The 112,528-nt window shown below is 39.1% G+C and overlaps 7 protein-coding genes across 19 annotated transcripts; 3 read left to right on the top strand and 4 right to left on the bottom strand.

The window, feature by feature from the left end:
• Positions 1 to 2,477: 2,477 nt before the first annotated feature.
• On the bottom strand, positions 2,478 to 5,396 carry LOC117814480 (neuritin-like). Of its 2 annotated transcripts, none has more exons than XM_034685850.1 (3): positions 5,031 to 5,396; positions 4,084 to 4,237; positions 2,478 to 3,347 (listed from the first exon to the last, which is right to left on the bottom strand). In XM_034685850.1, the coding sequence occupies exons 1-3, from the start codon at positions 5,080 to 5,082 to the stop codon at positions 3,122 to 3,124; spliced, it is 432 nt and encodes a 143-aa protein (XP_034541741.1). In that variant the 5' UTR covers positions 5,083 to 5,396; the 3' UTR covers positions 2,478 to 3,121. The 2 variants fall into 2 exon arrangements, with proteins under 2 accessions (XP_034541741.1, XP_034541733.1); XM_034685842.1 differs by lacking the exon at positions 5,031 to 5,396 and adding an exon at positions 4,492 to 4,783.
• A 2,835-nt stretch (positions 5,397 to 8,231) lies between these two features.
• On the bottom strand, positions 8,232 to 16,334 carry LOC117819015 (translocon-associated protein subunit alpha-like). Its single transcript, XM_034692212.1, has 9 exons — positions 16,184 to 16,334; positions 14,170 to 14,303; positions 13,988 to 14,081; positions 13,735 to 13,862; positions 12,620 to 12,754; positions 12,192 to 12,268; positions 11,341 to 11,419; positions 9,225 to 9,318; positions 8,232 to 9,096 (listed from the first exon to the last, which is right to left on the bottom strand). Exons 1-9 carry the CDS (start codon positions 16,251 to 16,253, stop codon positions 9,032 to 9,034), a joined length of 876 nt encoding a protein of 291 aa, XP_034548103.1. The 5' UTR covers positions 16,254 to 16,334; the 3' UTR covers positions 8,232 to 9,031.
• A 4,408-nt stretch (positions 16,335 to 20,742) lies between these two features.
• On the top strand, positions 20,743 to 24,635 carry LOC117817858 (signaling threshold-regulating transmembrane adapter 1-like). Its single transcript, XM_034690651.1, has 6 exons — positions 20,743 to 20,840; positions 23,522 to 23,632; positions 23,722 to 23,755; positions 23,871 to 23,932; positions 24,017 to 24,072; positions 24,334 to 24,635. The coding sequence occupies exons 1-6, from the start codon at positions 20,810 to 20,812 to the stop codon at positions 24,580 to 24,582; spliced, it is 543 nt and encodes a 180-aa protein (XP_034546542.1). The 5' UTR covers positions 20,743 to 20,809; the 3' UTR covers positions 24,583 to 24,635.
• Positions 24,636 to 31,754: 7,119 nt separating this feature from the next.
• On the bottom strand, positions 31,755 to 33,197 carry LOC117814544 (ammonium transporter Rh type B-like). The gene has a single exon (XM_034685945.1). It carries the CDS (start codon positions 33,195 to 33,197, stop codon positions 31,755 to 31,757), a length of 1,443 nt encoding a protein of 480 aa, XP_034541836.1.
• A 2,661-nt stretch (positions 33,198 to 35,858) lies between these two features.
• arfgap1 (ADP-ribosylation factor GTPase activating protein 1) lies at positions 35,859 to 57,392 on the top strand. Of its 3 annotated transcripts, XM_034683346.1 has the most exons (13): positions 35,859 to 36,119; positions 45,973 to 46,051; positions 46,483 to 46,592; positions 46,703 to 46,874; positions 47,053 to 47,153; positions 47,244 to 47,330; positions 48,320 to 48,434; positions 48,524 to 48,580; positions 48,711 to 48,743; positions 49,640 to 49,696; positions 52,128 to 52,187; positions 52,720 to 52,775; positions 53,662 to 57,392. In XM_034683346.1, the coding sequence occupies exons 2-13, from the start codon at positions 45,992 to 45,994 to the stop codon at positions 53,999 to 54,001; spliced, it is 1,248 nt and encodes a 415-aa protein (XP_034539237.1). In that variant the 5' UTR covers positions 35,859 to 36,119; positions 45,973 to 45,991; the 3' UTR covers positions 54,002 to 57,392. The 3 variants fall into 3 exon arrangements, with proteins under 3 accessions (XP_034539237.1, XP_034539255.1, XP_034539245.1); XM_034683354.1 differs by lacking the exon at positions 49,640 to 49,696 and having other exon boundaries at positions 35,897 to 36,119; XM_034683364.1 differs by lacking the exons at positions 49,640 to 49,696; positions 52,128 to 52,187 and having other exon boundaries at positions 35,896 to 36,119.
• A 2,996-nt stretch (positions 57,393 to 60,388) lies between these two features.
• Positions 60,389 to 94,434, top strand: elmo2 (engulfment and cell motility 2). Of its 6 annotated transcripts, none has more exons than XM_034682350.1 (24): positions 60,389 to 60,502; positions 70,064 to 70,172; positions 70,293 to 70,390; positions 71,731 to 71,771; positions 73,619 to 73,691; positions 73,785 to 73,835; positions 75,516 to 75,685; positions 77,231 to 77,330; positions 78,634 to 78,785; positions 79,548 to 79,626; positions 81,926 to 81,961; positions 82,288 to 82,338; positions 83,109 to 83,231; positions 83,483 to 83,602; positions 83,717 to 83,821; positions 83,902 to 84,010; positions 84,221 to 84,357; positions 86,921 to 87,084; positions 87,335 to 87,447; positions 87,557 to 87,664; positions 87,846 to 87,928; positions 88,042 to 88,119; positions 90,093 to 90,312; positions 90,425 to 94,434. In XM_034682350.1, the coding sequence occupies exons 3-23, from the start codon at positions 70,313 to 70,315 to the stop codon at positions 90,291 to 90,293; spliced, it is 2,172 nt and encodes a 723-aa protein (XP_034538241.1). In that variant the 5' UTR covers positions 60,389 to 60,502; positions 70,064 to 70,172; positions 70,293 to 70,312; the 3' UTR covers positions 90,294 to 90,312; positions 90,425 to 94,434. The 6 variants fall into 6 exon arrangements, with proteins under 6 accessions (XP_034538241.1, XP_034538248.1, XP_034538232.1 ...); XM_034682357.1 differs by having other exon boundaries at positions 90,093 to 90,316; XM_034682341.1 differs by having other exon boundaries at positions 90,093 to 94,434.
• Positions 94,435 to 97,013: 2,579 nt separating this feature from the next.
• Positions 97,014 to 106,762, bottom strand: LOC117811826 (leucine-rich repeat neuronal protein 2-like). Of its 5 annotated transcripts, XM_034682328.1 has the most exons (3): positions 106,573 to 106,745; positions 100,255 to 100,411; positions 97,014 to 100,053 (listed from the first exon to the last, which is right to left on the bottom strand). In XM_034682328.1, exon 3 carries the CDS (start codon positions 100,024 to 100,026, stop codon positions 97,654 to 97,656), a length of 2,373 nt encoding a protein of 790 aa, XP_034538219.1. In that variant the 5' UTR covers positions 100,027 to 100,053; positions 100,255 to 100,411; positions 106,573 to 106,745; the 3' UTR covers positions 97,014 to 97,653. The 5 variants fall into 5 exon arrangements, with proteins under 5 accessions (XP_034538219.1, XP_034538201.1, XP_034538194.1 ...); XM_034682310.1 differs by having other exon boundaries at positions 97,014 to 100,406; positions 106,573 to 106,762; XM_034682303.1 differs by having other exon boundaries at positions 97,014 to 100,411.
• Between the last annotated feature and the right edge of the window lie 5,766 nt (positions 106,763 to 112,528).

The following is a 112,528-nucleotide window of genomic DNA, read 5'->3' as shown; positions in this document are numbered from 1 at the left end:
GTACTAACGAGTAGAAGAAATGCTGGTTGTGTTCCTCATTACTAACACTTTGCTTCAGGGGGGAGGGGGGCTAAAAATGGAAACAGTAGTAAATGTGAGAAACAGCATGATAGTTAACTGCATTGATTAAAAGCTGCACACTTTAACCAGTTTCACTTACAACATCTTGCTATCCATTAACCTGCTCACACACAATATGTTTTAACACTGTGCTTTATTATTACAAACACAATACTTTGCCATATATTGCTTTATACAGTCTTGTAAATAGTGTGCTCTGCTGTCAGGAAACTGAAAAAAACACATGGATACTGAACTTTTTTTTACATTCAGAGGTTCTCTCCATGTTAAAACTCTCATTAAGGTTAATTTGTTGTGGTACTATAATGCTTCTGATTACACAATCATGTTCATGCTTTCTTAACAGCATACAAAGGGATAAAAGTCCCCTCCTAAGAAGTGACTGTATATATTGCTCATGCTTTGAGGACATTTTTTTGTATTCTCACCAGCAGACACACAATGGATGACATAATGCAACCACTCCTGATAGGTGAAATAAATAGAAACCACTGGAACAAACATGCTGATGGAGGTAAAGGAGGAGAGTGGGTGGGTGATAAATCTGCATATACTGAGGAGCTAGCCTAACTTCATGCACAGATCAATACCACTGTACGCTTTGTTCAAGGAAAAATCAACACTGCTCATTCTTCTGAAGCACTGTCACTAAAATGATCATGCATTTGTGGTGAGATAAAAATATTCAGGACCACAGAAACCATTCATGTTTTTAAAAACACCTGTTGGTAGCATAAGTATTAAAGGAAATGCACATAAATTAAAAAGCTTAACAATGCTATTGCTTGTTTGCTGTTGATTAGCTCTTAATTCCACGTGGCAATTTCAGTAAGAATGAAAACATCTAATTTCTAAAATTCAAATTCAACATTTCACATTGATTTACAGTCCATTGAAATTATAGTGATATGTCAGTGCACGTTACAAACAAGTGAGAATAATACAAACTGTAGCTCCAGTATTTTCTTTCAATAAAATTCACAAAGGTCTTTGTTGATCTTGAAGCTCAATGTTTCTAAAAATCTGTGTAACATTAAGCCAAAGTTTCCCCTTATTAGATTGATCAAAAGCAAAGGGGATAAAAAAGATAATGGAGTGCAGTTTGGAATCTATTTTGTTTGACATCATGGATTCTTCAATTCAAATACTTTTTGATAAGAAAGAACTGGTTAGACATTTTTAAAACCAAGCTATTGTGTTGTATTGTAGTAAATACTATTTACTTTAACATTTAATTTAATCAGAGAGATATACTCTTGATCTTTAAGTTAATGTTAGAGTATTGGCACATTAAAATATGACTATTCTGGAGGTCTTCAATATATTTCAGACTGTATTATTACTCCGATTGTCAGTAACAGTCTGATAACATCAAAGTAGTCTGAACACTAGATGACATATTGTTTCTATGTGTCTAAGCAGTACTCGTGGTACTTTTCACACCAGGTGGAACAGAGATGACACTGAACATTCACACTTAAGATTTTCTTTTTACACAAAAAGTTAACAGGTCAAAGTTTGATCAAGCATAAAATGGAACCAAAGTGTGGGTCTCTGTGGGAGAAGCTGTAGAAGTGAACATGTGATGCCTTGGTGTATGTCAGTTTTTGGTGTCTTTATAGCAGCCGTGCAACATCAACCACAGGAGGCTGAAGTGCTGAGGTGGGGAAAGGGATCAAATTTTTACAGGTGGCTTGATTGTCACTTACACAAACATTTACTAGACTTAGAAACAGATTAAAGAGACATTTCACTTTTTCACAATAGAACTTTTGAATAATCCATGCTGTTGTGTAATTTAGTCTGTCAGACACGTCTAGTTCTGTGTTATGGTTTGGTCCTTTCAATAATTAATAACCTAACATTTAATTTTTACAGTTTTTAAAGAGTTGAAAGCTGAGATAAGTTGAGATATTGCTGTTGTTTTTGATGAAATGCGTGATAACTAACAACACAATGGCTTATCTGTATTTAAGTAAGCTCACTGGAGATTAAAATGTGATGTTTTTGTGGCTAACACACTGTAGCTCTTAAATCAAAGGAGTAGTCAGCTTTTTGAAGAATATCAAGTACTTGCTTTCCTGCTTTAGGGATTAGATGTGACAATCGATACCACCCTCATGTCAGCACAATAAAAACTAGCCTCAGGAGCAGGCTAGCTTAAGCTCTGTCGAAAGAATAACAATATCTGCCTACTATGAGTGTATGAATCAACAAAAGTGTAAACATTTCTTGTTGTTATCTTAACTGAAGTTTTTTAGGGGGATTTTTTTTAAAGTAATGAGCAGCCTTATGAGCAAAGCACAAAGCTAAGCTAACAAACTGCTGGCACTGAATGAATAGCCTATTTAGCATAAAGACATGACAGTGGTACAGATCTCCACAGCTACATCCAAAACAGTTGAGCTATTTGTTTAATTGTCGTAAAACCATATAATACAGAGTACAGGGAGGTGACAGAATACATTAACACCTTACTGTCTCACGATATGATGAGAACAAGAACAACTTCTCAAACATGTTTTTAAAAATGAACTCGGATTTGAAACTTGAGAGCTGGTCACAATAATGTAATGAATACTCGTAGCATGGCTCTTACATTAGATTGCATTAGATTACGCAGGTGTTAATGATATTGTATCTGCCCCTTGTTTGCTTGTAACACAGAGCCACAGGTGTCGGACTATGGTTTGATCAGACTCTGCTCACATATCATCTGAGATCTCTCAAATACTTGCAGTGTTTGCTTTAGTCCGCCTGGGATGGAAAGTTAGAGGACATTTAATATTCTCAAATTCACTGTGATTTTCCAGACATGTGGGAGGATCAAGCTTAAGTATTTGAGAAGATTTCAAATATTATTCATCACAGCAAATATTGACTGGCTCGCCGCAAACAATGTGGCTCTGTGTCAAAGTAACCCTCATTAAAACATTTGCTCCATTGAAATCCTTGGCTTTAAGTTTGAATGCTTGAGGACTGAACCCAGGGGAACATGAGCCCATCCTGACTCCCCTCATCTACTCACCCCAACCCTCATCTATACAGAGGACCCAGTCATGATCAGCATGCCTATCAGGGGCAGGATGAGGGCACTGAGGGGTGTTCGTATGCTGGGAGAGGAGCTGGGACTGCACAGGTCGAACAGACTCCCCTGGAAGCGCATCTGCCTGGAGTCCTGCCTCAGCGTCTCCCAGATGGAGCTGACTTCCTGCTGACAGTCGGACAGCGCTCTGAGGGCACATGTGTGGAATGCTTCCCAGTGGCTGTGGCAAACAGAGGATCATCAGATCAATGCAGCGTCTGCCATTACACCCTAAAGTTCAGCCAGTCAGACATGCACTGGTTGTCATGGATTAATTCAGCTGCCAATGATCTATCACTCAGATGGCTTCAGGAAAGTCAAACTGAGCTTTAATTACCATGGCAACTGCATTGGATAGTGAAACAATATCACAGATGATATTGCAAGTACATGTGCAATTTTCCAACGAAATGTGTAAATCTTTGTCTTCAATATACCAAGCTGGGGTTGTGGGGTGCGTGCAGTAACAATGACAAAAATACGTCCCTGGAATTTCATTACTGCTGCAGCAAAGTCATAAATTATTTAGTACAATGGCTCAGTGTCTCCGCACCATTCATTTCTCTGTTCTCCCTCAGAGATTATAGCATCTGCTCTTTTTTCTCTCCAGTATTTTGTCAGGAGATGAATTTTTCATGCTGTGTCTGTCTAAATTATTCCACTCAATCATGCACTATTTGATACACATTTAATTAAAGTACAATGTTAAAGATCAGTAGTTTTTACTTTGGGTTTTATTCCTCCCCATCACAGCTGGTTTGTCTCTCAGCTCTATATTTATCCTCTATGGTCAAGTTCAGCTGCGTTTGGTCCAAATACAAATATACAGACTCCACTTGGGATGTCCCATGTTTACAAATGGATGCTTCAGACATACATGCACACACCTTCCCTCTTACAAATGAGGTTATTCTCACCTGCACACAGCTGCCACTCCTGTCTCACTGGTCACGTTCTCCTGATAGTTGTCCATGCTATCTCCCAGCTCCAGGACACAATCAGAGAAGTCCTTATAAATGTTCTCACACTTCACATCTCCAGGGTCTCCTGATACCGTCAGTGACAGGAATACTGCAAAACACACACATATGCACATACAGTTTAGGGCTGACCCGCATATTACATCTGATGGGGTCATTTTATGGCCTGAATCAGCATAAGAAGCAAAAACAAGATAAAGCAAGTTTTATTTTGACTTATTATTTCCAACATCCTGTGGCTTCAAACAGTGCTTGATCGTGCCATTTTTTTTCATATATAAAAAACTCAATATTGCATTGGCTCCTTTGTTTCATAAAACTTGAAATTAGAAGTTGTAAAATTACTTCTGGTGATCTGTGAACTTGACTTCAGACAGACATCAGTGGGCGGTAGGATGTGGAGCAGATGTTCCCACAGGGAACAGTCCCGACTGCTGCAGCCAATACAATCCTTCCACATGGGGTGCAGCGCTCTGGTCAGAGCCGCTAACAATTTTGATGCCAGAACATGCCAGTGATACAACCTTCTCTCACAAGGCAGCTCATAAGAGACGGTAACAGCACTAGATAACAGCAAAAGTGACATTTCAGCAAAACAGAACAGTTTGAGGTTCCAGTTTTGCACATACAGAAGCTCACACACTATCACCTAAGTATAGAGCCCTTGTATGCATCGTGCATGGGTGTACTACAAGCTGTTGGCCACGGCACAGCAGCTCTCATAACCATCGTGCATCACCGATGGAGATAAATAAAGATGACAATCTAAGCAGTGACATTTCAGATGCAGGAGGATAAAAAATGCACGGTAGTTTTCACCGCCAAAGCATCCAAAGTGGCTCCCAGCCTAAATAAAACCCACGGAGGAGCTCGAGATGTCTTACCCAAGGCAAATGCAAGAATCCCTCCGATCTTCGTCGACATGAAAAATCCCATATCATCCCATTTCAAGCCAAGCGGAGGGCGCGGGATGCTGCCGAGGCGCGCAGGAATCGGAAGGAAAGCGGCGCTGAGTCACACGAAGCTGATTAGCTGCCCATTATTCATCCGTGTCGAAGTGTATCAGTGATTAAGCGCAGATAAACACTTGGTGGGTGTGTGTATGGAGTCTTTTCCTGCTCCGGCCGACTGCTGACGTTACCTGCCCCCCGGCGCGCGCGCTGAGCTCATCTTCCCCCCTCAGCACCGGACAGCTCTCACCTCCCCGAAGAGGAAGCACCGCGCAACCATCCTGCAACACTCACGCAACACAAAGGGATGTATTTGGGACTCGAGTGTACTTCATGGATGCACATTCCAAATGTATGAATCAATATGAATACATCACCCTGTTCCACCCTGTTAACATCACAGTGCAGAGGGTGCAGTAAAACAGTTCTGACAACTATTTCACAGTGATTCCACAAGAGTATTACTTTTCTTTAAAAGAAAAGTAGAGTTGGCCTCTCCGTCTATACAATGTAGGCTGTTACATGAGTAACATAAAGTTCAGAGACGCTGGATTTCTTTTGTCTGTGTTGAGTTTGAAGTTCACTGCTCAAAAAAATAAAGGGAACACTTAAACAACCCATCCTAGATCTCGATTAATGAAATATTCCAGTTGAAAATCTTTATTCATTACAAAGTGGAATGTGTTGAGAATCAAATAACATAAAAATGATCAATTGAAATCACAATCATTAACCCATAGAGGTCTGGATTAAGAATCATACTCAAAATCAAAGTTGAAAATCAGATCACAGGCTGATCCAACTTCTGTGGAAATTCCTCAAGACAATTCAAAATGAGGCTCAGTAGTGTGTGTGGCCTCCACGTGCATGTATGCACTCCCTACAATGTCTGGGCATGCTCCTGAAGAGACGACGGATGTTCTCCTGAGGGATCTCCTCCCAGACCTGGATCAGGGCATCATTCAACTCCTGGACCGTCTGTGGTGCGACGTGGCGTCGGTGGATGGAACAAGATGATGTCCCAGAGGTGCTCTATTGGATTCAGGTCTGGGGAACGGACAGGCCAGTCCATAACATCATTGCCTTCATCATGGAGGAACTGCTGACACACTCCAGCCTCATTAGTTCGGGCATTGACATGCATCAGAAGGAACCCAGTACCAACTGCACCAGCATATGGTCTTACAATGGGTCTGAGGATCTCATCCCAGTACTTAATGGCAGTCAGGGTACCTCTGGCTAGCACATGGAGGTCTGTGCGGCCATCCAAGGATATGCCTCCCCAAACCATCACTCATGCACCACCAAACCGGTCATGCTGGAGGATGTTGCAGGCAGTAGAACGTTCTCTTGTAATTTTTAAGTGTTCCCTTTTTTTTTTTTTGAGCAGTGTATATTGACGCCCATCTCGTTTTTATAGAAGAACAAAGAAAAAGATTATCTGAAAAGTTGGACAAATTATTCAAGGTCTGAAAAGATAAAGAAAAAACAGGAGCTGTAGGAAAAGATAAAAAGAGTGCAAGGAACAAAATTAACTTGCCTGCTTGGAAGCAAACAAAGAAAAAACTGAAATTACTGTTTTTGGAGGAAGAAAGGTTAAAGGTTACCGCTCAGCTCCAATCTGCACAGATGAAATGTTCAAACCAAGGCAGAAACCTTGGTGTAGTCTTAGACTCAGACCTTAATTTCAGCAGCCACATTAAAACAATTACAAAGTCCGCCTACTATCACCTTAAGAACATATCAAGGATTAAAGGACTTATGTCTCAGCAGGATGCAGAAAAACATGTCCATGCATTTATCTTTAGCAGACTAGACTACTGTAACGGGGTCTTTACAGGACTCCCTAAAAAGTCCATCAGACGGCTGCAGCTCATACAGAATGCTGCTGCTCGAGTCCTAACACGGACCAAAAAAGTAGACCGCATCACTCCAGTTCTTAGATCTCTACACTGGCTTCCTGTCTGTCAGAGAATAGACTTTAAAATCCTGGTTTATAAAGCACTGAATGGTTTAGGCCCAAAATACATTGCTGATCTGCTACTACTGTATGAACCATCTGGACCTCTGAGGTCATCAGGTACTGGTCTGCTTTCAGTCCCTAGAGTCAGAAGGAAACATGGTGAAGCAGCGTTTAGTCGTTATGCACCACTTATCTGGAACACACTCCCTGAAAGCTGTAGGTCCGCTCCAACTCTCACCTCTTTTAAATCAAAGACTAAGACTTTTTTATTTGCCACTGCCTTCCTATCTTAGATTATTTTAACTCACTTCAAATTAAAATTTTAATGTAATTTTTAATATATTTCTAATTTCCTTTTCTTTTCTGTTTTATCATATTTGTCATTTTAATTATGTTATTTTATGCTTGTCTGAATGTTTCCAATGCTTGTAATGTTTTAATGTAAAGCACATTGAGTTGCCCTCGTGTATTAAATGCACTATACAAATAAAGCTGCCTTGCCTTGCCAAGGGAAAATTATATTTTTATGCGTTTTTAACTACAACTGTATGAACGTGTAATAATACATTTCACAATTCTGTCTCTCTGGGCGCTCTAGATAAGGGCACTTATTGATTTGGCTGTACGGTTCATTTCCAAAGAGTTGTATTTATCTTGAATAAACATAATGAAAAGTTCAAGTTAAACATTGTCTATATTTGAGTGTTAGTTTTTGCCAAAAGCCAACTTCTGTTTGGAACTTTGTCTGAAAAATATGAGGAATCTCTGCTGCCCATGTGAGATTCTTGTTTCATTCTTTGTATCAATGTCATTGTGAAATCAGCATCTTCAAGTTGTACTGTTGGTTGGATATAATTAGACATCTGATATCATCACCATGGGAACTGTGATGGATATTTTTCAATGTTATGATGTTTTGTTTGAGCACATAGTTATTTGAATAATAGTGAAAATTCAAGGCATATAAATGAATAATGAGCATTATTGCCAGATGCAGCGCTGCATATTTCCTTGAATAATTTTTCTCCAGTTTCACCCCACACTCAAATTTGACTACAAGTGTGATTGCATAAACTGCTGAGTTCTCCACAGAGAACCATATTCAGGTAATGAAAACTGAATAATTATTGTTTAGACAAATATTTTAAGAGAGCAATTAACCAGAAGCAATATACTTTTCACCCTTTTATTGTTTTAAAAATGTGTTTTATCAAAAACAATAGTTGCAATTTGAAAAAAATTGCACCACTGGCACCTATTGTGTGCCTGAAATTCTCCACTGAGCCTCTAACAGTCAGCACAGGTATATTGACCTGCTGTAATCCAAAGAATACTGTTTGAATGTTCATTGTATTTGCAGCTGTCATCGCCACATTGAAAAACAACATTTAAATACAGGGATAAAACTTCAGATGGAATGTGACTGTTTTTTAGGAACACTTCAAAATGACTCTGTCCTTTTTTTCTTGATGTTAAATATTTGTGTGGCTTCACAAATACAATTAAAAACAAGGCACGATGGTGTTTACGTGAAAGAGGGGAGAGGGATTCATCTTATTTTACAAATGAAACTTGTCAGAAGTCATTTCAATACTAATCAATCATTTGAGAGAAGTTTATACCACATTCCCTTATTTTTCCGTAAAAAAATTATGACTTTTTGGCTGATCACATATCGCTTTTCAAACGCACACACACTGATACAAAAGTCCCTTTAACTGAACTGTGGTTCAGTCCACTTAGAGTCTAAATGTTGATGCTCTTATAGAAGCAGCAGAGTTCAGGATGCTTTCTGGTCGCTGTACGAGGAGACCAGCAAAGATCAAAACAAACATTTAAAACACTTTACTCAGAGCAGAAATTGGATCCCTGAATTGTTGGTCCTTTGTGGATGTTAATTAGGTTAGTGTGGTGAGGAAATGAGCTTTAAAGCTTGATGGACAGCATAGTGATGAATGGAAATGGGCACTTTTTATTGATCTGTTCCTGCTGCCCTGTTGGTTCGTTTCCGTGGTGAAGCTTTAGGGGAGGCCTTGTCTGTAAAACAGGATGTAAAGATCAGATATATTTCACTTCATTGTCATAGAGAGAAACAATAGTGAGAAAAAGATCATTTATTAAACTGCAGGTCAGTCTGTTATAATAAACTCCAAAAATGGACATACTCATGACGTTCAGAGTCTCCTGAGGAATCCAGCTGATGTCCACATCGTTCATCCCACCAGTGCCCTTCTCTATTTTCACTGAAAGTCTCTTTTTCTACAAGAAGAAATAAATAAAGGTTTAAACAAAAAACAGAAAAATGTCACCACCGTTTGTTTTATTTATCATCCCCATTTTTACAGAGGGTAAGGTGACAAGATAACTCTATTCCACTTATATTCAGTGTCTGCCAAATTATGAGGGTGTCACTTTGACCATGACAGAGCTTGAGGGAGGAAGTTGTATATATGGGTACAGTTGTGCTCATAAGTTTACATACTCTGGCAGAATTTGTGATTTTATTTGGCCATTTTTCAGAGAATATGAATGATAAGAGAAAAACTTTTTTTTCACTCATGGTTAGTAGTTGGGTGGAGCAAATTTTTTATCAAACAACTGTGTTTACTCTTTTTATATCATAAAGACAACAGAAACTACCCAAGAAACCATAAATTCTGCCAGGGTATGTAAACTTATGAGCACAACTGTATTTGAAATATTTACAAGTATACATTAACATACAAACAAAAACAACACAGTCCCTTAAAGGAGCGACAGATCAGTTTCTCTTAATGCTTTTTAAATGGCAGGTGACCCTTCTCTCAAACAGGAGGATGTGCTACATGTGAGGGGCAGTGTGAGCAGACATGTCCCACCATTCCATCTCAGATGGTGTTTTTCAGCTGGACTAATATAAAAATAAACACTACAAAAAGAAAAGAAATAGAAGTAATACAACTCCTTCTGGGTGTTTCTGGTATATTGCATAATCAAAAATGTGAAACTCAGGAAAAAGCTAATCAGATGATGATTTGGATTCATGTCTGTTTAAAATGTGAGGAAACTCCTTCCAAGTGATCCTGAGATGTCAAAGTCACGAGAATGGGATGGCAATAACAACCAGAAAAGACTTTTGCCAGTACACTTTGACGTCACAGTGAAACTGGCTCTTGAACTTTTGTGTGAAAAAAATCATCACTTGATCATTTTTTCCTTTATCATAATATTTATACTGCACCCCTAGACTGTATAAAATCTGGACGTAGTATCCGTGACGTCACCCATCTGTTCCTGAGAGCTGTTTTGAAGCAAATCGACGGCAGCAGCCATATTGGTAATGCAGAACTCAACTAGGCAGAGTGTGACGTAGTGTGAGCCTCTTAGCCAATGGCTGTGTGTTCCCGACCGGGAGTCACGTCAGTCATGTCCTTATTTGGGCAAAACTCGTAATCTTAATATCTTCTGAACCGTCACGTTAGAAAAAAATTCACCCCCCGTACAGTGTGTGCCATTAGAGAGATTAGCTTTGTAGGGCCAAGCCGGTTTTTGAGCCAGGCTGTAAACATGTTTATTAATGCTAAAATGATCGTCTTTTTCCCATTCATATCAATGTGGTTTCCGGTGTTTCTGCAGCCAGCCTCAAGCGGATTTTCGATGTATTGCAGTTTATAGCACTTCCGCATTGGCTTCATCGTTTGAGACCGGAGTTTGCCGCTTGACTGCACCATAGTGAGCTCATGAAAGTGCCATCTTTCAATGGTCATAGTGACCAAGACTTTGTATCACTCCATGCAGGCAGACATTTTTGACAAGTATATAGATATTCTCTCAGTGCATCCCCTGCATTTGGTCCTAAACTGATTGGCACCATCCTACTTGGCTGATCTTCTCCATGTCCTTGATGTGCCTAAAACAAGGCTTAAAACCCAGGGGGACTGAGCCTTTGCAGCAAGCTCTGGAATGGCTCGCCACTCCAATTAAGATCGGCCCCAACTTTTGATTGTTTTAAATCTTTGTTGAAGACCCATCTCTTCTCTTTGGCCTTCTCCTCGTGAAGAGGACAGTAATATTCTGCTATGTTGTTGTTTATTGTTGTCTTCATGTACTTTTTACTTTTTACCTTGTAAAGCACTTTGGCCAACACTGGTTGTTTTTAAATGTGCTATATAAATAAAGTTGACTTGACTTGACTTGAATTTAAAAAACATGAACAGGACAGACATAAGGGTTTACAGACAACCTAAGACAACCTGTTAGGTTTTCACAGAAAGAAAAAGCTGAAAGAGGACAAACACATACCGTCCTTGTCTCCAGGACCTGATACATCCCAAACAGCATCAGGGACACCAGTCCAATCAAGAAGACGTACATGAACATCCTGAAGAAAAATAAATGAGAATTTTTATACAAGTGAACAGAAAACTACAAAGGAGTGCCACAGTTATAATTCTATGTATATATGCTACACACAATGAGTGGAGAAGAATTTTGAATGACTTAAGACACAATTAAACTCTTGATTCGGACACCACATACCTGATACAACACATGCTGGTTCTTTGAACCGTCTGTGTTCCAAATGCTTTCTTAGTTTGGAATAACTGAAATATTTGCAGCAATCAAGCTAGTTGAAGATATCTGAAACAACTGATGTATAAAGTGACCCTCAGATTACCTGTAAAGTGATATTATCCTATCTGTTCAGAGACTTCTGGATGGAAAACAGTTTTTCTTGCTCGACTAATTTGTTGGTGACAGAATCTGTATCTTACACCAGCAGCACAATTATGACAACTGATCTCTTTGAGCCAATTTCACACCTCTTTTTACAGGTTCTTACATGTTCTGCTATCGACTGGGAGAGCTGCTATTGTGAAGTCTCACAGAGCTTAGCGTACCCTTAAGGGACATGGCAAGTAAGTAATAGGAGGGGGAAGTTAGGTTTATACATAATCTACATCAAAATGAGATGTAAAAACGTTTTATATACGCACACACACACAAACTGCCTGCAGTGCTACACTGAAGCTTACAATTTCTCTTATGATTTTGTATTTAAATACTACAAAAGGGTAGCACTGTCCACATTTTACTCACAAGTATGTACATCATAGGACAGAGAATTAGAAGGAAGTAGAAGGAGGTCTTACGTTTCTCCGTCCAGGCCCTCTTCACGCTCAATGATGGTGACGGTCTGGTTGTAAATGGCTGTCTGGAACACGCCACCCTGAGAAAAAAAGAAAAAGGAAAAGACTATGAAGAAATTCTCAAAGTGTCAAAATGTGATGTCAACATAGCTCAGCAGTTATCAGATACTTTACTAAGAGAATGGAAACAACAAGCATGAAAACAATGACAGTAATAATCCCCAATTTCTATAAGAGTCAAATAAAATAAAGCTGTACCATAGCTTTAAAGGAAATAATTAAATGCTTGTGTAATGGTTTAAAGTCAGCTTCAAACATCAAGGTGCACCTTTTTGTTTCTAGACAGTCAGCTTGAAAAAAAAACCCAAAGCATCAATCACCACCTAACACATATTCATTTGGAAATAATATGGAACTCGTTTTCAATTTACCTCTGTGTCAAGATAGTTGAGGAGGATGACAAGACCGAATGGACGACCTGCCATTGGCTGAGCAGGGATGAAGGAGTACTCGAAGGAGGCCTGAGCCTGGGGCTTGATGAGTGTGTTCAGAGGCAGAGCTGTGAACTATACAAAACAGACACAATTTAGAAAGTACTCAGATTATTATTCTCAGTCAAGTTACAGGTAACAACAACTTTTCCTAATGCTTTAAAACACGCAAGTTTTTTTTCTTTGTATTACACAGCTTTGCTGAACACTGGAATCTGATTGGTCAATTCTAACATTCAACAGTCTCCTATTCCTGTATAACAGACCCCTGCCCTGAATAGCAGAGTCCTGCTGCTGACTCAGTTCTTACAATAGACTCTGGAGGAGTGTATCAGATCAATAAGTAGAAGAAGACTGGTACTTTTAATGTCTATTTACTGTGGTAAAAAGACAAAAACAGAAAAGAAAAGAAAAGAAAAGGAGAGGAGTAAAATAGTGCAACAAAGTCAGGAGATTAAAAGAAACAAAAATATGTACAAAAGAGGAATTAGAAAAATTGATTTGGACAGCCTTAGTGTAAATAAAATACAGTATGGCCTACAGGGGTGAGAATGTCCCTTCGCCATCAATGGAAACATCCAGTTCAGTGTGAGTTTTAAAAAAACTTGTAAGCCTGCACAAATTTCCTCCTTAGCAGTGGTCTGTTCTTCATAGCAATAATCAGCTATATGGAAAATGAGGACCTTAAAATGCTGTACTTGACCAATCAGAATAGAGTGTTTAACATGGCTGTGTAATAATATGGACGCAGCAAGCAGGTTGTTATAGTGGAAGCCCAGCATGGTGAGACAAATCCTGCATCAACCTTTCAGGGTTTCTTTCCACTAAAACAACTAGATCACTTTACAATATGCCCAATTTATATGATTTGGAGTATTTTTAAACATTCTTTGAAAGGATTTAAATCCTAAAATATTCAAACAAGACGGCAAGGTGAACTCTCAGAGTGTCCAAAAGTGCGGCTACATCAGCAAATTACTGCAATCATAAACTATGGTACAGTTCAAACCCCTGATGATGTCAGAAGGTGGATCAATATTGCTGATTAAACTCACGTTCTGAATGTAGAACTGGAAGTCTTGAGGGTAACGGAAGGAGGCCTCCAGTGACTGAGCAGTGAAGTCATCACTTCCCTTGTTGGTGAAACCAACCAGAAACCTCACAATTTCATTGGCATAAAACTCTGAATGTGTTACAAATAATACAAAAAAAAAAAGTTAGGTTTTAGCCACAGGATGTACTCAAACAAACATCTCAAATTGTATTGTTGAATGTTAACACCATCAAAGCTCACTGAATGAGACTGACCTTCTCCCGTCATGAAGATGATGGTGGTGTCGGCCTCAGGGTGAGACAACAACTGTTTATCAGCTCCTTCGTCAGTGTCGTCTTCCTCTCCTTCCTGAGGAGGAACACAAGATTTGAATTGTAACTTGTCTGTCTGCATGTGAATCTACGTTTTTATGAACTGCTCTGTGATTGGCACATACCGTGGGTTGCATCTGATCTTCCTCAACAAGCACATCTTCCTCATCATCTTCTTCTTCTTCATCTACTGCAGCTTCTGTGTCTTCTGTGTCTTCAGTGACGTCCTCAGCAGAATCTGATTGTGCAGAGACTTGGCCTGAAGGGACAAAAGGAACATCAATACCTCATTTATCATTTTTATACAAGAGGTAATGTTGATACTGAAATGACATATATTGATATCTGAAATGTTGGTTATTATTGCATTGAACACTTATTATTTTTCTGTTAAAAGTATCGGTAAGCAATCTTTTGAATGTTTTCAGAACGTGAAGATGTTGCAGTAATGGTTATATTGTTTTAATGGCACACCTTACTGTGCATCTCTCCTTTGTAAAGGCCAACACACTGGCTCCTGATAGTGTAGCTGTGTAAATCAATATACTGGTAACTCTTTCAAAAGTTTGATGCAAGACCACTTTCACATATTTTGGAATTGACCAAAAATCAAGTCATATTGGGAGGGGGGAGTAATTAAGGCATTACAAAAAAAATTTGGAGCAGGGATTGACTTCACATTCTCATCAATTTATCTAGGTAACATCGCAGCCCACCTCTCAGTTAAGGATAAATACTGGCTAAAGATTTTATTAGCAGCCAGCAAAAAGGCTGTGACACGAAAGTGGCTGCAACCCAATCCTCCAACAGAGACTGAATGGATAGACATCGTGTCTAGTATTGAAAATATGGAAAGAATGACCCACTCACTAAACCTTAGAGCAGAAAAATGTTTGCATTACTGGGAAAAATGGACTGTGTACGTAGCATTGAGGGATTAATAAGCCATTATTATTATTTGTAACATTGTATATATCTAAATTGTATTCTAGCTTTATTTATCTATTTTATTTTTACTTCCCTTTTATTTAATTTTTATTTTACTTATTGAAACTTCTTTCTTGATTGTACTTATGTCTGGGTTGCTGTCACAACTGATCTGGATCAATAAAGTAATATCTTATCTCTTATTACTGTATGAACTGACTGCATTTCCACTATTATAACAAAGATGTATAGATGACCTACTGTTTCTGTTTCACTGAGCTGTGCTGTCTAACTATGCCTGTTTACAAAAATAAAGTTTAAAAAAAAAAAGTTTGATGGAATTTGTCAATGTCACCCTTGTGTAGTTATATTGGTAAAAGAATCAGAATCAGCTTTATTGGCCAGGTATGCTTGAACACACAAGGAATTTGACTTAGGTAAACTGTGCTCTCTTTGTACAAGGCATAAGAATAAGACATACAAATAAAAATAATAATAACATCAGCTATAAGTACAAAAGAACAACAAATAGGCATGACTAATATGTACAGGCTAAAATAATATGATAAAAGTGCAGTGGTAAAAGCTTTCACAATCATGCAAATGCAGTTTTAAAGTCAATGGGTGAGCATATTTTATACACATTGTTGCCCTGTATATCCTCTGTGAGCAGACACAATGACCACTTTAAAATAACCATTTGTGCGCCATTTGTGCGTAATGTGGCTCACTCTCACTAGAGTGTCAGAGGGAAATGTAAGAGAAACAAACCCAAAGTACCATCTTATCTATGGTGACGTGTCCCAGCAGAAGTTAGCTTCTGCAGCAAGCATCCAAAAGGCTTTACTTTTTACTTTAAACCATCTCTAAAGCTCCTGAAGTGACATTTTACTTCACTTCTAATGCTTCAGGTTATTGCTTTTTTTTATTGTACAATGGCAGCTGCTGGCAGGCACAGTTCTTTTCATTCATTTATGAGTTACAGCTGAGTTAGGAGACACAACTTTCTTTAATATACTCGTGAATTAATCTGTTTTTAAACGTCCATTTATCCAGGTTAGTAAGGCGCTTTTGGAGACTCAAACTCGAGGTGCAGCTTTGTGACTATGCCACGTCAATAATTTGGTCTGTGCGTAAACTTTTTTTTACTTTGGCAGAAGTGAGACGACAAGATTAAAAAACTGTTCTCATCAAGGTAAAATGTAAACTTACCGATGGATATTAACCCACAAGGGAAGGCCAGGAGGAAAAGCAGCAACAATTTGGGTCCGAAACTGAACATTTTGACGGAGTTTACGGCTTGAGTTAGTAACACATCAGCGTTTAGGAGTCGAGAGGGTAGTAGAGGAGCAGGGGGGCGGGATAAGAGGGACAAACCCCGCCCGTCTGTAGGCGTGTCTGGAGGAGGTGAGAGAGGGAGGTCCAACATTTTAAAGACCCAGTAGGTTTCACCGACGAGGTGAGTTTGCTGTCGAGCAGGAACGCTGGGAGAAAAGTAAAGCAGTAAAGGTGTAATTATTCGGTGGTTCGTTCACTACGGTGGCCCTGAAGGACAAAACAAATTTACACTTTTACCAGGTTGGAGTCAAATTTACATTTTGGAAAACATTTTAAAAATTTATAAAACAAAATTACATATGCAAAACACTTTTACCAAGACCAAAACAAATCAACATTTAAGGAAACAATTTTACAAATGGCGGAACACTTTTACCCTTAAAGCTGGGGTTGGTAATCAGATTTAGATACACTTTTTGTTATACTGGTTATAATAATCTTTATGTCCTGATGGCAATCAATACATAATGTGTTCTTACAAAAGAGTGAAAAAAGGCTGCTATCTACAGCCGGAGTAAACCTGGGAAAACACCAACCAATCACCGTTTTTGGGTCCCAAATCTTTAAACCAATCAAATCCCGTCCTGCCGTTCTGCCCGCCTCCTGCGCGTACATTTCCCCAGTGTTCACTCCGAGTCCCTGTCCCCTGCCTCTGCTTCCCCTGACTCTATTTACTGCCCCTCTCGCTCGACCTTGGGCCTGTCCCCTCTGACCCAATGAGGTGCTTTAGTCCGGATCAGAGTCTAAAAACCTCTCACCACGGGGGCTCTGACAAGCAAAAGAATTAATGACATTAAGTAAGTCCTACAGAAAATGTAGATGTACTGTAGCGTCCGTCTGGACACTGTAGGGATGACGAGCCGATTCATGAACACGTTGATCTTTAATAACCGGTCACTGTTGGCCGTGATCACGCCAACCAACAAAGCAATAATCAATGTTTGAATGAATGAAGAACTTCTCCTCTTGTCTCTCCTCTCTCCCGCTCACATACTCTACACCTCTCCTGATGCCTTCACTGACCGTCAACACTGTAGGAATTAAGAACATCTACACTGAACACGTTTGACAAACAGTAGAGCTGTTACAGTTTTATATGTGTTATAACTTTTCTCCTGATATCGTTTCACCAGTACAACTGGATAATGCTAGCATGACAGTTGTGAGTACTAACAGCAGCCATGTTTGTTTGTGTTTAACTTTCACTATCATAATGTTTTGGTGAGGACTGGTTTTGAATCAGTCACAATCATATGGTCATGAATCAGCGGCGCTCGTGCATGTGAGCGGGGGCTTCATTTTGGAGGAGCTCCGAGGGAAGGGCGGGGGGGGGGGGTTAGACAGAGTCCTGAAGACATGCTACATTCAAATTCATGCTAGTTTTCTGTGACTACCAACCCTAGCTTTAAGTCTGACTCCTTTTAGCCTGACTCCGTTTAGCCTGAGGCTATGTGGTCTGAGGCTCTTTCATCTGAATTCTGACACATGATGAAGGTTTTGTAGAGATATGACGGAGCTTTTCTGGAGACATGTTGCTTTTTCATCTGAGGTCTGACACCTCACTCTGAGACCAGAGGATGTCCTAATATATAAACCATGCCCATCTCCATTTGGTTTCTCTCCATCAAAAAAAACTAAATGACCCCTCACTCGATCACTCACGGATCACTTACGGTATTTGGTACATTCCCTTTAAGTAAAAATGAAATGTTAATTTGTTTCAGAAATGGTAAAAGTGATTTGTAAAATTGTCTCCAACTTTGTAAAAGTGTTTCATCTTTTTTAAATGTGTTCTCTTAAATGTAAATTTGTTTTGTCCTTCAGGGCCACCATAGTTTACTGATTCACTGGGCTGCAAATGGCTACTTAGACTAGCATGTAGGCTACATTGTGATTCTTTCCTTCATGGAGAAAGAAGTAGGCCATACATGTCCTGCTTGCTGTAGCTGGGTACTTTGATCGGATAGATTCCAAAAGTAGCGTTAATAAAGTGCCTTTTTTCCCCAGGGAAATGAATAATGTTTAACTATTAGCTTATTAAATTGTTGGATTAATATAATGGAATAATTGTCTACAGCAACTGATGTCAATCATCATATATACAGAACACACATATATACACACACGTAGTTTAATATAGATATAATAAAGAATTTACATACAAGAACCTGAACAATGTTGCATTTTAATAGCTGCATGTTAAGTATACTATAGGTCTCAGCCAGGAACAGAAAACCAAAATACTTACAGTTCTTACTGATAAAATATACAGTTTTTCTGATAAGAGAGTTCAAAGAGCGGCTGAACCAGAAAAGAAAGAAAATTGTGAGGGTTGTGGATAAACCATGATACCTCAAGATGTCACTGTTGTCTTCTTGCACCAATAACAAGTGTTTAACCTTCACAGCACGAAAAACATGCAAGTCTAAAAAGGAACACAGCTGAACACTGCACAGTTGGTTTGGATCTGATGTATTGGAAGCTTTGATTTTGATCACTGCACCAATCAAGTGTATCAAGTGTGTTTTGTCTTCTGTTGTTATTAATACAGTAGTATTCCTAGAGGGTGGGTAGATGAGCACTACAGTACAATTTAGCACACAGAACCTCTGTTGAATACATGAAACAATGTGATTACACTCTTTAGTTCCCTAAATATATTTACGTAGATCAATCTCTTGAAATGACTGTGTATCATGACTTAAACGCTGACATGTCCTGCCCTGCAGCAGCCCGCAAACCGACCTGAGAACTTTACTCTGAGGAAGTGTCAGTTCTGAGTTGCTGCTTCTCTAAAGTGACATTTACTTCAAATGTGAAAACTGTACTGTGGGCATGCACAATATATGGCGAGAAAGATACAACAACAAAATCTACATTGGAACACTTGAAGAATAGATAAATATAAATATATCAGTGACAAAAAAATAAAAAAGTGAACTGCATAACAAAGCAAGGTTCAAACCACACCAGGTATGTGCGATAGTCACAACCTTTCTAACATTTCAAACCCGTGGTCTTTCTTCTCTTTCACTGACTTGTGGTCACAGTGATTGTATAGTTGAACTAAAATGATTAAAAAAAAGATCTTCAAAACATCCTTGATTGCTGATATCCATAGATTGCCTATCAGCTTGCTAGCTTCACTTGATTAAGGAGATGATAATTCTGTGATTAAATCCCGATTCCTAAACCTGGCAGCCTTAATGCCTCAAACCAAATGTCTTCAATTTAAATATTCCAGGCGCATATCTAGCCTAGTGCATGGATACAGTGTGTAACAGAGTATGGTACATGTACTCATCCAGATTATGAACAGTTTATTGGCGACATCACACTGTATGCTGGATTCGATGCACCTGAATATGAGCGCTGTAGAAGAAAATAGAGAGAAGCAAATTATGAATGCATGCATGCAGTCTCTTAGATTCTTTTTATATTCACCAGACACAGGTGAATGAAGAGTCAAGGACACAAATGAGGCTTATCCTAATTGTTGAGAAGATCCTGTATAAAAATGTAAGACATTTTAAAGATGTACAGTTGCAGAAATACTGTACATGGTGGCACAAACAGAAGATCAGAAACCTGGACTGTGTAAGAATCAGCTTTAAAAAGAGCTGAATAACCAGATTTATCTGTGAGTGGTTTAACACTGTCTTCGTCAAGAACATGACATTACTAGTTTGCCTGTGAACACAGTCATGGACATGCTATGCAGGCATTCTCCCTGAGAAAGTCTGCCCTGTAAAATCTCAAAAGTTTCATTGTTGCTAATGAAAAGTTTATTTCCAGGCTGAAGCTCAGGTACCGAGCAACACAGAGAAGTACTTTCCCTGTCATGATATCATCATGATAAAAGATAAGTGAATCAGCTCTACTGAGCTGACTTCAAAGGTACACAAAGAGACCTGTGACCACAGCGGTATACAGTACGTGTGTCATTGCATTAAATTGATCATTTTTGATTGGTAAAATTTTTTCCTTGACTATTAGAAGGAGGATGTTTCTATTAATCTTTTCTTTTCTTTTAATATCGTACACTGAAACATATCAAAAAGATAAAACTCCATCAGATGTTGTTTTTTTTAAATGTGTCTGCTTTATGTAAGATACTTCAAGGAGTTGTCTGCATGATCTGGTAAGCTACAGCAGGTTGTATAGGACAAATACAATTCTTAGTGCTAACCATGCTCATTATTGTCAACAAGATTAACATCACTTGTTCCCTTGTTGCTATTCTCAGTCTTTAAAAACAGTGTGTGGTTTTCTGCAAAAGCACACATCCTGTTAGGTGTTGGCAGTTCTTTGAAAAAAAAAATCTTCTCTTGACTCGCATCACATAGTGTGAGCATTTACATGCGACATGCTGCAGTCTTGTTTATCAGACAGTAAAGAGAGAGTGTGTGTGTGTGAGAGAGAGAGAGAGAGAGGGAGGGAGGGAGGGAGGGAGAGAGAGATAGAGAAAGTGAAGGACTCTTTGGTTTAAGCTTCATTGACATGGCGGACTGTTGTAATGGGACTAAATATGGTAAGTTTGACTGCAGTATTTCACATTGGCTTCACAGAGATCAAACATGTCCAGTACTTATGATTAAAAATAACTCATGGGCTTCAGGAAGGAGTTTAGCACTGGTCAGCCACCAAATAGAAGAAATTATCACAGCTGGTAAAAGAAAGAAAAAGGGCTGTGGTTTCCAAAGGTAGCTATGTGAGTACTTTAGAATATAGTGTTGATATTATAAAGTCTTACTTCCACTGCTGTGATTTCAATAATGGACTATTAGTATAACTTACGCACTACTTCTGTCACTCAAGTTTTTCTGAATTTAAATGCTGAAATGACATATCAATACAATGAGTTATGAATTGGCGCTGTTGATTTGGATGTGTTTAGCGATCAATAACCCATCTACTTTTGTACTTGCCAACTCTGTTATTATGATTGCCTCAAACGTACATTGTTGGTAAATCATCAGTAATGACAGACACAGGCTTAGTGCTGGTTTTATGACCAGCTTTTAATTATTCCTTGTAAAGCCAACACATACGTTCGGCTTACCAATAAACCAGGGTCCATTTAGTGTCTTTTAGCCAGACATTGTAGTTTTTGTAACAATTACAACAAAAATCAACGCTGCTCTGAATAAACCTGGCTTGCACTGAGCCAAAAGAATGCCACATAAATCATTGTGTGGATTTTTCAGACCTGTTCATGCGTGGATCTTTAACAGTTTAAAAAAGGGATGAATAACACAACTTCACAGCTGTGTGCGTTCATGTATTCACTTTATACTCTTTTAGGACTTACTGAATTTAAAGAAGTAGCTCTGTAGAGGCAAAGGTTTGATCCTGATAACTGTGGAAACTTTCATCTAGTTAACACCCATTGTTGAACCCATTGTTGTGATGTTTACAATCAGTGACATCTGTCTGACCTATAAGAAACAACGGAAATCCAGATATCACAACTACCAATATGAGAGCCCTTGTATGATGCTACCATAGTAACAATATAAAATAATTGCTCCTTTCACAAACATTAAACTGCATGTAAATGATAACAGTCAATTAAGCACACACAGACGCATGTTTGGCTCCTCTCCATGTGGTTTTAAGGGTGGTGCTTCTTCCTGAACGAGGCGTGCAACTTCTCATGCAGGTGTTTCACATGATAAAGTTCGAACCAAAAGCCACAATGTGAATGCTAATATTCATGTTACATAATTGCATTATGATATGGTAATTTCTATATTATAAGCAGGTTAAATCAGAGATGCTTTCCATACTGTCAGGGCATATAATACAATTAGAGATGATTCTCTGAAACCTCTGTGTTGCTGAAGGCATCCTCCAGAGTTTTCTTGTAAACAAGAGACTACCAACAGGTAATTTATGTTCTTATGTATGTGCATTACATTAACCCATGGTACTCTGCTAAAAAACAAACAAACATAACAGCACCACAACTGGTTGAAAACTAAAAAAAAAAACCTCTCAATGCAAATCCAAAGCCTAAACTGTAAACTACTACATGTGTTTCCAAAATCAGTTGTTTCAACTCAGTGTTCACACAACTTTAAATTTAGATAAATATAATGATTTTTTGGATTCAACTGAAACTGTGTTGAATGTTCCAAAGTTCAGTTTTCTCCATTTGATGTTGTGGTGTTATAAAACTGATGGAGCATACATCATACATTTGACTTTATTCAATGAACATACAGGTTCAGTGTAATGTCAGAGTGGTCAGAGTTAATTGGTCTAAATAAAGCTTTCCAAATGTTTGTGAGGGAGGAAACATTTCCAATGTTTGCTGATGTTGCAACAACATCCTACTGCAGTTTGCAATCACGTAGCAAGTGCTTCAGTAAAACCACATATTGCATTGCAAACAACAGAGCAGACCTACAGCAGAAAGTGACGGTGTCAATATCTTGTTAAGGACCAAGCTGCTGTACTTGTTTCCACACTTCGCTGTAGTGACTTGTTCTTCTCAACATGTATTGGCTGTAAGTGTAAATGATCCTCTTGGCAACCTCTGACCAGGCTCACGCAAAAAGCATGCATTAGTATTTAGGTTAGGTTTATGATGCTTAGAGTTGAGGGTACTTAAATCATTTCACCCCTTCACTCTCAGAAAGACAAACAAAGTAGCAGTAATCAGTTCTTGTGCTTCACTGAACAAGTAGAGATATATGAAGCAGCAGGAAGTGCTGACTTCTGTGGCTCAGGGTTTGAGAAACACTTACCAGAACATCTATAAATATATATCCCCTACTATCTAAACAACATACAACTTTCTGACCCTTAAAATGAGGGTGGAGACTGGACCAAGCTGAGTGGCATTTCAATTTAGACTGCTGTGGCAGTGGACACAAATATGTACAATATTTTAGGCTGTATGGAAATATGTTATGCTTTATTATTATTGTTAAGTATTTCAGCTGCCTCTGTGTTTGACATTTACTCTGAAAATCAACTCACCTTTGCTGTTGGATTCTAAATTTGGTAGGCGATATTGTGGTGAATTGGCTACCCATGTAACCCCACTGTGTGGTTGACATACACTTCCTTTAATACTTTGAGCTGTTTTTACTGTCTTTCAGCAATTATTTAAAAATATATATTTGTTGCAAAATATGTTAGTAAGGTATTTTTGATCTTTTTAAATGATCCATAATGATACCTAGCTTGTCTCTCTTTCTCCAGACTTGGGCTTTTACTGCTTGCTACCTCATCCATTGTCCTGGGTCCTCGGCATAACGCTGCTCGTCTCACTATGTTTGAATTGTTTCTGCTGTGTTTCAAAATATTTCTCAGGTAATGAAATCTTTCTAACATAGAACAACATATAAAACAAATTCAAATACTGTATCTCCAGATAAATACATTGATCTATCTTGCAACAGGAAAATGGTCATGCCAACCTAGAAAGAGACAAAGGTACGTTGCATTTATTAACTATTTGCAGAATGAGGAAAATACAATCTGTGATATTTCAAATTCCAAAAGTCATTTCCAAAATAAAAGATCAACATATTCCTCTGACAAATTTTAGCAGGGGCTCCAGGCAGATGGAAGAAAATCCTATTTATGGAAACCTAGGTTACATGCAGACAAGTGAGTGCTTTTTTTAAAAAAAAAACATCAGTGTCTTTTTGGGCCTTTATCTGTTTCTTGACAGTGTGATTTTGTTTTCCACAGGCACGGCTGTGTTCAACAACATTGATCCTTTACAGAGAGTCAATTCTGACTCACAGGTACAGTCTGTTACCCCTGTATATACAGTATGTTCAAACCCTACCCCTTGGTCAAACTCATTGTCTGAAACTGCCACCAGTTCAGAAATATGTGAAACCTTCACAGGAGGATGAAGTAAATCAGTTAAAAGAGGATGCAAAACAAGATTGATTTTGGTTCTTTCTGAAGAGTTAGCTAAAAAATTTTTTACCAATAACTTGTCCTCTTCAGATAATGTTGTACAAAGATGTTACATAACTGTTTTCTGTATCCCCTGCCAGTCCAAATCTCAGGACTGCTATGCCAACCTGAACCTGAAGCCTCCCAGGCTGCAGTCTGGCTGCAGCTCTTCTCAGATTGAGTTCTCAGACGAGGTTCTGTTGGAGGAGCCGCTGGAGTCCGAGAAAGGTGTTGAACCCTGTACAGATGCCGTCTCCACCTTGTCCGATCTGTATGCTTCTGTGCAAACTCAGCGCACCAAAACTGTCCACACTGCGGACAGCAGAGAGGAATATGCCAACCATCTCTGAGAGGAGCGTACGGAAGAGGATTAGGGCCACTGAGGAAAAAAAAAAAAAAAAAGGTCAAATTTTTTTTTTATTATTATTATTCTCAGAAAAAAAGTCAGAATTCTGAGAATAAAGTCAGAATTCTGACTTCTGAGAATAAAGTCGGAATTCTGAGAATAAAGTCAGAATTTTGAGATTAAAGTCAGAATTCTGACTTCTGAGAATAAAGTCGGAATTCTGAGAATAAAGTCAGAATTTTGAGAGTAATAATAAAAAAAAAAAAATTAATTAATTTTTATTTTTTTTCAGTGGCCCTAATCCCCTTCCGTAGAAGCGTGACTGCTGATGCTGTGATACCAAAAATAATTATTTGCTCAACAAGACATTCTGCCACAAGATGGCGCTGTTTGGTCATTTCAAGAAATTTACAACCTTTGTTTTATATGTAGAAATGTGGAGCATATCATTCCTTTCATGCAAACTCATTGAGATGTACCAGATTAAAACTAGAGACTTGGACTTTGTACTTACCCATATGACTCAAATAAAAATAAATACTGTTGTTATACCTGCATATATAACCATTGATTTGATTGTTCAATCTTTGCTAAATGGAATTAATTTAGTGTTATCTTCACTGAAATTATACCCATAGAGAATTTATGAAATGCCAAAACTTTTTTTAAAATTATTTTAAGATATTCTGCTTTGAGTGGTGATAAAAATATTTCCCAGTAAAAGCTTTACTTTCAAGTTTCAGGTTTTCTAAGCTTGATTCTGCTTTATATGCATTACACTTACATTTTAAATGAGATCAGAGGAACTTTTCCTATCAAGCGTATGATTGTGCAAAAAGGCACTCCAGTGTAAAACTCTGCACATACAATCATCCCAAAATCAACCACTCAACTGAAGCAACCATAAGAAAACACTTAGTACAGGATCCCTATTTATTAAAAATATTTTTTAAAGTGACAATAAAAAATTGCTGACGCTCTTTTTATCAGTAGTGAAGATACCATTGTTACACATGCAAGCTCCTCTGCTGCACACATGTTAGCTTTGATTATCGCTTAAACCTGTAAATATTTGATCTGACCTGACTGGTTTTACATATCTTAGTTTCTTTAACGCTTCAAATCTCTCAAATAAATCTACTGGACTTCTTTGAAGTCAGGTAATTTAGTTGACACTTCTATTGCATAACATTATTTATGGTGGAAGGGATAACAGTTAAGTAAGCTTTAATCGGCATGGAAGATAATAAGCTTTTATTATGATTGATGGTTATATACACGACAGCTGTGAGATTGTCCCTCAACAGAACAGAACACAACAATGTGCACAGGGAGGGATGTTCTCTCTGTTTTCTGTTAATTTTCAATATGTTAAGAGTTTCTAAATGTAAAAAAAATATTAAGAATCAGCACTATCTCTGTATGCAGGGATTTAAAAGCAACAAGACTGAGACCACAGAAAATTAAACACCACAATTTGGAGGTTAGCTACTTCATCCAATTATTATCTATAAGAAGACTTCCCTATCTGTCAAAAAGACCACAAATAAAATCATAAACTCACAAAATGTGACAGCATTATTGGTTGTTTATGGGACATAATAATAACAAGATAATGATGGGGAATTTAAGTGGCATGGTACGAAACCAGGATTCAGTCAGGATTATCTCAACAGCAACTTCATTGTTTGCTCCTGTGCAATCCTGTGCAAAATCTCATCATTTTAAAAAAAAACCTGACTATTTTCATACAGCAACCATGCACAGGGTGAGAACCTTATTTGCTGTTTCAATGTAATCCTAAAAACTACCTCTTAATTGAAAAGCAACTAAAACACAATAGACAAGACATTTTGAGCATCATTGTCCCGTGTTCAAATTAAAACAACTGTTTGGGTTACAGCTCAAATTAGCATTCAACTACTAACTGGATATAAGAGTTAGCAGTGGGCTAAAGATAGTATTACCACATGCTACAATGTCATTTAGCAGACGCTTTTATCCAAAGCGACGTACATATGAGAACAAGAACAACACAAGCAAAGATCTAGACAATAGACAAGAGGAAACAAGATCAGTACGAGTAACAAAGTGCTTCAAGTCCATTTGGGTGCAGGTACTGCCAAGCAGTGTAAAGGCAATGCACAAAAGTAAGTAAGGAGTTTTTTTTTTGTTTTTTTTTGTAAAATAAGGAACATCTACAATGAAGCAACCAAACCATTTAAGGTCTTCCATTATCATCATCAACAATTAACATCACCACAATAATGACCAAATTACCAAGTGCTGGGTCACTCCAGACCTGAACACAGATTCCCAGAGTAGAGCAGGACAGTGTGAGTCAACTGTAGCTGGAAGACATGATCTGCCACTGGGGACAACAGTGGAGAACAGTCTAGCTAAGTGCATAGTGCTTCCTAAAGAGCTGGGTCTTTAGCTGTCTTTTGAAAGTAGAGAGGGACTCTGCAGATCGAATGGAGTTGGCCAATTCATTCCACCATTTAGGGGCAACAGAAGAGAAGAGTCCAGCTAGTGATTTTGAGGCCTTGTGTGCTGGAAGCACTAGGCGCTTTTCAGAGGCTGAGCGTAGCGGGCGAGAAGGGCAGTAGACCTGGATGAGGGGTTCCAGGTAAACTGGAGCGATTTTGGTGACTGCTTTGTAAGTCATGATTAGAGTTTTGTATCTGATGCGAGCTGCAACTGGAAGCCAGTGTAGCGAAATGAGCAGGGGAGTGACATGAGCTGTCGTAGGCTGGTTGAAGACCAGACGTGCTGCTGCGTTCTGGATCATTTACAGAGGTTTAACTGTGCATGCAGGGAGGCCTGCCAGTAGAGAGTTGCAGTAGTCAATGCGTGACATTACAAGAGCCTGAACCAGAAGCTGTGTTGCATGTTCTGTCAGGTAGGGTCTGATCCTCTTGATGTTATGGAGGGAAAAACGGCAGGACCGAGCAATCCGAGCGATCCTGACACCCAGATTTTGGGCAGACTTAGTGGGCATGAGGTTTTGAGATCCAAACTGGATATTGATCTGTGGGTCCATAGTGGGACTGGCTGGAATGATAATAAGCTCAGTCTTGGACAGGTTGAGCTGTAGGTGACGTTCCCTCATCCATTTAGAAATATCAGCAAGGCAGGATGAGATCCGAGCTGAGACAGTTGTGTCGTCATGTGGAAAAGACAGGAAAAGCTGTGCATCATCTGCTTAGCAGTGATAGGAAAAGCCATGGGAGCGGATCACTGCACCAAGTGATGTGGTGTTACCACGTGTTAACAAAAGGCATTAATTCCTGGCTAGCGTTATATTAGCTAGTAATTCCCGAGCTGACATAATGTAGGCGAGAAAGTGGCTTATAGCAGTTGCATTGTTACTGTGAATAGTGAGTTATCCAATATGTATTGCACAACATGCTCCCAGTTTTTCTCTGTCATTTGCTCTTTTATTTGCACAGTTATTAAAAAGAAACTAAAGATTTGTCTGGTCAGCATAATCCAACCTACTTCCTGAAATACAGTAGCGCAACATTGTCTTGATAATTTTCCACCCTAGCTTCAGAGGAAAATGTCCACAATGTGATAAAGGTGAATTGACACATTTTTCCACAACCCTATTTGACTCCTAGATGACATATCTGACAGAATTTTTATGAATCTCTGACTTAACGTAAGGTGTAACATGAGTTCAATATCTTTGATTGGAAGTATAGTGTCACAAAAACTATAGAAAGGAGTACCATTTGGTTAAGAAGAGACATCCATGTCCTCCTCGCCATATATCATAGTAACCTATCACTTTAATTCAGCTTAATCTGAAGTTAAATGTTTAGATATTTTAAATTAGTTTTGCAGGTATTTTTGGTTTATTACCAGATACCTGCAAATCTATCAACCAATCAATCAATCAATCTTTATTTGTATAGCGCCAAATCACAACAAACGTTATCTCAGGATGCTTTTACAAACATAGGAGGTCTAGACCACTCTATGTCAAATTATGAACATAGACCCAACTTCAAGACAGGGTAAGACTCGTCTGACCCCCACCTTGCACATCGCAGTATTTAGCTAGTTACAGTGGCGAGGAAAAACTTCCTTTTTAACCGGCAGAAACCTCAGGCAGAACCAGACTCATGTTAGACAGCCATCTGCTGAGACCGAGTTGGGTCTTGAAAGAGGGATAGAGGGGAGTAAGAGAGAGAGGTGATAGTGATGAAACGAGTAGTAGAAGCTGTTGCTGCTGGAGTCCAGCACGTCCGTATCAGCTGGAGTCCAGAACGTCCACAGCAGGAGGACGTCTACGGCAGCTCAGAGGGACCTGCAAGACAAGGGAGCTCAGGGACTCCAGAAAGGTCTATGGTTAGTAACTTTAATGGGACAGGCAGCGTTAAAGTAAGTGATGAAGGAGTTGGGGGGAAGGGGGTGAGCTAGGATCCCAGTGTGTCAGAGTGCCAGTTTCCCCGGCAGTCTAGGCCTATAGCAGCATAACAAAAGCTGGTCCAAGCCTGATCCAGCTCTAACTATAAGCTTTATCAAAAAGGAAAGTTTTAAGCCTACTCTTAAAAGTGGAGAGGGTGTCTGCCTCCCGGACTCTGACTGGTAGATGATTCCAAAGGAGAGGGGCCTGATAACTGAAGGTTCTACCTCCCATACTACTTTTAGAGATTTTAGGTACAACTAGCAAGCCTGCATGTTGGGAGCGTAGAGTTCTAGAGGGGTAATAAGGCATTATGAGCTCTTTAAGATACGAGGGTGCTTGATTTGTAAGGGCTTTGTAGGTTAAAAAAAGGATTTTAAATTCTATTCTACATTTTATGGGGAGCCAGTGAAGAGAAGCTAACACTGGAGAGATGTGCTCCCTCTTCCTAGTTTTAGTCAATACTCGAGCTGCAGCGTTTTGAACTAGCTCAAGAGTCTTTAGAGACTTATTGGGGCAGCCTGATTAGAGGGAGTTACAGTAATCTAACCTGGAGGTAACAAATGCATGGACTAGTTTTTCTGCATCGCTCTGAGATAGGATGTGTCTAATTTTAGAAATATTGCGCAAGTGAAAATAGGCTGACCTTGAGATTTGCTGAATTTGAGAGTTGAAGGGTAAATCTTGATCAAATAGGACTCCTAGATTCCTAGCAGAGGTCAATCTAGTCAAATTAGCATCAACTTTATTTTGTACTTAGCAGCAACCAAGTAGCAAATGTCAGCAAGCTAACATGCTTAACAAACACAGTAAACACACTAAACATTACTTGCTAAAAATCATCACATCAGCATTGGTGTTGTTAGCATGCTAGTGTAAGCATGTAGCTCAATAGCCTGCCTTGCTCCAGTACAATGTCACACACTTACAGTAGTGCTAGAATAGTTAACTGTTGAAAATAAAATATTATAGCAATGCATTTCAAGAGAGACAAATAAGTGACACGTGAAATCTGATTTTAAATCTGAACTGCAATATTTCACCACATCCTGAAATGGTATCAGAGGTCAGTTTGGTTCATCCTGCTTCCACGTATCAGACAGACCAGTGCATCTGTTTGTCATGGGTCAAATTTCATTGTTATCAGCGTCACATTGGGGTGATGTGCTTGGTGTTTGAAAGCTGCTGATAATAGATCAAAGAATACAGTGTAAAGGGAATTTTCATGCCCCTTTACACTGTATACACTTCAGAAGATGAAGCTTTGTGGATGAGGATGATCAAATCCACATAATACCATGAGTCAACACTTTATACATGTTATTTGCAGACACTGACTAGAACTCTCTTCACTATAATCCATGATTAGATAAGACACTTCAGCTATCAGTAAATAAAAGACATTGTGGTGACAATTCTTTAACCTTTGTACTAATGACAAGCCTGTCAATGCAGGCTATCAACATCCTGACTGAACAACCGAACTCTGGTTATCCATTATTGCTATCATGTCCTTCTTTAATGACTCATTAAACATTTTATGGAGTTGAACTTGATAAATATTCAATGAACATTAAATCTTGATTCAATATTTGGAGCCACATTTTAATAAAAAAAAAAAAAAACATTCAGCGCCTGATTCTAAATGAAATGTTAAATAACTGGCAGGATTGAGGATCAGACACAGTAGAGTGGGCTTCACCTCAACTTCCTGAAGTCAGGGTACTTTACATTAGGATGGTTATAGTTTGGTGAGATAATGGTATCTTTGATGCTTATTGTTTTTGCTCTTTGATCATCAAGTACAGGAGATACTGTGTTAATGTGGCTTGGTATCAAAGAAAACAGAGTACTTGATCTGGTTCAAAGTTTTGTTGGCTTGTCAACTGATCAGATGTCCCACTGTTGAAGCAGAATGACTTGGGGCAGCATCTCACTTATTGTTATGTAATACCCTTTGAATTGGCTTGGAAGTTGTTGGTGAGAGGATAAAAAAAAACCTCCACTTACACTCATGAGACTACAACCATTTTCAAATCATAGGGTACTCATTAATTAAACATCTGATCGAGAAAAATGAATTTCTAATTGTCATAATTCAGTATTTGAATGAAGTAGGAGATGCTTTTTTTTTTACCTCGCTGTTCACTTGGGCCAACAAATTGTGGAGTTTCAGATCATATATTATAGAGTTCTGCATTGCCCATGAGATGCTCATTGATCAATTTGTGTTTCATTCATCTTTCTTTTAGTAACATACGCAACTTTTGTCATCGTCTTTGAATGCTTCTCTGTATGCTAGTCATTGTTTTCGGTGGTAAAGTATAAACTCATAAAATGATGCAAATCAAAGATCAGTTTAGAGACATTTACTTTGATGCACTAAGTTGTGTAGATCATACATTTAGGACAAGATGTTGAACAAAGTCATAAAACATGATGCACAAGTTTATTTTTAAAAAGTTTATTTCATATTGCATTTATAAAATACAATATTACACATTACATTGCATATCTACACTATTTATCAGTGTCATATTTGACACTTTTACTTATTCATCTTTTGATATACAAACTTCAAATGCAACAGCATTTGTTCATACAATTAATTTAATCCCAAATACACTTTAATTCTCAGACATGCATAATCAATCCCACATTCATGAAACGAACTGTGAAAACAATTCTACAGTGAGAAATAGTTGCATTGACAATTATTATAAAAAAGATATGTCTTTGAATAGTTAATTCTGTGTGCTAGCTCAGCCTTTGATGTCAGAGCTCACTTTTTCTTTTAAATCAAAGTCTATGGGGATCTCCAGATCGTCTAATCTCTCAAAGTCAGCAGGTACGTCAAAGAAAACCTCATCATCAAAGCAGTCCTTATCAGATGGGGACGCCATGAAGGACAGGTTCATGACAAAGCCTGTGATCAGCCCACCGACTGCAGAAGCTGCGATGGTGGTGAAGATAGCTGCCAACTGGTAGAGAGCTTGTTCCTGTGCTGTGCGACCCAGACCTGGTTTCAACCCTGGGATCTGCATCTGCAGCTCCAGCAGCTTTGGATCCCCCTCAGGTGGAGCACGATGGGAGAATATCTGGTACATGCTAGGCCCGTAGGTTTCCTCGGTGGCCAGGAGGATGGCACAGATCCCTGCTGTGGAGGATATGAGTCCAGTGAGCCCATGCAGGTTGTGAATACCACACTGGTCTTGGATCCTTAGTTTTCGGGCCATGAAAGGGGTGAGGTACTTATATCCTAAGAAACATGCTGTACAGCCCATGATGCCCAGAGCGTATGCCGCTGCAGGGGAAATCATCATGTCCACAGAAGCCCCAACTGTCACACCACCTGCCAGAGTCACATTCTGAACATCAGCCATCGTGATCTTGCCCTTCTTGTTGAACACTGCAGAAAGAGCGAAGGCGGTCATTGTGGATGAGCTTAGACCGATAAAAGTGTGGAGTATGGCCCTGTGTTGATCGTCACCCTTAAGGGTCAAAGCAGAGTTGAATGAAGGCCAGAACACCCAAAGAAACAGGGTCCCCATTACAGAAAGAATGTCAGAGTGATAACTGGTGATCTCTTTAGGGTGGCCCTTATTCAGGCTAGGGCGATACAGCACAAATGTAGCCCCTAGTCCAAAGTAGCAAGCAAACAAGTGAATTAGAATAGAACCACCTGCATCATTGATCCTGATGTATTTCAACACAGCCCACTCTGTCACAGCAAAGATTGGGACCTCCAGCAGAGCCATGACCAGCAGCTGTACTGGACTAGTCTTCCCAAGTACGGCTCCAAAAGAGATGAGGACCACAGCACAGGCAAACTCTGCATTCAAAAGATTGATGACTCCCAGGTGGATTTTACCGTCACTATAAAACTGGAAGAAGCCTTGCATCAGGATGGCCCACTGGATTGCAAATGTAGCAGTAAGGAAGTTGAAGACCATCCCACTGAAGCCGTAGAATCTGAAGAAGGCCAGCAAGCAGCCGAAGCCAACGAAGATCATCACCTGCACATCTGCGAAGTAGGGATAGTCCCGATACAGGGAGTTCTCCATTGGGTTTGTCATGTTGTTTTGCAGCTTAGCGTTTGCATTGTCGTCATAAGTGACAAACACAGCATAAAGAGCTAAAATGGCAACCTCCAGCACTAGTACCAGCACTGGTAGGCGCACCTTCAGACTTATAGACGCACTCATGATGACCACAGCTCACAGATACTGACCGTGCTTTAGCAACAGCTCCTTTTATACCTCTATTTTATCAGATAAGAGCTGCTAATGGTATTAGGTAAGGAGCATAACCCCACACAGGACAGATTTTTTTAACACCTCAGCACATAAGCAAGGACTGTACTTTAATCCTTCAGGTTCTTCGAAACAATGTTTGGATGTTTTTGTCCCCCATTCATCAAAGTTCTGATGGCTGAAAAAGCTCACTTCATACACTTGAATGTTAACATAAAAAAGCCAGTTTCTGCTAAACAAAATTGAGATCCTTATAGAAATATTGTTTGTTCAAATGATAATTGAAATATATTAATGTTATAGCTTAAAAAAGAAGAATGGAGGATCATGATCTACCTTGTAATGCATTATCCCTTTATTATTTACTTACCATGATAAAAAACCCTCTCCCTCAACTTGGCTTAATCATAATATGTTTCTACTATCAGTAATATATTGATAAGGGATGATTATTAGCAATTTCAACTGTAAAATTATCTCACTCAGTACATAAATCATCAGAGTGTGCAAGTTGATTTGTTGTGCTGGAGGAAAAACGTATGCAGAATAAAATCTTTGTTGTGTTTATTGCAAAAAATATCCCACAATTTTCAGTGTTATAAATTAAAAAAATGAGATTAGAGAAATAATTTGAAGAATTACTGCATGGTCTTTATATTTTATATTTAATGAGCACAGACATTGAAAACTACATCGTTGGGAAAATTGTATTAAAATGTGACAAAGTAAGCCCAGAGATGAAATCTAGAAAGAGAAACTTTATGGTTATGCAAACTGGTCTATGGTCAAGTAAAAATATGAATCATAGGCCCTTGAATTGCTTTAAAGTGCTCTATATAAGCTAAAGACAGGGATCAGTATTTCTTACAAAAAAGGGACTAAGGGAACTTCACAAAAGTTAAGGTTGAATCAAGATGACTTTGTGCCTTTTGTATGGAAGCCCTAAGTAGACATTCATCCATCCATCCAATATATTTACTCTGTTTGATAAGGAGAAATGTGTGGTTGTCTTAACTTACATGTAATGTTCCCATCAAACAGGTGGTAATCTTATCAAAACAGTTTCTCCCATGATAAGGCATAACTTTTTCTTGTTCATTATCAAAACGGTATCACAGGAAAAAAAGCTTTGTTATTCCTAGATAACAACAAAAATCAATCAGTTCAGATTGAATGAACAATGTTGATTTCCCGTGATAAAAGAAAATAACTAAAATGAACTGCGTTGCTTGGGGCTTCTGTACAAAGGCCTTCAGGAGGAAGTAAGATACAAAATTAAGAAAATACAGTTGAGCAAATTAAAAATGCAAGTTGCTTCTCATTGTGCCACGAGAAACACATTATTCTCACAATAAGGGTTGAGAGACAGGATGGTCAAAACTTCATTTTGATCAAGTGGGCTTGTATGATGTCCCCAGACTTACTTTTGAAGGTATCACAGCCCTATTCTCTTATTCTGTTTAGGCTACTCTACAAAGCAGTGTATGTACAGAAGAGGGTTAGGGCCACTGGAAAAAAAAAAAAAAAAAAAAAGAAGGTCAAAATTGTTTGAAATTATTATTATTATGAGAAAAAAGTCAGATTACTGAGATTAAAGTGATAATTCTGAGAATAAAATCAGAATTCTGAGATTAAAGTCAGAATTCTGAGAATAAAATTGGAACTTTTGGAAAAAGTGAGAATTTTGAGATTAAAGTCAGAACTCTGATTAAGAAGTCAGAATTCTGAGATTAAAATCTGAATTCTGATTAAAAAAGTCAGAATTCTGAGATTAAAGTCAGAATTCTGATTAAAAAGTCACAATTCTGAGATTAAAGTCACAATTCTGATTAAAAAGTCATAATTCTGAGATTAAAGTCACAATTCTGATTAAAAAGTCATAATTCTGAGATTAAAGTCACAAGTCTGAGAAAAAAGTCACAATTCTGATTAAAAAGTCAGAATTCTGAGATTAAAATCAGAATTCTGAGATTAAAGTCATAATTCTGAGATTAAAGTCAGAATTCTGATTAAAAAGTCATAATTCTGAGATTAAAGACATAATTCTGAGATTAAAGACATAATTCTGATTAAAAAGTCAGAATTCTGAGATTAAAGTCAGAATTCTGAGAAAAAAGTCAGAATTCTGATTAAAAAGTCAGAATTCTGAGATTAAAGTGAGAATTCTGAGATTAAAGTCAGAATTCTGATTAAAAAGTCAGAATTCTGAGATTAAAGTGAGAATTCTGAGATTAAAGTCAGAATTCCGAGTTGTCAGAATTCTGATTTAAAAAGTCAGAATTCTGTTTAAAGTCAGAATCCTGAGATTAAAGTCAGAATTCTCAGATTACAGTCAGAATTCAGATTTTTTTTTTTTTTTTTTAGATTAAAGTCAGAATTCTGATTAAAAAGTCAGAATTCTGAGATTAAAGTTATAATTCTAAAATTAAAGTGAGAATTCTGACTTTTTTTCCCCATAATAATAATAATTTTTAAAAAATTGACCTTTATTTTATTTTTTCCCAGTGGCCCTAATCCTCTTCCGTATGCATATGGCTGACAGGAAATATTATAGAAGATTATATGGGAAGAGCAAAGGTTGTATAAAGGGGAAGAGCCATTAAAAAAAAATTGTAGGCGTGCAGTATGACGAGAAAGAGGAATACCAACTCCCATGATGCTTTGCACTGCCAACGTATGCAAACAGCAACATGGCTACCGGTGTGTAACATCAGCAGTGCTCGCTTTAATACCCTTTTTCTCGGCCTTTAAAAGTCTGTCAAAGTAAACACATTTACTGAGCCTCTTTCACTAAAGAGAAACCTCCGTAGAGACACCGGTGGAGCCTGCAGACCCTCTGAAAACAGCGTCTTCGTTTTCATCAATCACAGACAGGTAACGGATCAGTTCGCTCCTTCTACAGCTAGCATTGTTAGCATTGCCATGAAACGCTTGATTCTTAATCTTTTCATTAAGTAAATATAATAATTTGGTGAGTTGTCATCTTGGGGGGGTCCTATGTAGATAGTCATATGACGATAAACACCAGGACGTCACCTTGAAAGTTTAAAAGTGGACTGTCAAATGTAGTCTGACAGCTCTGGTGTTTGGAGTCGATGAGCCTTGACACGACTGCATTTCTGTGAAAAAAAACAGAGGTGGTTTTGTTATTTCTGATTCAGTATTATTCAGAGACAGTACCCGTTGTGCATTAGCAGACATTTAATGCTGTTATGTGATTTTTACTGAACAAGTATATAATTACATAGGCCTTCATGACGAAACCAGATGATAGATCTGATTAACCAGGAAGCAACTTTGCTCTTGATGAAAAATGTAAACAGACACAGACTACATTCCTGGCGTCTGTTGCATGAAACTAGGATAAGGGATTAAGCCGGGATATGTTGCTTATCCTGGCTCAACTTATCCGTGATCCGGTTGCATGAAAGTAGGATAGGAGGAAGCAGGATATTTTATGACATTAGTTACCATGGAGATTTAGTCTTTGGAGCTAGCCTGCTCCAGACCAGGCTAAGTTCCAGGTAGTGCTGTGCGATATGGACAAAATTTTATATCCCGATATAGGTGATTTTATATCCTGATAACGATATATATCCCGATATAGTATTTTTCCTTAAAATTACATGAAATGAATGGCAGTTTTCTCTCATATTTTTCAATTTATTTATGAAACACATATTTTATGTATAAAAACATAATAAAATGTATAAAAGACAAATTAAAATAAAACACAAATATCCAGTGGACAAGTACCATTCAAAATATCTGGTAGTACAACCAGTTTTAAAGGAATGCACTTAAGTGCAAAGAATTAAAATAAATACAATAACAATAACATAAAGTGCTTGAAGTACCATTCAAGTATGCCAACATTTAACAAGTGGTTTTGATGTCACGTTAGTGCTTTGTCGCAGCTTCACGCTGTCTCTGTACTGTTCTTCGTGTCGCGTCTTTAAGTGGTAGAAAAGATTAGATGTGTCCGAGTCGGTCGTAACCACTTGTTGGCGACATGTTTTGCAGATTACCGTTTTCTGGTCGGTGTCCGACTTTTTAAAACCAAACCAAAGCCAAACCATGGAATTGCGGTTCCCTCTTTTCGGCACCAACTCCTCTTTCGGTTCTGTTTCCACTTTGTTTTCCGCTAAGCTCTCCGCTTCTGCCATGTTGTTACATCCATGCTCTATCAGTGCCGTAAACTAGTAGTTGTGAGTGACGTAAAAATGCTACCGCAAAGTAGTAGCGGTGCTGCAGCTTACATTAACCTGCATTCATCATCGTTCATACAATGTCAGTGAAGCAACAGAGCTAGACCAATACCTTACACATCAAAATAACGATATAAATGACAGAGGGTTATATCGTACGGTGGACGTTTTTATATTGCACTACGATTTATATCGTAATATCGCACAGCACTAGTTCCAGGATCTATTTAATCTCATCCCTTATCTCAGTCAGCAGTCACCACAAATGGAAACTAATAGTTATTCTGCTGTCCACTACACATTATCACATTCAACTAGACCCACAGTCATTATTTAAACATTTGCGATCATTGATTTTTAATCATTGTAGATAAATGATGATTTTAGATGTTGCTAATTGCAATTAGATAATTTAGTTTCCCCACACGCGATATATAAAATACACATCCCATATAAATACACAGAGAGTGACATGATCTTCCTTTATTGAATAAGGATATATAAAAGCAGGTAAACCATCAGCTCCTTTCAAAACTGAAGCCACACAGTGACTCTACAAGATAGAAAGCATGGAATCAAAAGCATACAACAAAATAATGCATACACAATCAGTCTGTATATAATGTCTGCACACTGAAATAAATGCAGGCCAAATCCATACACAACAAATTAACAGACAAATTAATACATGCAGTAGCCTCCCTACAAGCTTGTATACACAATATACAGTGCAATTATAAGAGGTCAAATTAATTCAAATTTGAATATATATATATGTCTCTGCCACTGCAGGCCATATATAACTGAAATTTAAAGCATGTTAACTAAAGTAATTCAACACATATTGGTCCCTGACCAGCCGACCACTGTCGTCATCAGGGAACACGGCAGGCCTACAGTGTACTCACTGGATCATTATCATCATCATCATCATCATCTGGCATTGGTGGCTCCAGCAAGGAGATAGTGCTGCCAGAAACTGCAAGGCAAACCAAAGTCAGATAGTCCAAATGGATTAGATATGAATGTGCTTACATCACATGTAAAGATGGAAGAAGGTACCTTGTATGAAGCGGTTAGCCTCTTGGGAGGGACATGCATTTGTTTCTGTCCCCCCAAGGATCCCCTCCAAAACTGGCCTGCCTTTATTTTGTGATAAGGCCATGTCTTCGGCTGGGGTGAGGGCGGTGGGAGGTGACCCACCACCCGTTCTTTATATTTGGCCTCTCTTTTTGACGGCTAAAACAGTACATAATTTGTGTGAGCAGGCACCTTCTGGGTACAATGTACACTTGTGTAAGTATTAGTCTGGGGGGCACTTACCATTCTGCAAGATGTTCATGTATTTGACTTTTACTTGCTGCCAAGTTCTTTTTGGCCCAGTCATGTTTAAGCCACACACACACACACACACACACACACACACACACACACACACACACACACACACACACACACACACACACACACACACACACACACACACACATATATAAAGAAAGTTTCTATCTTGTCCTGTAAGTATATACATATATATATATATATACACACACACACTTGCAGGATAAGATAGGAGAAACTCTATTTCTCCCAAGGGGAAATTAAATCAGAGAGTTATACAGTCTGATGAAGTTACATTTACACAATTTCAAACACATCTGCATCGATTCCACAACAATTTTCACAACAAAGAGTGAATCTGCGATCGATAACTGGGGTCTATTTAAGGAAGCCGCGTACGCGCACTTAGCCAGGATTGGTTTCCCCTGGCTTGATGAATCCGTGTCTGCTCATCCTGGCTTGGTCTTTGTGCAACCGACTGAGCCTGGACGCTCTTGTTTTGGATTGGGTGAACTCGGCTCAGTCATTTATCCCGGATATCTTAATCCTACTTTCATGCAACAGGCCCCTGGTCTGAAGGATGAACTCAAACTTAGCAGCTGAGTGACAGTTTCATTGCAGAACTGTCTGTGTATGGGTCTGTGACGATGGCCTCTCAATGATAACATCACACTATACTGAGGACTCACAGAGACACAGAGGTTACTGTGTGCTGTATATTGTACTGGTACATTGATGTGGATGGGGAAACCTAAGTGTCAACAGACTGCTCCTATACTGACAGATGGAAAATGGATCATCATAGTATCATAACAAATTAAACGCTTTTGGGTTATGGACCACCGGTCAGATATAGGCAGGCAAGTTGAATTTGTCCATGGCCCTTTTGAAATTGTGAGAAGGACTTATTATTAGGGATGTACGGTGGCCCTGAGAGCTCACAGCACTGCAACTTAAAGCTGCTTTGAGGAACTTTTGTTTTGTATCGATTCTGGCGCCCCCTTGTGGACAAAGCGATGCCTCTTATCGCTTGTCCTATACATGCAAAAGTAGTGTTTTCAACAAAAACATCATCCTGTTGTCTTTTAACAGTCAACTTTATCAGGCAATGTGATTATTTTCCATGAAAACAGTCAAATAAAGGCTGTTTCTGAAAGCGAGATGTCCATCATCTGGTCTGAAACCTACCTCCTCAGGGCGGTTTCAGGCATTAAAAATGACAACAGAGAAGGTGCCAGTGTTGCTGCTGGTGGTCTTGTTTGCTATTGAAGGTCAAAAAGAGACATCAGTATCATTTTTAGTCTGTTTCTCATCCGGTTCAAAACTCCTCACAGGGCCTTTAAGAAAACACATGCAAAAAGACAAAACACAAGCAAATTAAGAAAACATCTTCATCAATTTGACGAACACATGCTGCAAAGAACACAATGCAACACATTTAGAAAACGCGCAGCAAAGACCACAACACAACACATTAGAAAAACATGATGCAAAGACCACAACACAACACATTAGAAAAACATGATGCAAAGACCACAACACAACACATTAGAAAAACATGATGCAAAGACCACAACACAACACATGAGAAAAACATGATGCAAAGACCACAACACAACACATTAGAAAAACACACGCAGCAAAGACCACAACACAACACATTAGAAAAACACGCTGCAAAGACCACAACACAACACATTAGAAAAACATGCTGCAAAGACCACAACACAACACATTAGAAAAACACACTGCAAAGACCACAACACAGCACATTAGAAAAACACGCTGCAAAGACCACAACACAGCACATTAGAAAAACACGCTGCAAAGACCACAACACAACACATTAGAAAAACACACTGCAAAGACCACAACACAGCACATTAGAAAAACACGCTGCAAAGACCACAACACAACACATTTAGAAAAACACGCTGCAAAGACCACAACACAACACATTGGAAACACACGCTGCAAAGACCAAAAACACAACACATTAGAAAAACACACTGCAAAGACCAAAAACACAACACATTAGAAAAAAATGCTGCAAAGACCACAACACAACACATTAGAAAAACATGCTGCAAAGACCACAACACAACACATTAGAAAAACACGCGCTGCACAGACCACAACACAACACATTAGAAAAACACACTGCAAAGACCACAACACAACACATTAGAAAAAAACGCTGAAAAGACCACAACACAACACATTAGAATAACGTGCTGTAAAGACCAGAACACAACACATTGGAAAAACACACTGCAAAGACCACAACACATGCATTAGAAAAACACGCTGAAAAGACCACAACACAACACATTGGAAAAACACACTGCAAAGACCACAACACATGCATTAGAAAAACACGCTGAAAAGACCACAACACAGCACATTAGAAAAACACGCTGCAAAGACCAAAAACACAACACATTAGAAAAAAATGCTGCAAAGACCACAACACAACACATTAGAAAAACACACTGCAAAGACCACAACACAACACATTAGAAAAAAATGCTGCAAAGACGACAACACAACACATTAGAAAAACACGCTGCAAAGACCACAACACAGCACATTAGAAAAACACGCTGCAAAGACCAAAAACACAACACATTAGAAAAACATGATGCAAAGACCACAACAGAACAGAAGTGTTTCCAGAGGACACTTAAAAGTGATGCACACATAACAGCACATGCTTGTAGTTTAACAGCAGATCATTGCAATAGGCTGAATCATGCGATCACAATGTTAAAATAAATCAAAAACACTTACTTTTTTTTTCTCATTTTCCAACACCACTGACGGTAAGAGAACCTTAATAGCACTGTGACTCAAAATCTGCATCAACAACACGCGTGTCCGGAGGTGTGCGTCACTTTCAAGTGTCCTGTGGAAACACTTCTGTTGTGTTGTGGTCTTTGCAGCGCGTTTTCTAAATGCTGCTCATGTGTTGTCAAATTGATGAAGATGTTTTCTCAATTTGCTTGTGTTTTGTCTTTTTGCATGTTTTCTTAAGTTGCAGTGCTGTGAGCTCTCAGGGCCACCGTAGGGATGCACCGAAATAAAAATTCTTTGCCGAAACTGAAAAATGAGGAAACCAAGGTTGAAAACCGAAACACCGAAATAAATCATTATGCCAATTATTAATAGGGAGACCGGGGACAGTTGTAACCATAGACTGTATAAATAATGGACGTAGTATCCTTGACGTCACCCATCTGTTCCTGAGCGCTGTTTTGAAGCCAATCGACGGCGGCGGCCATATTGGAAATGTGGAACTCAATCAGGCAGAGTGTGAAGTAAAGAGGCGGAGTTTGAGCCTCCTAGCCAACAGCTATGTGTTCCAGACCGGGAGTCAAGTCAGTCATGTCCTTATTTGGGCAAAAACTCGTAATCTTAATATCTTCTGAACCGCCTGTTAGAAAAAAATTCACCCCCTGTACAGTGTGTGCCGATAGAGAGATTAGCTGTCCAGACTACACTCGTTTTTTTGTAGAGTCGGTCGTCTATCAATCGGAAGGTTGGCGGTTCGATCCCAGCTCCTCACATGCCGAAGTGTCCTTGAGCAAGACACTGAACCCTGAATTGCTCTGTCTGTTGTTCAGAGGTGTGTGAATGTGAACGAATGAGATTAGCTAACACTGATGGTCCCTCACTGAATAGCGGCCTCTGCCATCAGTGAGTGAGTGAGTATGAATGGGTGAATGTGACGAGTAGTGTAAAAAAGCGCTTTGAGTAGTCAGAAAGACTAGAAAAGCGCTGTACAAGTCCATTTACCATTGGTTAGAGGTCTCTGACCTGCTCTTTTGTCACAGTTGCATTAGTTATGACAACAGAATAGGCATCTTTGAAATTTTATTGTTATGAAGTTGTAAAAAGTTTGGGGTAAACAGCTCTAATCTGAAATGTATAAACCTTTTAAGCTGATAATTGATAATTCAACCAGGAAAATAAATCAACAATATCAAATCATCAGTTCAGTCATGAAGGAGGAGGCTTAATGATCATAACACAGATGATCTAAAAGCCCCACATTCACTGATTCCACTCACAGCTGATGATTTGCTGATCAAAGATAGATTTTTGGGAAACAAGTTAAAGACCGTTTGTTGGATTTTTCACATTAACTGGCAGACAGATGAATATTTTGCTGACTGCCTGTATTATTCTTGGAAGATCATTACTGCATTTTTTTTTCCACTTGGATCAGCATGCTGCTTTCATACACCTGTCACAGCTCATCCCATGCAGCCTGCTGTCTTAGAGCAGGTCCAGGTTTCTCTTGGATCATCTGAACAGTATCTCTTACTGCCTTCTAGCCTCTGTAGAGACTGAAGCTAATTAAAACTGAACCCTGTTAATATTGGAGATGCCCCACTTCTACTTCAGCCTGGATCAGAGTGGACCCATGAAGAGATAGTCCAATGAGAATTTGAGCTGTTTGTGGAAATATGGATTTTATTCAATCACAGTTAAAGGTGTAACGGTACACATACATTTCGGTTTATGGTTTCAAGGTCTAGGTTATGGAACTTTTTCTGCTGAGGAAACAAACGCAACACATAAAATGTATCTTATTTTATAAGAAGCCAAATAACTTTTACACATTGTCTTAAAGCTGGGGTTGGCAGTCTCGGAAAACTAGCATGAATTTGAATGTAGCATTTCCTCAGGACTCCGTCTAACCCCTCCCCTCCTCCCTCAGAGCTCCTCAAAAACGACGCCCCCCCCCCCGCTCACATGCACGAGCGCTGCTGACTTGCGACCATATGATGGTGACTGATTCAAAACCGGTCCTCACCAAAACATTATCATAGTGAAAGTTAAAAACACAAACAAACATGGCTGCTGTTAGTACTCACAACTGTCATGCTAGCATTATCCAGTTGTACTGGTGACACGATATCAGGAGAAAAGTTATATTACATATAATACTGTAACAGCTCTACTGTTTGTTAAACATGTTCAGTGTAGATGTTCTTAATTCCTACAGTGTTGACAGTCAGTGAAGGCATCAGGAGAGGTGTAGAGTGTGTGAGCCGAGAGAGGAGAGACAAGAGGAGAAGTTCTTCATTCATTCAAACATTGATTGTTGCTTTGTTGGTTGTCATGATCATGGCCGACAGTGACCGGTTATTAAAGATCAACGTGTTCATGAATCGGCTCGTCATCCCTACAGCGTCCGGACGGACGCTACAGTACATCTACATTTTCTATAAGACTTAGTAAATGTCATTAATTCTTTTGCTTGTCAGAGCCCCCGTGGTGAGAGCTTTTTAGACTCCGATCCGGACTACAGTCCTGAGCAAAGCACCTCATCGGGTCAGAGGGGACAGGCCCGAGGACGAGCGAGAGGGGCAGTCAGTAGAGTCAGGGGAAGCAGAGGCAGGAGACGGGGAGTGAACGCCGGGGAAATGTATGCGCAAATTTTGGCACCCAAAAAAGGCTGATTGGTTGGTGTTTTCCCAGGTTTACTCTGGCTGTAGATAGCAGCTTTTCTTCGCTCTTTTTTAAGAACACAGTATGTATTGATTACCATCAGGACATAAAGATCATTTTAACCAGTATAACAAAAAGTGTATCTAAATCTGACTACCAACCCCAGCTTTAAGTATAGTATTGACAGTTCTGGTTTGTAGGCCTGCAGAAATGTGTTTCAAAATAACATTTTAAATGAAACAACAAAAAAATGAACACCAAGAATATATAATGGAACAGAAAAATGCACTGCTCAAAAAAATAAAGGGAACACTTAAACAACCAATCCTATATCTTGATTAATGAAATACTCCAGTTGAAAATCTTTATTCATTACAAAGTGGAATGTGTTGAGAACCATATTAACATAAAAATGATCAATGGAAATCAAAATCCTTAACCCATAGAGGTCTGGATTCAGAATCATACTCAAAATCAAAGTGGAAAATCAGATCACAGGCTGATCCAACTTCTGTGGAAATTCCTCAAGACAATTCAAAATGAGGCTCAGTAGTGTGTGTGGCCTCCACGTGCCTGTATACACTCCCTACAATGTCTGGGCATGCTCCTGATGAGACGACGGATGTTCTCCTGAGGGATCTCCTCCCAGACCTGGATCAGGGCATCAATCAACTCCTAGACAGTCTGAGGTGGGACCTGGCGTCGGTGGATGGAACGAGACATGATGTCCCAGAGGTGCTCTATTGGATTCAGGTCTGGGGAACTGGCAGGCCAGTCCATAACATCAATGCCTTCATCATGGAGGAACTGCTGACACACTCCAGCCTCATGAGGTCAGGCATTGTCATGCATCAGGACAAACCCAGGACCCACTGCACCTGCATATGGTCTTACAATAGGTCTGAGGATCTCATCCCAGTACCTAATGGCAGTCAGGGTACCTCTGGCTAGCACATGGAGGTCTGTGCGGCCATCCAAGGATATGCCTCCCCAAACCATCACTGACCCACCGCCAAACCGGTCATGCTGGAGGATGTTGCAGGCAGCAGAACGTTCTCCACGGCGTCTCCAGACTCTGTCACATGTGCTCAGTGTGAACCTGCTCTCATCCGTGAGGGGTTGTCTTGCTAATTGCCTCTCATTTCCAGCTGTTGTCTGTTCCATTTAAACAACAGCAGGTGAAATGGATTCACAATCAGTGTTGCTTCCTGACTGGACAGGTTAATATCCCTGAAGTATGATTGATTTGGAGTTCCATTGTAATTTTTAAGTGTTCCCTTTATTTTTTTGAGCAGTGTAGAATAAAACAGTATCCAAAATGAACCACTGCCAAGCACTAGCAGATTTTCTGTTCAGCAGAAACATTTCAGAGGTCAGATTGCCACATAATGGGTAAATATTTGTACCAAAATAGTCATGTAATTAAATGAAGATAGACCCATTAGTAAGCTGAGCTGGTTAACCGGGCTGTTAAATGGCATTTTAAAGTAATTGGTTTCAGCCAATTCCTGAGCATACAAGGTTGTTTTAAAAAATTAACAATAAATGTCTGCAGACGCTGCAGGCAGCCCCATCTGGCCAGTCCTTCAAGATGAAGCTCAGTATCACACATTGAATTTAGGAGTATGAATCCCCCTTTTGAACATTCTCGATGAGCCTTATGTCAGTAATTTAATACGTGGATGACTGAATGTTGTACTAATGGTGGTTTTCTGTTACAGTTTTTCAGTGTGGGTCATCATGGCGAGTCCAAGGACCAGACGAGTTCTGAAGGAAGTGAGAACCCAAGAGGAGAACAATGTAAGTCTTAATTGCAAAAATATTCGTGAGGTCTACTTTCATTTAGTCAAAGAAGTGTCAGCTCACTGGAACCTGAAAACTCACGAAGCAAGTAGCAGGTGTTTGGGAGGCTTGTTATGTAGCACCTTCCTACTTTCACAAGAGATCCCTGCTTTCATCCATGTTCAGAGAAACCGTTGGAGTCATTTTAGCTGTGAGATTCACTGCCAGTGGACATTTTGTTGGCCTGAATTTTTGGCAATAACTGTCGGACAGATATAATGGCTCCCAACCTAAAAATAAACTCGCCATATAAACAAGTAAATGTAGTATTAGTTTATTGATTTAATGAAATACTTGAAGAAAAACAAGTCAAGGATTTTATGTTTTTTAAGACTGTATTTTGTCTTTGTGGTTTTAATTGAACATTTGTGCCTTTTGTTCTTTTTCAGCTGTGTTTTGAGTGTGGAGCTTTCAATCCTCAGTGGGTCAGTGTGACCTATGGGATCTGGATTTGTCTTGAGTGCTCTGGCAAGCACAGGGGCCTGGGAGTCCATCTCAGGTATAAAGAATGTGATGTTTTATGGTGTCAGGCTTTCGTGATGACATTGGTGGCTGCATGATTTATGTTACATAAACAATGCTTTTATACTTCTTCTGTTCTGTCTCTAGTTTTGTGCGATCCGTCTCCATGGACAAGTGGAAAGATATTGAGCTCGAGAAGATGAAAGTGGGAGGAAATGGAATATTCCGTCAGTTTCTTGAACTCCAAGATGATTACGATCCCAGCTGGAACCTGCAGGAGAAATACAACAGCAAAGCTGCTGCACTCTTTCGAGACAAGGTGTCATGCACAGAATGTCTGTTTTTTAAAGTTGAAACTATAAATAGAGATAAAAGTTCAGTTTCTAATCATTCTAAATTAATATCTAGAAAATGAAAGCCATTTGCAGTATTGTCTAGCTTACACTAGGACACCTGTCAGATTTCTGTCTTATTGACCAAATCTCTGTATGTAACAGGTGGCAACTGTTGCTGAGGGTAAGGAGTGGTCCATTGAGACATCCTCTGCCAGAAACTGGACATCTCCTCAACCTAAGATTGGCCTTTCATCCTCTCACCGGTAAAAGCCAAAGAGATTTTTTGAACTCACTCCATCTCAATGAATCAGCATGACAGGTGTTAAAGCAGTGATTCATGTTTTGTCTCAAAGCTCTAGTGGACCCGGACAGAACTCAGTGAAATCTGGTGATAAAGCTTTTGAAGACTGGCTGAGCGATGATGTTAACTCATATCAGAGGTAAGAGCCTTACACCTTGTAAACATCCTTTACTGAAACATGGAGCCACTCTTCGGTTTGATTATTTTCTCAGTATCTATTCAGTGATATTTTGTTTTAAAGGTGACATATCACACTTTTTTCATCAATATATATTGGTCTAAGAGGTCCCCAAAACATGTCTTTAAAGTTTATGCTCAAAAAAACACTTTGAAATCAGATTTTGGCATGCCTGAAAATCCCTCTTCTTCAGTCCTCCTCAGAACACTCTGTTTTCTCTCTGACCACACCCCCTCAGGAAGTGGATGTGCCTCGGCTGTCCAGCACGTTGATCTAATGTTTACATGTTGGCTGAATATACACGGCTGCTCAGCAATCACGTTACTTCAACCCTCTGAATCTGACCCAGAATCTGATCCTGACGGAGAGGCGCCTGTAGCAGGACCTTTCTGAAGGATTGGTCACAGATTTAGTGTTTCTTGTTGTTTCATTTGTCAGTATGTCGACGTGTGTCTTGGTACACAGCTACAGCTATGAACATGTAGCTATGTGGCTATGCTAATTAGTGCTAGCACTTATCCATGATAAATAAAAATCATCCACTAGATCTTCAAATCTGCAGACGTGGGGAGTAAAACCGACCTTTGTGTTTATTAAGACAGCCTACAACTTGCATGCCTCCCTCCTAAGCTCCTTGTTAGCACACATTTGTGCAGGTAATGAAAAACGTAGGGGGGATTCAGTATTATTTTATACAGTCTATGGGCTGAACAAGCTCCACGCTCTGACTCCGTGACAGACCGGATATTGTTGTTACGTAACAAAAACACGGAAGTCTGAAACGGCTCGTTTCACACACATTTCCAGAAAGGTGAAGAAATCAGAACAGGGGCAGAATGGATTTTTTTCATTCTCGGGGGGTTTGTAGACATGCCAGGGACACATATTTCAGGTAGAGAACCATTAAAAAGTCCATTTTGCATGATATGTCACCTTTAACATGTTTTCAGTGGAGGGGGTTATAGTGGAAACCAAGAGAACCGGTACGTTGGATTTGGCAACACAGTAACTCCAGAGAAGAAGGAGGATGACTTCATGAACAATGCCATGTCTTCAATTTATTCAGTAGGTTTCTTTAATTACCTTTCATTTCTGCTTTGTACATTAATCTGCACTTTTCCATTCATGTGACAGTTTTTCTTCTTTTTCTGCAGGGTTGGAGTAGTTTTACAGTTGGAGCTAGCAAGTTTGCTTCAATTGCTAAAGATAATGTAAGTGTCTATATGCATGGATTTATGTTTCATAATTGTTCAGCAGCATGCTTGACTCAGAATTTCCTCCCAAAAATAATAACATTTGTTGCCATTCAATTATTATTTTTTAAATTTGTCTCTCATTCAGACAACTAAACTGGCTAACCAGGCGACTTTAAAGGTAAGATAGTCATCGGCAACTTGCACTACCAGCACTACTTAGGAGGTTTTTTGGTGTGAGGATGCATTTGCCTTAACCTCTTCTGTTCTATCTTTAGCTATGAGTACTATCTCTTAATTAAGTCAATTAAGAGAATGTTTGCACAGTGTGTACCATTTTACTTATACATATATACAGTATATATCTCTGAAATGAAAACATTCAAGCTGTAATAATTATGTCACTACTTTAATATCTCTTTGCCTTCTGTGGATGTAGTTAAAGGGCTATAAAGCACCCCCAGAACCGGTAAAGCAGATAATAGATGCATGGCGCTTTTTTATGCATCATGTATTGTTATTTTTTTTTATGCATATGATTCATTTTCTTATTTTTATTCAGCTTGTCAGTTTTCTGTTTTTCTCCACACAGTTTTAAGGCAAAATGGTGAATTTACACGCTTCTGCTTGGATGTGTTAACATAAGGCATTGTGTTTGTTTTTATACATGTTCTTTGAGTTTCTGGATAACCTGTGAAAGATAGTTTGTAAATATGCTGTGATATGAGAATACTGGGTTATCCATTCATGCATGACAGTTGTATGTAGACTAATAGCAGAGCTCTAAAGGTGTTATGGTTTGCAAAAAAGTTAAAATTCAAGCATACTTCTTGGTTAAATCCTTGGGGGAAATCATAGATACATTATGCAGCATTTGACAAAGGGATTGCATTGATATATTGTACACTGCTAGTTTGTTGAACCATCACACCCTCTAGTGCTCGCTCAGTGTCATGGTGAACGGGAATGATCAGCCACCTCATGCGACTGCAGAACAAGCAGCTCAGTGTCTTGCTCTACTGTGAATGTTAAACTGTGTTTCATTCAAGTGAATTCTCCCTTCTGACTTCCAACTAGGCCACAGAGTTAGGACAGACATTAAATGAGAATGTTATCAAACCCACCCAAGAAAAGGTAACATTGATGTTTGAAGTTGTCGATTTGGTGGTGGAATAGAGCGCTTTAGAAACAAAATAACAGCTTCAGATGTGAATGTGCTATTTTCTTCACTGCTCGTCTGTGCCAGTTTATCTGCTTTATGCCAGCTTACATTAAACGACAGAAGCTGTGTTTGAAGCAGAACGGAACAAAATTCAGAGCTTTGGTCTTCTCCCAGTCAGTGACTCAGCCGTGGGATTTGTCAGGATCACACAGCTGTGAACTGTTTATTTGGGATCAGGTGTGAGTCAGTGTTAACTTACTGCTCAGTTTCTGGACAAGGCTAGGGGGATATTTTAAGCTCCAAAGCCTTTGTTAGGATATCCTGTCAGCCTCACCACATGCATAATTTATTAAATGTGTAATAACACATTAATAAAATGTAAGTTAAACTTAAAGTGGAGGTTAGATGTGAGTTGTTGCTCGGGCCTTCTTTGTGTTGCATGTTCAATCTGCATTACACATTCAGTACCAATACATTAAATAATTAAGTCAACCTTACTGATCCAGGGCAAGATCAAACTACAAGCTTTGGTTTCTAATCAACCACATGGTTTTTATGGACGGTTCGTATGCTCATGCAAGGTTTATGACCTGAACTATATTTCTATATCCTAAGTCACAGCGACTATTTACACATATGCTTCCACACAACAGTTCCTGGCTAAGAGAACATGACAATCTGCAAAAATCAAAATCTTTTGAAACCTTTGTCACCTTACTCTGTAGACTTAACTGAAGGGAGTGAAAATCCCAGTTTGCTCAAACTGCTTCTAAACTAAGCTTTTTGTCGTCTCATGTAAAGTTGGCATGTGTAATTTCAGATGCAGTATGTGCTTCTGTAACAATGCTCTTACCTTCTTGCAAAATATCTTCAACTGAATCACGTTGGAGCTCTTTTTCCTCTTGGTGATTAACCTGTTGTTTGGCTCAGACTAAATCTTCTGCCATGTTGATTATCAGCAACCTTAAAGGTGACATATCATGCTTTTTTCATCAATATATATTGGTCTAAGAGGTCCCCAAAACATGTCTTTAAAGTTTATGCTCAAAAAAACACTTTGAAATCAGATTTTGGTCTGCCTGAAAATCCCTCTTCTTCAGTCCTCCTCAGAACACTCTGTTTTCTCTCTGACCACACCCCCTCAGGAAGTGGATGTTCCTTGGCTCTTCAGCACGTTGATCTAATGTTTACATGTTGGCTGAATATACACGGCTGCTCATAGATCGCATTACTTCAACCCTCTGAATCTGATCCAGAATCTGATCCTGACGGAGAGGCGCCTGTAGCAGGACCTTTCTGAAGGATTGGTCACAGATTTAGTGTTTCTTGTTGTTTCATTTATCAGTATGTCGAGGTGTGTCTTGGTACACAGCTACGAGCATGTAGCTATGTGGCTATGCTAACTAGCGCTAGCACTTATCCATGATAAATAAAAATCATCCACTAGATCTTCAAATCTGCAGACGTGGGGAGTAAAACCGACTTCTACCAGAAAGGCAGCAGGATCTTTCTGAACGATTGGTCACAGATTTAGTGTTTCTTGTTGTTTTATTTGTCAGTATGTCGACGTGTGTCTTGGTACACAGCTACAGCTATGAACATGTAGCTATGTGGCTATGCTAATTAGCGCTAGCACTTATCCATGACAAATAAAAATCATCCACTAGATCTTCAAATCTGCAGACGTGGGGAGTAAAACCGACCTCTGCTAGAAAGGCAGCGGGACCTTTTCTGAAGGATTGGTCACAGATTCTGTGTTACTTGTTGTTTGATTTGCCAGTATGTAGACGTGTGTCTTTGTACACAGCTGCAGCTACGACATGTAGCTATGTAGCTATGCTAATTAGCGCTAGCACTTATCCATGATAAATAAAAATCATCCACTAGATCTTCAAATCTGCAGGCCTGGGGAGTAACACCAACCTTTGTGTTTATTAAGACAGCCTACAACTGGCATGCCTCCCTCCTAAGCTCCTTGTTAGCACACATTTGTGCAGGGAATGAAAAACGGAGGGGGAGTTGAGTTGTATTTTATACAGTCTATGGGCTGAACAAGCTCCGAGCTCTGACTCCGTGACAGACCGATATTGTTGTTACGTAACAAAAACACGGAAGTCTGAAACGGCTCGTTTCACACACATTTACAGAAAGGTGTAGAAATCAGAACAGGGGCAGAATGGATTTTTTTCATTCTCGGGGGGGGTTTGTAGACATGCCAGGGACACATATTTCAGGTAGAGAACCATTAAAAAGTCAATTTTGCATGATATGTCACCTTTAACAAAACACAAATCGCTTCTCCCACAAATTCAAATCAAAACTACCACTCATTATATGTAATGTTCAAAGTATGTGGAAGGACATTGTCTCTATTAGTTTTTAATAATGATTTGGCCCATCCAGGTGAAAGATGGCAAATTGCTAGATGAAATGGCCATCGGCATGTCTGGGCTTGCAAACAAGGTAGGATGGGCAGACCTCTGCCACGCTGTACAGGAGTAAAACCAGTCTCCTGAGGCAGGAACAGCAGCTGAGTGATCAAAGACTTCTCTGGTCATACAAGAGTCTCTTAAGCTTGTAAAGCTGCATAGGCTGCATTGTTACCTTCAGGGAGACTGGTTTTGCTCTGATAATAAATGTAAACAATACTAATTTATTGTGATCTCTCATTTTCCTTGCTGCCATTTTTAACTTGGTGGTGAGTATTAATTGATAGCCTGTCTGATGTAAAGTGTTAGAAAACACATATTTGAGAGCAGTTTTATTCTAACTGCCTCTGTTACTGTTGCTCAAAATAAAACCTTTTGATATTGCATTACTTATTCATGTTGTTAATTGTATTCGATTTTTTTCAGTTATTTCTTACATCTTAAATGTTACTTTTAGATGTAGTTTTCTTATTAACTAATGTATTTATTAGTTTTCACTGCATGTTTTTATAATGCTTCAATGTACAACTACATTCCACTCAGCTAAACTGATGTCTGATTTTTAGGTTCAGGGAGCCGGAGCAAAACTGACAACTCTCTTCACTGGAAAGGCGGAAGATGGGTAATAATAAAAACAGTATCATACAATTTGAATCTCCTTCTTGTCAAATCCTTTGCACAAGATGACTTAATTTTATAAACCCTTAACTCAGTTGTGTCCAAATTTTTTCAAAGAGGGCCACATTTGACTTTGTCCGAATACCTCAGGGCCAGTGGCTCCTACTGAGACTTAGTAATCATAAGAGTTAGATATGAAATCTCTAATTAATAACATTTTTTCACTTTTTTTTTCTCAATAAATCAGTAACTAGGTATTCCTCAGTAGGGTCGGGCAATGTGGGGAAAATATTGTCGCATTATTTTTCTATGGCAGGATCACAATCTGGATTTCATCACACTTCTTTTTCATGTTGTTTTGAAGACTTTTCTGACCAGCAGACAACATCTTATAACAAAATAATTATTTTCCTGCGTTCTGAACTATTTTTATGCACCAAATTTTGCCTTTTCTGCACAATTTCATAATTTTGATCTTGTCTTGTGTCCTCTTTTGTGTCCTCTGAACTTTTAGTGTTCATCAAGAACATTTTCACATCATGATAAAAACATTAATTTGAAAACCTGTCAACTTTAAGAGTTCTTGTGTTTCTTCTTTATTGCCGTCTTGCAGAATTCCCAGTGCTTTGGCTTTATACAAGTAGTCCATATGAAGCTTTTTTGAGACGTTTCTGGATTTACTTTAGTTTTGTTTGTGCACTTGAAAGAAACTGCAAATGTACAGATGATTCAGAATGTGATACATTTCTGTGCTATAAATAACACGTTTTAAGATAGAAGCTTGGGGCCATAAATAAATGGACCTTGGGCCGTGATTGGCTGCCGGGCCGTACTTTGGACATACCTGCTTTAACTGTTCAAATGGTTCTGACTGATTTCTCTGTGCTCAGATCTACTGGAGAGAGCTACCAAAACATGGATGCCACTGAGGGATATCAGAGCAGTTCTAACCAACCTGCTGGAAAGGACTTCTGGGAAACTTTTGGCAGCAACACCTCCTTAAAGGCCAAGAAATCCCCCAGCAGTGACAGCTGGACCATCGCAGATAATTCTGCAAAGAAGAGCTCTGACAGTTGGGACAATTGGGGCTCTGAAGCAGCATCCAACAATAAAAACAGCACAGGGGAGAGCTGGGAGGCCTGGGACAACAACTGGGAGAATGCAGATGGTAAGACAAAGAAGAGTCCCACAAAACCTGCTGAGGAATCCTGGGACAATGCAGACTGGTAGTAATCCCCCGACCATACATCTCCTCACCTGTTCCCCACTCTGGCCTTTCCCCCTTCATCACCACTCGTTCTCTCTTCATCTCACTGGTACTTTCAGGGATAGAGCTGCGTCATCTCAGTTCCTGTTGATCCATTCGAAATAGATTTATTAAAAACCCAAGAAATAACAAAGCCCAGGGCGAAAGTGAACCCACTGTTAAATTGATATTCTTCAAATGTATGACTAGTGACCTGACATGTGTTTTATTGTAAGTTCCCTTCATCACAAAAGATGAATCATTGTAGATATGGTCATAACGTGCAGCCTGGTCTCCTCTTATATATTATTCTTGTTGGAGAATAAGCCAGTGTTCATACTGTATCATGGTGTCACCACATACTAAATGATGCATGAGAAAGAAAATCTAACTCTGTAAATAAAAAAACATTATGATTGGCCGAACACTAATAACAATATTTTTAAGGTTCAATCAGATAGATGTTACTCCGCCCCTGGACCTTTTGCACATTTAGTTTTTGAAAAAGTAAGTGGTATTATTTTTGTATTTTTAATTTTTTCCTCACTGTAGTCACAAAGTGTTTTGTTACATTACATGAACATACCCACTGTGATATTAACAATCTGTGCGGATATGTATAATTGAAAGGGAACAATTAAGTTTGGAACATCTAGGGCTAAATTAACTTTTTATAGTGTAATATTGTTTTTTTTTTTGTAATAAAAAAATGTGCAAATAGTCAAGGGGTTTTTAAGCAGAGAGCTGCTGCTGATGCGACATGATGATATTAAGACTGGTAATTATGTAACAGGATGCTTAGAAGAAGAATTTTTAAGTCCTTCACTCATTAAATTTATCAGCAACTAGCCCAGCAGTAAAACCGTTCGGTGTAGTATAAATGAATATACATGTATTAAAACACATGCTAACCTAAAAGATAGTTTTTTTCTCAGAATGGATGTATTTAAGATAAATTGATAAGATGTTAAAATCATATTGATTGTTAGAGATATTTTTTTCCCACTGCTGTTGTTACCAACAGCTCAAGACTAATCCAAGACGCCTGTTCATACTTGAACCACAGCAGTGAAAAGGTTCAAGTATTGTTTTCAGGACATCTTCTACATCATGTTCAGATTTTCTTTACATGTGAGACTTGTCAGTTAATGCTGAGTCATTTCTGACATTCCTTGCTTTTCATTTCACATCTGAAATTCTGTATAATCACCTAAATGATCTGGTTGGGTTGAAAATTATCAATTTAAAGTATCCCAGGAAATTAGAAGCATTCAATCATGTTTAAGCCAGTGTTGCAATTTTGGACAACACCTATTGATTGAGTAGGGGTTTGCAAGAATTTATTTTAATATTATGCAATTTTCCTTTTTCCATTATTTTGACTCTGAATCCAGATGATGTGGTGTGAATTGAAATTTTGTGTTGGCAACTGTCACATAGTCAGGATAGGCTGAGCTCACTCCTCGTGAAGTGGTATCATGCACCAGGCATTCTGACAAATGTGCAATCTCTTATAACAACATACAACAGTGATTAATGGCCTCATGTGAAAGACACTGCGTTGTGTTTGTAGCCTGTGAGCATGTGACCTCAGCTGAAACAACAGGTAATTGTAAATTTTGTCTCATATGAAGATACTCTGTGAACTGTCTTCGCTTATCTGTTATGCTCATTGCTTATTTTGAGGCTACACATATCTTCACACTATTGTTTACATCTAGATTGTGTAAAAGGCTCATTGTTCTCTGGATCTTAAGATGGCCACAGCTCTCAAATATTTATTGATTTATTGAATCAACATAATGTATCCCCAGTCTCATGAAAGGCAGCTGTACTCCGATTGTTCACAGTAGATGCAAATGTGACATGAAGAGCTTGTTGTTTTAACATGTAGGAATGTAGTCAGTATCCAATTGTTTTTTTTGGTTTTTTTCAAATACTATGTTGATCTCAAAATACAAAACAGCTATCAAGGTTTAAAACTGTGGAAATTGTGCAGAACCAAACTTCCCTTTGTGGCCTTTGTTTCTGATAACATGAGGTGATGTGGTTTTATCACATTTCCTTTAATATTTTACTCATTAGTACTGGTAATAACTTTATAAACAATGCAACACACTCAAGCTATAGTGTAATATACTTTGTAAAAGTGAATTATGAATGTCTGATTCTCTGAGGATGGTGTCTGTTATCATTAACCGGTAGCCCATTATAAACTTTTCACAGAGCAGTGTACCAGTGCAATACTGCTGCTGGACTCATGTTAGTTATTACAGTGTAATAACAGTTTTGTTCTGCTATAGGAAGTTCTCATTGGGCCTCATAATTTATGAATACACAGCTTTTCTATCACCGGTTATATCATATGAAGGATAAATCCAGGTAACTTCATTCCATGTCCACTTCCTACCTCTAAGAAGATTTCAGTTTACTGCCAACTTTTTATCATCATTATTTTTTTTTTAGCTGAACAGGCTTGATTTATCTGCTGAAAGAAGTGTCTAAGCACAGCCACAAAGAAGAGTCTGCTCGTGTTCTCAGTCAGAACAAAGATATTAAAAAAAAAGATCACTCCTGAACACTTGTGTTGCTGATCCCTGCAGTCATGTGCTCGTGTGTGGTGGTGTGTTACAAACCTTAAACAGCTGTAATTGCTGTCTGTTGATGCTAATGTCAGTGTGCCTGTATGTCTCTGATGCAGTGAGGTGTTCATGTCATTCACATTAAAGATAATGTCATGATTTATTGTTGCTCTCAGCTTCCCTGTAATGCTCAAGATTTATGACAGTAGTTTTTTTTTTGTGTGGATGGAAGTCTAAAACAAAATTTTGAACAGCCCTTTTCTCTGTAAACTACCAACATGTGTGTCTCTCCAACAATCCATAACTTTATATCAGTGAATGTTCTGATGGGATTACTTAAACATTTGATTCATGGATAAAATGCAGAGTGTGTTATTGACTGACTTGCATTCTATTGATCTTAACATAAGGTGATGATTTTTGAAAACATCAGATGTTATCTAGTCCTGAACTTTAACTTTCTAGAGCAGCAGTTGAGCTCAGTGTCTGTGCCTGTCGAACATTTAAGAATGAGGTATGCCTGTGTTTGTTGATCAAACTATTGTCAGAAATACTATTTTTGATGTCATGCATGAGATGTAACATGAAGCTAAAAAAAAACTTAGCCGTTGTTCAAATTTTGAAAGCTGTTTCCCCCCAGTGAATTTGAGTGCAGTTCTCTGCTTTACCCTTCGAGTTTCACCAGCAGCCATCTGGTGAGGTGAGCCAGTGTTACCTATTCAGCTGAGGCTGTGGATGTTTTCCTGTACAATGGTTTCTGTGTTCAATAAAATGTATTGTGCTGTGAATGCAATGGCATTGTACTTGCTGCCTGCCTTGAGCAGAATCTACACCTTTTCCTTGGCCCATATTTAACATGATTACGGCAGTTTTTTGGGGGGGTGGGGTGGGAGGGTACGATTTTAACCAATAATACTGTGGGATAGGTTGAAAATGCCAGCAATGTATTAGCATAATACCACCAGTAATCATGTAAATGTCAAATAGTGGTAAAGAGAACAAACAACCAAACAAACAAGCCTTTCTCTGCAGCATCGACTAAAGGTTATCCACTATCCCTCATGCTGTTTGAGCTGTGGACCCCGTTCTGTTGCAGAGAAAGTTGATTCACAGCATAGTAATAATAGTTACAGTAGGGTTTTCTTCAGTGGTTACACAAACATAAGAGGAAATGATTGATTTGGGTAAAAAAAGATTTGCCCACACACCCTAAAAATGTTTTGGAGATAGTCGAAATGTTGGTGGCCAATACTGTGATGATTTTTTATATTTGCATGATAGATGATTCATAATATTTACAACAGTGCAGTTATTTTGTTCCTGTGAATGAACGAGCAATACATGCATGCTGAATAAGGTATCAAGTCACAACGAACCCACGTGAATGGAAACACCATGTTGATATATCATATTTAATGTGGAAGCTCTACAGACATTCAAAGTTTAATTGTTAATTAATTGTTTGTTAAATATAAAAAGTAAGGGTGTCCTGTCTTGAATTGGAAGAATTTCTAACAAAGTGGAGTTAAAGTGAGAAACTGGGCGGGTTAAAAGAAAGGCTTTTTAATTTAAGATGTGAAAAATGATTATTATATAAATATGCTTTATTGGTCCCCCATTGGGGGAAATCCTTTTGTTACAGCAGCTTACAACACGGGACAGGGGAATACAACAATGTACTAACATAGTTAAAAAAATATAAGAACAACAATAATACTAGCAATGACAAATGTAAAATAGAATAGAATAAAATAAAATGACAACTATTACAGATGTATAAACACTATGTACACTTCTATCTGATAAATAGATAGGTATGTTATTTCACAGATAAAATTGCACCAGGTTATTTAAACAAACATACACAGAATGAAGAAGAGTGCAGAAGCTTCTTATAGCTTATGACTGGGTCACAGTAAAGGTGCAAATCAGAGAGGTTTTTATGATTTACATTTGACATTATTTTTGGATAATGCAGCTAAAACATTCTGCACCATGAGCCTACCAAACCAAACAACCACGATGCATTATTTTTAAACTTTAGCAGCTCAGAATATGTTAACCAGAATTAAAAAATGCCATGATTTGCCACATGATATAAGACATTTATTTAGATTTGGCATTTTACACTGATAATTTCTGTTTCTTCTTGGTTTTGGCTTGAATGGTACAAAGCACCCTGGAAAAACAAGTGGAAATGTATTTAGTTTGCTAAAAATGTGTTCCTCAGTGAATATTCCATGGACACAATGTACACTGATATTTTATTTTATTTTAAGAATGTTTTTATGTAGTGATGACTATGCTTAAAATGCCTCTTTTAAAAGGTCTAATCCAGGGGTGTCAAACATGAGGCCCGCAGTCCAAAACCGGCCCGCCAGAGGTTCCAATCCGGCCCGCGGAACGGGGCCGGACTTTGCAAAATGAAAAATGACTTGCTGTTTGCATAATCCGGTTGAGATTCATAAAGACTTTTTAGAGCACTATAAGATGATCCACTAACTACTAACACTAGCACTACGCCCCTGCATACAACACTGTCCAGCAAGCAAAGTGTTCATGCTGGAAATATATCAGCTAAATATTTAGGATCGCAGAGCAACATTTGAAAATGTATATTTAACATTTATATTTAGCATTTATATTTATATTTAACATTTAGATTTATATTTAACATTTAGATTTATATTTAACATTTATATTTAATATTTAGATTTTACATTTAGATTTAGATTTAGCATTTGGATTTAACAAATCTAAATGTTAAATCTAAATCTAAATGCTAAATATAAATCTAAATGTTAAATGTTATATCTAGATATATCAGCTAAATTTTTAGGATCGCAGAGCAACATTTGAAAATGTATATTTAACATTTATATTTAGCATCTATATTTATATTTAACATTTAGATTTATATTAAACATTTAGATTTGTATTTAATATTTATATTTAACATTTAGATTTAATATTTAGATTTATATTTAACATTTATATTTAACATTTATATTTATATTTAACATTTAGATTTAATATTTAGATTTTACATTTAGATTTAACAAATCTAAATGTTAAATATAAATCTAAATGCTAAATCTAAATCTAAATGTTAAATTTTATATCTAAATACATCAGCTAAATATTTAGGATCGCAGAGCAACATTTGAAAATGTATATTTAACAATTAAATTTAGCATCTATATTTATATTTAACATTTAGATTTATATTTAATATTTATATTTATATTTAACATTTAGATTTAAATCTAACATTTAGATTTATATTTAACATTTAGATTTATATTTAACATGTATATTTAATATTTAGATTTAACATTTAGATTTAGATTTAGCATTTGGATTTAACAATTTTTAACTTAATATATTTTTCACAACAAAATTAAATGTGAAGAAGCTCACAAATATTCCTCTAAATGTGATAAAAAAAAAGTGACTTTTAAAAATTCACTCTACATTTTTGGAGCTAAATGTGGAGACCATAGACTGTAAATAAAAAGATGGAGACATGTTGCTGTTAGAAAGGTGCTTTATAAATAAAGTTCAGTTGAGAGTTGAGAGTTTGACGCCCCTGGTCTAATCAATTGCTGCCCTGACATAAGTCAAGCACACACAGTGACAGTAATGTCTCACCCTAGCTACATTACCAGCCTGAATTTTTAAGGAGATGTCAGCTTGAGTGAGAACAAATGACAGAGATGAAGGGGCCTACCTTATTGGCAGGCTGTGACATTTACACTGTGTCCCGCCCACAAGGCGTGGAATCGTGTCTCGATCCTTTCCAAAAAACTATTTGACTGGAGAGGGAGAGAGAGAGAGAGAGAGAGAGGGAGAGAGAGAGAGGGGGATACTGACTGAGAGCATCATCGATGGCCCAGTCACAGGGTAAGTAACAATGAGCAGCTCGATAAGTAGCCTTCAGAAATCTCCTTTATTGCCACATTTTGAAAGTAGAGCCAGCCGGGACACTGTGTGTACAGCTGCCGAGAGACAGGGCTGCATCATGACTGCAATGGAGGAGCAGACAGGGACTGGCTGGATGACTGAAAAACATTCACCGCCTTCAGAGGGATAGCGCTTGGTACTGAGTGTAGAAAACGAGTCTATCCTTTCGTTATCTGAATATCTCGAATAGCGAGATGAATGCATCTTACCGTCTGTGTCAGTGGTTGTCTGATTAATTGATTCTAAACAGGAGTGGTGATTGATTTTGCTCAAATGTTTCAAATGAAGCCCTTGCAGCATCAGTCTGTGTACTCCCTCTGGTCACGATAGCTAAAGCCCAGCCGGATCGATCACCTATTATCAGGCCTTAAATCTGTTTCTAACTAAGGTTAAAAGAGGTGTGAATTTACTGTAAACAGTGGCCGTGAAGGTGTGTGAGATGATAGCTAACATTAATCCATCTCCTGGTGTATTTACAGGTTGCTGTAGTCGCGTTTAAAACCTACTTACTGTACATTTGTCGCCATGTATGTTTATTATTTATTATCCACAGAGGTTAAAAACGTCACAGCATTTTTTCCACTTAAGGGAATTGTCATTTTTTTAATAAGCATTTAACCAAAGGGGGCGCCACTCCTCATATTAAAGCAGATAAGTAGCTCTGATAAAAGTTCTTCACAGTCTTCATGTGTGAATATTTAATTTGAAGCAGCCCTGACAGCGGCGGAGACCCAAACCACATTATAAAAGAAATAAAATGGCGTCAGAAGCATCCGGGTCGCGGTGAAAGTGGCTGGTGTGGGGTGGAGGGGGGGACAGAATAAGTTGGGAGTCTTTGAAAGGAAGCCCAGACCACCACAGCGTGGGATTTCTTTTCAGGCTCGAGCTCCTTTAGCAGTTGTTGCTATGCTACCACCAGCACCACAGCGCGTGCAACCTATTAACTGTTGCTTAGTGGAGAAGCCTCCCAGTACAGGAGCTGAGCACCCACTCACACACCAGTAAGAAGATGACTGGGCTGTTACAGAAGAAGGGAAACACCAGCAGTGAAGGAGACAGGAAAAGCCTGCTTTATTGATGTGCTGTCAGAATGCATTTCTGGATTTATTCAGTCTTGCATAAAATAATCTAAAAATAATATACAGTATAATACATTACAGCAGATATGTTGATTTATAAAACTTTATAAAACTGTATTTTATTATATTTTATTGTATTTTATATTTAACTTTTAGATATTTAAAAGCTGGAAGAGAGAAACAGCATCTCGTTTTTCCTGTATGTCTCGTATATACAGTGAAAATTGACAATAAAAACCTTTGAATCTTTGAATCTTGATGGGTCATAGTAGAGATGGGATTTATGGTAGGGGTGTGCAATACCACAAATTTTGGTTTCGATCTGATACCAAGTAATACAGGGCCAGAATCGCTGACATAGATACTGATACTTTCTATTATTAAAAGTATCTTATGCACTTTGATGTATAACAATAGACTGTATAAAATATGGATGTAGTATCCGTGACATCACCCATCTGTTCCTGAGCGCTGTTCTGAAGCAAATCGACGGCAGCAGCCATATTGGAAATGCGGCAGACCAGGCAGAGTGTGACGTAAAGAGGCGGAGTTTGAGCCTCCTATCCAATAGCTATGTGTTCACGACCGGGAGTCAAGTCTGTCATGTCCTTATTTGGGCAAAACTTGTAATCTTAATATCTTCTGAACTGCCACGTTAGAAAAAAATTCACCCCCGTACAATGTGTGCTGCTAGAGAAATTAGCTACGAAGAGCCAAGCTGTTTTTTGAACCAGGCTGTAAACATGTTAATTAATGCTGCAAAGATCGTCTTTTTCCCATTCATGTCTATGTGGTTTCCGGTGTTTCTGCAGCCAGCCTCAAGTGGATTCTCGATGTATTGCAGTTTATAACACTTCCACATGGGCTTCATCGTTTGAGACCGGAGGTTGCCGCTTGTTTATAACACACGTGTTAAAACCAGGGGTGCATCCGGCTCTGCTGGTGGTGAAGCTTTCAGCAGTGTGTCTGCCCCCTGGTGGCTGGCTGCAGTATAGGTCAAAAAATCTGTCTCCCCCATTCAAATGAATGGGGGAGACAGATTTACAGGTTAGTCCTATAATCGAGTTTAAAAAAAAAAAGGAAGTTCAGACTCTAGCTGCAGAAATCTGAACTATTTTTAGACTTTCAGTACTAGCACATCAAAACATCACACTGATGAAGTCTGGATGAAAGTGTAATCTGGGGTACCTGCATCAGCCAAGAAGACAGAGGGGACCTAATTTTAGCAGTAGTGTTTGTAAAAAAGGGCTGTCAGTGAGTTATGTGCCAATCAAAAGTGAGGGTAAAGCTAAATGTTACACTAAGAATCTTGGGTGTCAAACCTTTGAGAAATCACACATTTGTGAAGAGTTACTGGTATTTGATCAAACTGGTGTGTACGGTTTAGAGCAGGGTCAATGATCAGCACCCCAATTCAATCAGAATTGAGGAGCAGCAGAATAATTCATTTAGGTAGAGCTGGATATCTGACACACTGTCATGTCTTTATGCAGTCTTTAAACTGGGACAGGGGTTATAAGCAGAATGTGTTGCATTGCAGCATGCAGTGGGTCTTATGTTTGACTTATTTCTGCAACAAAAACTCTCTTATATTAATGTGACATCATTTGTAGATATTAAGGCTGTAAGTGTACAAAACAATACACTGCCATTAACAAGAAAAATACTACAAACATGTTTTTCAGGATCGTTACATGTTGTATTTACTTGACTGTGTTCTGAAAGAGCTTCACTGTTTCTCCACATGTGTTATACAGCTTTATTGTGACAATCTCTGCAGTGATGTCGGCTTATAAAGCCCTCTCTGCTTTGATGTAAGCAAAGGTTTCTTTCACATGTTGCTTCAAAATGTTACTTTTTCATAAATGTGTGCAGTGGGTCTTTGTAAGCTGTAGCAGGGATTCAGCAGTGTTGTTGTTATTGCTTGGAGGCTAGTAGATGTTGACAAAAGCCAGATTACTTTGTGCTTTTTTAATTTACCCCATGTTCCCTCTAGCATAGTACTTCTGCTTTATAAGAGATTGACGGTAGAGCTGTAATTTAACCTTAAAAGGGATAGTTCGTTTTTTTTTGAAGCAGTGTTGTATGAGCATAGACTGTAAATAAAAATGGACAGCGTTGCTCCGCCTCTTTCCGTTGTACGGTTCTGAAGCCAAAAAATCCTCTAACTCTAATAACAAACGAAGAAGAAACTTTTTAGAAAAAAGAGGCCTTGAACACAAAACAGTCAAATACTCACTACATATCACCACAGCATACTGATGTGAGAAACATTCGTATCACGTGTATTTATTTTTTTAAGTTTGACCGCAGCCCCATTCAAATGAATGGGGGAGACAGAGTTTTTGACCTATACTGCAACCAGCCACCAGGGGGCAGACACTTTGCTGGAAGCTTCACTCCCAGCCGAGCGAGATGCACCCCTGTGTATGAGGTACTTGTCAGTGGTAAGAGCATTACATCAGGGGGTACCAGTCCCTGTGGTCCCTTGGTTGAGTTACCGGCTGTAAAATGGGGATAGAAGGAACTGTAGACAGGGTCAGCTCTACCATTTAGTTTAGCTAATTTTGAGAAACTCCAACCAAAACACTTTAGTCAGCATAAGCTGAATTTGCAATTTTTTCAGCTTAACTTTTCCATCTGGAAAAGTCCATTTGTTTTTCCACTATTCAGGAACATGATACATACTTGTTCCTCTGCCTAAAGTACACTGATCAGCTGCTTAGGTCGGCAGGGTTTGAAAAAAAGACAGAGATACAACTAATTAAAAAATGAGCAAGAAGAACAACCCATACAGAACGAAGGAGAGAAAGAGAAACAGAAGCTTCTGTTGTCATGAGTGGGACTTGGTAAAAGCAGTATTTGAGGACCATTCTGAATCAGAGGATACCTGCAGATCACATACAGCTGCAGTCTGCACCGCCCACCAACCAGAGTGTCCATTGTTCTTTTATTGCATAATGACACAACCTGTGGTCTGCACGATGTTAACTGTATCAAAATACACCGTGTTAGCTGATGAAGGGGAAGACTGAGCTGAGATAGCTGAGATAACAAACTCACAGCCATTAGTGTGTCTGAAGGATAATGTACAGCATATGTTACTCACAGTTATGTCAAACTGAGTGGCAAAAATATCAGTGACTCATGCATCATAGACCTGCACTGCTGATCAGTTTCCTGCAGGAAGAGGATCACATATGTGTTGCATCCGAGAATAGAGCAAACACAAATGGTCTGTCTCAAAGCTATGTTAATTGCTGACACATTTTTAAGTACAGTGTGCAATTACACCAGCATTCGGGATCCCCTGTAGGTTAATACACTTACTGTTTACAAGTATCTCATACAGCACTTCAAAATACCTGAACTATCCCTTTAAAGTGTGGCGCTGCTCTTTGTGGGGTTAAAAGGGAATCAGGCATTTAATTAGAGTTAATCAGGCTTTTAAATATAAAACAGTATTTAAAGGGTTTCACACATTTGGTGAAAACAAACATCCTTAGGTTGTGTACAAATCAGTGGATTATGAAATTCAAATTTGCATCAGAAGAACATGTGGAAAGCTTTCTCAGAACATGTTACTTTCACAGGAAAACAAACTTTTGAGCAGGGCAGACTCAGAGTTCACACATTATGCAGTGTGACTGACAGCAGGCTGGAGGATGTGGGGGCGGTGCAGGCTCTCTGTCAGATGGCTGCTTGTTGGAATCTGATTCTAATTGGTAGATGTCACTCTGGATCATTTGTAGCATCCACTTTAATTCGTTATAGCTGGTGTTAACCACATACCCGGCACCCTAAATCATTCAAATCATGGGTAGTATATTTAATGCAAGAATCCAGCTGCTCAAAGTTGTTGCGATGAAAGGATTCAGGCGATTTTATTATTTATAGCACCATGAATTCAATTTTTACTCCAACTTTAAGACTTTTTCCATCACTAAGCACTAAAGTGAAGTACAACGATGCACCAACATCTGAATGTGTGCTCTTCTGTTGGATAACAAAATATCCTTTATTATATGAGTGATCAAGAGCTGGTGCTGATGTAAACTCAGAGCCAAACATATTTATAGAATCAGACAGACACTTGTTCTTTGAGCAGCAGTGCTGGCAAACTACATCAGTGTTACATTTCCAGGGAAGATGGATTTTGATTCATGCTGGTTTCAGGATGGTTTTTGTTTCACCCACCAACACTTTGTTAATCATGAGGATCTCTTTTCACATGAGCAGCTGTGAACCATGCAGTGTTCTGTATACTGAAAGCACCCTTGATGCAAAGAGCCATTTGAAGAACAGCAGTTTCTTTTTTTCTTTTTCCAGCTTCTACCAATCATCAACTTTGGGTTTGCAACACAGCTTTTCAAGCTCACTTCCTGTGAGCCAAACAATGTCTCTGGCCACCTGTGTTGTGTTTCTCTTGCTTTTTGATATTAGTACAGCTGTTGCAAATTAAGACCCAAGTTTAATGAACACCGGTGCTTTATTAAAATTCAGTATTAAGTGTGACAAATGTGATTTATAAGCGGGCAGTGTTTCAGTTCAGTAGTCTGCTTTTTAATGACTCAAACCAAGCAGTTTTGACACTTAATTAGCACAGTTTGATTGTTCTCCATTGTTAAGTATCTGCAAGCTGCATGACATTAAGGTCAGAGGTCATGGACAGGGACACTAACAAAAAAAACAACTTAAAACTCTTAAATACAAACACATGTAAGGCCTTTGGGGTCTAAAAGGTGGAGTGGAGGTGTAAAGCTCCACAGCCAACCGCTAATTCTACTACAAAGAGGAAACTAAGGAACAGGCCTAAACCAACTTTAATCTGCAAAAAACTCTCCTGAGAGATCAATCCTCTTTTTAATTATCCTTTTGCCACCCTCCTTCCCTCCACAATACACCCACACCACACACATACACACTCGCTCACAACACACTCGTCAAACAAAACCCAGCGAAAACAACTGAAGGTGTTGTCTTCTCTGTTGCACACACCTAACTGAGGGAAAGGAGCTCCTTGTATTGAGCAGCCAGGCTGATGAGCTCAAGCTGGGTGCAATGAGGGCAGGTGCTCTTAATGAAGGGCTCGTTAGGAGCCCTGGAGGTCACAGACTACCTCCATGGAACCAATCAATAGTTACCTATTTTTAAGTCTGGAGACCGTCATGAGGCCAATAATTATAGACCCAGAAGCATACTGCCAGTGTTATCAAAGGTTGCAGAGAAGTTTGCCATCAAACCTCTGTCAATGTTTCTCAATAAAAGCAATTTTGGCCTTCACCCAATGCAGTTTGGCTTTAGTCTGTGCCCTATGATGTGTCTGTGACGCCATGTTGGCCCAGAGACAGAGAAGGAAGAGAGCGCAAGCATGCACATGGACAGAAATACAGACCTGAAATGAAAAAGTGTTTCAGGATGATATCTCCTCTTAGACAGGGCAGTGTCCAGGGGTGGCACTAGGTCCCTCCTAAAATCTTGTTGACCACCCCATGTGCGGATCCAAAATCCTGAACTATAGTCAGCTGTGTGGGGGACAATTACCAAATAATGCTGGTTCACAACACCCATCCCTGATCAGTCTGGCAAATTAAACTGTGCAGTGGGTGTACCCCATGGATCTGTGTTAGCCCCCCTACTGTTCAGTCTTTTCATCAATGACCTAACACATCAGTGTCACAGAGTAGATTTGCAAAGAGAATAGGGATGCACCGATCCCACTTTGTAGGTCCCGATACCGATACCGATACCTGGGCTTTGGTATCTGCCTATACTGATACTGAACCGATCCGATCCCAGTATTGATTTAACAATCTCTATTCCTTAATGTGAGGATAGAATCATGTTTTGGCAACTTCAGGCTTTTCTGACTTTGTAAACTAAAATAAAGTGAAAAATTTTAAACTGACCGTATCATTATTCAAGAGATTATAAATGTGTACCAACAGACTGGTGAGTTAATCTTCATAACAGGCTTCCATTATATTTTTCAGCACAACTGCCATCCGTCCAAACATTAGCGCTGCACATGTTGCAAGTTTCCAGCAGAGTTGTTAGCAAAAGAAGCGTGACATGCACCTTAAAGGGATATCTCAGTTTTTTTGAAGTGGGGTCGTATGAGTTACAGTACACTATTGCTCCTGTTAGCCACAATGAGTGCCGGTGAGCTCTTCCCCTTTAATGAGAAAATTCCAAGAGGACCGGCCGGTAAGCTAGGCTACATTTCTCTGCAGACGGGGCCTCCTATTTCACATAATTTCGCCAAAGTTAAGAAAATACGGTCCAGGAACTCATCACGGTGCAAATGCATGCACCAGTAGAAAAAATTGGAGCTCTTCAGCTTGCCGCCAGAAACCCCCTTTGTTTTGGCACTATTTTCAGACGCACCTCGCAGACCGGCGTGTATCCATGCTCATGCAGTGGAAGAACACCAATCAGCTGTTTGGATCAACAAGCACGTAGCAGGATCAAGTAGCGGTATCGGTCTTTAGAGTGAATTAAACTCACTTTTCTGCACATTTAAAAGATGGGATGTACCTGTCTTTATCCCGGCTGTTCAAACAAGCAAACCTCCTGTAAGGCAGGGAACTCTGGATGATGAGTGATGCAGACTGGAGCCGTATGTGAGCCGCTGGTATCCTCTGATTCAGAAAGGTCCTGAAGTATTGTTGTCACTAAGTCCCTCTCCTGACAGCAGAAGCTCTCTGGGTTTGTTGGCATGGGCTCACAGTTTACACACCGGCACCACCAGGTAACGTGGGATTTCTCCTGCTCACTCGTTAGCACAGAACTTTCTCCCCTCTCTTCTTCGTTGGTATGTTGGGTCTGCATCTGGAGTTCTTCCTCTGTAAACTCTGGTTCATAGAGGTTTCCTCTTGTGTCCACAGTAAACGGCATGTCATCGTCGCTGTCAGAATCACTCATTCCTGCAGTTTGTAGTTTTTGTTCCTAAAAGTGTTTACTGCTAAAAATGCTACGTGCTTGTTGATCCAAACAGCTGATCGGCGTGTATCCGTGCTCATGCAGCGGAAGAACACCGGTCTGCGAGGTGCGTCTGAAAATAGTGCCAAAACAAAGAGGGTTTCTGACGGCAAACTGAAGAGCTCCAATTTTTTCTACTGGTGCATGCATTTGCACTGTGATGAGTTCCTGGACCATATTTTCTCAACATTAGTGAAATTACGTGAAATAGGAGGCCCTGTTTGCAGAGAATTGTAGCCTAGCTTACCTGCCGGGCATCTGGGAATTTTCTCATTAAAGGGGAAGAGCTCACCGGCACGCATTGTGGATAACAGGAGCAATAGTGGACTGTAACTCATACTCCACTTCAAAAAAACTGAAATATCCCTTTAACAGCAGAGCCTCTGTAGTTAGGGCAAAATGCAAAATGCACAGACCGACTGGGGCTGATAATGTAGGAGGCTCGCACATGGTTGTTGTAAACACAGAAAAGCATAGAACTGAGATGAGTAGATCTGCACTATGGATCGGCCCTTTGTCGCCGATATCTAATCTAGCTTTTTGAGTCAATATCCGGCTGATATCCGATACCAGGATCGGATCGGTGCATCCCTAGCTGAGAACACTATTTTATATACAGTACACATGCAACAACAGGAGGGCTGGCAGCTAGGAAGTTGACAGCTGCTATGAGGAGGAACACAGAGTCTCAACCTCAACATCAACCACACAAAAGGCATGTCCTTTTTCAAACTCCGCTAAACTCCACAATCAATGCTGACAATTTCATTAAGGCTGAAAAGATTGGGATGTTGAAAATTGAATATCTTCATCAAGAGATTGTTCTGTCACCTTTAGCCGCACTACCTTTGGGAAGTCAGCTTCCTCTGTGTCAGCCACAGGACACTGCAATTCAATCAGCAGCTTCAATTAGTGGAGGGGTCATTTTTTGGGAAGATAAGTGCTGAGGGAGTGCAGTTGTGTATTTTTTTTTTAATTTTAACTAATAATCTGTAGATATGAAAACACACAACAAAGAAGCACAATAAGAATCTATCAAGCTTTGTGTAACGAATGGGAATGACAAATTCTGGCAGGATGTTTTTAAAATAAAATGTTGATAAAGTTGCCACAAAAAATGTGTTACAAAAATAAGGTGTAAAGGGATTTGATATATTTGTTGGCAATAATAAAACTGACTTGTCAAGGGAAATACAACTCAGCACACTTAGAGCCCAGCAGGCAGACAGCTAAACCCAGTCAAGATTAGTGTGTGTGTCTGTGTGTCTGTGTGTGTGTGTGTGTGTGTGAGAGATGTTTTGTAAAACAGTCGTGTGTATCCATCGGCTCACTGACAGATTCAGTTCAGTGAAGAGAAAAAACAGAAATGCAGCAAACTGAGCTTTGAAGGCAAAAAAGGTTTCTGCAGAGTCGTGACTGATGTGTGTTTGTGTGTTTACAGAGGAGCTGACACAGAGCTTTACACAGCTGAGCACTGAGAGTGATTGACCCCCTCAAAAGCTTCAACATTAGGGTGACGTACAACTGTACATACATGACATTGTGAATAGGTGAGTTATTCACCATGTTTCATGATTTGCCATCCAGAGTTTTGTTGAATCCCATTTAAATGCCATTAAGAGAAGAAATGACAAAGTGCTTTTCTTTGTTTTCTTTTTTCCCTCCTATAGTGTGCTCACAGTCGACAGCCATGCCACCACCAGCTGATATTGTAAAGGTGGCTATTGAATGGCCCGGTGCTAATGCTCAGCTCATAGAGATGGACCAGGTGTGTAATGTTATATCATTTGATATTCAATATTGATTACTGAAGAGAGAAATATGCTTAAGCTTCAATTTGTTTTGGATGTGGAGGGCATGAGCCATGAGTCATGAGCTGTAGTTAAATGGGGTAAGCACCTCCAAGGTTCTCATAAAAAATACCTCCATTAAATCAGTTTAAGAAATCACAATTGATTTAGTTTTTTAAAGCACCTGTGAGAAGTTTTTTACTGTTTATAAAAAAACAAATGCCAATGCCTCTTTATGAGGTATAAAGTCAAACAAGACCATTAAGTAGAAGATTCATTATTTTTACAATGTTATTGTTGCTGCCTGAAATCGCTACCAGGGGCCGGAGTCAATCAAAGGGATTAATTGATTTTTGATAAGTAATGCATTTTTTTTTAGCAGGATGACTTCTCTTAATGGTCTTCGCCCTTCTTATTTATCAGATTTGCTTTTATCATATGGGCCAGTGAGAGCCCTCAGGTCTTCAGGTAGTGGACTTTTAACTGTACCAAACGTAAAAACTAAGACCCACGGTGAGGCAGCTTTTTATTATCACGGCCCACGCCTGTGGAACACCCTGCCTGAGGATCTGAGGGCTGCACAGAGCATCAATATTTTTAAAGGCAAACTCAAGACCTACCCTTTTAGTCTTGCTTTTAACTAAGTTTTATTTTTATTCTTAATAGTTCTATTTATTTATATATTTATTATCTATTTCAAATGTAGTCACTTTTATTCTACTTTATTTATTTATGTACTTATTTATTTATTTTAAGTCTAGCATCTAAAGTTATTTTAATGGTTTAATATTTTAGTGTTTTATTATCTTAGAAATGTATTTTACTTTGGTGATTTTAATTTCCTGTTTTGAGTTTTAACATCTTATTTTACCTCCAGTGTGTCCTCATTAAGATATCATGAGTGTTTCCTCAGTTCGTTCAGCAACTTCTTTTTCATTTTATTTATTTATTTTATTTTTATTGTTTTTATTACTATTGTTGCATATTGTGTTCTTAACCTTAGGATTATGGGGTGGGTTTGGGGTCTGGGCTGTTGGTGGGATCTTTTTCTTAATTTATTCTATTTTGAAGTTATGTACAGCACTTTGAGTTAAAATGTCATTGTATGAAAAGCGCTTTATAAATAAAGTCTGATTGATTGATTGATTTTGTCAGAAAGCACCACGTAAATATGTGCAGGACAAATTCAGTAGAAGGATCAGGGTATTGCTTTGTCCACAGGGGGGTGCAAAAATCTACACAAACTGAAGGTTCCTCAGAGGATCTGCTGTTATTTGTTGTCATTCAGCATGTTTTAATTATTTTCTTCTTTTTGCAGAAAAGGCCGTTGTCTTCAATTATACGTGAAGTGTGTGATGGGTAAGCATTGATCTTTCAAATTTAAATATTAGGCATGATGATCTTTGTTGTCTGTCGACTTCTGTTTCTGGGGGATTTGTTATTAGCAAAATTAATATGTGCCTCTGGTCTTTGTGTTTAACCAGAAGAAATATAAACTACAGTCTGGCTGGTCATTGTAGTCTTTTGGATGGATAAGAAAAGTACAGTCACAAAATAGAATCATCCAATTATCCAATCATTCTTTTTGTGGTTTTTGTAGTTGACTATTTTTAGGGTAAAGCTCAAGGTTTTACTAGTTAGCTTTGCAGAGTGTAATGTAGCAACAAAAGAAGAATGTGTTGTAGAGACCTGGGTTTCTGTGACATCTGGATTTACCTGTGTACGAAGTGTTTGCTCTTAAAGGTGACATATCATGCAAAATTGACTTTTTAATGGTGCTCTACCTGAAATATGTGTCCCTGTCTACAAACCCCCCCAAAATGAAAAAAATCCATTCTGCCCCTGTTCTGATTTCTCCACCTTTCTGTAAATGTGTGCTGAAACGAGCCGTTTCAGTTTTCAGTGTTTTTCATACGTCACAACGCCATCCGGTCTGTAACAGGAAGTCAGAGCTCGGAGCTTGTTCAGCCCATAGACTGTATAAAATAAAACTCAACCCCTCCTCTGTTTTTCATTCCCTGCACACATGTGTGCTAACAAGGAGCTTAGGAGGGAGGCATGCTAGTTGTAGGCTGTTTTAATAAACACAAAGGTCGGTTTTACTCCCCACGTCTGCAGATTTGAAGATCTAGTGGATGATTTTTATTTTCCATGGAAAAGTGATAGCGCTAGTTAGCATAGCCACATAGCTACATGTTCGTAGCTGTGTACCAAGACACACGTCTACATACTGACAAATAAAACAACAAGAAACACAAAATCTGTGACCAATGGTTCAGAAAGGTCCTGCTGCAGGCGCCTCTCCGTCAGGATCAGATTCTGGATCAGATTCAGAGGGTTGAAGTAATGCGGGTCTGTGAGCAGCCGTGTATATTCAGCCAACATGTAAACATTTAGATCAACGTGCTGGACAGCCGAGGCCACATCCACTTCCTGAGGGGGCGTGGTCAGAGAGCTCATTCTCGTTTAAAGGCACAGACACAGAAAACAGTCTGTTCTGAGCAGGGCTGAAAAAGAGGGGTTTACAGGCAGACCAAAATCTGATTTCAAAGTGTTTTTTGAGCATAAACTTTAAAGACATGTTTTGGGGACCTCTTAGACCAATATATTTTGATGAAAAAGAGCGTAATATGTCACCTTTAAATCACCTTGAATGAAATGAAATGTTTGCATGTCTCTGATGTAAGACTAAAAAGAATCAAAACATGTCAGCTCATGACAGGTTCTTTCACTGTTGTGCACACAGCAGATGTATCATAGCATCCTGTGGGTTCAAGCAGATACTGTCCGAGTGTGCCTTACATAACCATTCTCATCCATTATTTCTTTCTTTGATCAAAAATCTTCTCCTGTGATTTTGGACATTTTTTCTGGCTCTTTTTCTCTTGCACTTCAGGGGTGGATATTGAAATGTGCTCTCACCCCTCCACCTCGTGGCTGTGTCTGCCCACTACCTCCCATTTCCATTTGAAAATTCTTTGCACTTTCCTGTTGACACCCACTGAACAGTTCTCCTCCACAATCTCTGAGTATTGACACTCGCTGGAGGGACTGCTCTGACTTTCAACAACATTTTGTTACAGCACAGAGTACGCCGCAATAAAACTTTCAACAAGTTTACTTTTCGTCCTACTGCTTTTTTTTAGTAGTTATGTAACACTTAACGTGAATTTTAGTTGAGAACCCACATTTCTCTCTGTCCTCAGATGGTCTCTGTCAGGGTCTGAGCAGTTTGCTCTCCGTTATGCTGACGGCCCTCAGCTTTATATCACTGAGCAGGTGAGCCTGAATGTTTTCAATCAAAGCTTCTTTCAATAACATTCATAAAAAATGTTGTATTACTAGAAAAACTCCCCTTTTCTTTCCTTTCAGAGCCGTGGTGACATCAAGAATGGGACCATCCTTCGATTAGCAATATCACCTGTGAGTCAAATGAACAGTGAGGTTTTGAAAGTGCTATTTCCTTTAAACTTGGTAGTTACATTTTTACTGTGAGCAGCAGTTTTTGGTACTCAATTTTGTAATTAGTGGTTTTAGTTGACCAAAAAGCACCAAACAAATACTCTTTCACAATTATTTTTATTGATTTTGTAATCACAGTGCATGTAAGCATTGACAGGGTAGAAAAGTAGATGTAAAGAGTCTGTGCACCAATGGCAGTACTTCAATACAACACAATACAACAATTGTACTGGCCTTTTCATGACCATGACCCCAAGCCCCCCTCCACCCAAACCTCACATTGCTTACATAAGGCAAAACAAAACAAAACAGACAGACCAAATTAGGTAAAATAAATAAATAAATAAAAGACTAAAAATAAAAAGTTAAACAAACATTAAGACATTAAAGATAGATAGAAGGAAGAGAGGAGGGGGGGAACAAAGCTTCATCTGGGTGAACAGTTGTTTTGTCTAAGTATTCGGTGAAGGGCTTCCAGGTCTTGTCAAAAGAATTTCTTGATCCAGCAAGATCTTCTCAAGTTGAATATGTCTAAGGATCTCCCTGAGCCAACTGTTATGAGAAGGAGGGAGCGTGTGCTTCCACCTCAACAGGATGAGGCATCTAGCTAGCAGACTCGTAAAGGCTAAGACATGCCGTTTGGCCGCTGAGAGGTTGGGCCCTCCAGAAAGTGGGACTCCAAATAGGAGTGGGGGGTCAGTGAGAAGGACTGTATCAAATACTGTTCCCAGTGTGTCAAAAATTTGACTCCAAAAACCTTGTGGTTGCGGGCAGGACCAGAACATATGGGAGTGATTAGCAGGTGAATTCTTGCATCTGTTACAAGTGTCGTGAGCGTCCGGGTAGATTTTAGCCAGTCGTGCATTTGTGTAGTGTGCTCTGAATATAACCTTACACTGCAAAAGACCGTGTCTGGCACACAGCAAACACTGTGCACCAAACAAATACACATTATAAGACTCTACTTAGGTCTATTCATTTTTAGACATACTTGTCTGCACTCCATAACCTGACTGTCAGTACAACTTACTCTGGGAGCTTTGCTTTTAAAGGCTACAAGGAGATGATGAGATTTAACATTGTTAATACCAGCCTCAAACTTGCTCAATAATAATGTATGATAATATATTCTGCTTAATCTCATCCTGCCTCCAAGTGCACTGTGAGTGCAACTCACGCCTCCACCACCAAAACACCAAAAGAGCTTCCAAGTACAAGGCCCACTGCAGCAGAAAGTTGTGCAAAATAATCAAACTAACAAGCTGAGTTTAGGTTCAACTTTAACCATGCTTAAAGCTGTTGATTATGTGTAATGCTCTGTACCTTGATTACCAACAGAAAGGCCCATAATGTGTTATTTTGAAGTATAACCATAACTAATTGAAACCACTGTAGACCACACTGTTGTTACTCAAATCCAGTCATGCCTACATTTGTCCATTGATTGTAATCTCCTTAAGTTGATTAACATTTCCTTGAAAGTCTTAAAGACTGAAACATATAATTCCTGCCCCCGTTGGTGTGTGCCGATATAAATAACAGGCTTGTATTTTTAAACATCAAGACAGTATTTAACAGAATTCACAAATAGGAAAGAAAACCTTCAAACCAGTATTGACACAGATCCTCTTTTTTTGACAGGCTCGTGCTGCCCGTCAGCTCCTGGAGAGGATTCAGTCCCACGGAATCGACGCTCGCCTGGAGGCTCTGAAAGAGCTCGCCAAGCTGTCCGCAGACCCAACCTTTGCCACAGAGTTCATCAACATGGAGGGCATTGGAACACTAGCACGTCTTGTGGAGAGTGGAACCCAGTAAGCACGAATGTAGTTGTTCTGTTATGATGTTTTCACATGTATGACTGTGTGTTTGAAGAATTCAAAGCTTGATCCTGAGAGGCAACTGGACCTGGTAGAAATTGTTGAAGACATTTCACATCTCCTCCAAAAGGCTTCTTCAGTTCTGACCAGACTCAGGGAGAGACAGAAAATATAAGCCTCTAACAGTCGTTGGTGTGTTCAGATAGTCACAATGGGTCTTAAGTAGCGTTGTTATCCTAGTTCCTGACTGTCTTTGAATTACCATGACCTGGATGACAGAAAACCTTCACAGACATGTTTGAAGCATTATACGTTACAGGTTCTGAGCCAGGCTCCTCCTCCATGAAGTGATGGAAATGTTGCAGATATTGAGCTTATCCTTAGTTTGAGCAGGCCGTACATCAGCTGCTCTTAATACCAGCCCCTTAGATTACATCTACTCATCCAATTGGCAAATAACAAAATGGATGTTCTATTTAAACAGCTTTATCCTGCCTTCTCTTGCTGATAGCCCCTTCAAACTGTGGGGTCTCTGAGCAGCTCCTTCCTGTCCTGTTAAATCGGCTGTTCTCATCTTTCATTACAGTACATGGCAGTTACTATGTGACTTGGCACATTCGCAAATAACTATTGAATCTGAATCGCACTGTTCTTCATACTGTGTATGTTTAAATAACCGGGTGCAATTTTATCCATGCAATAACATACCTTACTATCTATTTATCAGATAGAAGTGTACAGTGTGTATACATCTGTAATAGTAATCATATTTTATTTTTTGTTTTGTTTTGTTTTGTTTTATTTTATTTTTTTTTATTTTATTTTATTTTATTTTATTTTATTTTATTTTATTTTATTTTATTTTATTTTATTTTAATTTATTTTAATTTAATTTAATTTAATTTAATTTAATTTATTTTAATTTATTTTATTCTATTCTATTTTACCTTTGTCATTGCTATTATTATTGTTATTGTGTTTTTTAACTATGTTAGTACATTGTTGTATTCCCCTGTCCCGTGTTGTAAGCTGCTGTAACAAAAGAATTTACCCCAATGGGGGACCAATAAAGTATATCTTATCTTATCTTATCTTAAACCGCTTTGCTATCCACCCCCACCCCAGCACCTCCAATTATGCTGTGTCTAATATTACCAGAATCACATGTATTGCCACTGATGCTCACTCCGTTCTGTACCCTGGGGTTCTTTGCTGCTGCTCTCCCTGCCTTGACTTTTCATGTACTCAAGTGAAAGAGAGGGGATGTGTGCTCTCCCCACCTCAGGCTTTGCCCTTCCATGTAGGCATGTGGAAGGACAGGGAGCTCCCAGAACAGAGCCATACCATCAAATATAACTTATTGCATGCAAATGATTAATTATTTTGATGAGAGTGGATCTGACTGAATAATTCCACAGCTGTACTACCGACGCCAAGAATTAATCTGACTCGACCTCTTTATGCACTTCAGCTCTTGACCTGGAGCAGGCGTGATGTTCTGAAGAAGCCTGTATGAACTCTTCTTTTTGTTCTTTTCAGCTTTGGTGAAATGCTGGCCTTCACTCTCACTGCCTTCCTGGAGCTAATGGATCATGGCATTGTTTCCTGGGACCTTATCTCCCTCTCTTTCATCAAACAGGTACTTCCACCCACATTAGAGGAATTCATCTGAAGCTTTATGGTTTCACAGAGGGCCCATTGAGTTAACCTCCTTTGTTTCAAACGTACACATCTGTGGTTATTCCTTCTTTCTGTCCCATACACTTTTGTCCCTTTATTCATACATTATTTATTTAATTTTCCTTCCTATCTTCCTTGCATGCCAGATACAAGTAGGTGTGGTCGCCTAGCAACATCTATAAGTATGACGAGTTCCTTTGGTGTGTATGTGATTCGTTTTCTGCTGAAAACTTTCATTCGACCTTGACACTCCCTCTTTATTAGGGCAAATGGATTAAAATGCAGGGTTACCTCCATGTTAAAATTTGTTTTTTTTTCATAACAATACAAAATTTACAACACTTTGATTATTGTATTCATCCTTTTCCAGTCTTTTATATGCGTATGCATAGGGAGAAATAACATGTCCACATAGCCACTCAGTCCTGACACGTTTCTGTCCTCCATCTTTCCAGGTGAATGCATTATTTTATACTCATGACATTTAAACACACACATTAATCCTCACCTCTTCAGTCAGTAATCAACACTCATTTTCCTGCATACATCCATTACACAAACCATCAGATATATAACTATTTACATAAGAACTAGGGGAGCATACATGCATGTTTTATTCTCTAAGGAGGGGGAGGATTGATACCTTGTTGGTGGAGTCATATAAAATCTGCTCGCACTGGGTAATAAATTGAATCCATTAGTCCCAAATTTAATAAAATGTGTCCTTTTGGATCCTTAGAGAGTTAGTCAACTTCTCCATTTTAAATATTTCCAAAATTATTCCAAACCAGTCATCCACAATTGGTGCTGCTGGTTTAAGCCACCTTCTGCTGATTGATTTTCTACTGGCTGCTAAAAGCACTTGCAGCAGCTTTATATCACTCCTCTTTTTCAGACACAGAACATGACCCAATTACAGAGCCTCAAAGGTCATGGGTACTTGAGTCTCAAACACCTTGCCTAGTTTCTTGTGGATATCATTCCAATATAAACTCAGTTTAGGGCAGTCCCAGAGTAAATGAAAATGATTTGCCTCTGTTGAGCCACATTGTCTCCAACACCTCTGTCTTGTATCCCTATATTTTTCTTGGTATGGAGTCTTTAAGTACCTGATGATATTTTTCCAGCAATGTTCTCCCCAGTGTCTGAGTTAGTTGAAGACCACTGAAAACTGCAAATCTGCTCCTAAGCCTCCACTGACAGCCCCATTCCTGCTTCCTTCTCCCCATGTTAAATTGTTCGTCACCTCTGTCCACACTCAGATTGCTGGCTACGTTAACCAGCCAATGGTAGACGTGTCCATCCTGCAGCGCTCTCTGGCAATCCTGGAGAGCATGGTGCTCAACAGCCACAGCCTCTACCACCGCGTGGCTCAGGAGATCACCGTGGGACAACTCATCGGGCACCTGCAAGTGTGAGCACACACACACGCACAGGGGCTTCACGCACTCTGATATGTGGGGTATTGAAGTGAATGTAACAGTGTGGGGGAAATTAAGAAATTAAAATGTAGAAGTTTTTAAAAGGTTGAGTTCAGGATGCTTTTAAAGCTCAAATTAGAAGACAGAGGTCAGAGATATAAAAACATAAACTGTAGAACCACGGTACGTCTCTTATCCCTGTGCTACTTCTCTATCCAGTTTGTCCTCTGTTCCCTAGTAATAATCTGAACAGTCACATGTTCATTTAATGTATTTTAGTTTGTTAACAGCTGGGAACTGCAGGGTCAAAGCAAATGTTATTCAAAACGAAGGAATAGCACGTTTGTTAGGGACTACTTTTAGCGGCGGAGTAAATCACATAATTCTGCAGTGTTGTTTAAAAGCAGCAGGATGTTTTAGTGAGAATAAAAAGCCAGTCCTTCCCAGTAAGACCTGTTCCATGTTGCCTTTGGTCTTTATGAGAATTCAGATGTTAGCAGTGTCCTTTACAATTCTCAAGATTCAACTTCTTGTATTTCATTGAAGATAAAAGACCAGTTTGAGTCTGCCTTAACCAAGCGGCCACCATCAATCCTGCACCCATCCCAAGTATTGAAAATGATACAGATAAAAGTAGGATGTAGTATTCTTTAGGTAGAGTTACTCTTGTAGCAATCGTTGTTTGGTTTCCTGATGGAGGTTTGTGGAGCATGAAGCTTCTAACTGGATGTTTTGTGGCTTGATATTTCCTTCAGGTCAAACCAGGAGATTCAAACCTACGCCATCGCCCTCATCAATGCTCTTTTCCTGAAGGCGCCAGAAGACAGGCGGCAGGTCGGTGGCACCCACTTCAGAGTGTGCTCTAATATAGAGAAGGACATAATAGATAGACATAACTATAATACTAATCATGTTCCATCCTCACATTACTGCCTAAAAAAACCCAGCTGTACATAATAGACTGACATTTATTCATAATAGTGGTATGGCGCTTAGTGTCAGAGAGCTGCCTCTCTGGCTTTCAGTGTTTGCAGCCGTAGGTTAGTTACTAAAGCTTATCTCATGAAGAGACGTCTGTCTGCCAGCTGTCATGTTGCAGGTTCTGTGTGACAGTCATCGCTGCAATGACGCTCTCACTCAAAATAGCACTTGCTTTCCTATGAAGTTAGCACATTTGTTATGCTGCATTTATTTCAGAGTCCCTCAAAAAGGTAGAGCAGCTGTGACTGAAGAATGACTTGATAACTAAGGATTGATCTGTAGATTCTTGTTTCGGTTAGACTCAATGATTGGACTGGATGCCAGACCGTAGAGCCGAAAATCAAATGTTGTTCTTGGGTTTAAGAAGAGGAGTGTAAAAATGAACACTGATGATTGAGTGAAACCTGGCTCCGTTAACAGTGTAGGTAGAAGTGATTAAATGTGGCATGAAAAATGATTCAGGCACATCCAAAAATACTTCCATTTTGGATTAGGGTCAGTTTAATTTAAAAGAGACATCCCAAATGGATACATTCTGATCTGAAATGTCTTTGTAGCATGACAAAATGTGCAGCAACTTGAGAAGGGAGTGCGTCTTTGAATGCCTGTCCAGTGTGCTACTCCTCACTGTCATGATGTCCCATTAGTGTGTGCTCTGCTCATCCCGCAGTCATAACCTCTATCAGCTCATAAAGTGCACTAGTGCACTGCAGTCTTTTGTTCTGTTTCTTGTCCTGTGTGTGCTGTTTTAGATGATTGCAGTATTACATGCTGACCTTGGATTTCTTAGATAAAGGCATATAAAAGTACTCATGTTCAGTTTTTACTGTGAAAAATAAGACAGCAGAGAAAATGTAGACTTTCAAAATCTTATATCAGGAAGTAAAATGGAGAAAAAAACAGAATAAAAAAACAGTAGAAAGTTATATCTAATTTAAAGAGAACAGACTTTTAAAACATTTTCACTTGCAGCAGTCTGATGAGTGACAAACATAAAGATTTTATGGTTTCTTGGCTGATTTGAAGATTTTTCTCAAATGAAAAATTTAACTAAGGTCAGTCTCAGTACAAACTTGTCACTTTTTGTGTCAGTATATTGAAAAATTCAAGACTTTGACAGCACATTATGAGCCTAGTATGAATGAATAGCAATAGTTGATGAAATGAAACCGTGATATATGCAGGAGCCAAGGAAGGGTCAGTTTGAGGGAGTTACTGAGATGGAAACTGCCTCCTAAACAAATAAGTAAAGTACTGCTTTTGTTAGATTTTTTTAATGATATTTTATTGTAAGTGTTTTTGAGAGTTTATGTTTTTTTAAATTGACAAAATATCACAAAATTAGAAAAATAAACAGCCTTTTGACTGGCTGTGGGATACATGTTTGCTTCAGTAGCTTTATCATTACTCACCACTTGATATTAATCTTCAAACTCATATATTCATATTTGTTGGATAAGATTTTTTTTATTTCAACATTCTCATTCAAAGCAGCTCAAATTCTCAAAAACTTCACTGAGCTGAAAGTGCTCACAAAAAGTTAATGAATGTGCCAAAAGTGAAGGGTTAAATGACACTCAGAAGAGATATGTTACAACCATAACACTCCACCTTCTCTTCTATTGTGACGTGTGGCATGCAGTATTTTCAAGAATCTGTCTAAGAAAACCTGATCATCTCCAGCTGCTCTTGTTGACCACTGGAGGGCGAACTGAGTCAGTCTGTTTGGTGTAAACGCAGCAGAGAGACATGCAGCACAAACTGAACTACCCTGTTGAGGTAATGACAAAAAGCCACTGAAACATCAGAGTTAACTTATTGCCCAAAAAGGATTTTAAATCATGCAACTCTCAATTTCCAGTTTTAGCATTCATAACATGCTCACTCTAAGGTCAGATACTAGTGGTGGAATCTACTATATAAAATCTTCCCTAAACCAGTTTGACAAACTAAATTGATTTAGTGTTACAGCATGTTGGCCTTCAGTCATGTTCTTTTGTTTCCCATTTTTAATGACTTTACTCTGTTTGATGTTCTTATTCTTTTGCATGTTGTGCTGGTGATGTTTCACTGTGTCTCATTGTGCGTGTTTGCACTCTTTGTTTCTGTTACTGTTGCACCCACGTCCCTCCTCCTTCCCTCGCACCTACAGGAGGAGTATACTAACCCACTGGAGCAGCACCTCACTGTGAGTACACATCCCCTCAACATCCCATATCGTCTTCTCCACCCTGCAGCCCTTCTCCTCCTCTCCGCTCTCTTGCTCTTTCTGTGTGTAGAAAGCTGCTGTGTAATCCATGAAAATTACGACTCCTGGCTGCAGCAGCAGACAGAATGACAGATAATAGTTAGAACAAGTTGTATTTTACAGACAATGTGCAGGACTCAAGTGCTGTAAGTGTAGCTTTAGATTCAAGTAAATGACTTCTGTTGACTTCTTCTCTGTATTGCAAAACATCTTTCCTTGTCTGACTCGCACATTAAACTGATGCATCTCCACTGATGTCCCCTCAGGAAATGGCGAGCACTTTGGCTCAGAAACACCTGCGATCCATCATCCTTAATGTGAGTAAAAAGTCTGCAATGCAAAACAAAGTATTTCTGGAGATTTCAAGCTGCAGCTCAGAGCTAACACTCTACTTGCTATTAGGCTTGAAGATTACTGTGAAATATCCAGGTGTGAAAGTAGAAATTGAACAGTTCCAAGAGAAGTTGCTGTTGCCTTAAATCATATGTAGGAGTTTGGTGTTTTATTTGGTAACTGTAAGTTTCCTCCCTGAAGCCAGCGGTTCAGAAAGTGCACATATTTTCTTCCTTGTAGAGAAGTGACACAGAACCAGCAAATGTGATGTAGCGTGAAGTCCATGAAGCAGAACAAACTTTGCTCTGAAAATGATTCCTTTTGACACCGACTCTTCCTGACTGACTGAACTGGCTGCAAATGTCAGTGAGATAGACTCTGCACTCCTCATTCCAGGAGCAAGAAAATATCCTGAAGCAGCTCTAGCACTGTCAGCTCTGAGTCTGAGCAGAGTTAATGACACCTGTTTACCCGCTTCCAGCATGACGCAGCAATATTTTCTTGTTTTTTTTTGATGCAGCCAAGAAAGCAACACCATCAGCCTATAAAAGTGATTTGCATTGTCAGCCTTTTGTCTTGGGGCTTCCAGGGATTTTCCAAACTTTTCAGATAATCTGAAGTTTCAGTAAAGAAGGATAGTGTACAACTGTTTCCTTAGCATTTTTTAGGTGCAGATTTTCTTGATTTATAATTTGATGTAGATTTTCCTCTAAATAGAGGCTTTAATCTGAAATCAATGCTCTTCTTTTTCCAGCATGTCATCAGAGGAAACCGACCAATCAAAGCAGAGATGGCACATCAGCTTTATGTGCTGCAGGTTTTGACCTTTAACCTTTTGGAGGAACGAATGATGACAAAAATGGATCCTAATGACCAGGTATAGATAATCCAGATGATCAATTACCTTTCTATAAGATCATTTGCTCATGTATTTCTATAGTGCCCTGTAATATGTTTCAAAATTTCCTTCATTATTTAGTAAAATACAACAAATGCCAATAAAATCCTTTCACTATTACTATTACTAATTTTACTATTACTATTACTGCCCTCTTTGATTATTTTTCCACTTTAATATTTGAAGTTTCTCTATTACTGTTAATTACATGTTTATTTTCTATGTTTCAGACCCAGAGGGACATCATTTTTGAGCTTCGTAGGATCGCTTTCGATGGAGAAAATGACCCCACTGGAACAGAAAAAAGAAAGGCCATGTACACCAAGGACTACAAGATGTTGGGGTTCACTGTGAGTCTCCACTATCACTCTCACTTTCTACTGTAATACTTTTAAAACCAGCTGTATGAACAGAATAAAACAGAATCAGTTACATATTTTTAAATGACTTTATTTTCTGTCTAGAACCACGTGAACCCGGCCATGGACTTCACCCAGACTCCTCCAGGCATGCTAGCTTTGGACAACATGCTGTACCTTGCCAAGGTTCACCAGGACACCTACATCAGGGTTAGTTTTGGTAGCAGGCAAGATTAAGTTCATTACACAGAGGAGAGAAGTCTCCTTACATGTCTACTCACTTGTTGCAGATTGTTCTGGAGAACAGCAGCAGGGAGGACAAGCATGAATGTCCGTTTGGCCGATGTGCCATCGAACTCACCCGCATGTTGTGTGAGATACTCCAGGTTGGAGAGTTGCGTAAGTAGATCTACATTTGCAGGGGTGTAGCTGTTTTACTATAAAATGTATGTAAAATGGCACTTATTTAAGTATAGTAATCAGGAATAGTGCTCTGCCACTCATTTCTTTAGACAAGGACAGCCTGAGAGGAAGGAGGAACGTGTTGCTGATGATGATTTCTATGTATAACTTGACCATTGACAATTGAAAATATTTTTCTTTGTGCAGCTAATGAGGGCTGCAATGACTACCACCCCATGTTCTTCACTCATGATCGAGCGTGGGAGGAGTTCTTCTGTGTCTGCATCCAGCTGCTTAACAAAACCTGGAAAGAGATGAGAGCCACAGCTGAGGACTTCAATAAGGTCTGATATTGAAGTGCTCTCACAAATGTTATTGGAAAACTCCAATTCTTAGAAACATGTTAACATTCACGGAAACCTCACAAATAGATATTCAATGATAACAAATATGACAACTTTTCCAAAATTTAACAATTTTTCACAACTGAAAAAGGGGTGAAATAGAGACAGTTAGATCAGTTCACAGTAAGCTCTCACACTAAAGTGCTAAATCAATTAACATTTGTTGCAGTGACAGCCAAATAGTCAAATATACAAAGTATTCTTTCTCAAAGTCACTGAAAATGTGTGAATGAACTTGAACAGTTAAAAAAAGAGTTCATGGAACAACACAAGGAAACTTAACTATGACCTTTTAGTTTCATACAGCAACATTTTTTACAAGGTAACTGACAATTTGGGTGTCATTATAAAATCAGCCTCAATATTGATTGAATATTTAAAGGTGACATATTATGCAAAATGGACTTTTTAATGGTTCTCTACCTGAAATATGTGTCCCTGGCATGTCTACAAACCCCCCGAGAATGAAAAAAATCCATTTTGCCCCTGTTTTGATTTCTCCACCTTTCTGTAAATGTGTGTGAAACGAGCCGTTTCAGACTTCTGTGTTTTTGTTAAGTAACAACAATATCTGGTCTGTCACAGAGTCAGAGCTCGGAGCTTGTTCAGCCCATAGACTGTATAAAATAATACTGAATCCCCTCCTCCGTTTTTCATTACCTGTACACATGTGTGCTAACAAGGAGCTTAGGAGGGAGGCATGCTAGTTGTAGGCTGTCTTAATAAACACAAAGGTCGGTTTTACTCCCCACGTCTGCAGATTTGAAGATCTAGTGGATGATTTTTATTTATCATGGATAAATGCTAGCGCTAGTTAGCATAGCTACATAGCTACATGTCGTAGCTGTAGCTGTGTACCAAGACACACGTCTACATACTGACAAATAAAACAACAAGAAACACAGAATCTGTGACTAATCCTTCAGAAAAGGTCCCGCTGCCTTTCTGGTAGAGGTCGGTTTTACTCCCCAGGCCTGCAGATTTGAAGATCTAGTGGATGATTTTCATTTATCATGGATAAGTGCTAGCACTAGTTAGCATAGCCACATAGCTACATGTTCATAGCTGTGTACCAAGACACACGTCGACATACTGATAAATAAAACAACAAGAAACACTAAATCTGTGACCAATCCTTCAGAAAGGTCGTGCTACAGGTGCCTCTCCGTCAGGATCAGATTCAGAGGGTTGAAGTAACGTGATCTCTGAGCAGCCGTGTATATTCAGCCAACATGTAAACATTAGATCAACGTGCTGGACAGCCGAGGCAATTCCACTTCCTGAGGGGGCGTGGTCAGAGAGAAAACAGAGTGTTCTGAGGAGGACTGAAGAAGAGGGTTTTTCAGGTATGCCAAAATCTGATTTCAAAGTGTTTTCTTGAGCATAAACTTTAAAGACATGTTTTGGGGACCTCTTAGACCAATATATATTGATGAAAAAAGCGTGATATGTCACCTTTAAGTCATATTTTCAGGATGCTTAACCAATGGCTCACTTTGACAAAAAAAAAAAGAAGTTAATGGAAACCCATGTTTCTAGAAGCTCTGATAGCCACCTTACAACAAAAGTTTCTTGCTTCCCTCTATGATTAAAAACCAGCGCTAATAATGACATTGACCCTGCACTTTATGTGAAGTGATAATTTGCAAAGTTACCAAACTAACTTGTAAATATGGTTGACATGAAACCCTTTCAGGCACAACCAGCACATTAGCATGGTCTAATGCTAATGTTCCCATTTAGCTTGAAGCATTACTCTGCACAATTACCACCGCACAGAACCACCAGCATGGTGACTACTTCTTACAGCCAGAAAGATTGAATAAAACCAGGCTGTAGGTGGATATTACTTTTGTCAGCGGGACAAAAGAATAATTTCCAGTGAAAGGCACCGCAAGTCAAGTTATTTTATGGCTTAAGTAAGCATTAACATAGGTTATAGGATATTATACATTAAATTAGTCGATATAAAAACAGATTCAGTAGATTGTCCACAGCGGTTGACTGTCATTACCAAACATCCTCATGTCTCCAGAGAAGGTGTGCTGAGTATAATGCGAGTAATGTCTGGCCTCCCATTTAAACACATTAAAAACAGCTTTATTCCTCTGCTCTGTGTGACTGAGCTGCCTGCTGATGTAGACAGCTGAGAGGAATCTGTTTCATTAAATGACACACGATAGCTATATCCTTAATGCTGTCTACTTCAATCCAAGGTGCTTTTGTTTAGATAATCACATTACAATTATTACACTTACAGACATTTATTGAAGTGCTTTAGATGGGGAGAGATGTCTCAGCAGAATGAGTGTCTGAAGGGGAAAATAACAGTTAAATAACTCATTTAACAGTATTTATGGTGCACTTAAAACTAATGCAAGGTTGTGAAAACATTGCAGTATCTCTGCCTTACCAAACCATACCTCTGTTTCACCTGTTGATGTAAAGCATGTCTGCTGAGGGTATATCTCATCTTTTCTGTGTGTGTATTAACTTTGACCAGGTGATGCAGGTTGTTCGTGAGCAGATCACCAGGGCTCTGGCCATGAAGCCGTCATCTTTAGACCAGTTGAAGAATAAACTGCGAGGACTCAACTATTCTGAGATCCTGCGTCTGCGGCAGTCAGAGAGAATGAGCCAGGATGACTTCCAGTCTCCACCCATCATGTCAGTCAAACTACAGAACCTCTTTTGTACCCTTATAGTTTGAATCTGTTCATATCTGCAGTAGTTCCTTATTATCTGTCTTTACAGACTTGGCAACTTCAGACTAGTCTTAATCATTTTTCTTACTTTTGTTGCATCTTAATTCAGTTCAAATCCAAACCTGCTCAGTCCCTAAGATAATAAATGTTATAGCTTTGTTCACATTTGTATGCATAAGTGCTTGTTGCTTCATGCTGTGTTTGTGCTGCAGTGAGCTGCGGGAGAGAATTCAGCCTGAGATCTTAGAGCTCATCAAGCAACAGCGACTGAACCGGCTGTGTGAGGGGAGCTGTTTCCGTAAACTGGGGAACCGCCGCAGGCAAGGTACATGCAGTATCAACACAATCACTTTGCTTTTTTACTTCTGAGGGAGTGCACACTGGTGGTGTTGATTATCAGCTGAGCACTGTGTTCCCTGCCTCCTCCTTTGCAGAGAAGTTTTGGTTCTGCAGACTCTCGCTGAATCACAAAGTGCTGCACTATGGGGATCTTGATGAGTCACCTCAGGGTGAAGTACCTTTTGAGCTCCTAAGTGACAAGAGTAAGAAACCTTTAAATCTTTACTTCACCAAGTGGCTCTATCTCCTAGATAATAACTTTTTATTTCACTTTCAGACAGCACACATGATGACACATTCACTGGCAGTTCACACTGTATCTGTCAGTAGGCTGACCTGGAATGTATCTAAATTATTAAGGTGTGGGTTTTGTATTCCTCCTAGTTCCTGTTTCTGATATAAAGTCTGTGGTGACCGGGAAAGACTGTCCTCATATGAAAGAAAAAAGTGCTCTGAAACAAAACAAGGTAACATCATTTAATTCATTTTTATTGTCATTCTATTCACATGCCTTTACTTTTCATTCTTTTCTGTCACTTGTTCAAGGAACACTTTTATATTTCCTGTTTGTTTCCCTCAGGAGGTGCTGGAGTTAGCCTTTTCTGTCCTCTATGATCCAGACGAAACTCTCAATTTTGTGGCACCAAACAAATATGAGGTAAGCAAGGCGAAAGACTTTGAAAAGAAACACAGGATATTTCAGTTTAAAGACATTATTTACGTGTGAAGTATGAGCTACTGGAAAAAGTTGTCTTGTACCGACACACCCAAAGAGAGTTTTCAACCAACTCTGCCATTGTTATTACCAAAGTGAGACTTAAGCATCTTTCAGCTTTTCAGTGGTGCTTATCAATTTGTTATTTTATTATTTTATTCAACAAAAAAACGTTTGAACCCACAGTACATCACCTGTGCATCCCCAATAACAGTTAGCAACTAACTAATGTTTAAATATTTTACTTACTTGAACTTAACTCGTCCATGCATTTATCTTCAGCAGACTAGACTACTGTAACGGGGTCTTTACTGGACTCCCTAAAAAGTCCATCAGACGCCTGCAGCTCATACAGAATGCTGCTGCTCGAGTCCTAACAAGGACCAAAAAAGTAGACCACATCACTCCAGTTCTTAGATCTCTACACTGGCTTCCTGGCTGTCAGAGAATAGACTTTAAAATCCTGCTGATGGTTTATAAAGTACTGAATGGTTTAGGCCCAAAATACATTGCTGATCTGCTGCTACTGTATGAACCACCTAGACCTCTGAGGTGATCAGGTACTGGTCTGCTTTCAGTCCCTAGAGTCAGAATGAAACATGGTGAAGCAGCGTTTAGTCATTATGCACCACATATCTGGAACACACTCCCTGAAAGCTGCAGGTCTGCTCCATCTCTCACCTCTTTTAAATCAAAGATTAAGACTTTTTTATTTGCCACTGCCTTCCTATCTTAGCTCATTTTAACTAACTTTAAATTAAAATTTGAATGTAATTTTTTAATATATTCTAATTTTCCTCTTCTTTTCTGTTTTATTATATTTGTCATTTTAATTATACTCTTTTATGCTTGTCTGAATGTTTCCAATGCTTTTAATGTTTTAATGTAAAGCACATTGAGATGCCCTCAAATAAAGCTGCCTTGCCTTGCCTAACTGTTACCATTTACTCTTGGTGGCGTTTGCCAATTAATCTTGCAATTTACCCAAAATTTGCTAAGACCTATTGATCTGCAACTGTGTTGATTAACTGCCAAACAGACACAGGAAGCGCAGTATGCCAAAAAAAATATGCTGGCTCCCATCTGCAGTAATCCTTCAACATCTTGTTTTTTTCTATAATCAGAACTCAAGCTCAGTTGAAAATCAGCTCTAATCAAACAATTTAAACACAAATGACAAAATTTGCTTCACACTTCACACTTGATAAAAGTCAATCAGCCTTTAGATTTTCTGGCTTACTTTAATGGCTCAAAAAGTAAAGATAGGAACTCCATTAAAAAAATGAGCATTTAAATGTTAGTTTCTTCTCTTTTTCTGAACAGACAGAGATTGCATTTTTACCTTTTACCAATCTGCATCATGATGTTGATTTGGAGTTCTATGTCCTCTTGATTACAAATGAATGACATTCTTTTTATTTTCAGGTCCATGCCACTAAAGCTAACCAGAGTAATGCCCCTGTATGACTTATTATTTACAGTCAAACAGATGGGACTTAATGAACCAAGAAATTATGACATTTACAATATCTGGTGGGGGGAATTTTACTTCACTTTTGTCCCAGCATACAATCTCCTCTCCGGTTGCTAACTGGTCACTGGCTACACCAGAATGTCCAAAAAGTGGACCGTGGGTCTAATAGGCATTATAGACAAAGCTGATTCATGCTTTCTGTTAATGTTCTTGTTTCTTACTTTTTCACTTGAACTCTAGTGTCAACACATTGGCGCTGCCCCTAGTGGCAAAAATACACCAATGCTGCTCTAAGTTATTACTTTTTTGTGTTTGCTATCACCAAAATAAAGATACTCAAGCCTGCTTTTTATGGTAGAATCTCTGACACACCATAATGAACCTCACATTTTCAGTCTTTATGCATTCACCTGAGCGTGTGTTTTTTTTTTTGTTCGAGCAGTACTGCATCTGGACCGACGGGCTGTGTGCACTGCTGGGTAGAGAGATGGGCAGTGACCTGACACGCAGTGACCTAGATACTCTCATCAGCATGGAGATGAAGCTCCGCCTCCTCGACCTTGAGAACATCACAATTCCAGAAGCCCCGCCCCCTGTGCCCAAGGAGCCTAGCTCGTACAACTTCACCTACAACTACAGTTGAGATGTGCGCCTGAGCATGTGTGAGTGAGTGTTTGTTGGGCTCAGCATGTGTGTGAGTTGTCAAGAATGAGTTTTCCCGACCTTTTGATGAATTCAGCTGCAGATGTATTTTTTATCTCCACTTCATTTCAGATCCCTGGAGGTTTCTCTATGTCCGTGTTTGTGATTCTCTTTAGTTTGTCAGATGTGTTTATAGCTCCACAGGGAGTTCAGAGGTCAGGGTCCACTACAGAGTTGCTTTCCTGGAGCTGGTAGAAATTCAGTGAGTGAATTCAGCAGTCTCCAGGCAACAATGATTTGTATTCCTCATTCTTTGCTATTTAAAGATATAGAGCTGCCTTTAACGATGAGGGATACTGTGCCTGAAGGTGGAAACAGATGCAAGCCTGCTAATTAGTTTTTACTCAAGAACATTTCAGACAAATTGCAATCAAATTGCTCAGTCTGGTCCCCATGGCAAGATATGTCAAGGTAGCTACTGCTTTAGTTCTGATGCTTTGTTTACTTCTATTACATCTTGGTACAGTGAAATGTTACACAGAAAGATGTACTCACATACCACCTCCCTCAATGCCACTCCTCAAAAAGGATTTTTGATGTCACAGGAGGTTAAATGTGATGTTTCTGGTTAAAGGGAAATGCACCTTATTAACACAAGTTAAGATATCTGATCAACAGTTCAGTATTTGAGGATGCAGAGAAAAGAGAGCCAGAGGCTTGATTTTAACAATGTTGGTTGTTAGTCCCTATTTTTCATTATGATCTAGTTAGTTTTATCACGCCTATCACACTTTGCCTCAGGTTTCGACAAATAGAATTGCAATGAACAATAATCCAAGCTTTATTTCCCCAGTGATTGGTTGATTTGTAGTAGTGAACGTTACCATCACATTTTCTTAGAGCTCCAAGGAACACTTAAAGCTCCTGTGAGAGACTATCAGTTTGTGTCAATTTTGGCCCGTCCATGGACGAAGCAGTACCTCATGACTCCTTAGATGATTTTGTCCTGACCATGCATAATAGTTTTTTTCCAACAAAGAAAACATCCTGCTTCCTCAAGACAGACAAACGTATCTTCCACTTTTAATCTTTGCTGTGGGAATTTAGAAAATAAGCTGCTTCAGCAACTTCCTTTGATCACCCTGTCTGACACCAACAAATCCCCACCTGCAGAGGTTTCAGGCATTCAAAATTAAAGTACAGAAATAACCAGTTTTGTCACTGATGGCCTATTTTGCTTAAGTAGGTTGTTGAGAGGCTTAAGTATTAATTTCAGTCTCTATGATAACCAGTAAAATATTTCTAACAGGGACTTTAGAGACTGTTTTTGTCATATAATGGCTTCAAAACCCAAAGAAAGTTAGACTGATGTTATGCAAGAAAGCAGTAAACATTCTTATTGAAAGCTATCACACCAGATGTTTTTTGTTGTCATATTTAAAAGCGACTTTTAAAACATTTTTGCGAATCCATTTTCTGTTATTCCACTATTATTTATGAGACTTGTTATTATTAGAGAATATGTTGCCCTTACATACTGCGAGGGTCTGAGAGAGTCTTTTGTTGTTTGCATGTCTGAGAGCACAGATTTTGACAGTTGTGTATGATGTATGTTGGCACATGGCAAGAATAAAACAAATATAAGCTTGATGCTCATGACAGTCAGGGCCAAAAGCTTTAACATGCAGCACATTAAAGAACATGAATGATAGAACCTTTTATTGATGACCCATAGTCACTCCATGCCTTATCGGTCATACACTCATTTTATATTTCTCATAACGTTAGGATTAACAAGCAGTATTTGAATTTGTGGTTGAATAATGTCATGGTTTTAGCAGAAATAAGGAAGCTTTTACATGTTTAATGATGTCAGTATGAAGAAGTCTTCTTAGCTGATGTATAAACTGGTGTTCAGGACCCTGATATTAATGCTTAATACCACAGTAGCATTGTTAGATGTATGTATATATATATATTTATATACATATCTCAAATAGTTTACAATCAATGAAGTAAAAAAAACAAAAAACGTGTTATAAAGCATTTATTACATATGTATATGAACCTTACACTGTGTACTCGTACAGCAAGATTTAAACTTCAAGTGTATTTCAGGGTTAATAAAACATTATGTGTATGATAACTATAGAGATTAATTTACAGTTCAGACACCTGTCATAAATGTATTGCAGAAGAAGTTAAACTTAGTTTATAAAAAATTAATGAACACTTAAAAATATCCTTGTATCTGCTACAGCTATGTTATAATGTGTTGTAAACTATTTATTTGTTGTTTAAGTACTGCTTGTCAATTCTTATTTGGGTTCTGGTTGACTATAGTCACAGAATAGTGTTTTTTTTTTGGTATCAGACATTTTCTCCAACAACCTTACCATACATTCCAGGAGTGTTTGATGCAGGAGTTTTAAAGCTTAATTTTGGACTCTTTTTTTTTTAAATCACACTGCATATACTAAAGAGTTTCTGAGTTAGTAATGGTCTGTTATGTAAATGTGGCAGCCCACCCCTCAAACAAATAGGAGCAGGTTCAAACAGCTGAGGGACTCAGTTCTGCTCATCTATAATACGAGTGTACAGTACTGTGTGCTATGTAAGCAAAGGTAAAAATGACAGAACTATTGCTTGATGTCAGTTTCTAAGTTCATAGTGTCATGATATTTTCATTCCATTTAATATCCTGTCAACTTATTTGAAAATCATAATATTCATTTGTTCTTGCAGAGTAGAATTATATTTTTGTAAAAGACTGTATAATCCTATCAGCTGTGAAGACAAAAGGTACCAAGCTATCATTTTTACTTTATGTCACTCTTTGCAGCATATTTAACATGCATATAACTGTGCAAGGACAATTCACACACACACACACACACTCACACACAAAAAGATAGTCATTGGTATTCATACTGTTTAAAGTCACAGCCACATTTTCATATCACATGCATCCCATGTTGTTTGGGGTTGACACATACTCCAGCACCTAATGATGTCAGTGTCAATGTATATAATACTGCTAATGGGAATGATGAAAATGGCTCCCTATCTGAATTATTGTTGATGCTTTTTGTGAAAAAAGATTTTTCTTTTTTTCCACAAGTGTTTTTTTTTTGTTGTTGATGTAGTTGGTTTCAAATGTTCCCTGTGGAGTTTAATGTCTATTTGGACTTGTTTTTCTGAGAGTTGATCCTCATCCTCTGCTCCACTGAGCTGGCAGCATTTCATCACAGTCTTTATACACAAAAATTACCCAACTGTGCCATAATGACACTCTGCCAGGATGCCACCTTTGTATTTATTTGCAGAAGTTTTGGCAAGCAAAAAAGGCCATATATGTAAACAAACAGTGTGAGCTTAATAAAACACACACATATGACACCGTCCTGCTGGCTCTGCCAATTACACACACTGGGCTTTTGTGTCTGTTACGCCTCTGATACTTCCCTTTGCTGCTGGCTCAACAACAAAACCACTTTGCCCCAACACCCTGCGTCCGTACCTTTCCACAGCAGGGGAGGCGTAACAGTCTTGTCTTGCACAGACTGTGTAAATGTGGCTCATGAGATGCAGCAATGCACCGGAAAGTACAAGCACATAGACGTTGATCTAAATGAAACAGAATACTAAATAACAGATGTTTTTCTGATGTTTTTTACAAGTAAAAACACTCAACATGCTTTTTGAACCTCAAGGGTAGGCTATACATAGTGCATTTAAATGCGTAACACTGAATATAAACATAAGTTGTCTGTTCACAGGAGGAACTCCACAGGGTACCTTTGACTGCCTAAAGGGTTATTTTATATCCTTGTAGCTGCTCCCAGAAAACCACAGCTGCAGTTAAAATGTATTAATACCACAGTGAGTGAAGGATTGTTGCATTGGATGTACTAACAGTATGACTTGAAGTTTATGGTACTCTTTTACATGACTTGCTAAACTATTTATTTACACTTGCTAGTGATAGTAAAGAATGACATGTTGTTAAGTGAGGAATAACAACAAAAACTCTAAATATGGTATACATATAGATCATTGTATGTATATACAGTATTGTGTTGCCTTATTGAAGAAAAATGTATTATGTTTTGTGTGAATAAATACAAAGACTACTGTTGAAACTTTGTACTAATGGTTTTATTATTTAAGATTCACCTGTTCATATAAAGTAGAGTATCTGTTTTAGTAAGCTTTCCACTCAGAGAATTTAAATAGAGGACGTTGATTATTTATTATTTATGTGTTTTTCTTGTTTAAAAGAGACCAGCAAAAGATTTGCAAATTAAAGTTTTTAAATTAACAGTATTTGTCATGGGACTTGTCTTTCAAGGGTTGCATTTTATTAAAAAAAATAAATCACTGAAAGTATCGATATCGGGTATCGAATAAATTGCCAAATAATAATAATAATAATAATAATAATACATTTTATTTAAAGGCGCCTTTCTCTGCACTCAAGGACACAGCATATATATATATATATATATATATATATATATATATACACGAATTTACATTAAAGGAAGTGTTAAGACAAAAAATTGAAACAATAAAAATAAAAAGTAACAGTGTAATTGGCCTCAGACGGAGTAGGCGGTTTTAAACAGAAGTGTTTTGAGTTGTGATTTGAAATGGGGGAAATAATCAGAGTCGTATTAAATCATAAAAGTGTGGTATCGCCCAGCACTAATTTACATGTTTAATAATATCTGTAGCATCTTTACAACTCAAGCTTTTTGACTAATCTACCTCTGCGGCTATCCTCTCTGTTATTTAAGCCCGGCTTATCCTTGCCTCTGATTGGTCAATTAAGTGACATGTGATTAATAACCAGGAAGTGCAGTTGTGAAGTTCAAGAAAGTTATCTATTTCCATATTGTTGTCTTTCTTACTGTGGATTCAGTCGTCATATATCAAACCATCACATGCCACTAAGGCAGGAACTCTTCAGATCCAGAATGGGTAAGAGGAACTATTTCAGTAACGAGTGGCACACCTGAGAAGTGGGCAAGTGAGTACTGACGTATGACTTTTTAACCGGGCTGAAACGCTCCGTTCAGTTCCTGGTTTCATCCGGCAGGGGACACACTGTGTCCTGTGATGACTGAGTGTATGTCAGACATCCTTATCCTTTAGTGGAGAAATCATGCATGAGACATGTGCATACAGATAGGCGAAAAGTTATAGCTGCACATGAATCCTTCAGTAGCTTTTTTAGATACCAAGCTTATAATGTAATATAATAATAAAATAAAATAAAATAATATAAATGTTGAATCTAAATCTAAATGCTAAACATAAATCTAAATGTTAAATTGAAATCTAAATGCTAAATATTAATCTAAATGTTACATATAAATCTAAATTTTAAATTTAAATATAAATATTAAATATAAATATAAATGTTAAATATTAATCTAAATGTTAAATATAAATCTAAATTTAAAATTTAAATATAAATATTAAATATAAATATAAATGTCAAATATAAATGTTAGATATAAATCTAAATGCTAAATAAAAATCTAAATGTTAAATGTAAAATATAAATGTTAAATATAAATCTAAATGTTAAATTTAAATCTAAATATTATATCTAAATCTAAATTTTAAATGTCAATCTAAATGTTAAATGTCAATCTAAATGTTAAATATAAATCTAAATGCTAAATATAAATCTAAATGTTAAATATAGAGCTAAATGTTAAATATAAATATAAATGTTAAATCTAAATCTAAATGCTTAATATAAATCCAAATGTTAAATATAAATCTAAATGTTAAATATAAATCTAATGTTAAATCTAAATCTAAATGTTAAATATAAATCTAAGTGTTAAATATAAATCTTAATGCTAAACATAAATCTAAATGTTAAATGTAAAATCTAAATGTTAAATGTTGCTCTGCTATCCTAAATATTTATCTGATATGCAGATTCACACTGCTGCCTCGCGGAAGTACCAAAATAAAAGCTTCATAAAGCGATACAGATATCCCAATCATAGTCTGTCAGTATGACTCCAATGGATTACAGCCGGACTGCCCGATGTAAAAATGCTGGATAGGCAGTTTTGGAGACTATCAGAGACAGAACTGACCCAGTCAATGGTACGGACAAGCTAAGTTGCTATTGCTAAGTCTGTATATCTTTATGAAGCTTTTATTTTGGTATTTCTGCATATCTGCTAAATATTTAGGATCGCAGAGCAACATTTAACATTTAGATTTAACATTTAACATTTAGATTTATATTTAACATTTATATTTATATTAAGCATTTAGATTTATATTTAACATTGAGATTTATATTTAACATTTATATTTATATTTAGCATTTAAATTTAGATTTAACATCTAGATTTAGATTTAGCATTGGGATTTAACAATTATTTTAACTTAATATATTTTTCACAAAAAAATTTAATGTGAAGAAGATCACAAATATTCCTCTAAATGTGATTAAAAAAAGTGACTTTTAAAAATTCACTCTACATTTTCATGACGTTTTGGAGCTAAATCTGGAGAAATGTTGCTGTTATTTTCAGTGCGCACAACTTTACAAACGGCGCCCCATACACCTGCTGTAATGTGTCCTAATCTATTTTTATGACTAGTCCCTATTCAAATAGTTATTCTGTTTTATTTTAATTTTTAAAGTCAGTTGAAGCAAGAAAACGACAATAAAGAGTAGAAATTGTGTAAATTAAAAAGAGTTTATTGTATAATAGCTCAAAATAGAATTTAACACAATCACTTTAAGATCACTTTTATGCTGAGAGATGATGTGGGAGTTTAGGCAGGACATTTGGATGAGTATACTGTAATATGTTGACAACCCAGTCCAAGATACTGAAAGCTAAGCAAAAAGGTTGTTAACATCAATGCAGGAACTTCATTCAGTCTGCTTGAAGAAAGTCTGTGCCATGTATACGCATGAAAGATGAAAAAAAAAATACCCTGGAGGCCTGATCCGCTGTCCTCTGTGAATATCAGTCTCTGGATTGAAGCAGGTTTTTCTTTAGTTCCAGTTCGGTGGTCATAAACTGCTCACATCCATTTGTTTCTCCTGTGTTTACTCACTGTGTCGCAGGAGTATGATTGTCCAGTTTTATTTCCCTGTTTAGGGTTTAGGCATTCTGTACAATACATCTTTACACAGAAACAATGTCAATATATACTTTATACGGTATATAAAATAAATACAAATCTCTTTCTACACCACTGCTCTGAGCTATGACTCCTCCCTTCTAGCTGTGATTCACAAAGTGTATGTATTTCACATTTTGTATATGTGTCTGTGAATATGGTTTTGTCTTTATTTGACACAAACAAATGTCTCAGCAGTCCAGATTCAACACACATTTATGACTCTGTTTAGTTGGATTTTCATCGCTCCCTGTTTGATTGATTATTAAAGCCTTGGGACTCTTGATTTCCTGGAGAATGGTGATGTGTTGCTTTCCTGCCCCCTCACCAGGCTCCGTATCCCAGCCTTGGCCTGCCAGCAGCATCAGTATGAGTGCAAGGAGCAAGAGTGTGACTGCGGTGGAGGTCAGCTCAGGGCTAATCTGCAGGCTGGGCTGAGGCTCTGGTACATCTTTTGTTCTGAATGAAACACACTGAGGCGTTCTGCTCTCTCTTGATCTCCTGCTGGCATGCTTGTCCCCCTCACTGATCCCCAAATGTAGACACACTCTGTAAAATGTTTCTGCTTGCAGGTGAGTCAGGTTGAAGCTCTGTGTACCAGCCAGGATTCGTGTTGTATACGTTGGTGTGTGTGCATTTGAGTATATGGCTTGCCACGATAGACGAGTCGATGGGAGGTTGTGTCCGTTCTGCCAGGAGAGGATAGCGTAGTGTTGCCCAACCTCTCTAACCTCTAACCCTGGATCCACTCTGACTGGTTGATATCCTTTCACATTCGCATTCACAGCCACTCCCTTCTTTCTTTTCTTTTCTCTGCCATGCACACCCACAGTCACACTGCGTGTATCTGCACCCAGTACATTCTCAGCTACACAGGTATACAACCCTGCCTCGCTGAGGGTCACCTTGTTCATCTCTAGAGTCCCCTCAGGCAGTAGCCGGTAGTGTTTGGAGGGGCTACAGCGAATGTGAGTTTGAGCTTGAGTATGGCTAGTTGAGACGCTGGAGGCGGTTGTCTGATTGAATCCCTCAGAGACTGTAATTCTGTGGCAGGGATCAGGAGCTGGTGAACTTTTGGATGCACCGATCGGTACAGGACCAAGTTTGAGCCCAGAGGGAGTCACCCAATACAGTTCAGGCTGTGGATCTGCAAGAGCACGGCAGTGCAGGACAAGTTTTCCTCCTTCTCTTACCCCAACATAGGAAGGAAGGGAGCTGGAAGGGATCATGGGGAGGCATGAGGCAGACATCTCCCTGGAGGAGACCTCCCTAACCCTGCGAGCTCGCAGCTCTGGGGGTTCAGAGCACAGTGTGGCCTGAGGTTGGATGAAACGCACCATCCGGGGTGTTTGTGTTACTTCAGTGTGAGGATGAGAGGCCTCTTCAGCTGCCCAGTGGAATAGGCAGTCACATCGCAGTGGGTTGGAGTGTAAGCTGACTTCCTGAAGACTTGGCAGGGAGAGCACGATGTGCTGGTGTAGAGCGCTCAGAGAGTTTGAGTTGAGCATCAGACTCTCCAGCCTGCTCAGCTGTAGGAAAGCTTGCGGATGGATGTAGGATAGTCGTGGGTTGTTGGTGATCTCAAGTTTGGTGAGCTCTGGGAGGTTATCCAAGGCTCCTCTCTCAATGGACACCAGCTCGTCCATGTTGTTTAGGCCAAGCTCCTTCAGGTGCACCATGTCTCTGAAATCCCCTGTCTCTATCAGTTTGATGCGGTTCTTATTGAGGTCCAGGAACTTCAGTCCTGGCACTCTCCTCAGGGCCTGAGTGGGGACCTTTGTAAGCTTGTTATCATAGAAAGAGAGGCTCTCCAGGCCCTCTAACCCTTCCAGAGACTTTTCCGCCAAGCCTCTCAGACCCATACCCCCAAGGACAAGACTCCGCAGGGACTTTAGAGCCTGGAAGCCCCGCTCAGGCAAGGCCTCCACGGGGTTCCCCCCAAGCATAAGAACTTCCAAATTAGGCAAAGCTTTGAACCACTGAGGGTCGACTGTGATGAGTCTGTTGTTATTGATATGAAGACGCAGCAGGGAGTCCAGTCCTACAAATGCTTTAGGGGATATTGAGTGTAAGTTGTTGTGGCTGAGAAAGAGTTCTTGCAAATTTGGCAGTGAGGAGAAGGAGGCTTCAGGGAGGTGGCTGAGATGGTTCTCCTCCAGGTGTAAAGAAAGCAGGGAGGGAATGGGGGAACTCTTAGTTATTGTCCTGACGCGGCTGAAGCGATTCTGAGAAAGGTCAAGGTCTGTGAGGTTTGGTAGTCTGTGCAGCACTGCAGTGTCGATCTCAGACAGGAGGTTACTCTGCAGGCGCAGGGTGTGTGTGTTGGGGGGTATGGGTAAAGGAAGCTTGGTCATCAGCAGGTCGTTGCAATCCACAGTGGGAGCCTCATGGTAGACAGAATCCGGGGAGAACCATGGCTTGATCTGACACACGCACCGGACTGGGCAGGAGACATGCCATGGTAGTGCGTGAGGAAGCGAGCCCACAACAACAGCTGGCACACATACACCAATGAACACACACAGGAGACACTGTGTCTGCAGAAGTATTAGAGTTGGCCTCATGATCCGTACAGGTCACAGGAGCTGATTCTGACAAGAGGAGATTATGATGATTGTAGATTAATCATTGGGACCAAAAATGTGCAGGAAGTTGTTTCAGTGCTGCCTTGATGCCATTCAAACACTGTATTCTATCTGTATTAGCAGTGTTAGCATGTTACAGCAGCTTCAGAAACAACAAACAAAACTACAATGTCTAGGCTTCCTTTTCAGATAAGGACTTTGTTATACCAAGAGAGTTTTTTTCTGTGGAACTTTGATTGCAGTGATAGAACAGGGATTCTGCAATGGCTTCAGCTCAATAACAGCCTTTTGTTGTCACACCATCGATCTCATATCCTGGCCACAGGTGGAGGATTTGTGGCTCGCAGCATGGCGGCTCACTGTTCTGTCAGAGACACAAGAAAAGAAGAGAGGGGGGGATTAAAGAAAGCAAACAAACAAAGACATACAACATCATACCTCACCAGTTTCTTCCCTAAACCAGGATTGAAAAAAAAAACATGTCTTTGTGAAGTTACATGGGATATGAAAGAATGCATTGTGCTTACTAACAAAGTGAAATTTGAAATGAGAGAAAGAGAGAAAGTCTGAGTACATTTCAAGAAGAAAACCAACGAGATAAGAGTGTTTTGCTGTAATCTCCAGTGTTTCTTTTCAGCCGACAGAAGAAGGTAAATATTCAGGAGTGATGAAATCGTGTGTCTTAAATATTTTATTTCAGTACTTAACATCCACTGCCTTTTAGAACACAGCAGCCCACAAATGCTATTTATTATGTAACAGTTAAAAAGACCCCAAGGATCTTTTATGCTATCAGCATTCTGTACTTAAGGCTATTATGAAAAAGACTGTGAATGTAGCTGCTCACACAAACTCACACACAGTCACATGGACACACACACACAAAGTGAGACACAAGCACCAGTTACATCAGAAATACATTTACAGCATTTGGCAGACTCTCCTATTTAGCACAGCTGACATCTCTGCTCTGTATTCACAGTACTGAGACATTCATACATTGTCTCAGTATTTGTCTTCAGACATTTGGTCTGAGGTGAGATCATCCCAATAGTTAACTGACCAGATGTGCAAAATCATTAAACAAGAATACACTTTTTTTGTCTGAAAAACAATTACCACCTAGTTTTCAGAAACCTGCCTAAAGCTGGCCTGTGGTCTGATACAACAGAAGAGCTATTGGAGCTCAGATTACTGAAAAGAGTTAATGCTGGTTCTGACATAAAGGTGTCCTGCCCATATCCAAAAGCGCCTACAATGGGCATCAGAAAGTAGGTGGCTGGGAGCAACACCTCAGTGTTGACTTGATCTCTAAATTCCCCTGATCTCGATCCAGTTGAGAATCTGTGGGATGTGCTGGACCTACACGTCCAATCCATGGAGGCCCTTACCTCACAACCTCAAGGACTTAAAGGGTCTGCTGCTGAATTCCATGCCAGAAACCACAACACACCTGCAAAAGGTCTAGTGGAGTCTGACTGTAATTGAGTACTCATTGGAAGAGTTGTGATTTATTGTTCTTTGTCTTCCACATTTAGCTTTTGTACACCCTGATAAGTAGAAAAAAAATGACGAGATGTTGGAATCACACAAATGCTGAGAAGCTGTGCAGGGCTCACAGCATAGTTGCTATGGAAACAAATCTCCAAGCCTCACTCTGTGTCTGTGTTCAGAGATTTATTTTGGAATTTGTTTTGATCTGATCTGTGTATCAGATGATTGGATCACAGATGACACAACAACAGTGACACCAGTGTGCATCATTAAACCGCTCTATAAATAAATTAATAATAATAATAATTATTATTGTTATTATACCATTTCTGATGCAGCACAACTGAATATCATCTTCAATCAGCCTCTGTGTTCTTCAAGAAACTCTACATAATTAGATAAAGTAGTCATGAGACAAAGTTTGAATCTTTCTAAGTCTTCCATCCTGGCAGCTGGTGTTATTAAACTCTTCATCTGCAAACTGACATCCGCAGCCAACATGACTAACAGGAAGTACTGTACAGCTCTGCAGGCTTTGGCATCTTTAAGCAAAAGAGGAGAAAGTGTGATGAGACGTTTGCCATTTTTTCCCCCCACAAACAAGGAGAACGAATTCACAGATTTAATTAAGCACAGTTGTTGAAAAGAAGCCAGCACTCTGAGCACTCAAACAGCACGTTGTTTAGTGCAAAGAGAGGAGTATGAAGAGGTGAGACCTGTTCATATGTCTCTGTGGGTGCTAAATGTTGTCTGTTATTTAAACTCAGAGCTTCAATGGTAAAAAAAAAACAAACAAGAACAGGTCTCACCTCTTCATACTCCTCTCACTTTTCTATCAGTTCGTCACTTTCATCTCAAATCTCTCATCTTTCCACCACCTGCTCTATAATTGATCCATCATTTAATTTTCATGTTTTTGTAATTTGCTCTCAGAAAGTCAGAGTTTTGCTTTTGGCAGTTTCTGTAAAGCAGAACTTTGTGCTTCAGTGTGCATTCAAAGAACTTGTGCTGCCCTGTAATTTGAACTATTTAGAAAAGAGAAGGATAATAGATCCGTATGACTCAGCGACTGAGTCTCCTTCCTGCTCTTCAGAGTCCGCTTGTGCTGTGGATAAATAGAAAATACTTTTGCTCTCACAGGCCATTAACACTCCCCTGACTCAATGTGACTCAGACTCTGTTTCTTTGTGTTTAGTATGAATGCACAGGAACCAATGAGCGCTGACCTTAATCCAAAATCTCAGCATTGAGGGAAAAGTGGTCACTGAATATAACTTAATTCAACTGAATGTCTATAAGTTTAATACTTACATTTCTCAATTTTGATAGAAGAAAATGTTGGTTTCTGACTTCAGTTCTCTTTAATTCCCTTGGTGACCGCTTATCTGCTGATGTTTCAAAGAAAGCTGCAGATGCATGTGAGCCAGTTCGTCACAGCTGAGCCAAGAGACCACAGTATAATTCCTGTCTCTGCTCTGTTTAGTGGTGACTTGTAGTATCTTTGATAATGTTTCTCCAAGAGATATATTGAAAGAGTCAGTCTAAAGATGTTACAAAGCCACTAATGTCCCTGCTGTTTAATGGAAATTTAAATTCTGACTTACTGACTTGTCTTAAGGTAAGAAAACACTGTAAACAGGACACATAGAGCACACTTTATTAAACACTGATAAACATTATCTGCAGGTAAGCAATGTCTAATTGGTTTGCTGTGTTTGGCTAACACTAGAAGAGCTAGCACCACCAGCCTTTGGTTACCTATTGCTCCAGTTAGTTAAACCAGAGACAGCCAATAACCACGGCTGCAACCTCGGCAAGTGGTGGGTGGCTGCTCTACAGCTTAAGCAAAACATTTGACTAGCATTTCAGGCCTACAATGATTGTTTAGGGGACAAATATCACATATCCCTGGTTAGTTAATCACTGTTTGTTGTAGTGTTCCATGTACATGAAGCAGATTTGACATACAGCTAATCTATTTCTTGGTCAATCGAATTTCATTGAGGACTCTCAACAGGCTTCCCCTGATTCTCCACATGTCCCTCCTACATGTAACACACTGCAAACATTACCTATAATGCACCTTGGCCACTAACATTTCAGGTTGAGACTCAGATGTTTTACACTAATATGCCAGTAGTAACTATTAGCATAGTACCCTTAAGCTGTTTTCCTGATGAACCCCACACCTCCTGATTATTTTCAGCCCCAATCAAAGTTGAATTACATGAAATGAACGCCCTCTGGAATCACGCAAAGCTTCATGGCCAAGAGCTGCAAAAGTGTATATGAGCATTGTTGAAATTAATTTTGAATATCTATGATTTTGGCATTAAACCATGATCAAACAGATGCAATAAAAGCTTCATGGATCAGTACCTTATTTATTCTTGATGGCTGTGGACAGGTTTGTTTGTTTTTCTTTCTACTCTTTGCCAATTTTGTCCATTACTATCATACATTTGATCATCCATATAGATGGATATATCAACCTCTAACTTAATCACACACAAAAAATACATTTTTTTGGCACCTTTACTTCTCTATGTTCTTACATGCACGCTAGATCAGTGGTTGCCAAAGTTGGGGTTGGGACACCATGATGAGGAGGTCCCCAGTTGCCTTCCAAACACATTTCCAAAATTGAAATATTTAAAATGACATATTTTATCCATGATAGTAAAAATATAAACACAATAGTTGTTACATTTCAAATATAACCATGCATACAAAAATGTAATTTTCAATCAATTTCCTGCTTTTCTTTGGTTGCACATGGGTCCTAAGGTAATTATGACACATTAACGAAAGCATCAATAGCAGCAGGTTCATTTACAGCAGCCCAGGAAACACAGCAATGTGCATGTTGGTAAGCTAATTTTCTGCAGACCAGCTAAATCAAGTATCTCAGGCTTTAAGCTGGTATGAAACTCATAGACGCACATACCCTCACCTGTGCATCTGCTTGGTAAATGTCCTACCACTGCTACAGTCAAAATGAAGATTATTTGTATTCTGCTTCTAGGCTTTTTAGATTACTATGATGGTTGTTTGGCTTTTGTGTTTTTTGTGTTGCTCTAATGTCTGCTTTTGGATTGGCCTACTACTGCTTGTGTGATGAATGTGAGCAGCATTTAACCACCTTAAGTGACAGTGGAGACATGCCAGCCTCTGGCACCGTCATTTTGGGGTCCAAAGCTGAAAAGTTTGGGAACCTCTGCAACTAACTTTTTTTTTTAAAAGATCAGAAACTAAAAAAATTATATATTTTGAACAACCTTTGTCAGACATTCTTGGCAGTTCTTAATAGGTTCTCAAACAAGGTCTGCAAATAAACTCCATCCACCTTTCTTTTGGACAACGTTTTCTCAGTTTTCCATCAGATACAGAGGCCCTCACTTTTGGAACAGTTTACCTGGTCATATGACAAGTAACACAAATTTCAACTCATTCAAGAAACAAACCATAACATTTCTATTAGGTGAGTTAAGTAATGCAACATGATTCAATTTTAATGCATATTTACAAACACATAATCTCCCCACTTTCCTAACTTATAAATAAATATTTTGTTCTTTTGTGTTTTGTTTGTTTTTTAACTTTCTCTTATTTTCTTTTCATCATTGTTTTAAATATTAATCCCTCTTATTAATCTTTTTTTGTTTTCTATGTATACTTGTATGATACTTTGTCTTTGTGTTGATTATTTCTATGGAGGGCCACTCGACAAGCCTGTTAGGGGTTTTTTGGCTCCTCCTGCACATACCATGTTAGTGGTTAATTTTATTATTGAATTGTATCTGTTATATATTGGCTCATGTTATTGAACATGCAATGTTTGTTTTGTTCCTTTATATGTGCAATGAATAAATAAATAAATAAATTGTCTGAGCACTTCACTTCACACAAATGTGACAAATTCAGCATCTAAATTGCTCCTGTTAACATTTAAGCCTGTGACACTTAGATTGTTACGCACACTGCAAATTTGCAACAACACAGAAAAAAACTAGCTGACAGAAAGTTTAAAAGCAAACCTGTGAGGTTAACCATTACACACTCTCTAACTTACATTCAAATCATTCATTTGAGAAAGAAAATTGATAGCTGTAAGTTATTCTCTTAATATATCTGACATAAAGAAAAGATCTATATCACTTTCAAGAAACACATCCTGCTTAATGGCTTGTGTCGTTCAATTCTTCTTGCAACTTGAACAGTTTAGTTTGGGATAAGTGATTACATTGCGATCTCTATTTTCTAGCGGGGAACTATTAGGAAGTTTTCAGAGCCCTGCTGGAGGTGGAAAGGGAGAAATTAAAGGTCTGTGTTAATTTAGATCTTTTCAAATGTATGCTCTGTTGAATTTAAAGTCAAGAATATTCTCCCTTCGGCTTCATCTGACTGTGCTTGTACCGATCTAAGAGAGCAAGTCAGGTGAAGCTGGAGAAAAGATTTCAAAACCTGAATTTTGTAATGGAAGAAATGGGCACAGAGTAAAAATACATGCATGCATGGAGTGCTCCATTGCATAAGGTTTGTTTGTGCTGTGCAGCTCCCAGACAGAGAGACACTGCAACAGGGCGGAATATGGAGAGAAGATTTATAGAGAGAGATAGAGAGAAAGAGAGATGTTTGACAGGAGAGAGAGGTGCTTGATAGAGATCATGATTCTAATCATAATAATAATGAATAAAAGACATAAAAAATAGATGCATTACTCTGCAGCTGGATATTATCCAGCATGCACACAGACACACATACAAACTTATGAATCATTTTCACCTCCTGCCAAATGAATACACACACACACACACACACACACACACACACACACACACACACACACACACACACACACACACACACACACACACACACACACACACCTGCTGCCAACACCTTGCATCAATGGTGCTGTTCGTCTACATCTACAGCTGCATGTGTGCGCTGGTGACAGCACGTCTGTGAGTGCTGCAATCCCTTGTTTGCCTTGAAAAAATTCCATGAACACATTTCAGGGTTTCTTACCGCAGCTGAGGCACCGACTACATCCCTGTCTGTCCCTCCTTTTCGTCTTCATTTGCTGTGCAAGTCTTTCTTTTCAGACGCTTCACATGCCAGCCTGTTTTTCCCCCCTGTCCTCCCTCTTAGCCTCACATTTGTGGATCTCTTAAGATTCCTGAAATATCACTTCCCCAGCGCTTCCCTCTCCGGCACTGAAGCTGAAGAGCAAATTTGCAAAGACTGACTCTCTCTCTCTCTCTCTCTCTCTCTCTCTCTCTCTCTCTCTCTCTCTCTCTCTCTCTCTCTCTCTCCCTCCCTCCAGCTAAAATGGAGATGAGGTGTGTTCTGCAGCAGAGCTTCTGTCCCTCTCATCTCTCCTCCTCTCTTTCTATTGCTGCCTCACTCTCTCCCTCTTTCTCTCTTTTTCTGTGTCATAAGCAGAAGTGAAACCTCTTGCGTTAGTTACAGTGTGTTACTTTATCTGGATGAGGAGTTTTTTCTCTGGCTCCTGCTGGCATTTTAGTTTTTCCGCCATCGTCTGCAGATTGAAGACCTTCTTACACTACCGGTGATAGCTAGCAGGGTAGGAAAAGCAGCAGGAGAGTCACAGATTCAATCATATAACCTTCAAATTCAGTATCTGTATTACTATAACCTTCTATGTAGCTCGTTGTCTCACAGAGTTCAGGAGGGGATGTGAAACTTTCCTCAGAGCCAGAGCTGTGTCTCAGCTCTTCATTAAACACTTGTTGAACTTTTAACACTGTTTGGCCTCAATAAGTATTACTATTTTAGATGTTAGTTATTTTTCTTTGATTGTTGATTTTTAATATTTATCTACATTTTCTTATACTTTTGCACACATATATTTACCATTGTCAGAGAAGCCTTAAAGAGGAATGTCTCTAAATAGTAATGAATCTACGAAGCTCAGTGTAGCTCTTGTCTTATGGTGCTTTGTGTATATCAATGTTTTTGGCAGTCTACAGCCCAGACGCTTGTCCAAACTTCTTTGGACTGGGGTGGCCAGATATCAGCTAGATCGGACTCAAAAAGCCAGATCGGATATCGGTGACAAAGGGCTAATATATCGATATATAGTGCCGATCCATATGGCAGATCTATTCCTCTCAGTTCTTTGCATTTCTGTGTTTATAATAGCCATGTGCATCTCCTACGTCATCAGCGTCTCTATAAAATGTGCAACTGATTAATATTGTCACAATATCAGATGCGGAGAAGGGAAACAGTAAGGGCAAAGCTTGGTAGAGTAATAATGTATTCAATGATTTTAATCCCAGCCACAGGTACACTGTACTTCTGTGGGAAACACTACGTGGACATATTTTTTATTTTCTCATTTGAAGCAGTTTTTTTTATACCGAATATTTAATTCCTCTTATCCACTGCTGAGGTTTACAGTTGAATTGTAATATCTGTTGGTTATGAAGATTAACTCACCAAACTGCTGGTACAGATTTATAATCTCTTGAATAATGATACTGTCAGTTTTAAAATTTTTCACTTTATTTTAGTTTACAAAGTCAGAAAAGCCTGAAGTTGCCAAAACATGATTCTATCCTCACATTAAGGAATAGAGATTGTTAAATCAATACCGGGATCGGATCGGCTAGTATCGGTATCAGCAGATACCAAAGCCCAGGTATCGATATCGGTATCGGGACCTAAAAAGTGGGATGGTGCATCCTTAATAATAATAATAATATCGTCACAATATACCTTAACAACTGTCATCAAAGTATCACACAGATGTTTGTGAAACGTTCTGATCTTAAAAAGGAAATGTAACAGAGTGGCAGCATGTAAATCTTCTGAGCTTAGTTCTTTCAGGAAGAAGATGTTTGTCCAACAAGCTGGTAAAGAAGGGCCCGCTCTGTGGTTCTGTGGTTGGCCTAGAACTGGACAGTCTGGAGTCAGTGGCTGAGAGGAGGTTGATGGACAAACTGCGAGCCATCCTGGACAACCTCTCTCACCCTCTCCATGATGAGCTGTGGCTGATGGGGAGCTCTTTCAGTCAGCGCATCATTCCACCACAGTGCAAGACTGAACGCTTCAGGCTCTCCTTTGTCCTCTCTCTTGACTGCTGCTGGCATTATAATGTATAATATACTGTATTATATAATTATCTTGCTATGTTATATTTTGTTATATTACATTACTATTCTAACTACAACCCATGGTCATATTACATACAAATATTATTTCTATTTATGGCTTAATTTGTCATTACCAACCATAATCACACCATGTCAACCTGTCACTACTGAAACATTTTTTAATACTGCCAGTAATTACTTCTATTTAATTTAAATTCCATTTGTAACATTGTATATATCTAAATTGTACTCTAGCTTTATTTATCTATTTTATTTTACTTATTTTATTTTATTTTATGTTATTTTATTTTATTTTTTACTTATTTTTTACTTATTTTGTACTTTTTTGTACTTATTGAAACTTCTTTCAATCTACGTTCCGACCCTCACCTATGGTCACGAGCTGTGGGTAGTGACCGAAAGAACGAACGAACGAGATCGCGAATACAAGCGGCCGAAATGGGCTTTCTCCGCAGGGTGGCTGGGCTCAGCCTTAGAGATAGGGTCAGGAACTCAGACATCCGGGAGAGGCTCAAAGTAGAGCCGCTGCTCCTCCAAATCGAGAGGAGCCAGATGAGGTGGTTCGGGCATCTGGTTAGGATACCTCCCGGGCGTCTCCCTGGGGAGGTGTTTCGGGCATGTCCGACTGGGAGGAGGCCACGGGGAAGGCCCAGGACACGCTGGCGAGACTATATCTCTCAGCTGGCCTGGGAGCGCCTCGGTATCCTCCCAGAAGAGCTGGTGGAAGTGGCCGGGGAGAGGAGTGTCTGGGCTTCCCTGCTGAGACTGCTGCCCCCGCGACCCGGACCCGGATAAGCGGAAGAAGATGGATGGATGGATGGATGAAACTTCTTTCTTGATTGTACTTATGTCTGGGTTACTGTAACAACTGAATTTCCCCCCCGGGGGATCAATAAAGTAATATCTTATTTTATCTTATCTTATCTAAAATCCCAATTGAAAGCACCAACAAAAGAAAATGTGCTACAATTGAATACAAAGACTGGCACTGCCTGTTTCAACACAGCCCTAGTTGATTGTAATATAAGTCCTGCTCCTGGCAAGGCAAATAGCCAATCATAGTGTACGTAGGATTGTGGAACCTTGGATGGCTAATCAGATTTGGGGGCAGTGCTACCCCTGTCTGACCCTCTGGACATGTCCCTACTACAGCCTCAAAACAATAACAACTGTAAAAAAAAAAAAAAAAAAAGATGTCAGTAAACAAGTAAAAAGAGAAATGAGAACCTTCTGTACAGAGGAGCATAAAGGAAGATGGTGAGAGAGGGTCTACATTTTCTGTAATTGTTTTTGTGCTACCTGGTTCTGTATAATTAAACTCAGCTAAATGCTCCTTGAACATTTCAAATTGACAGGTAGCTACCACTGGTGGTAATTTATGCATTTAAGAGCAGGAATACATCTAACGAACGTCAAGAGGCTGAGATTTACTGCAGCATGCATATATTTCCAATAACATTACCATACCTCTGTGAGGAATGACTCCTGTCATTACTTTGACTGTTATTGTGATAAATGACAAAATACAAAGTAATGTCTGACTGAGGTATCACTCTGTTATTGCTCTGAGCTGCAGTAATACTGTAGTAAAATGACAAATTGAGGGGACATCCGGTTTGCTGATTGAGTAGTTGGACGCATGTGAAATCGCTCTCCCAGATTTAATGCAGATTTTCCTTCCTAAAACTCAATAATGCAACACCTAACAGTTCAGTTCTAGATGAGTGGGAGAAGAAACATAAAAGGCCCTAAAGGAGAAGAAAAATGCAGAAATACCAAGATAAAGGTTCCTCAGCTGCGAAAGCTTACAACACCGAAGCATCTCAAGCTAGCAATGGCAGCGCAGCTAAAGGTACAAACGGACAGAAACACTCCGGCACAAGCTAGATCCTGAAGATATAATGATGGCGATAAAAGATCTCAAAGATGACCTCAAGTGGGACAAGAAATCAAGAGCAAACTAGACTACTTTACGGCGGAGATGCAGGTTCTGTCTGACCGAGTCGGCGAATCTCAGACATGGGTGGAGCAGGTAGAGGAGGCGGCAGAGGCGACCGAGGCGTTCTGCTCCTGCCTGGAACAGCAAAAAGCTCTGCAGCGAAAACTAACAGATCTAGAGTCTCCAGGAGAAACAATATAATAATATAATAAAAGCAAACCGCTATTGCCACAAGACCTGGAGCTAAAAATAAAGCGGGCTCACCGGTCTCCTGCCCTTAAACCCAAGCCTGAAGCCCCACCGAGAACCATAATCATCAACTTTCAAGAGTATACGACCAAGGAGACGGTCTTAGGTAAAACTTGGAAAAAAGGAAAAATCCAGCTGGGTAACAGAACTCTATATTTTAAGATAAGATAAGATAAGATAAGAGAGTCCTTTGCTCGTCCCACAACGGGGGAATTCAAGTGTCACAGTAACAAAGTAGACAAAAAAATAGAAAGCAAACAAGAGCCTATAAAGTATCAATTATTAACAAAATTAAAGAGGTAAAAAATAAGCATATCTTACACACACATATACATACATATATTATTGGTTATAGAGTCTGACCACTGCAGGAAGAAAAGACCTGCTGTATCTCTCAGTGAGACACTGCAGGTGAAGAAGTCTGTCACTGAACGAGCTACTTAGTGTTGTTATGGTCTCCTGGAGGGGGGGTGTGACGTGTTGTCCATCAGAGAAGGTAGCTTTGCTATCATCCTCCTGTCAGCCACCACCTCCACAGGGTCCAGCAGGCAGCCCAGGACAGAGCTGGCCTTCTTCACCAGTCTGTTCAGCTTCTTCCTGTCAGCAGCAGAGATGCTGCTTCCCCAGCAGACCACTCCAAAGAAGATGGCTGATGCCACCACAGAGTCAAAGAAGGACTTCAGAAGATCTGATCATGACATACACCAGCGCCCAGGAGGTGCTGAAGGAACTAAAGAAGCAAGGATTTTCCTTGGAAGAGCGGATGCGAGGAGGAGTGGCTGCATAAGCTGCTGGGATGGCAGGGAGTAGCGGGCCATCAGGAGAAAGAGTTGGCGACTGCCCAGAGAGTGAGGGAACGACTAGAGGATTTTCAGAGGGGACCCGCTGACCAAGTTTGAACGAGGACTTGAGCAACATGATCCAGTTTGATGAAAAAATCTGAGTTTAAAAAGATGAAGGATTAACATTTTGGCCCTTCTTAGTTTAGTAAGTGCCTGGGAGAGGCAGGTTTCTTTTGTATAGGATGCGTTGGACTGAAAGGATGGTGGAGTTATTTTTTGTTTACTCTTTATTGGCCACCTTTAAGACTGGGCCCTAGTGAGAGGCTTTTCCCTCAATCTTCCATTGGGGTCACAGGTGAGCAGGAGCAAGAGTCTCCCCCCTCTTTTGGAGGTCTGTTCTTGTATGTGTTCAGTAGTTCATAAGTGTGTTCTTTCTTTGTTATGAGGGGCTACCAAACCAATTAAGACATGGCATATGCACAGTAGGATCTCATAACCTGAAAATCATCTCTTTAAATGTGAATGGCCTCAGAAACCCAGTTAAGAGGATTACGGAGTAAGAGAGAGAGGTGATAGTGATGAGACGAGTAGTAGAAGCTGTTGCCGCTGGAGTCCAGTACGTCTGTATCAGCTGGAGTCCAGAGCGTCTGCAGCAGGAGGACGTCTACGGCAGCTCAGAGGAACCTACGAGACAAGGGAGCTCAGGGACTCCAGAAAGGTCTATGGTTAGTAACTTTGAATGGGACAGGCAGAGTTAAAGCAAGTGATGGGGGGTTGGGGGGAAGGGGGTGAGCTAGGATCCCAGTGTGTCAGTGTGCCAGTTCCCCTGGCAGTCTAGGCCTATTGGAGCATAACAAAAGCTGGTCCAAGCC

The sequence above is a fragment of the Notolabrus celidotus genome, chromosome 1, assembly GCF_009762535.1.
Source record: "Notolabrus celidotus isolate fNotCel1 chromosome 1, fNotCel1.pri, whole genome shotgun sequence".
Classification (NCBI taxonomy): Eukaryota; Metazoa; Chordata; class Actinopteri; order Labriformes; family Labridae; genus Notolabrus; species Notolabrus celidotus.
This window is presented reverse-complemented; position numbering and strand designations above follow the sequence as displayed.

Excerpts from the sequence above, each read along its gene's own strand:
- LOC117814480 (XM_034685842.1), bottom strand. The coding sequence starts at position 4,732 with ATGTCACTTTTGCTGTTATCTAGTGCTGTTACCGTCTCTTATGAGCTG. Across the intron at positions 4,238-4,491 it reads AAGTTCACAGATCACCAGAA|TATTCCTGTCACTGACGGTA; the intron begins GTAATTTTACAA and ends TGTGTTTTGCAG. Across the intron at positions 3,348-4,083 it reads GGAGTGGCAGCTGTGTGCAG|CCACTGGGAAGCATTCCACA; the intron begins GTGAGAATAACC and ends TGTTTGCCACAG.
- LOC117819015 (XM_034692212.1), bottom strand. The coding sequence starts at position 16,253 with ATGTTCAGTTTCGGACCCAAATTGTTGCTGCTTTTCCTCCTGGCCTTC. Across the intron at positions 12,269-12,619 it reads TCAACTATCTTGACACAGAG|GGTGGCGTGTTCCAGACAGC; the intron begins GTAAATTGAAAA and ends TTTTTTTCTCAG. Across the intron at positions 9,319-11,340 it reads AGGTCCTGGAGACAAGGACG|AAAAAGAGACTTTCAGTGAA; the intron begins GTATGTGTTTGT and ends TTCTTCTTGTAG.
- LOC117817858 (XM_034690651.1), top strand. The coding sequence starts at position 20,810 with ATGGCGGACTGTTGTAATGGGACTAAATATG. Across the intron at positions 23,633-23,721 it reads TGTTTCAAAATATTTCTCAG|GAAAATGGTCATGCCAACCT; the intron begins GTAATGAAATCT and ends ATCTTGCAACAG. Across the intron at positions 24,073-24,333 it reads GAGTCAATTCTGACTCACAG|TCCAAATCTCAGGACTGCTA; the intron begins GTACAGTCTGTT and ends ATCCCCTGCCAG.
- LOC117814544 (XM_034685945.1), bottom strand. The coding sequence starts at position 33,197 with ATGAGTGCGTCTATAAGTCTGAAGGTGCGCCTACCAGTGCTGGTACTA.
- arfgap1 (XM_034683346.1), top strand. The coding sequence starts at position 45,992 with ATGGCGAGTCCAAGGACCAGACGAGTTCTGAAGGAAGTGAGAACCCAA. Across the intron at positions 47,154-47,243 it reads GGCCTTTCATCCTCTCACCG|CTCTAGTGGACCCGGACAGA; the intron begins GTAAAAGCCAAA and ends TTTGTCTCAAAG. Across the intron at positions 48,581-48,710 it reads CTTCAATTGCTAAAGATAAT|ACAACTAAACTGGCTAACCA; the intron begins GTAAGTGTCTAT and ends TCTCTCATTCAG.
- elmo2 (XM_034682350.1), top strand. The coding sequence starts at position 70,313 with ATGCCACCACCAGCTGATATTGTAAAGGTGGCTATTGAATGGCCCGGT. Across the intron at positions 83,822-83,901 it reads ACCAGGACACCTACATCAGG|ATTGTTCTGGAGAACAGCAG; the intron begins GTTAGTTTTGGT and ends CACTTGTTGCAG. Across the intron at positions 87,929-88,041 it reads GTGCTCTGAAACAAAACAAG|GAGGTGCTGGAGTTAGCCTT; the intron begins GTAACATCATTT and ends TGTTTCCCTCAG.
- LOC117811826 (XM_034682310.1), bottom strand. The coding sequence starts at position 100,026 with ATGAGGCCAACTCTAATACTTCTGCAGACACAGTGTCTCCTGTGTGTG.